We start from the raw sequence: 144,179 nt of genomic DNA on the forward strand, positions 1-144,179 counted from the left end.
AGCACTTTATTCCTCCCTCAAGGTTCACAGCGGAGATGCCCTTGAACAACTAAACCCCAGTGTCTTTCTGGGTGCTATGGTTCGCTGCCCACTGCTCTGGGTGTGTGTGCAGTGTGTGGGTGGGTTTGTTTGTTCACTGCCACAGATGGGTTAAATGTTGAATCTCAATTTCCACAAGGGGGATTAATAAATGATCACTTCTTACTCTACACAGTCAGTGAGATCAGATGATTAGAACAGGAGCAGGTATTTGGATTATTCAGTGTGTGTCAGAACTATGCCTGACATAAAAATGTATAAACGTAGTCATAAAACATGCCCAAAATGTGTTTTTACCTCCCTTGCGCTTGTCTAAAATGACAACAAAGCTCACTTCACCCTTTTATATGCTGCTGCAGTTCCTCTTGAAGTTGCCAATGCAGAGATGATGTAAGAAGTGTGTGTTGTAGTATTGTGGCACTCATTGATGTGGAGTGTTTTAATCCGACACCCTCACTAGCAGCGATGCAGCAAACAATGCCTCCTTGTTCCCCTTCACAGCTACCACAACCACTCTCTGTTACTCTCTTTTATCCATTCAACTTTCATCGTTCCTCACCTCACTCTGTGTTAGAACCTGTCCCAAATAGTGTCATGCACCCTGCAGAGTCCCTCGAATCAGCACTTTGGGGACACATGCATGTCACATTCTATATGAAATGAACTGCTTTTGCTTATTTACAGTGGCTCCGTAGACCTTACAAACATCATCATTTATATAAGTCGTTTATTTTAGCTCACACCTAAGTTTATACGTTTTTTAAAATTATTATTCTGACTGATGTACTAATATATAGACACATGGTCATCACACCTAAACAACATAGGATGGTTAAACATCACATTCCAAATAATAAATGTAAATATGGAATCCCAACATGAGACATGCACAAACACTTGGCCCTTTCATTTCACCCAGGAACTCGTAACATGGAACAAGAAGATTTAAGTGCACCATTTCAGATACAGAAAATTCCCCAGGGTTAAAGCAACACTATTAGTGTTAAATGCACATTGTGTGTTAAAATGTAACACTCTAACACTCTCAGTGTTAATTTAACACTAAAGGTGTTGATTTAAACGGGTGAATTTGTGTATAGGGTCTGTGTAGACTAAGGGTGCCAGTAATGTTCATTAAACCATCATCTGTTCAAAGTATCTGTTGCATTGAACTTTGAAACACATTGGCATCATTTGCACTAGGCCTTATGAAGGATATCAGAAATGTGTTGCCTTCATTCCTGTTGCTGCTAAGGGCATTCATCAACATAATATAGATAATGGGATTTAGTGCATAATAATCTTTATAATAATGTGGGGATTTTGTTGTATATAATACGAGCCTTCTGCTGGGAAATGTCCTTGCTGTAAATGTCTGGTTTGGTGAGATTAAACCTGGCCGGTCTGTGAGAGCACTGCAGGCAAGGTGCATTCAGCTATGACAACGCACCATTTCCCATAAAGGGAGGAGAAAAAAAGAAAAACCAAAAAAACTAACAAACAGAAAGCTTCACCACTGCAATTCAGGACACTTCATTGCTTGAATAAAAGTGAACTGTAATAAATGTCTGAGTTCAGATACTGAAACATGCTTATGTTTAATAAAACCAAAACCAGCAAATGTTTTGTATTAATCTTTATAAAGAAAACAGATTTAGTCACAGAGGGATTTACACATAGTTGCACAAATGTCATGATAAGAGACGCATCAGAACACATCAGAACATACTGCAGGCACATACTGAGTCAGTCATCCTCATCAACTCTCATCATGAGCAAAGACATTTACAGCCACAACTCTTCAACCCCATGCTGATAATTGTATTCTTTCTCTTTTTTTGCTAACACACACACACACACACAATTATCCCACACTGAATAGCATAGTGTATCCAGCTGACTTGATTCACAGATGAAAATGAATAAAGTACATTGCATCAACATTATGATTTCATTCATTCATTCAAATTCTGTAACTACTTGATCCTGATCAGGATTGTGGTGGGTCCAGAACCTACCGGCACTTTTTAGTTGACTCCAACTACAATACGTCTTCTATTATTATTATTATAGTTACAGGGGTTGGACAATGAAACTGAAACACCTGGTTTTAGACCACAATAATTTATTAGTATGGTGTAGGACCTCCTTTTGCGGCCAATACAGCATCAATTCGTCTTGGGAATGACATATACAAGTCCTGCACAGTGGTCAGAGGGATTTTAAGCCATTCTTCTTGCAGGATAGTGACCAGGTCTCTACGTGATGCTGGTGGAGGAAAACGTTTCCTGACTCGCTCCTCCAAAACACCCCAAAGTGGCTCAATAATATTTTGATCTGGTGTCTGTGCAGGCCATGGGAGATGTTCAACTTCACTTTCATGTTCATCAAATCAATGATGAATACACGGCACAGCCTTCAGGATACAATGTTTGAACCATTGGATGCACATGGTCTTACTGGTGAAATGTGCAGTTGATGAAGATTGGCCACTAGGCTGCTCCAAATTAGCCATGAAACCTCCCACACTTAAATGACAGGTGTTTCAGTTTCATTGTCCAAACCCTGTATAATCACTGGCCTAAAGAACAGAGGATGGTTTCTGGTTTAATCCCCAGGACTAGAGTTGGGAACAGTGAAGGGACAGCATTTTCTCCTCCTTTAACACCCACAGCTTTAATGGCATGGAGCAAGGCACCTAACTAACTGCTCCTCGGCGATAAGGAAGGCTGCCACTTTAGATGTGTGTGCATGTGTGTTCACTACAAAGGATGGGTTAAGATGCAGTGACTCTGTTTCCCTAAGGACATAAATAAAGTATCACTTATCATTACTATTTATGTTCATGTGCATCTGCTCCAGTGTTCCATACTTTTGGCAGTTTCAGCGATCTACACACACCTTACAGCAGGTGAACTGATTAAAAAGTGATTTAGATGTACAGTGTAGGTCATTCATGTGTGAATCAAATCAGGAAAATGCATTATGTATTCAGTGTACATAAAAGAGCCCAAGATCATCAACAGAAATAACAATAATTAAAAAAATAATAATAATTACATGCACATTTACAACTGTTAGCTGATTTAAAGAACACTATTGTACATACACTGTGAGTGGGGCCTTTAGTGAAGATCTGGTATTTACATATAATTACAGGCGGAGACAGTTCTCCATATAAGAGATATACACTGCATATTTACATGACCATATAATATTTTTATCTTTTTCTGCTATACAGTGTATGATGATAAAGGCAGTTTGTGTGACACTTTCACAACATATGGCTGAGTGGAAGCAAGCATGTGAGCAAGGCATGCCACAAAACATCTGCAGTAGATTGTCTGAGGTGAAAACCTATTTTTCCATTGTCGTATAGTGTCTAATGGTCATAGCTGAATCTACCGGAGCCAGATGAGCTGTCAAAACTATATTTAATATTGCTATGTTCTCGTGTGTCATTTTGCAGTTGATAGAACTGAGGCTACTTTGAAACAAAGACAGGAGGTGTCACTGATGCAAAGCACTGGATAGCGCCCCCTCCTCCATCTGTGGGACAGTCCCCAAATGGGTGTGTGTATGTGAGAAACAGCGCCCCCTGTGGTGCAATTCCAAACTGTGAGTGTGTGAGCGAGCCATTTCCATGAGGTGCTTTGCTTCTAAAAATTGATCAGTTCAGTTTATCTGATAGATATTTGTACATCATTTCCATACCAATAAAATGTTTTCTCTGTCTTAATAAAACATCTCTAAAATTACAATTTTACAAAAAAGGGAAAAAGCATAAGGTAATATTTAGTGTAATGAGCTGTCAAGGTTAATTTCAACCATAATTTTTTGTCTGTTCCATGTTAATTTCCATGGCCATATATCCACCATCCATTATAAAATATATATAAAACATAAACACATGGTTTGGCACAAGTCCCTAGAAGATGACTGTAGTACATATTGCAGGATATTAAATGTTATTAGGGGGAAAAAACAAAAAATATATATATATAAGTTTTAAACTATAATTGTATTGATGTGATAAGTTTTATTTCATATCATTTCATTAATATTATTCATATGGAAATGATGTACACTTTGTTTCTACAAAATGCTCTCAGTTTTTGTAGCCTTCTTTAGGTAACATAACCCAACAGCATCTATAAATATACTGTATCTACAGTTTGCTGACTCAGAGGTGTTATTCTTTGTGAACAGATCTGAAACAATGGCAAAGAAAGGATGACGCTGTCTCCTTTATGGCTGTTTTGCACTGCGCTTATGTTGACCTCCTCCTGAAATGCTTCCTTTGCGAAGTACTCACACAGCTGCTCTTTTAGATGAAGTGCACTTAGCAAGAACTGCTACGCTACTGGATGGAGTGCACACTTAGCCTGCACTGCTCTAGCACTGGACGAAGTGCATACTTTAGGCTGCAACCTTCAGGTGCTTCAAAGCAGCTACGTCACAGTCTCAGACGATGGATCCTTTGGAAGAGGACAAATGAATGGAGTGAATGCGAGTGGCCAGAGTCTTCTCCAGGTCCTGCAGGAGGTCCCTGCCCTTACTGTCCACTGGGGTGTCATACAGCAGCTGTTTAAATGGCTCCAACTCAATCAGAACCACCATGTTCTTCAGGAAGTAGCCCTCAATGTAGGATGACAGATCAGCTGCCTCTAGAAACTGAAAGGTAGATAATATATTATTGATTGGGCTATGCTCCGGTTTGACAATATTTCTTTTCAGTGTTCTGGTATCAGTTTGCAGCTTTATAGATTTATAGCTTCTGACTGGAGCTATATTATTTTTCAGCTACATTCCACACTGTCCCTCACCTAAAAAAATGATCTGCTGAATCTGATGTACTTATACCAGGTCCTATTACCACACCACAACAATGTCAGTGTCACAGCTGTGTTAATAATGGTGGGCTGTGGTCTTATGATGGTCCCTTTTTTTGCTCAGAAAACTGGGAGGGATAGACTAATAACAGGTGTGTAGCAGTCAAATTCTATATCTAAAAGAAGGACCTGTGAGGTGGGTGTATTTAACAAACATTTTACTCTTTTTTTTCAATCTCATATCAATAACATTTCCCGATCTGCCTACATTCATCTCCATAACATTAACCGTCTCCGCCCCTCATTTACTCCCCATACCACTGCCATCCTTGTCCACAGTATTGTAACCGCCCACCTTGATTACTGCAACTCCCTCCTTTTTGGTATTACCAATAAATCTCTCCATAAGCTTCAACCGGTCCAGAACTCAGCTGCCCGTATCATCACTAGAACCCCCTCCATCATCCACATCACTCATGTTTTGCAACAGCTCCATCTGGCTTCCGGTCAAGTTGCACATTGATTACAAAATCCTTCTGCTAACATTCAAGGCCGTCCACAATCTTTCTCCACCATATCATTCCAATCTCTTCCATTTTGTAACTCCCTCTCGCACCCTCAGATCCTCCTCCTCCATTCACTTGACTGTTCCCCCTGCCGTCTCACTCCCATGAGTAAAGCGGAGGAAAGTAAAGCTTTCAGCCGCTCTGCTCCCCAGCTTTGGAACACTTTCCCCCCCGGCTCACCATAAACTCACTTTCACGATTCAAGTCTTCACTCAAAACCCACCTGTTCAATATGTGCCTTTTCACTTGAATGACCCAGCTGCATTGTTTATTTGTTTTCAATGCTGTATACTTGTTTTTTGGTATTATTTATTTTATTGTTTACTTTGTACTCTTTGTAAGGTGTCCTTGAGTGACAGAAAGGCGCCTATGAAATAAAATGTATTATTATTATTATTATTATAAAAGCAAAGTACTAGAATATCTGAAGTCCAGAAGGATAATATTACTTTAGCATGGTTGTAGATTTCCACACATGTCTCAGTGTTAATGTTCTTGGAGCAGATGATCTCACAGTGCCTCTGTAGTGCCTCCAGCTGGAAGAACTTAGCAGCAGACAACAGCTGAGGGAGAAAAGAGCATATCAGGGCACAAGCTCACAAGTATCATCTTTTACTGAAAATGGTTCCTCATGCTGAGTTATTGATAGTAGAGTGGACTAAAAGGCCTTACATCCATAATCTCTGTATTCCTGATGTGCAGAGAGTCTGTTCCACCAAAATACAGATACTGCATCACCAGCTGTGAAAATATTTGCTATTAAATACTGAACAACATTTTATTACAAATACAAAAGCCATTGCATCCAACAGTTTCTACCTGCAGAGGGGAGGGATTTTTATCTGTGGAGAAATATGCCTACGTACCAGAAAAACATTATATTTCACATTGCTGATTTCAATGCAGGTGTTTTCTGATGGAGGTCTGTTCGCTAGCAGAGATTTAAACCTGTAAAAAAAATGAAAAGTTTGTCAGTGAAAGAGAGAAGCATTTATTACCATTTCAATAACAATAAATCCTGGAATCTGATGTTGCTTTTGAAGTACTTATGCTGTAAATACTATGTACTCATTATGATAAGTGAGCATTGCAGACCTGCCTGCATGTAATTGCAGAATAACTCCAGCTGTGAATGCAGTGCAGTGTCTCACCTGTTGGAGGCGGTGAAGAGCAGAACTTTATGAGCATAGAATGGCTTTCCCTCCACCAGGAACGTTACATCTGACATCTCTTTATTGTTCAGAAAGTGGGGATCTAAAACAAACACAGCACAGGAGAAGATTCAGAAACCGTCAATCCCACAGACTTCAGTTGAGCAGAAAATGCAGCAAGAATCAGTCGTGAAAATGCACTACCAAACACTAGATGGCAGAGTACTGCCATCAAACTTGAGCGATGCGGCAGTGCATCTAGAAAGACATGAGAGAGCAGCATGTGCCTTAGTTTTTACTGCATCAGAGCCTTCTGAAGAGAGGAGCTTTATATCATTAATATTTGTTCTCATTTAAACTAAAGGATATCAAGTGGGAAATGAAATCAGTATACTTACTGACCACTTTATTAGATACGTCAAATGTAAAAATTTTATGGGTTGAATCACAGACTATAGGTCATTGTTTTCATGTAGAATATGGGTAGAATATGGGTTTGCAGGATGACAGACACCTCTGAACCCTGCAGTGACACAGAGGGATTTAAATCCCTCAGCAAAACTACTGCAGTTGATACACTCCCACCAGCGCACACACTGCCTCCCCAGTACTGTGTCAATGTCACTACTGTATTGAGAACAGTCCACCACTTAATCATTTCTATACAACAGTGGTCCTAAGGCAACCTCCTTTCACTGCTGACTGAGCTAGAGATAGATGGGCTACAGACAAGAAGGATGACATTAGGCTGCAGTACAGTAAATAAATTCAATTTCCATTGTATTGGAAACATATGTTTTCTACAAAGTGCACCTATACCAATCTGCTAAAACATTAAAATTACCTTCTTGTTCTTACAATGAATGTCCATATAAGCTCCACTTACCATACAGGAGCACTCTGTAGTTCTACAGTTACAATTGTAGTTGCCCATCTGTTGCTGTACATATTTTGCTAGCCCCTTTTCACCCTGCTCTTCAACAGGACACCATAGGTCCACCACAGAGCAGGTATCATTTGGGGTGTGGATCATTCTCAGTGCTACAGTGACATTGACATTGGGGAGGTGTTATAGTGTGTATACTGTACTGGTATGAGTGTCACTGTTGGACTGAGAGCAGTCCACCCACCAAATACTTCCAGCCTACAGCGTACAGTGTAGTATGATCAATGATGAAGGAGTAGAGGATGACTAACTCAAAACGTGCAGCAACATATTATCTACCGTCTCTGAGAGTTTTAGAGTGGGACAATGAGACATTAAATCTGCTCCTCCTACTGATTATAATGGAAGAGGCCATGGGGACTTTAGGGGTTGTGAATTGGTGCAGTGGGGTCCCGGATGTATATGAAGAGTTTGCCTTCAACTGAAATTGAATGAAAATCATCATTTATATTGTGTATTTGTTCTTAATCATTTAATAGATTGTTTGTAATTGTACATTGTCAGAAAAACTGTCACTGTGGTGATACCCTCAAGGGTATTTTGTACCTTTAGTTAAGGAATATTATTATATTATTAATACCTTAATATATTATAACAGTAGATTTTTAATTTGTGTTTATTTCATATGCCCCATTTCATCTCCAGGACTCCTGGACTTATGTTCTAAAATGAAGGTATCAGCACTGGAGTTGCTCTAGTTCTGGCAGTGTCAGAGCTCAAGTGGAGTTTGGACTCACTTGTACTAACTAGGATACACATTCTATATGAACACTAAGCAGTTCTGTAAGTCGCTCTGCTAAATGATGTAAATGTAAATGCAGAATACAACTGGACTCTCTGTTGTACCTTTAAAGGTACATTTACACTGTTTGTACCTTGTGACTAATAAAGTATCTCTACTTCACCTTTTTTTTTCTGATAGTGTATGTTCTTTTCCCTTTTATCATTTATAGTTATGTAATTAATGACTCTCTGCTTTGATTGAATGGTGAAAAGAATAAATGAAAGCATTTTAGTACTGATGATACTCTCAAATCCATCCTTTAATGTGCCTGCACACTATGACGCTTAAGTGGAACACTCAACAGCGAACTGTATAAAAACATTTTATCATGCACCTAATAAGCTCAGTACAAACACCGGAATGCATAGAAATGTTAGTGTAATAATTTAACACTCTCAGTGTTAAGTTAACACTAATAGTGTTGATTTAACACTGGTGAATTTGCTGTGTATAAGTTGCATGTTACACACCCAGCCTGGAAGTTTGTTTCCTCTTGATCTCCGTCAGTTTAGGAATGGGATAAGGGCCGTAGCACTGAGTGAAGATCACAGCCAACTGCTGGCTGATCACCTCATTCTGGAAAAAAAAAAGTAAAACAAACAAACAAGCATCAAAAACGTGAACATCACAAGTGATTTCCAAATTCTGCAGCAAACACATGAGCTGCAAGGGCAGGAGTGTGTGAACTCAGCTGGGAGTTGCAATGCAGATGAGAGGGGAATTTAATGTTATTTTGATTGATGAAGTGCCTTCTGGAGCAGCTCTCTTTTGTACGGGTGGGTGGAACATGGGTAGACCAAATCCTCCGCTGAATTACGCTCTCTCTCTGTGCTGTGACTCATCAGTGAAGCTGTGAGGAGCTCCTCATCAACATGAGGCTCCTCTCACCCTAAGTGCCTCTCTCATGCACTGCTGCCAAATCACCTGCTGTCACAACACGCCTGCACACACACACACACACACACACACCACTCTTCTTGTATCTAATTTCAATAAGCACAGCAGTACCATTGCTGGACTGAGAATAGTCCACCAACCAAAAACATGCAGCCAGCATTGTCCTATGGGCAGCGTCATGAGTCCACTGATAAAGGACTAGGGGGTAACCAAAACAAACTGTGGCAACTGATGACCTACTGTCTCTGACTTTGCCTCTATAAGGTGGAGCAGCTTTTATAATCTCCATAGAAAAAAGCTCACCCAGGTGACCCAGATTTTTCCAAATACAGACCTCACACAGTTAATTGTAAACAAGCCCTTCTCTTTCTATCACAATCCTGGTCCTGTCCAGCTTCGGAAACATATTCCTATTTCTGTATTTGAATCACACCCTGTCACATGAGTTATCACCTGTCTACTGGTACTAACAAAGACCAAGCACCCCAATCTGCAGAGACCCTCCAAAACTCAGACACTTGAAATGTGGGAAGCTCTGGTGAGGGGAAACTCCAACCTGGAGGAAAAGGTCAGCTGTGACCATAAGCAAAGGAACACCTCATATCCTGCACAGCAAATTCACCAGTGTTAACACTGAGAGTGTGAAATTATTACACCAACAGTGTTAATTTAACACTAATAGTGCTGATTTAACACTGGTGAATTTGTTGTGTGTGGAACCTATATGTGCAACTTGCCAGAGATGGGGTGTAAGGACTTAGTTGCTCCATTAATAATGTTGAGGGTTCAATAATTCTATTTCACTCTTCAAACTAAAGACATCATATGTACTTTTGTGTTTCTCATATAAAGCTCATTCAATTTTAATTGTTCTAACTATATCCCAAAACCTAGACTCAGCTACAAAAAGGGAAGGCCTCTGATCATTCAGTTTTATGAAAAAGGACTATTTTTCTTTTAAATGTAGTATACTTTTATCCTGAAAATGTAAAAGAACTGACAGAGATTCATGTTTCTTATTCATGGATACGGCTTCCTGACACACTTCATCAGTGAAGGTATGACAGAGCAGAGGCCATAAGTCATTGCAGCAGAACTCAGAATAAGGTTCAATGGCTTAGCCATAGATCAATTCTGACACACACACACACACACACTTAGACGCACCAGCACATCTACAAGTTCAGTCAATTTATGCGAGATAGAGGGAAGGGGAAAGGGAGAGAGAAGGGGAGAGAGGACTAAAGGGTGGGGGAAAGAGAAAGACAGAGAAAAAAGAGTGGGGAAGAGAAAGGAGGGGGAGAGAGAGCGCCTGTGTTTCTGACAGCAGGTGATTTGTAGAGGCTTGGGCTGGCGGTCAGGGTGATTGGAACGTCAGCTTGATGAGGAGTTTCTCTGAGTTTCTCCACTGGAGGACAGAGGGAAGTGAATGTGTGTCTGCTGCCTGCCATGCATCTCATCTCCTGTACACACAGTCAGAGCTGGCAGGAGGAATGGGCAGAGAGACAGGTGGAAGAGCATTTGTGTGAGAGAAAAATCCACTCAGTGTCAAAGCAAAGCTCACAATGTTACATAATGCAGCGCTGCATCCAAGCAATCTCCCCATTAAAAAAAGTCCACTGGATCACTGGCTGCTGGAAAAGACTCCAGGCCAGGTCATGAAACAAGAAATTGATATGCAAATCTCCCCCGCAAGTTTAAGAGTAGAAAAATTGGGAGCGAGAGCAATACCTTCAGAAGTTTTTTTGTGACAAGAACTTAGTCATCATGACTTGATATAATAGATTTTCAATGTTATTTATTTACTTTACATTTACACTTATATAGCATCTTTCTAGAAACCCAAGGACACTTTACAATCAACACTCATCATTCAATCTACGCACACACACACTGGACCAGGACCAGGACCAGGAACCATCAGTCCATCTGGAGGACTGCATCGGGCCTTAGGGTAGCTTGTGTCCCCCAGACAGCTGCTTTTATTCTGAACAGTTACAGTTACTTTGACTATGGAATGCTGGAAGTGCATCCAACTGAGAAACAAAACCTTCATTCATTGATTCAGATTCCCAGAAGTTTCCGAAATCCCATCCCTATTTTAAAAATGATAAATATGCCATTCACAGAAACAGATTGAAATTCAAAGGAACAGCAGCAGTGGTCATTTATTCATTCAACCCACACATTTCAGTTTTACTGGCCAATCAGAACTAAGGTAACATTAAGGAAGAGTGAAAACAGCCTCATTCCATGAGCTGAGCTTCTTTCTTCAATCGCTTTTAAACATTTGAATTGTTACAATCAGCTCGCATTTCCTCAACTGTGCAGACAGCAGTCAATGGGATCCAAGCACTAAATACCTTATGGGGTAGTAGAACATAAATATTCTGTTTATTAAATGGCTCTTAATTGTAATATGTGTAAGGTTTCAACAAAGAAGATGTCTGCCAAGGTTCATACACACTGTCCCTTTGACCTCTGTACATTCAAGCCGTTGTACATTTATATTCATAGCGTTCTTCTAATCATTATCGGTATGTATTATGATAATTTTGCTCTGAAATGGTGCATTGAATATGATGCAGGCTTTCTTCTGTGGAGAGGTGATTCAACTCCCTATTTCTGCTGTTTTGCTCTGCTGAAGTTTAACTGAGCTCCAATATATTTAGCTTAAGTGTCATCAGATTACGCCTAAGCAATATATTTACCTTGTACCTCGATAAAGACACCACTATCCAGCACATTCAGCACTTTAAAACCCTGTTGGGACTGAATGAGTTTACCATCAGGGGATGTTTGTACTGAAACATGTTTCATGTCAATGATGAAACCCCTGCATACGAATGTGCTTCCCAAAATGCAAGACAGCCCCCCTCCTACACTTACTGCCAACCCCTTGCTGAGACTATCTCCTAGAAGCAGCAAGAGGGCTCTCTTGCCACCTGCCAATGATAAGATTCTTTCTGCCATTGATGACACTTCTTTCTGCCAGGTGCTCTGTGTACTGGGAACCTGTGTACGCTGAACCTGGGTCCTCAGTACAAATGTGGGTACAGTGTGTGTTTATTACACATCATAAACTAACGTTTTATCCCTGGGCACCTCTGAGCTCTCATATGTTTTTGTTGTTTCCCCAAAGGTATTGCTGATTTCACTCCACTATTCACGTAATTTAAAGTTGTCATGTTGATGCCACTGCCAATAATGATTTTACATACCCTACCAATATTTGTATTTGTGCAGATTTTGAACTGAGGGACTTAAATAATTACAAAATACTTACACCTGTATTTAGTCTCACAGCTCATTAGAAAATCTATAAACCTGAAGGCCCTGGACCCTGCTATCAGGTTCTGATTATTTAACATGTCATAGTTTTCCCTGCTCATGCTTTTATGTCTGTGACACAAATAGCACAGTTTTGGTCCTGCAGTCCACATTTGCATGTGCACATAAGTACCACTAGGACATAGAGAGTCTCATTTCTCATTGTGACAGTCAGAGGGTACTCATGGCTGTTCTCTATGCATGTATTACTGCTGGCTTCACTGAGGGCTGCAACGACGTGGACACTACAGCGTCGTCTTCATTAAAACTTAATGCACCCCTTGGCGAAGCCCATATTGATGCAGACTCCTTGAGCAAGAGGGTAAGCTACCAGACAGAGTGGATGCTGGTGGTGGATTATAAGCAGAAGTAAACAAATCAAAAGCCTGAAAATGCATGTTTTCATCATTAGTGCCTGACTGCCTTACGATCTGGCTCAGAATCTTCTGCATTCGGACTGCCCTACTGTCCCAAGTAATAAGAAATCTGCTGAAGCGTGTTGTGTGTGGGAAGAGTGTGCTGTGTGGGCTAGAAGGGTCTGTGTGTGTTTGTGTGTGTGAGCGAGAGTGTGTGTTTGTGTGGGCAGTGCAGGTTGGGGCGAACCTTGCTGGCTCTGAGGATCTGGAACATGAGGGGCAGGCCATGTGTGATGAGCTCCTCTGTGTACTCCTCCTCATCGATGCAGCTGAACTCCTTCAGCAATCCCTGGATTAGTGGCCGCCGGTGCTGCAGGAAACATGTCCTCAAAGACTCTAGCCAGGTGTGCAGCGTCCATGGCACTCCTGAATCACACGCACACACACACACAATGACATTCTGACCAGAACCACCATACAAAATTACTTATTTGCTATGATGATGACACTCCATTCTCTACAGTCCTTTAGACCACTTGTGTAAATGCATTAAGCAGATTGATAACTAGATTTCATTTCAGATTATAATTTCCTTCAGCTGAAAAAGGACAAAACAGAATGGATTGTTGTTGGCCCCACTGAGGAAAAACACAAGAAAGATCAGTGCTTATCTCAGATCTAAGGCTCTATTAAAAATGTATCATGGGTTTATTCCCAACAGGCTGTACTACAGTAGTGGCCTCCTTACTGGCCTGCAGCATGTTCAGAATTTGAACAGTAGAATTTAAACCAAGAAAAAAGTCTGAAAACTTCGTATGGTCTATACACTGGCCTACACTACAAAATAGAATTCAAAACACTATTTCTAAACTACAAATCACTACATCAATGAGAACCTAATTACATCACGGCTATGCCGCAGAAATAAAGCCCTGTTAGACATCTCAAACAGCTAGAGTCTTGTTAGATGTGTGTAGAAACAGAACTAAACATGGTGAGGCAGCTTTCATCCACTTTGTGGCAGTCAGCTGGAATAAACCCACAGAAGCAGTAGGATTCACACAGATATTATCCATTTTTAAAAGCATACTGATCTTCATACTCCCTGAGCAGCTGCACTGAGTTCTGCAATTTACTATTTATTTTGATACACATGCAATTTGTGGCTTTGCAATTTTAATGATTTTTTTTAAAATCACTCTTCATGGTGTAAATGCATATCACTGTTGTTGTCATCAGTAAACAATGACTAAAATGCGCGTATAGGTTTTCTTTCAGGATAAGAACTAGTTTGCATAGGGGATAGACATGAATCTGCAGTCTGAGGATTGAAGTACAAAAATGTCGCAATAATGATCTCAAATATAAACTGCAGTGAACTATAATGTTGCTAACCTAGGCTGCGTATGTCCAGCGTAATATCCACATAGCCATGCTCTGAACTGTGGTACATGGCCTCTCTCAGAGCTTTGAGTTTGGCTTTCCCTGTGCGGGCAGCTTCCATCTGCAGGGAGCTTCTCTCTCCCACATCTGAGCCCTCAGCCAGGATCTCCTCCAGAGACAGCACATCACCCTTGCCCTTCTCAGACTGTGTTAACAGCTGGTGGAAAACATTCCTGAAATCAACAAAGGAGGAAATTCATCAGCTGGGATGAGAAAAAAAATGTATAATTGAAATGGCAATTTTACAAGGATGGAAAAATATATTCAAAGTGTTATCAATGCTAACACATTAATAAATTATTAAAGCAAATGCATGTTTTTTTTTTTTTGCTGTTCACACATTTTCCTTATTTGACCCTTCTAACCATCTGCAGTTCTATCCTGAGGCTATTTCCAGTTACTGCAGTCCTTTGATTTTGTTTATCAGTGAAGGACTTATATCAGTATCAATTATATCGTATATCTTAAATCAATATCAGTTTCATTAATGCTGGATGACTTTTTTGGAAAAAATAAACTGGACAGTGTGCACAAGAAAGCTATGGATAAACCAACAACCTGCAAACAAACAAAGCCAACGTCACAGAGGAAAGCTACATAGAGCCTTCAAATAAGATGTAAGAGTGGTATGAATTGAGAGACCACAATGTCATGAGTTGGAACATAAGGCTGCTTTACCTCTTATTGCATGCAGTATTCATGTGTTTGGACTCCAAAAATACAAAAGCTGTTCATTAACCATAATGGGCTGCATGCCTCTGGGCCATATAAAGAATTCTGTTTAATGCCTATTACATTCAAACTAAAGTTACACAAAAAATTACTTTAGGGTGTAATTAGAGGAAATAAAACAAGCTACAATTTCTGATATATTTTATACAAATAATGTATGTGTGTGTGTGTGTGTGTATGTGTGTGTGTGTAAGAAAGAGAGTTACCTGTGCCCATGTGCTGCGGCCAAGCTGAAGGAGTTCATCTGTCCATGTGCAGCTGTGGAGATGCCATTACGGTACAAAGTTCCCACCAAAGGGTCGGCTCCTCTCTCCAGCAACAGACTAACCAGCTCAAAGTTCCCTACACACACACACACATGGTTCTGTCAACTCACATTTCTCTACAAACTAAAAAATGTAATGTACCAGATTCCACAGATTCAGATTAAAACAGGACACAAAATATTAAACATCAAAATATTGTGAAAGTACAGAGTTGGCATAATCTGTTTTACTGATGTACAGGTGATATACAGATTTGATTTGGGAAAAGTCAATGCACTCCTTTTTTTTTTCAGTTGAGTCGTCAGCCCTGGGGCCTTGTGTTGCTACTTTCTGCTGCAGTGTGTCTTAGTGTTAGCTTAGCTTACCTGCAGCAGCGGCTAACTGCAGAGGTGTCTCTGTGTAGTTCTCCATACCGTCCTGCAGAGAGCCCTCTACATTCGCACCAGCATCCAACAGCAACTGAGAGAGAGAGAAAGAGAGAGAGAGAGAGAGAGAGAGATGAAATGGGAGGAAAAGAGATCAGAGAAACAGAAAAGATGAGATGAAAGAGAAATGAATGATAATCAGTGAAAGAAGGCAGGGGAACAGATCAAGGGAGATGAAAGAGAATGAGAGTGAGAGATTGCAAGAGAAGGAGAGAGAGAGAGAGAGAGAGAGAGAGAGAGAGAGAGAGAGAGAGAGAGAGGGGCGGAGAATTTAGTTCAAACTTGACCAACGTCAACAGCTTAATGCAACGTGATCTAAGCTGTAAACTAAACTGCTTATCAGACACAATTTGTGCTGAGTGAGAACCACAGCAGCATCAGCAGCTGAATCCACAGCAACTACACAAAACACTCTGGAAATGACTGATAATGAGAAACATGGTAAATGGGGTGTAGCGTGGTCGCTAAGCAAAGACTCTGAGAAGAGCTTTACACACCCACACATGTGGCACAGTGTCAGGAGAGAACACACAAGAAGTTATTATGCAAGAAGCATAATAATCTTATAATGATGCAGATACAATACAGTGTGCTGTAGGGTGTTGAGACAGGTGCGTGTGGTCACTGTGCGTTCAGGGCAGGTGGGAGGGGTCTAACCTGTAGCACAGGGATGTGTTGGTGGAGCACGGCGAAGGTGAGTGCCGTGGCCTGCCGGGTCTCGGGGTACACTGAGGGGTGCTGGTGCACTGTGTTGGGCACCTGGGAGAGGTAGGACACACATACAGATGCACATACGTATGCACACACACACACACATTGATTTTAATGCATTATTTTATGAACTCTTACCCTTAACCTATGTATAATCACTACTACTATAACCCTCACCTTAATCTTAAACTTATCTCCACCCTAATGGGGGTGACATATCTCTCATTTTCAAGTGCTATCTTGTGTCTTGGGATTGAGTTACAGGCTGTAGTGGTTGAACTCTTCCCCTATGAAACAGCCTGATACATCATCAGAACAAAGAAAAGAGCTGCACTTTTGTGGTGCTCTGCTGCAGGTCTGCAGTGTTTCAGAGAAGAGAGTCTGGACTTCAACAGAGTTCAATTTAGGGCATCATCTGCTTTAAAAACGATGTTTGTTCAAAACTTCCAGTTCCACCTTAAATGCTGCACTACCCACAGGTGCTAGAATGTAATTGCTCCACCTTTTAATGTGGAACTGAAAATTGACCTAGGAAAACTATTCATGATGTTTTATGCTTTTCATGGGGTACATGAAAGGTACATTAAACCACATTAATCTAAATACAATGGCAATCATAGATTTTAAAGGTAAAAGAATACTGACATTTGTGGCAGTGATTCACAAGATAGTCATAGCCCTTCATTTGAAATGCTCCTGAAAATCTTCCCTTGGCCTTATCACTCTTTCCCAAAAATAATGAAGACATCCTTACTCCTATGCAAAACAGAGGGGTTGGGCTAAGTCATAAGGGTTATGCGTGAAATAGGACTCACCATAACCCTAACCTTATCCTCGCCTTAATCCCAACACTGACATTGCGTTAACCTTAAACATGCGTTCATATTAAATTGTAATGATTTATTGTGTGGGGAAGATAGAAAGTCTTGCACAGTATGAATGTGTATGAAGGACCCCACAATGTAATATATTTCTGGTACACACACACACACACACACACACACACACAAACGGGAAAAGTGCTGGCCAGGGGCAAAACAAATGACTGCTGTACTCAGCAAAAAAACCTCAGCCCAGCACTCACTGAGGACATCTGTCTCTTTTAGTGCTAGACTTTGATAAGAAGGAAGAATCCATCGAATTATGCATTATAATGTAGCTGTCAAGACTCTAAGATGACTGACTGCACAGGTTTGCGAAGGAGGATTTGTTATTTTGCTGGCATACCTTAAGCATCCTCACATAAAAGTCCATAAATTATATATATACTGTATATATATATATGTTCAGATCAGATTTACACATTTTTTAAAAACCCTGTGACCCTGTGACACTAAGTGGTCATTATGGTTAAAACATTACGTAACAGTTTTGCCCTGATTTTGCACAGAAGCAGCAGTAACTTAGTGGAAGGGTGTATTGACAAACCCTTGTTTCTCAAAGATTATTTCTCATTGATGGCAACCTGCTACACAAAAGCTGACAAAATCCTACCTCCTATTACCAACTTAATGCATCACTTATTCAGGCCACACCAGTCAGTCATGCACATCTAGAAAATGACTAATACATGAGTATGGAAGTGTTAGTGCTTCATCATTCTTCATCACCTGCTGTTTTACAGCATAGAGTTTCTAGGTAAACACTCCAGCCTGAAAGATGTTCCTGTAATTGTCTGTTTCCTAGCAATGACTACACAAATAAGTACAAATTAAAAACTGAAGGGTGTACTCTTTCTGGGTTTTCTTAGTATGGTAAAGGGCAGAGCATTCTGGGTTTTCTCCTGTCACAACATAACACAGCACAGCAAGACAGCAAATGAAACTAAATGGAACACAATCAATGCATGACTTTGATGGAAATGTGTTGCAGTAGGATGTACATTGTCACTGACCTCACTGTTAATGTCAGCTCCAGCGTCCAGCAGCATCTGAACCATGGCCTCATCTCCCCGCACACATGCGTACATGAGTGGAGACATACCCTTTTCATCACACACACACACACACACACACACACACACACACACACACACACACACACACACAGAATATGAATAATTATGCGAAACAGAATTAACATGGATTTGATGCATAAATGCACACATATGTTGTAACTGGGCCTCAGGAGAAACACTAAAACTACAGAAAAATATAGGATATAAGTCACTATATTCTTTGATATCTATTTACTTTCTCACAGCTAACTTTCTAATGTCTATATTATGTGTAATCTTCTGTCCCTGTTTCTTAGTTCTGCGTCCCTGTATTTATTCTCTTCATGTGCTTTGGCTGTGTTTTGATCTTGTTTTTTCATGTTCCTCTTCCAATGCCCAGCACTTGTGAGTTATGGGATGTTATGTGACTTTCTACTCAGAGGTGTGCCCTGTTCTTCTATTGTATAAATGACCTGTGTCTTTGGTGGGTCCCGACTATGTAGTACATACTGCTAACAGGAAGTGATGAAGCATTGCTTTGGTTATTCAAGCTGCAGTCCAACATTTGTTGTATTTAGTGTGGTTTTACCCAAAACTATGTAATATATAATGTTAGAATATTAAATTAATGGTTGCATTTGTGATAAACACATTACACACAAACTGAGTTTTTCCCTCTAACAACTCTTCCAGCCCAGGTCAAGTCTCTCCCTTTCTTTCTCTCACATAGATTCTCTCTCTCTCTCTCTCTCTCTCTCTCTCTCTCTCTCTCTCTCACACACACACACACACACACAATATGTCAGTATTATATATTGTATATAATATTATATGAGGAATAAAGCAACATTCTCATGTTGCTAGCATGTCTGAAAGAACTACTTTGTTTTTTTTACTTGCTTATTGACACAGCGGCTTTCGTAAACGCATGAGACCAGTTTCCAGTAGGCAAACAGATTGGAAAGCTAGCAAATGTTGAGGAAACATCTTCTGAATAGTCTTTTTTTTATTACAACCCTGAATGTTGCCTTTATAAGTAAACCTGCTGAAAAAAATTAAAGTTAGAGATTTCCAAGAGCATGTAACTACAACAGAAAGTTCACTGTTATAAATAAAAGGTCAGATAGTGTCATTTGGGCTGATGTGACTGGAGAATCAATTTTGCCCCCCTTGGGACTTTTTAATTTTATATATAAAGATTTAATTAAATAAATCTTAAAATAAAAAGGTAATTCTAATGTAAAATTTCCACACCAGCTACAGGTTTTCTTCCATATATCCAAGCCAAGACCTTATTACAAGTGTAGTAAGCCTTAAGGTATTTATTTAAAGGGGAGTATGAAAGGCTGTGTATGAAAAGAGATCCCATGAGACCAAGCACAAGAACACAGGCCTGGAAAATCCAACAGTATTCCTGCCTCTGTGAAAAAGGCTAGGAATGGCATACATTTCTGTGCCAGAGTTCAGCAGTGCAGCCAAGCTAACAGAATGATGGAGAGAGTGATGACATGTGGCCTGCAAGCCCCATCTCACTGACACGGTGAGGTACAAAAATGCTGTAAGAATCTGAGAGAGCTTTAGCTGCGATGATGTGTTGAGAGAAACCTTTTTGAGTTGAGGTTGCCATGGGACAAACATGTCCACTTCCTGCTGTGATGTGATTAATGAGCAGTGTATGTGCACAAGCCTCGTGCTGCTGAAAATAAACTGCTGTTTTATCCAGTTTGGATAAAAAAAGCTCTGAGCTTTGAATCTGTATGTGCTTCTCTGTTTATAACATAGTCTATATGTCTCTTGTCTCACCTGTTCACTCCTGCTGTTGATGCCGTCTGGTCCCAGCAGGTTGATGGCCTGTTTGACCAGGTCAGTGCGGCCACAGTTGAGCATGCGAAAACCAAGGTCCTGCAGGAACTTTGCCTCAGTGGAGGCAGCGTCCAGCTTCCGCGACACACAGAAACAATCATCCGTCCTAAGGGAGATGTTCAAGAACAAATTTAACACTTCACCCATGTACATTCATGACCAAAATCTGATTAAATGTTTTGTTGATTTTGTAGAGAAACTAAGTGAACACATCCTATAGAGGGAATATTTTCTGCTCAATTTCTTTCCCCAGGTTTTACTAATTGCCAGTCGCAGAGACTAGCTATGTCACCCCCAACTGGGAAGTACCAAGCTGGGAGGCCACAGGCTGGCACAAGCTTCCATCAGTACATTTAAAGCCAGCCACTGCTTTTTTTTTGTTTGTTTTGTTTGTTTTTTTTAAATGGGGGGCTGAATATGCTTCACGTATTTTTTACGATGTACACTAACATATTGTTGTCAAATAGTTATGTAACGTACAACTGAAACATTATGAACTAAATATAAAAGTGCATGTTTTATTTACTTCAACAAAGTTGAGAGCAAAATGGTAATTACTGAAGCAAACACTGGATTAGTAAATCACAATAATTATTGCTACTCTAATTATCACATTGCTGTGGTATGTTGTTTATATTATTGGAAACCAACAAAATATTTCTGACTTGAATCTAAAATTATCTGAAACTAAATAGATGTGTTTAATTATTAGAAGAAAAAAAACACCAGCTTTTCAAGTAGCAGTTCCAAACTTTTGAACAGTAAAGTACATTGGCTCAGAGAACTGATAATAAACTGAGTACATTTCAGAAGCAATTCAAATTTACTGCTGAGTGCATTTCTGTCTTAATGGCCTATTATCTTAGACAGTCTGCCTGTGGAGATAGCAGCATACATATGCGCAGCAGAAAGTATTCTGGGAAGCTTTGGGCTTCATTAGCTCTAAAATCATTGTTTATTTTCTATTCACTCGTATTATGACGAGCTATGTGGGTTTTAAATTGCTTCATACTTTAGCTGCCGAGGTTCACAGTCCACTCCGGGCAGTAAGAGCCTGGCTGCCTGCCGGACATCATCGCTGTCCACTGAGAAGCTCCGGCGGTGCTCAGCATGGGCCACAGCCACTCTGATCCACTCCATGAGAGGAGGCAGTACCATGAAGGGCCTGCAGGAGGAGGCAGAAAACAGATTCTCACTTTACATCAATTGGTTTATAGCAGCTACACATGTCCAAGCCTTTAAGGCTCTGGAAAGAAAGGTCTCACTGCTGAAACCCAAGAACCTTGACAGATATGCATAAGTATAAAAAGTACAAAAATGATCCTGTTTATTTTTTAAAACTAACTCTGCATTTTAATTAAATGTAGGTAAAAGCTAATAGCTGATTTGAAGACACTTTTCCTTCTGTCAAGTGAAAGTTGTGTGTTTTCCCCTGAGCTTGTGCCACATAAACTCATTGCCAAAAGTATTCACCCATCCAAATCATTGAATTTTAGGTGTTCCAATCACTTCCATGGCCACAAACTAAGAACCTAGGCATGCAGACTGCTTCTACAGACATTTGTGAAAGAATGGGTCGCTCTCAGGAGCTCAGTTAATTCCAGCATGGTACAATGATAAAGTTCCACTTGTGCAACAAGTCCCATCATGGAATTTCTTTGCTACTAAATATTAGACAGTGAACTGTCAGTGATATTATAACAAAGTGGAAGTGATTGGGAACGATAGCAACTCAGCCACAAAGTGGTAGGCCACGTAAAATGACAGAGCTGGGTCAACAACTGCTGAGGTGCATAGTGCACAGAGGTCAGCAAGTTTCTGCAGAGTCAATCACTACAGACCTCCAAACTTTTATGTGGCCTTCAGATTAGCTCAAGAACAGTGTCTAGAAATGTGTTCTTTGGAGTGATGAATTATGCTTCTCCATCTGGCAATCCAATGGACAAGTCTGGCTTTGGTGGTTGCCAGGAGAACGGTACTTGTCTGACTGCATTGTGCCAAGTATAAAGTTTGGTGGAGGGGGGGATTATGTTGTGGGGTTGATTTTTCAGGAGCTGGGCTTGGCCCCTTAGTTAGTGAAAGAGTGAAAATACCTCTTAATGCTTCAGCATACCAAGAGATTTTGGACTATTTCATGCTTGTATAGAATGTTGCAGTTATAGCTGTAAAGGGTGGGCCAACATCATATTAAACTCTATGGATTAAGAATGGGAAGTCATTCAAGTTCATATGCGTGCAAAAGCAGGCAAGCAAATACTTTTGGCAATGTATGTTAATTTGCATCTTACAACAACTCACTTTGTAAAACAACATTAACCTATTAATTTTTCCTTGTTATTTCCCTAAAGTTTAGCAGCGAGTTTAGCAGCATTTTAAATAACAAGAAAGTGATTAAAGACTACCATGAGAAGACTTGATTTTAATGTGTACACCTATTCACATAAATACAAATGATTAAACAGACATGAATATTGTGTCTAGGCTGCACTTCTGTTGCACAAGGGTAATGTTACTATGGTCCTGTATCTTGAAGGTGTTCATCCTATCCTACCTGACATTATATTAGGTATACTAAAAGGTTTTAAAGTCTTTTTGATGTAATGTATAATTGTATTTAAAAATTCAAACATTCTCCCACTGTTTTGTCATTTTTCGTAACAAGTGTTATTTTACCCAATAAAAATGAATAAATAAATGTAAAAATAATTAATTTGTTCTGTTCTTGGGGATAATACTGTATCCAAATATATGTGTGAGTTTTTGTTTAGTTTTGTTTTTGGTTTAGATGATTTAAAGATGATGATTTCAATGTTAGTGATCATGAACATAGCATATTAATATTCCATTTTTAGTTTTTTTTTTAAATAGCCTTTTTAAATATTATGCAAAAATGACCATAAAATGACAAAATAGTGGGAGAATATTTAAATTTTCTGGCCAATATTCTCCATCTTCAGTAAGTTAATTTAATAACATAGTGTTGTATGGCCTCACCGTTCAATGTGAAGTGTTACTTTTGATGGCTCTATATTGGGGTTCTCCCACTCCATCTGAGGGCAGTGCATGAAGTAGCAGAGAGTGTAAATGGCTTCGGGCTCCCAGTGGGTCAGACCGCTCTTGTGGTGCACAGGGGTACTGTTACTGTGTTTTTTTATGATCAGTGGCTGCAGGTGATGCATAGCTCTGGACACCAGGTCACCTGCATACAGAGGACAAAGTCATGCTTAGCTGGTGCTAACACAGGGATAAAGGGGCCATGGCCACATAGCACAGTTTATCAGTGCATTAGCTCCCTGCTGAGTGTCAAACCACAACTGTTGTTTACTCATTTAATCACGGCTGTTCTGTCTTCCAGTGATGCAACTGTTGACTTAAGTCTTCTGTTTTTCCCACCTGTTACTTGTTCTGTGGTCATATTACACATGGGGGCTATACACACACACACACACACACACACACACAGACACAAACACACATTTCTTATTATGAGAATTAGCTAAGAATATCATAGGAAACAGGACAAACAATCATAATGGCAATGCCAAATTCAATATTACTGAAACAAGGTGTCACAATGCCCTCATAATGCACGACAGAGACAACAGGTCAGACAAAGTTCAGAGCCAGACATTTGGTGCCTCTCTCCCTCCCTCCCTCCTTCACTCCAATGACTACTACCCATTATGAGTCTTTAGATCTCTCTGCATGATCTCATGAATCCACTGGCCTTAGCACATTTGAAATCTATTCAGAGGAGCACAACTGCTCTTCCCTCTGAATAAAGCAGCAAACAAACAGTGGCACGCTGTGAGACCTACTGAGAAACAGCCTCTGTCTATTACATTGCAATCAGAGTGCTGCAGCCTCAGCTGTTCTCTGGAGTCCATTTCACATCCCTTTGTCTAAATGAATTAACAGCCCCATAGCATAGCCAATGTGTGATGGGCCCTACAGGGCCTGTCATTCCCAGAATTCAACAGTTTGTTTAACTGCTATCATTGTGGCTTTCGCTCAAGGCTACAGAATTCGATAAACAGCGTAATCAAGGGCGTACTGTAGGAGGCAGATTCATAAGGGATAGTGTGCAGTCTAAATGCATGCAGTGTTAATTGTGTGATTACAGAGTGCAGACAGACCACAAACTGACCGATCCAGGCACCACCCAGAAAAGCTTTTAGCGGACACTCAGTTTGACATGCTTTACGGAATGTTCGCAAAAATTCCATTTAACGTAATGGGAAGTTCACAGCTTGGATTTTTGTCAACAGTGCTCTCTAAATTTACAGAGTGTTTATTTTAAATATTTATATCATATGTACATGAATGATTGTTGTTTGGTTGTTTCCAATCTAGACTGCAATTCCTGAAAGCATTGCTGAGCCCAATGACAGAAAAATTATATTCTCTCTTTTAATTATGCTTGCTGTTCACACATGCTTTTATGATACACACCCATTTAGTTTCTAAATAGCTACAATATTATCCATTGTAGTACCTTTAATACTATAACTCGGTTATGTACACTTTCATATATGGTATATGAAAATATAAGAACACTTCCCAGTAAATGACATGTAGTCTTTTTTCCAAATAAACAATGTTTTTCAGCAAATGAAAAACAAGAACATGTGCAGAAGTGTGATATCTACAGAAGTCACTTATATGCCCACACTGGCCAAACTGTAGCCACATCAGACACAGTGTTGCAGTTTCAAGTTGAATTGGATAACAGTCCCAGGGTCTATAAATGAAAGTATTTATTGCTGAACCATGTACATGAATTCTGACAACATTAACCTGGCAAGTAGAAGTTCAGCACTAGGTTGGACCAAGAAAAAAAACAACAACAACAAATAAACAAAAAAAAACAGGAATGAAGACATGAAACCTGTAGATACTGGGATAGGTCTCAGACACACAACAGACAGACACAGACATAGACACTCATACTAAATGCACACAGCATAAGCAGGTAGTTATGGTGAAAAGTGCCAGAGACAAGAATAAGAAACTGTGGGCTGCTGCTGCTGCAGGGCTTTGCTATGGCCGGCTCGCTCATCTCTTATTCATGATAGCCGGTGACATTTCCCGTGAGTCCAAGGGGCAGCAGGAGCTGACTGAGACCGATATCCACTCCAGATCAACCAGCGGGGAGAAATGCTCCCTGCAGCTAAAGCCACATTTCCTTTCCTTGCACTCTTTCTCCCTCTGTCTTGGGATAACCAAAATACTCTGCACTTAACTGATTGTGAAGGTGACCTTCAACTGGACACACTGAGCAAAGGATGCTCTTTACCCTTGAGTTATTAGAGTGGCTTCGCTCTAATATATAAACAAAAGTACACAACAGCAATTAATTACATAATAGGATTCTGCCTTATGCAAAAGTTTGAGTGCCTCTGGTCAAATTACTCTTTTCTTATTGGTTTTTCTGTGTGAAATTAAGTACACATGCTCTTACAGAGAACACATCCCTGCAGAGTTACATACAAAATTACTGTTTATTTACTGAATTTAACGATTTGGGAAAATAAAATTGTCTGTGCAATAGTCATGGCCCCTTTCATATTTAAGGTTTATTTGTTTTCAAAAAAACTAAATTCAGCAAATAATTGCAAGTTATGCGCGAAAAATGCATGCAGAAAATGTGTTCAATGATTTTAACTTACAACATCAACAAAACATTCAAGCCATGAGTGTAAGCCTTTTCCAATAGATTGTATTTAATTAGTCTCGAGTCTGCCCTTTAGTTCTGTCTAAGGGTTAACAGTGAAAAGTGAGCTGAAGTGCAGCTCATCCGTCCTCCTCTGCAGCATGAATAAGGAATGAGAACTTGGTGACGGGCAGCAGGTGCAAGGCCTGCTTCACTTGATGCTGTCACAGGAGCAGACAACAGTCTTTATCAGACCAAGGTCTGCTCAGCAGCTTGTCAAACATATATTTTCTTCCATCCCACACATTCTAATGAACCTGAAAGTTGAAAAGTGCATGCATCTGCTCTCTTCATCAAAACAGAACAGTAAATTCTGAATTTCTGTTATCAGAATATTTCATATTAATTTGTCTCTCTTTGTAAATAATTTCCACCAAAATAACTTTGTTGCACAAAGAAAAAAAAAACTATTTGAAACGTTTGAACAGTTTGACCTGTATTTGTCTGTATGAAAATGTAATGCAAAATGAACCAATAGACATATATCTCTCTCTCTCACACACACACACACAAAGAAAAATTAAAAAATTTTAAAATAAGAAAACAAAATTGAACTGGTACAGTGAACAGCCTAGGCAGTTTTTATCCCTTTTATGTACTTTAAAATAAGACTAGATGTATAAAGGCTTGTAAATGGTTTGAAATTCTGTTTATTATATGGTTGTTAATTGGGTTGTATACAGCTAAAAGGTCTTTAATAATCATAGTTTAACACTGAAATAGAAAGGGCAACAATAACTTATTTTATATGAAATACTCAAAGTGTAAGATAACTTAAGGGAAATGACAAGGTTAAGAATAATCTAAGACCTGTGAATGTGGATTTAATCATTTCATACGTTCAGAATGTGTTCTTTTGGTGGTTAATTGTTTAAACTTGGAGGTTACATGGTTAAACATTAACAAATATGTGCTGAAGTTGACAGTCTTAATGTCGACTGATGGAGGACATCAGTATCCAGCAGAATTAACAGTGTAGATGTATGTGGGTTCGCTATTTGACAAATAACATGTCACTGTTACTCTTTGAAGTGGTACCATATTTTTAATGCAATTTTTTGGTTGCATTCCATTTAAAAAACCTAAACTATAGCTTAGGAACCTCTTGGAAATGTGTAGATTAAAAGGCAACTGTTAACTTGGCCATTAAGGCCCAGCAGCAGTGCCAGTAACTTCTAAAGTCATGATGTGTAATGAAACTCTCTTAGGACAGAGGGAATAGGGTCATTATATTATAGTTATGAGAGGAAGCGGAGTGTCTTATGGAAACAGAGGAAATAACAGAGTGGAAACATGGAAATGCTTGTTGCTGGCCATTCAGCCATGACGTTTTAATTGGCCCCTTCTGGCCAATCTAAATGACCACTTTTGCTGTGGAACAGGTTTCTATCAGACATGGCAGTTAGTTGCTTATAGTTCCTCTAGGGAAGCTGGTAGAATCAATGAGGATTAATGCTGAAATCACTACCACCAGACATAAAACTAACGGTTAGAACTTAGCAACAGCAGATCTGTCACAGTTCCAGTTTCACTTCTCATACACTTACACCAAACCAACACACACACACACACACACACACAAATCCTGAATATATGAACCTCAGAATAATATGTTAATTGTGATTTTCTGCACCACAATACAATGCATAGGCAATAGTAGTTTTACATATTTTATTTCAATCAAAATCCATTTGCTAAAACATGAATACCCAGCCTTCTGAAAGCATCATTAACACCAACTAGTAGCCCTCTTGAAAGGCATTTACACTGGAATACACAAGTGTAATTGGTTTCAGGTGGAGCTCAGGAGAGTTTGTTCCTACTTTGTGATTTTCAATGGAAATGTGGAGTGGTTTTAACTGAACAGTGGAAACAGGTCATAACTGTGTTCTGCCACACTCTATATAGAACTATTCTGGTCTCACAACCCTTGTATAGGACAGGTAAAACATACATTTATATTGTCATCGAACCACTGAATGATACCTCATACCCCATGGGGCTACTGTCATCACTGAGGACCACCACACCCATTTGGAAAGAATGATTTCATCATAGGATATAGGTGTTCCAAAAGTGGACCCAAATCCTGTCAGCAAAATGCCTCCTCCCATTAGCCACTGGACCCCCTCTCTCAGCACCCAGGCCTGCACAGTTCTCTTATTGTACCCCACACATTCACATACACTTATGAAAAACACGGTGGAGAATGACTCATGTGACTATATCACTTTTTCCACATCTCTGTAGACCACTGGTATACTACACACATCCCCCTCTCTATGTGGTTGTGAATGGACTGGTTTTGCAGTCTGCATCTCACAAGATCTCAACAAGAATTTTCACATTTATGCCACAGAACATGGCAAATTGTTTACTGTAATGTGGTGTTTTACATCTTAGAGGATGTGGAGTACATAGTGCAAATCGTCAAAAAGCAGAGTCACATGTACAAGGACAGCAAATCACCATATAAAGTCTTTTACTGTGCTTACAACAAGACCTGTTCGGCTGGACACTAATCGATTACTGACTGCCGAGCTCCTGCTCCATGCTTCAGACCAGCTGCCCACATTCCAGCCTCCACCACTTGCCTTAGATTTGCCTACCCTACATTAAAGTTTTCACGGACTCCTAACTATTATTACCAGTAGATTGACCAGAGGAGGATAGGTCCCCACTTGTGAGCCTTGGTTCCTCCTCAGGTTTCAAACTAGTTTCTTCCTCAGCTCTGAGGTAGTTTTTCCTTGGCTTGCTCACCTGAGGGATTTGTACATTCTGTACATTCTTACATTTCATGTCAAAACTTTGTCTTTACTGGAATTTTGTGCAGCTACTTTGCGACAACATCAGATGTAAAAAGCGCTATACAAATAAATTTGATTTGACATGCTGGGAGCCATTTTGCATGGCCTCACGCCCTTAACTCCCACCAAAAAATGGGCACAGTGGTGGATGCCACAGTACCATGCAGTAAATCTAGATGGAAGCATCTGTCATTGTTAACTATATATATATATATATATTTGTCTTTAACCTCTAGCAGGCCAACACAAACACAATCAGCTGTACACACACAGAGTAATCTCTGCAATGGAAAGTAGGGAATTGCACTTGTTCAAATCCAATAAGTCATCTAGATGAACAAAATCAGACACAGAGGAGAAAATCCATAAGACGCAACAGAGCAGCCCTCCTTTTGTCAGTGCCTGGATCATCCTCAGCCTGATTAGATAGAATGAGGTTCTGCTCTCAGGTCACAGTACATAAAAACTGCCTCTGAACTCCCAGCACAATATGCCACTTTCCCTCCAGCACACACTGCACTGTGTTTGTGTGTGTAATATACATTTATTTTTTGCATTTATGCCAAAATCAGTACTTGAGTAATAACATGATTACACTTGATGGATTTTGTCTCCAGGACGGACGCAGGGTCCCTCACCTTCACAAGGTTTTTGTTTGTTTGTTTGTTTGTTTACAGTAAATAAACGCAAAGCTGTGGAAATGTCTCATTAAGTAAAATGACCTAACCCTTATGAAGAGATGAAGTCTGAATTGATGTAGGCTTGCCTAATGCTGATAAAAACATGTAGACTCTGAACTGCTATGGGCTCTGCAGAGAGAGAAAAATATCATTTGCTACAGTTGCATGTGGTTCACTGGATCTTGGCTACAGAGGGAAATTCAAATTCAAGGAATGGAAACTCATATATAGTCCAGCTTGCGTGATCAAATTTTGAAGTTTAATGCTTTGGATGTCCGTGACTAATTTGAGACTGAGATGAATTTTGAACTTCCCTTGGGAGAGAAGCTCCAAGAGAACTGACCTTGAAGGAGTCAGTTTGACTGCAATAGCATCAGGGCTTTCATTTTCCTTTGGCTCAAATATCCTATAGAAGTAAAAGGGAGGGCTGGAAAAAAAAAGAGAAATATATGTCTTCTAAAAGACTACTCATGTACTCAGCTGAGGACATGTGATAAGACAACACTAGCAAAGAGAGCACTTTACCCTGAGTGTACAGGGCTGGAGGAGACAGAGCCAGACAAAAGGAGAATGGAGGCCACTCTATTGCTGCAGACTAGCAGACTGGACGGAGTAATGAGACAAAGCAGATCAATGATAGTTTGTATGCTGGTGTGCACATAGACATGTACCAAGAGCATTATCAGGTGGACAGTGCATAAAGGCCTTACTCATGCACTACACATGAAAATTGTACTTCTTCAAGAGGTAATAGACAGGGATGTGTTTATTTAAACAGAACTTATATGTCTGATTTAACATCTTTATTGTGTGAGGTGAGTGAAAGTCAGCCCAACTTCTCTGAGTTTACCAAAGACATACTGTAGCATACAATGCTGAAAACATCAAGGCTCACTCTGAGAAAGAGTTGTTGGAACACAAGGAGCATCACAGCTGGCTGGGCCCTTTGCTCCCTCATGTATACATGAGCCTTGGGCACCCATAACTCTGTCACATCTTCACTGCTTGTCCTTTCTCAGACCACTTTTGGTATGTTCTAACCACTGCATGCTGAGGACACCCCTCAAAACCTGTGGTTTTCAAGATGCTCTGAACACGTTATGACCATCACAATTTGGCTCTAGTCAGTGGCTCAGAAGACAAAGCTGCTTCCATCACGACAACTTCAAGATCAGACACAGTTAAATATATTACACTCCCCAACAGGTGTCGCTGTAATAAGATAATTAATGTTGCTCACTTCACCTGTCAGAGGCTTTAATCTTTATGTGCTGAATTGTACTCTGCTGAGCTGACATGGCTAAACAAAGACCCAATCAATATATTACACAAAAAATGTTTCTCAGTTTCGAAAGCGTGTCCATGTACACCACTGTAACTGTCATGTAATTAAGCACTCTACCCTCAAGTAGAAAGATCTCTTAAAATAAACAGTGCCCTTTCAGTTGAGTGTGTTCTGTGATGACTGTCCAAACACAGAGACACTGTCTCGGTGACAGATCCTGATCCATCTTTCACTGTGGGCAGAACAGGGGGGAGGGGTTACAAACCACCACCGTGCAAAGTGCCCTCAGCTTCTTCCCCAGGGTTACTGAGGACAACCATCAGAGAGGGTGGGAGTGAATGAAATTGAGAGAAGAGAAACCAGATATAAGTGAAGAGACCGAGTTTGTGTTTGTGTGTGTGTGTGTGTGTGTGTGTGTGTGTGTGAGAGAGAGAGAGAGAGAGAGAGAGAGAGAGAGAGAGAGGGAACGATAGAGAGAGATAGAATGACAAAGAGGATTGAATGAAAATTAGAAAATGAGGGAAACAGGAGAGAGAGAGACAGACAGATAAACAGAGAGAGGGAGAGAAAGGAAGAATGACAGATAATATAAAAATGAGAGCAAAAGAGAGAGTGAGAGAAAAAGAAGAGAGGTGAAGTTGAAGGAAATGCTGTACTGAAGTCTCCATGGATACAGTGTATGTAAAAGTGCATTTGCAGTGATGTGATATTTAAGTTTGGAAGTGCAGGAGCATTTTGGAGAAAGTGGGCAGAACAGCATGCTTTTATCTCCTCCGGTTTGCCCACAGCACTAAATTTAAAAACATTAATGCAGACGCTAGATTGAAGCTGATTCTATACATGCAGTGAAAAAATGTGCTAGCCACAGTAGTACCGCAGCTGTCCGCTTGTGATTAAGTACAAGTGAAATAAATGTTTATTATTACATGCGATATTGATGGACCCAAAAGCAGAACAGATTTACTGCTGCAGAACACATTGAATTACACAGAAAGGTCATTGGCTTCTGTAGAAATGGCTTCTTTGACGTTCCAAACCCAATCACAGATGAGTACTTCAAACATTAGCTTTAATCTTTTCCAGCTATTTCCATGGAAGAGCAAAGCAGCACTGTGTGACGTGAATCTTTAATGTTTCTAACTCAAATATCATGTAGCTTTTAGAATGTGTTTTTTTCTTCTTGTGCAAAATTGCATTTGCTCCTTAAAAGCTGCTGCTGCTTCACAAGCAACAACCGGGGCCTTACAGTAACTTGTAAAATGCAGGAAGTGAAGTGGTAGAGGGATGGTGTGGGTTGAAATAAGGTTGTGTCGAAATATGCAGAGGTGATGGGAGGTGTGTGTGTGTGTGTGAGAAAGAAAGACAGAGAGAGAGAGAGCGAGAGAGAGAGAGAGAGAGAGAGAGAGAGAGAGAGAGAGAGAGATAGAGAAAGAGAGAGAGAGAGAGAGAGAGAGATAGAGAAAGAGAGAGAGAGAGAGAGAGAGAGAGAGAAGCAGATTTGCTGTGGCAGAGTAAACACACACTCAGTCCTTACGTGACTCTGGGCTCAAACGGAGGATGTAGCACAGTGAAATGCTGTGAGCACTGCAGTCATATAATCCCTATTTTAAATTCACACAGTCATCTGCACTCATGCTCACACACACGAGTCCAACAGATATATATCGGACAAGCAATAATATTGTCCGACACAAATTTTCTGTGGCTAACAAGATGGAAATCCTCCTGATAAAGTACCAGTATATAATGATTCGGTTTATGCTCTAACAGACAGAAACATCTGACCTGATATGATGGAAAACCTCCTCTGATATAGGAAACCGTTTCTGCTGTTTGCTGAGTTTCATACTGGGGTTCTAACATCTTGCTAACATCTTGCATACCACATCCTGTTTTATAAATCCCATTAGAGAATTAAGGTTAATTCTCATAAATAGATCGCAAATTATGTTTCATTTAAAACGTAATGCAACTAGTAAAAACATGAATTATATTTTGTGGCTGTCCAAAAATGTTACATATTTGCATTAAACTACATTTTGGAGCATTTTTATAGTTTTTCTATTAGATCATTTTCACAAAGAAGACAGCAATCATTGAGTTCAAATGAGGTACAGACTCAAGGTTTTCTTTGGGCAGCACTGATTTTTAACCTTCAGTTATTTGATAAATAAGTCATGTGAACATAATTGAACATAAAGGTATGCCGTTTCCATTTGTCATCACTGTTCAGTCAAAGGAACATTGGCTGCAACCCCTCTGACTCTTATATATAACTGATTATATAAATTAACTACATCCATTGGTGGGGTTTATTTGTGAATTATCCTTTCAAGACCCCCGTGAACTCCTGTGAAAAAATGCACTATAACGGCAGTCATTTTTAGTCTTTAATAGAACCGGAACAGAAGCTTTTAAATGGAGCAAGAGAACCATTCAAATGTTGTATTTGAACAAGAGGGCTAAAGCAACAGCCCGCACTTGCTGCTGCACCAGATAATGTAGAATGGTTAAATGAAACTTGTGTATCAACTAGCGCCAGAGCTACAGATGGGTCAAAGACTGACAATAAGAAAATACATTTACTTTAAATATTCCTGACAGTAATAATTTCTCATTAAAATATTGACAGTGCATTAACTCTGACACTATTGTTTTATATTACTATTACCCTTACTGATATTTTAGTCGCAATATCAGTAGTAGTAGTTCTAGCACTAAAATGGTAAGGCAGAGATACATTATTGTCCAATTAAAAGGTACAAACAGTGGTGTTAAAATGTCCAGTTTTGTTCCCTAAAGGTACATTACATCCTCTTCTCCAGAAGGAGTGGTGAACATTTAAAATCTTTCTTTATAGAAGTGTGTAAAATAAAAGTACGTAATATTAAATCCACAATTATAATAGAACAAGGTACAATAATGTTCTCTAACTAAAGATATGAATATGTATCCTAGAGGGTATCACCACAGTTTTCTAACTGTGTGGGGTTTTAGTTTGTTTAATTTTTGATCATGTAAAAGTATATTGGACATTTTTTTTGATAACAGGATTACAGCTGAAGATGCTGATCCAGGAGTGCAGTGTGAGTTTGTTTACTCACTGAGCTCAGCGATGCTTCCCACACGTGTGGCCAGCAGACACTGCTCTATCGTACGCAGCTCGGACTGACTGTAGGCTTGACCATCACCCGTCTTCACTGACCGCTGCTGCTCTCTGTGCAAGCTCAAACTGTCTGGCAGACTGAGGATCCCTGTGGGGGGAGAGAGAGAGAGAAAGAGAGAGAGAGAGAGAGAAAGAATGTTAGAGATGCAGAGGAAAACTGACTTAACAGGAAAACGTCTGGCATTAGGGTATGCTAATATGTTTCAGCTCCATTATTCCCTGAAGCAAAGCCAAGAGGAACTGCCCACTGCTGAAGCTGAAGGACGTCCAACGCAGCACACTTTACACTTTCCCATGGCCTCCATACCACAACGTTGGCAGCAGACAGTCTGCACTCACTTTACATTAGTCATACTACAGACGCTCAAGCAAGGCGTTATCCACTCAAGGACTAATGCCACTCAAAGCAGCATCTCAAGCTGCAAGCCTCATGAATTTTCAGGAAGCCCTGACAGTCCTGTAGACAATTTGCTAAATGTATTCCACATTTTGTTCAGAGAAAAAACTGCATACCAACACCAGCACATCATCTCATCTGTGAAGGGAGTTTAATGGAAGTTCTATAGCAGAATGTCTAGGTGTGTGTCTGTGATCTAATACTGAAAACCTATCAAGTGACACACAATTTCCAGATTTTTTAAAAAAAATGACAGACCTAGTGTTAGTAGGTGTCTGAAGTCATGTCGTCATGTAGTTGGTTTCATCCCAATATTCAAAAGTAGATCTCTCTACAAAAAAAGTAATGATTAATGGAGTTTTCATATGTTGCTGCCATTGTACACTGCAGTGGCTCAGACAGACAACGTCTAGCACTTAGACCAGCCTAGGACTCCTGACCTCAGTCCTGCTGGAATGCTGTGGTCTGATCTGAAGCAGGTCGTTCAAGCGAGACATCCCAAAATACACACATGGCATTTTGTCCAGTAAGGGATATAAGTGACTTAGAGTAGAATCTCAAGCAAGAAAAGAGTACGAGTCACATGATTTATAGTGGTGTCAGAAGAGGGAGACTAAGGAGATATTTTCAGCAACACAAATGCAGCCCTCTGAATTAGTAAACACACTGGGGACTATTACATATAAGCACATCATTACTGGGGCATTTTTGTTTTATTGATTTTTAACTTGATGTGCTTTTATATTTGTCTTGGACCTGTGAAGAGTACTCACTGTACCACAGCTCTGACCTTTCTGACACTCCAGTAGAAAGAGAGGATTCTGATCCAAGATGGTATAAGGTGGAAGACTTGGCTCACTGCTCTCTATCTGCACTATCTGACAAGGCAAACAGGAGTGCTATTATGTTTCTGAACAGGCAGCAATTACAGTAAAGAACAACATGTTCCTATTACTGACGATAGATAAAGCACTTGCTCTTAACACTATATATAGGTCAATGAGTTCACTTCTGATTCTCCATATTCTGGATATATACTTGTTTCCAATTCCCCCACCATTCAATTGGATAAAACACTTGAGTATAGTATCATACAAATACTACCTCAGTGTAACCTTAGCAATGATGGTGTTAGGCTAAAACGATTCCAATTCCCAGAGTGCCACCAATGAGCTATTTAAGACAGGTAACAGCTGATCAGCAAATGAAGCTAAGCCTCTGAGGGGAGAAGCCCCACTTGCTTTTGAGTTACAGTTATTATGGCTTTTACTTGGATGCTGCTGTATCAAAATCTGATTTGCCCCATCATTGTGTTCCCCTCACTCCTGCTGCCGATGAGAGCTGCTGGAGCCAGTGGTGCGTTAAATTGTGATGTGACAGAAAAAGATGACTTTGTTCCTGCCATTAACAAGAGAGCCTTTTTGTTTGAACTGCTTCATATACAGTACTGAGGTAAACACCATTTGAGGGACGCCAGAGGCTGAGGTCTGCCCACCTCCCCATAAGGAAGCAGTTGTCCTGCACATGAAACACTCCACTGTACATGTACCCTTAAAAAAAAAAAAAAAAAACAAAAAAAAAAAAACATTATGGCTCCTATCAGATGTGGTTATTTAAAATGCAGTATCACTACGTACAGTGTGGGTCTGATATGGATCAGAAAGTCATAAAAGCCTCTTTTAGTGTAAGCGTGTTTTGCTTGGTGAGGGAAAAACACATCCTTGAAAAATTCACCCTGGGTTGCCATGGAGACAGGGCAGGGGTGCAGGGGTGGGTTGCTTGCCTGCGGCAGGGGAGGGATATCAGGTGTTTAGAGATGCAGAACCACACCTCACTGCTCAATAGCCACAGCCCGCTATACTTGTGGACTCCATTGAAAATATTTATCTGGCCCAGCATGTGTGTATAAACAGGGGACATCATGCAGTAAAAGCACAGATCATCTCTTTCAACACACTGCAAGCCATGCTGAACATTCACGTGATTGAACAAGCAAAGATATGTTCCAAATAACAATTAATTCAAAAATGAAAATTGCTTAAACTCCTGAAACAAGAAAGTGCAGTAAACAAGAGAGTGCAGTTCCCACAGAAACTGCAAGTGTGTTGCTGTGGCTGTGAAACTTTAATACCAATTATTACACAGAGACACACTCCAGACAACTAGTTTGAAAGCTACAAGAACACTATTCACAAAGGATCTACTATCCAGCAAAATTTAGTGGTTCTAACCTTAACGCTGCAAAATTTGGGTTTTGTTTGGTCTTGTATTTTCAATGTATTTCTGTGGGTAATACAGTGGTGCAGCAGGTAGTGTCGCTGTCACACAGTTCCAGGAACTTGGAGGTTGTGGGTTCAAGTCCTGCTCCGGGTGGCTGTCTGTGAGTAGTTTGGTGTGTTCTCCCCGTGTCCATGCAGGTTTCCTCCAGATACTCCGGTACCCTCCCTCGGTCAAAAAACACATGTTGGTAGGTGAATTGGTGACCCAGAAGATTGTCCATAGGTGTGAGTGTGTGTACCTAGACAGTGGAATGCACTGCGTTGCAGTGCCGGTCCCAAAGCCCAGATAAATAGGGAGGGTTGCATCAGAAGGGCATCCAGCTTAAAAACTGTATGAGATTGGTGGTGCGGATTCACGGTGTGGATCTCGGTTCATCCACTGTGGCAACCCTGAATGGAGGGAACAGCCGAAAGATGTATGTGGACTTCCTGCTAGTGAAGTCAGAGTCAGAGCATGTGTGAACAGAACAGCTAATGTTTAGGAGTATTTCCTGCATGTGTTACAAAGATACCACCTCATTCCTAAAGCATGTGGCACCTTAGTTGCTGTGAGAACACATCTGACACAGAAAACCTCCCAGTGTGCTCCGGTTGGGTTATGTGTGAAAGGACGAGTACAGGATATATCTGGACCCGATACTTCAGAGTATCTCCAGAGTGCATGTGTGAAAGTGGCTTAAGTGTGAGTCTGTGTGCAGTGTGTGAGTGACTGTGACAGATGTACTTCATTTGCATCAGTTAAATCTATATGTGTTTGAAGGCTCAGCCAGTCATTTCCTATCTGAAATCAATCTGAAATATTACTGTATAAAAAAAGTTTGACTGACTGAGAAAAACACAAGCACGTTATTTTGAATTTGGATCAGCAACCCTGGTTTCATGGTTCTAGTTTTAAAGCCGAACCAGTTCAGCACACAAAAAACTGGAGAGCTAGCAAATGGAAAGGAAACAACATCTGAACTTTATAAAAAGAATTGTTTTATTACAGTTGTGAGCATTGCTTTTAAAGCTAGTTGAAATGTCCACCATGTTCTTTGTAGCTGCTGATTAGCATTGTGGTTTGGTGACATCTTGGTCCACTTCTCTATTTTAGGTTGTTTATATTATGGGATGATTTGCTTGAATGGGCCACTTCAGATCACACCAAAGAATGTTAATGTTATTAAGAGTAGAAAACTTCCAAAAAAAAGCAGGACTCTTTCTATTTGGTCCACTTTATGCTGATTTGTGTTTACATGCACAAAAGTGTTTACTTTAAACATAATGCTGTATCCCGCCTTGCGCCCAATGATTCCAGGTAGGCTCTGGACCCACCGTGACCCTGAATTGGATAAGCGGTTACAGACAATGAATGAATGAATGAATAATGCTGTATACATTTCCTTATTTGTCTGTCTTTAAAACATTGCTATGAAACATCCAGATAAAAAATCCTTTTTGTTCAAAACAAACTATATGTTTGTTTGGTTGGTTGGTAGTTTAGGGGGTGGGGCATCCAGTTCCTCACTCCTATGCAGTTAGTTTTTTCTTAAGTGTGACACATGAACAGAAAGTTATCAGGTATAAGACACCTCCGGGCCCTTTACTGCCACAGTGGGGTTCTTTGACGCTTGTCTGAGGATTACGCTGTGTGCCCTTGCACTGATTATTGTAGGTCACTGACTTGCAGAGGGAGTACCAGTGGTACTGAATTTCCTCCATCTGTCTGAGATTACTTGTTCTTGATCATACTGCAGGGCAGTTACAACTTAGATATAATCTGATAAGAACATCTGACTCCAGTTAAACAGTTTCAGGAGATCCTTATACTAGAGACTCGTGTCTAGTAAGAATCTAAGAATCTAAGAATTATTTTCAACCATTTGACTGGCATGCACTTTAAAATGTTGGTAGCTTTTTGTTATTATTTTTTATCTGATCTAATACAAATGTAGCAGTCATTCATAAAATCCAATTTTAAACACTTTACTCAGTTTTCACATACCACATATATAGATACATACAGTAGAGTATGGTATTGAACTGTTCACAGACGGTAAAAAGCAGATACTGATAAGGAGTTACAGGGCATTTAATACCCCCCCCCCCCCCCTCATGCGGCTGTGGACAATGGACGAAGGGGGCACCTACTCCATGATTCGTCCACTCAATATCCAGAGCCAAGGGAATTGCTCTGTCCGCTTTGAATGATTCTAAATGAGGTAGGAGGGTGCCAGGCTCTAGTTCAGCCAGCCTGAAACACTTAAAGCAGCAGGTGGTAGAGGATGGCATTTTGCACACCCTTTCACCACCCCAATTTCTTTTTCAACTTTTCCTGACGAGTGAAATTACAGCAGGCTGTAAAGACTGCACATGCACGCACACTTTTAATGTACAGAGCGTTTAAAATGCCTGGCATAACTGCCTGCCTCTGATCTCTCCTTTATTGACAGCAACAGTAAGAATAACGAGGCAGAGTCCGCCTGTCCAGTTCTTTTTGAAAGGAGATGAAGATCAACTCTGTATTTCTGTTTTTCTCTCTTTTATTTTGACATTTAACCCACTCCCTGTCAACGTGGAGAAACAAATTTGTTTACCGACAAGAAAGTGCTGAATAACTCAATGGTAACTTGGTTTCGAAGAGGATTTATATATATATTATTTTTTTGACAACTTGCTTTTCTTGCTGATGACTTTCATGTGTCTCGTGTGTTCATTCAGAAATTCTGCCACCAGTAAAGGTTCAGAATCAGGGTCAAGAAAAGCTTTATTGTGTACTGTGGAATGACACACCGTTTTTCCAAGGCTACACAGCCCCTACAACACAGGGCCTGTGACCAATGAATAACAAAATGTAAGTGAAAAACTCAAAATGACTCCAACACAGCAATTAAAAAAGCCAATCCAGTACAACACCAATCACAACACAATGAGAATTCGACAAATGTTTCAGAATTTCTGCATAATTTATGATCTGAACTTAGACATTCAGAGTGGTTAATGCTCACTTTGTGAAATGTTCACCTCCCATGAGCCAGAGCATCTCACCTTTACAGCCACTGACTCAAACACAACTACCTTAATCACTCATAGACTGACACTATGATGTTTTAAACTTATTTTAACTCTTCTAATTCTACATGCATATTGCTCTTTGTTTATACATTGCTCTTTGTTAGTTGTTATGCTCTGGTTGTGAACAGAGGAGGGTGTGACCCCACTTTTGTACTTGGTTCTTCTCAACATTTCATTTTCTATCTACTTTGGCATCACTCCCTTTGGGCTTGGACCCAGAACTGTGTAAAGCTGCTTTCTGACAACACCAGCTGTAGACGTGCTCTATAAATAAAACTGAACTAAAAAAAAGAAAGATTCAGGAGAATTTTACTAAGAAGAAACAAGAACCAGACATCTGACAAGTTTAACTCCTCTAAATGTTCCCACACTAAAGGATGTGCTGATGAGGATATAGAAAACGCCAGAGAGATTTGAGAGGAGGAAGAGAGACTCTGAGGTTCTGTGTATATACTGAGCCAAAAAGCTGTTTAGTTTCATTTTCATGTATGTTTGTGACCGTGAAAAAAAAAAAAAAAAACAGCTGAGAGGCCAAATAGCTCCTGCCTCCAGCGCCCTCATTCCCGGGATGGCATGGTCAATGCCGCAGCATCACTTCACATCAAACAACTTTCATCTTAAACACTGATTTATGCAGATAGTTTGAAAAGTGGGCGGGGTGCCCTTTTAAAGCCCAGCAATAAACATAGCAGATAAGTAGGACAAGCCAGTATAGCACAGACTGTAAAATGTATAGATAGTGCATAAAATGATGTGTTTACTCTAATAGCAACATCACACAGTAACAGATTGACCGCTACAAAATATAGTAGTATAACAACAAATTATACCACTAATGTAATATGTGGTAGATGCTGACAGTCCAGAGAAAAGGCTGTCATCTAATCAAGTGCTTAGTGCGACATGGAGAGTTTGAACTGTTATTGTTAATGGGGTGTTGGTGAGGTTAAATGGGGGTTGTGGGTGGAAGTGGGGACACCTGTTTGAGAGTCCTGACAGCCAGCTGGAAGGAGAAAAGTGACCACATGTTTGCTGGGAGATATGTAGAAACTAACCGGTTGGTGGGTTGATATAATAGACGCTATTTGATTCCAGCAACACTTTGCACGCACATGCCAAGTAAACAAAAGGTGAATTAATATTTACAATAGTCCATTAATAACTGAATGCTGCCGATATGCTCTCTTGTCCCATCAGCAATAAGTTACCTTGCCTGGACATTCAACCCAATGCGAGAATATCAAAAGTCCAAGAAAATTTGCATTGTACATTAATGATCAAATATTACAATGTTGGAGCATGGTTCATCACTGAGGAAGCACCTCCTCCAGCTCTCAAGCTGAGCGTGCGGACTACACCAGCACTGCCACAGTGTATTATGCCTGTTCCATCTCCAACTCCCTCCCAGCCCTCTGTCTCTGGGCAGCTATTCAGAAGAGGTTCAGAGTGCTGCTTCCACTGAGTAAACAGGTCTTTAGAACTGTGCAGTCTCATGGTGTGTATTGTCAGAAACAGAGAGAAAGAAATCTTCCAGCAGAAGCCTTCAGCTGAAGGAGAAAAAAGGTTGGAAAAGTACACTGTAATGCCCCTGTACACATGCGCTGTATTCACTTCTGCAAAGACCTGCAGGTCAGGGAGAGACTCAAACAGAAAGACGGTCTCACACAAAAGGTCTACAAAGCTCTGCTGTGCCAGGGCCTGTGGTCTGAAGCACACATTACAAGCATGTGTGATTTTCTAACAGCGATAAGTGATAATAAATGGGCCGCAGTTTTCTTTTTACATAAACTTTTTTGATCAGCCTCAAATGCACTGTCAAACTGTGGAAGATTTTTGTGTGACAACCATTGACCTTATCAAAACATCAGTTAAAAGCACTGCTCCTGAACTTCAGACAATCCTTATGTATAGGGGACTCAATATTATGGTTGACAAACCCAAATAAATCAAGCGCATATGTTTAGCCGGCCAACCTCAGAATATCATGGTTCATTTGATATAGACTACACAAAGACAGGGGGCAGTGATCTCGTAAAAAACACACGCAAGCCAGCTAGAGTCTGAGCTGAAACGGCTATTTGCACACAGTCCTGTGCCCCACAATATTGTCAAAGCTGAAGTAACCCAGACTGGCAATATACTGAACAGCATTATTGCCAAGGCCTGAGGGGCTGGCTTTGGCAAGAACCCAGCAGGACAGTTATGTCACCAGGGACTTCAGCTTCAAACCACTTGGCTTCCACAAAACCCTCAAGCACATGATTTACACGAATCCTCTGTACCTGGATGTACAGACAAGACATTTAATCAGACCTGAAACTTGGGTCCAAACTTAAATACAGCTCAAGGTTATTTTGATCACATTCAATCCAACTTGTACCACAGCATGTCTATTGTATTCTAAGACTTTACACTTTTATAAATAAAAGCACTTTAAATGTTCTTGGCTTGGAAGTAGCGTCCAAATACATGGATTCAATTGAAAAATACACTCAATTAGAATTTGATTTATAAAAGGTTCTTTCCTCCTTGACATTTCATTTACAATATACTTTAAAGAATCCTCCACTGAAACCTTTTTTAATTCTTTTGCTAGCTCTCCAAAGATCCATTCCTGGCACCTATATTGTTTTTAAAGAATGTGGTTGACAAAACTATTATTAGGGGGAGGAGGTGGTTCAATCTTCCTTTCATTGATTTGTAATGGGGTATTGAGATTTATGTAAATTACATTCCTCTTTCAAAAACAGTTAAATATATCTTTACAAAGGTGTGTCACATTGGTGCAATATAGTGTGGATGCCTGGGGCTCTGTCCAGAGTGTGTCCTTGTGGGTAGGCTCCAGACCCACTGTGACCTTAATCATGTAAAAAAAAGAATGAATGAATAAATACATGAATGAATATCTTTGAAAAATAAAAGTATATTTTAGCTGATTTAACATTTTCTGGTTGGTTGATAGTCGTGTCCAAGTCCATGGCTCTGTTGTGTAGCTGGAGGCTCTCATCAGCATTATTAATCACTGCAGTAGTCTAGCTACAAATTTCAGCCCAAACATCACCAGCACCAGTATTCAGATTCCTACATTCTCCCCATCTCCACATTCCTAAAGCTTGTTGCAAGAATGCTAGTCATTTTCAAATCACAGGTAAAGACAAAAAAATAAATAAATAGGTTTTCTTTTAATATTAACATTCAACCACAATACATTTTAATAAACACATATGAAGACCATGTATGGTCTACTCAGGAGCACAATCCAAAAAAACATTTTTATCTCTAATATTATTGCACTTTTCTTGAAATGCGCATTTGGAAACCATCTACAACATTTAAGTGCAAAGTGTAAACATATCATTAATAATGGCTACAATGTTTTTTTGGGATCTGGAGCAATCCAAATATCAAACAGGAACCGGACCCAGACTTGTGAAATATTTTTAAAAATGGTGTGAATAACAGGGTCTCATTTTAAACTTTTGTTCAAACACTTCCTGCCAGGTTTGCTCTATGTAAGAGTGCAGCATGCAGGAGAGACACTGAGTTTTTCCCAGCATTCCCAGGCCTAGCCACTGAGTGTGGATCAGCCACTGACCTCGCTGCGGTTCACACTCTGTATTTAAATCTATTTTGAAGGGAAGTGAAGCCAAGCCCATTCCAAATGCACTTCCAGACATTTGCTTTCTCTCACTATGTGCATGGAAAAACACCTCTTAGGCGTTCTCATCGAGCATAAAGTCCACCACAGCGGGCAATGTACAACCTCACTTCATTTGTAATATCATCTGCGGAATGTAGAACCTACACCCACAACAGCCTCCTACATTCATAGCATTAGGCTCCTTCAGCTGAATCATTGGCTAAATCCACACATGCAATAAATAAATATAATATAATTTAATATAATATAATATTAATAATTGCTAATATTCCTTGGCAGCAGAAGCTAGAATTTTAGTGGCACTTGTAGGACTTGAGCGATAGCTGCACTATGGTGGTAGTCTTTTTCTACACTACATTCTAAACAACCATGAGAATCAGTCCCTTTGCCAAAATCAGTTCAGTTATGTTGTATGTAAATCTCATATAGTGTAGGGCCTGATGGGTGTGTTTTTCTAATGGGGTAAATCACACATGCTCAGAGCCAAGCATCTCAAGAAACTGCTATCACACACAGTGCCCACAGCAGATGGAGACCATATGTACAGCAACGAGGCTCAGGAAGCCTGTGTTAGAGCGAGAGAGGGAGATGGAGGGGGAAAGTGAGAGGGGTTCAACCATGCCTAGATCCAGTGTATGACTGCACTGAATCCCTGCAATGGCCAACCACAGGCCTATATTAGTTTTAGCCAGAAGGATTTGCTGAGAGTAGCTGGGTGATCTGAAAGCTGGATATGTCTAGAAGCAAGCCTGTATGAGTTAAGACATGAATGATGGTGAGAAACAGACCCTCAAAAGCCTCAACATTCCCACAAAGACTAATAGAAACAAACACACACCCTGACATGCAGCACCCTGAGAGCTTATAAATGTACACACAGCATTGTGGACAAACTCAATGCTAAAGTGGAAAAAGAATAGTGGAAAGCCTAGAAAATAAATACTCCAGAGAGACCAAAATAGACAGAGACAAAAGAGTCATCCATCATGTGTGCCCTTTATCTAGTTCATGAGAACTAAATGACAAACTGACAAATTGTTTTTGTCTTAGCTTTTCTTTCTTTCTTTTTTTTACACCCTTAACAAACAACAGCTGAAAAATCATCACTTGATGAATAGATGTGGTGATATATAATGACTTATTATATCTTGTTACAATAAAAACAAGACTCTTTCATAAAAGCTCCCATTTCATAACCATTTTGTTTTGTTATGACAAGGGCTTGTTATTGAAATTCAGTTCATTGATGGTATTAACATTCATTCATCTTGTTTAACCTGTCACTGAGGCTACCAAAACTCACTGGACACAGGTCCAGCTCATTGAAGGGCACACACATTCACCCAGTTTCACACAGCCAATCACTCTACCATCATGTTTTTTTGGATTATGGGAGAAACCAAAGAACATGGAAGAAAACCCCACAGATATTGGGAGAACACAGCAAACTCCGGACAGACAGTGACCTGAAGCAAGGATCAAAATCAGGACTCTGAGACTCTGAAGCCATGTGGCAGCAAGACAATTATAGCAATACTACGGATTACAAAATATATCCCATATAATTCAAAACAAACTGTCAAGATCCAAGCGTCACCTCTATTCCGTAAGAGCTCAGACTTAGTTCACCATGAAGCCTAAATCATTAATTCATTCATTCATTCATTGTCTGTAACTGCTTGTCCAGTTCAGGGTTGTGGTGGGTCCAGAGCCTATCTGGAAAGACAGGGCGCAAGCAGAAACACACCCTGGAGGGGGCGCATTTCCTTCTCAGGGTGACACTCACACTTTCATTCACACACTCACACTTCATAAAGACACTTTTGAGTCGACATTCCACCTATCAACCTGTGTTTTTCTGAACCATGGGAGTAAACCAGAGCACCCAGAGGAAAACTATGAGGACAAGGGGAGAACACACCAAACTCCTCACAGACAGTCATCCGGAGCAGGACTTGAGCCCACAACCTCCAGGTCCCTGGATCTGTGTGAAAGCGTGAGTATTACAGCAATACTACTGATTACTAAAAATATTCAGATCCAAGTTCAACTTTATCCCATAAGAGTCCAGACATAGTTCACCATGAAGTCCAATTATGAAGAAATATAAAACAGACCAAAGAAACATGAAACATGTTTTTTATTATTATTTTATTTTACATTTCTTGTTGTATTCTGTTTTTGAGTTAAAATCCAACTGTAACATAAGCATCACTACAACCATTCTGCAATTTGTATTTTAACATTTTGTTCTTGGAATGGGATCAGATTGGGTCATTTGTGACATACAACAGCTTACTAAAGCATTTGAATTCTTAAAAAGGTTGGAACACACATTTTAGAAACGAAAATATGCTTTTACAGTAAGCATTTCTCTGATTTCTATGTTCCACCAATCACACCGTCATACTGTAAATGAGGTCACATGTACACACATTCACAAACTGTCATGTGACTGCATCCGGGATGTTCAGTAAATGTCACTTAGGGAAATCATGATTTAAAATGAAGGATAAAGCTGTGTAAGAACTTTCCAGACCTTATAAAATGTTTGAGACAAATACGTCACCACAGGATTGTTCCAAAACAAGACAGCTGACTGCCTAAATTACAATATGTAAGCATTCTGATTATATCAGTGATTCTTAAGTCTGACACACCCACTTATAATACCTCAGATTCAACTAGTTTAGGCCACAGCCAATTTTGGACTGTAGTTTTAAAATTACATTAAAAATATATAATATATATAATATATATTGTCTAAGAATTGGAATCAAGTCATGTTTTAAAGTATCAGTATACTGAACAACGCATGACTCCTAGACAGAGTCTTACAAAATTACATGATCGTATGTATATTGCGTGATCATATCCAAGTGTCCAACAAAATCAATTGTTAGGGTTTTGTACACTGGAATGAATCAAAAACCAATAAAAAAAAGAGAGGTTTTAACAACAATCTACTGCTCCTGCCTCATCAGCATGCCTGACCAAAACACTCCAGATGACCAACTGAGAATGAGACATTCTGAATGATATTCTAATCCTTCTTGTTTCAGGATGGCAATCCATTTTCTATTTTCCTTCAGAATGTCTCCAGAGAAGGCCAGAGAGCAAGCACCATCATTTAAAACCAGAGGATAATCCATGTGTTGTTGTTTTCTGGTCAAAAAGCCCACTGGTTTCTCTACTCAAGTATTCAGCTGGAGAGGTTTTTACCTTATTGACAAAGCATTATGTTCAACCAAGGCTGACTCACTACAGAAAAAACAACTGCAGTAACGAGGGAATATGGCTTGGCAGTGAATGAATGGCCAGATTTTACGAGAAGAATCGATATTTAAATATAAAATAAAAGGAGATGAATTAATTTGACTAGAATTAAATGTGTAAAGTGTGTGTATTTAGACTCTGCAGCCATTGTACTAATGCTCGTTTCCTAGTAAGGCCATGTCCGTAAAGGCTGAAACGTGGAGGTGAACTTCCCATGTTTTTGGGAAGAAGTTCATGCATTGGATATATGAATACAAGAAAAAGGGGTGGAGGTGGGAGAAAGTTTGTCTGACACAGAAATTATGATAGATAAGGTATATATAGGGCTGAGGGGAGTAGTTTGGGTGTGGTTCTACTTATGTTACTACATAATTATTATTACTGGATGGTACATTTTGACTTGGAAATAAAAGGGTTAAACCCTTCCCTATCAGGAAAAAAAAAATCCAATCAATTTCACCTTCTGGAATCCCATACCAGCAAGCTGCTCATGAAGCTGACTGAGAGAATGCTAAGCATATGTAAAACTATCTCTATTGCACAGAGAGAGAGGAAGTGCAGCACACATACACAAACACACACACTCTCAAAGTCATGCAGAAACATGTCCTCTTGGTGGCTGCTGGGTAATGACTGTGCAGTTTGCTCTTGCTGTGTGTGCCAGCACGATATCAAGCTAAATGTTTGTGTCATAGCCAGTCCCAGGAGCCCTGCAGCACCTCTTTCCGGAAGCCTCAGATAGGAGCTTGTAATGGAAATCACTGCAGCGAACCCCCTTCAAGTGCTTCACCTACCCAGCAAAACTCTATATTCTCTCTGGCCTGCTGTGTGTGATGATGGCCCACACCATCATCAGCCATGGCCCTCCACTTATCAACAATCTGGGACACACAGTAGAGCTCTCTTCAAACCCACACACAGACACACACACACACACACACACACAGCATTCACATTTCACACAAAGTGGTCTATTGTAGGATGTAGAGTCAAGGATGGCCATGAGGGATAAACTCTGCCTCCTGTCGCTGGACACTGACGTGAGTCAGAAAGCCCAATAGATTACAGTGCATTCCTGAGAGGCTTCTCCTCTGACTCAATCATATTCAGGGCCTTTATTTTCTTTTTCAGTCCACTCCCATTACTCTTTGCATTCTTCCCGGAGTGCAGATGTAATTTGTAAGCAACTGAACTCTAAATTGCGTTGTAATTGCTTAACTGGCCCTGTGCGATTCATCATCTTGACTTGGTGGAGGGGCGCTCAGTGTTACTGGAGCTTTACCGTGGGCCGCACATGGAGGCAGTGACTGATGAGACTGAGGCCTGCCGGAGACCCTCACAGCAAGTGGGTCTCCACAAAAGAAGAGAAGATGCCGCCATGAATGGCAGCCAGAGCAAGTGGCTCAGAGCATATATAATTTAATCAGTATACTGAATCTATATATAGTCAAATCATTAAAGCTTCATGACTCGACTTTATGCAGAGGGGTGACAAACTGAGTGAAAAACATGAAGGGTTTTAATGAAGTTGGGCCACAGAAAGCTGCCAGAACAGCTTTAATAATCCTTGGCACATACTCCACAAGTCTCTGGAACAGTACTGAAGGGATGGCAATGGCATACTATTATTCCAAATGACATTCCATAAATTTGTTTTTTCACTGATACGGTGGGAGCACTACTGAATATTCAACTAGAAAAAGAGCTGGTGACTGTGGCAGCATACTCATCAGTTCATTAAGAAAAGGGGGCAATGTTATTGAGCACACTCCCATCATTCATTCATTCATTGTCTGTAACCGCTTATCCATTTCAGGGTCACGGTGGGCCCAGAGCCTACCTGGAATCATTGGGCGCAAGGCGGGAATACACCCTGGAGGGGGCGCCAGTCCTTCACAGGGCAACACAGACACACACATTCACACCTATGGACAATTTTGAGTCACCAATCCACCTACCAGCGTGTGTTTTTGGACTGTGGGAGGAAACCGGAGCACCCGGAGGAAACCCACGCGAACACGGGGAGAACACACCAACTCCTCACAGACAGTCACCCGGAGCAGGAATCGAACCCACAAGCTCCAGGCCCCTCGAGCTGTGTGACTGCGACACTACCTGCTGAAAATGACAAGCCATGATCATTCTGTATTGGTCTACAGTGACCATGTCCTTAAGGGGGACAAGTGAACTCAAATTCTGCCATTTAATGTCACCACTGCTTTTTTAAAATCAGATCTAGGAATAAATGTCTGCATAAAACATTTAGGCCTGAAGTGCACTTTTTTGAGAACATCACCCTCACTCACTCAGTTGTGATAAAGATAACCTGTTACATGAAATCCTGCTTTATTATCATTGTACAACTGTACCATGAAATTTGGTTTCTGCGTGTCACCAGTCTGTGGCAGTGAGCAGTCACACTAACACTACAGATTACAGGCTGTGAACATGAACACAAACACACACACAAAGACATACTCACACACATTGGAGCATCCAGAGAAAACTGGAACACTCTCATTCATCACCTGTAGATATACATAAAATTTAAATAATATTTATAGCTGTAGCATTTCCCTTTCTCTCTTATACTCAAAAGAGATGTCTTGTGATATCTTTATATAAACTATTAAAACTTCAGACTCTGCAAAACTTTGCTGACCACGGTAAAATCATGTGGTTTATCTTGCTCTGGAAAGTCCTCGATATGCATCTCAACGTTTGAGTGCATTTCCTTCAACCTAATCATAACGGCAGGTTTTCTGAAGGCTTCAAGCCGATATGGCCTGATGATGATGCTGGTGTCTTGTGAAAATAATGGATAACATATAGTTAAACAGCATTTTCATTGTTGTTCATTATTTGTTCAGTCTATATCCGCTACAGTACATGTTGTTCTCTGTGAACAAGGGCAGCAGGCCTACACTGGATCAACTTTTATTGAAACATACAGCAATAAGGGCATAGCATATGAGGGCAATCCATTATTAGGTCAGCCTGCAGGGGGAAATGGACATACAAACAGATTTGACTCAGCTGTGAGAAGGCTGCTAGATTAAATTAAAATAGTGCCAGAAATTACACACAAAATTAAAAATAGCAAGAGCTGGTAGGATAGTGACACATTTAAAATGATCATGTCATTCTCAGGCGTGTTTAAGTTTCTTCACATGAACCGAACACATTATATTTAGTAGCGTGCCAGAACAGGTGAACACACACATTAGGCTCTTGTTTGTTTTCAGTCTACCCTTCAGGGCTAAAAGCTTTAATGTTACATTACATTACATATTACATTTCTCTCTCTCTCTCTCTCTCTCTCTCTCACACACACACACACACACACACACACACACACACACACACACACACACACACACACACAAGCTGTAGGCCAAATATATATAGGAAAGTCTCTCTTAAAATCCAAGCATGCTGCCTCAGCAAAAAGCCTCCCTCCCATTTCCTGTCACTGCTTCATGTTACACACAAGGAGTAGAAATGTCAAAAAAGCAGTCATTGTTTAATAACCTCTGTCCCCCAGGGAGGGATGTAGCACATGTGCACTGTAACAGTGGATATGGTTGTACAGTCAGGACCTGAGAACAGTGAAATTACTCACAGTCATAACATTACACACTGCAACACTACAGTCACTGTCTTGTGCTTCTGAGGCAGGATTTTTAAGCAATGATACATTAGTCCTATAAAGTACTGGTGGGTTTCAGTAAAAGATCTGTCCACCAGTGCCAATAACTCATGTTATAGATATTGTAATACCTACTATAAAGTAGGTATAGTATACCTCAAGTGTATTATTGAGATCATACCACAGTTTTCTGCCACACATTTCTATTTTGCCCTTTTTCAAAAAACTCTGGATTTTGATATTTTTTCTGGATTTTCCAATTTTTGGACCAGGGGGCTCTGAAGTTTGCACCAGTTTTGAAGGTAACCGAGTCTGCATTATTCAGAGCTGAATCAGGACAGCAACAGAGCCTGAGATAAACAAATAAAGTAAAAAAAATGTCATCGGTTAATATTTGTTTACAGCAGGTTGCACTCATAGTAATATATCATACATTTGTAAAAAAAATTGGAGTGTTTTTGAGCATGGCTTCAGAGCCGTCCTGCTAAACTGATGAACAAGAGCAGTGGAAAAACACAGACATGCCGCCATTCGCACTAAACACAGCCACAGAAACCACACTAACGTAGCATTTTGCTGTTTCTATTTCCTTGATAATGTCTTTGTTTTCAAATCAGTAGGAGGATATCCGGTTCACTACAACATAAAACGAGGTGTGCGAATGGAAACTGAACTGGTTCCCTTTTGGCCACCTGTCTTGTGAGCGTTGACATTATTGCCAGCTTATGTATATTAGGCAGAGTGATACCTGAAGATGTTCGGTCAGTGTACCATTATTGTGCAATCCTTGCAGTCCTCTAGGCCATAACATATCCTCCAGTATATCCATCCATCCATTATCTGTAACCGCTTATCCAGTTCGGGGTTGCAGTGGGTCGGAACCCTACCTAGAGTCACTGGGTGCAAAGTGGGAACACGCCTTGAATGGGGCACCAGTCCTTCATAGTGTGACACACACACACACACACACACATCTATAGACACTTTTGAGTAGCCAATCCACCTGCCATAATGTGTTTTTGGGATTGTGGGAGGAAACCAGAGCACCTAGAGAAAACCCACACAGACAGCCACCCAAAGCAGAGCTCGAACCTACAACCCCAGGAACCTGGAGCTGTGTGTCAGTGACACAACCTGCTGTGCCGCCCATACATCTTTCAAAATATTTCAAATCAGATTTTTAATGTCTTCTCCCCTAACTGTGCTCAGGCAGAGAGTACAGGGCGCATAGGTGCCTGGCCAAGGCATAATCAAGAATATACGGTTAGCCCTGGGGTTCATATGACATCAAAAATGACTGGCTCACCTCTCCTATTACTACCCACTAACAATGCTTCCACATTGTTTGACTACCCCCACCATGGACACCAAAATGCAAGTCCCTTATATAAAATTGGATAGCATTTGGATTTAGCCAACAAATATCCTCCTGTATAGATAAAATCCTCCCTAGAATAATTTACATATACATTAATACTTAATACATTAATACGCTATGTAAACAGTTCATATTCATTCATATTTGACACATTTTGTAAGTAATATTTTAAATGAAGGCCAAAAGGAGATGTTCTAGCTTACATTATGAACATATAGAACCCCAAAGTTTGCTATCAAATAGGGATATGGGCCCTTATAATTTAATTGAGTATTTCTACCCTGCTGCAGAACATCAATCAGTAGCAATGCTCCTTCAGCCTCGGCTGCAGCTCCACATGGCGCAAAGAGCCATGAGGCACTTCATGCTCAACTGATTAGATCCCATTAAGGGTGGCTAAGGCCCAAGAGCAGAGCTGCTCCAAGCCTCATGCTCACAGGCCAACATTGCAGTTTTTTCTGCTCCGCTGGCACACATCTTGGTAGTTTAACGACTTCATGACTAATGACATGAATCAGCCAGCTACAGTGAATTCACAAATACCATGCTTGCTGACCTTTATAAACAAACCATAGCTAAGACAGCTGAGCATGCATGGCAACAGCTGGTGTGCTGCCCCACGACAAGTGGGAGGGTCCAAATTTCAAACAAATTCCAGTTCTGTGTCTTTTAAAACAAAAAAGGTGGTGTTTATGGAACAGAAGTGTAAGTGTTATTCTGTCTGGCAAGAGGGCGTGGAGGCTGGACCTTGCTTACATCATCCTGACTCAGATGCTGGAGCTCAGGTCCAACTCACTGTCAAAACCAAATCAGCTCCAGACCAGAGACTCAGACAGATGAAGTGTTCACTTTAAGCATGGCTTGCTCTGTTCCTTCACCTCCAGCAAGCTGTCCAAGGTCAAATCTGAGGCTTACACAGCAGGACGATGGGGAGTAAGTGATGAGATTAAATGAGATCACAGCTGTATCTTGTTTGACCTTCTATGAAGTACGTGGGTTTCAAAGCAAGGCTTTGCTCTATTAACCATGTTAATGTATTTTTAAGTGATTGATCTTTAATGCTACACATCACAGCCACATCCATTAAAATTGTATTTTAGCATTTTCCACAATAGGCACATTCAAATGCCTTACATAATGCTGAATGAACTGCCAATGAAGTTACAGCCAAGCTCTTGATGAGGACTGTGTTTTGGAAAAAGAGGGTGAACGCCCGTTAAGAAAATCACACTCAGTCTCCAAGAGGCTTTTATTTTCAAAGATGCATCCCAGTCAAACAAGGGGTGGATCAAGGGAATAGTTAGTTTTGGCGTTGGCTTCACAGATTAATTTGATTTAATAATACTACAGGCCTAATGGTGTTCAATAGGGTTCTGTGACTAAATGTCAAATACATTCCATATAAAGTTCATGAAGGTAACTTGTCGTACAATCCCAAAGTAAAAAAAAAAGACAGTGCAAATGTCATAAGACATTAAGTATGAAGGAAAGGCAAAGATTAGGAAAGGAAAGGCAAATACAGTATACTAATGTACATTCTTTGACAGAAAGACATCCTTTCAGGCCTCACAATATTTTCTTCTCTTAGTGGAATAATGAACACATACAGCTAAAACAGATCCAGAAATATATAGACATCTATATCATAGATCTTCATCATAATCATCTTTTCAGCTTAATCCATTTCAGGGTTGCAGTGCAGCTCCCTACTATCTTTAGATTTAAAAGAAAAAAGAAAAAGAAATTATATATATATATATATTTTTTTTTTTCTTCTTTTCTTTTAAATCTAAAGATAGTAGGGAGCTGCACTGCAACCCTGAAATGGATTAAGCTGAAAAGATGATTATGATGAAGAAGGGAGCTTGCATTTCTTCATCAATGTGATATAGGTCGTGTTTATAATTCCCATTTCATTTTCTTTATAAATTTGCTTATTTTTATTCAAGCAAATGATTCCACTTATATGTATTAGATAAAATTAATTTAACATCTAACAAGAAAAAATATTATATATAATGGCTGTTAATGGCTGGAAATAAATTAAATAAGCTGTGATCTCTTATCCTTGAACAGTACTGTCAAGTAAAATATCTAGAAAGTGGTACTTAACCTGTCAGCAAATTCAAACATTCATTAAACAGTTCAATAAATGGCAAAAATAACTGAATAATAAGCATTTGTAATGAGTGAGTAGTAAATCCTACAATGTAATAAACCTGAGATTTTAAAGGCATAGGCAAATCTTACAGAAAGTTTAAGTGTTTCTAGTCATCAGCAACGACATATTACAGCTACATGACACCCAACTCTGTGGGTAGTCACTCAGTTCAGGTTTTCATTTCATGTCATGCTTGTTTCAAATTATGGAGAGCTTCACAAAATTCAACAATCTAACCCTTCTCGCAACTGAGAGGTGGAGGGGGAGTCAGTCCCTGTGGACTCTGAGGCCCATTATAAACTACAGTAAAACTGTAGGAGGGGTATACAAGTTGGGAGAGTAGGCTACTGATCTCTGAATACTGACAGAAATAGCTGTTTCGGACAAGCATTCAGCCATATCTGAAGAACAGTACACAGAAAGAAAGATATTAGGTAACGCAGCTGTATGCATAAACTGACCTTTTTGAGGTCTCTTTCATATTCCCTCACACTGGCAGCTAACAAAATTACAGAGAAGAAGCTGTTTTGTCTTGGTTAAGCATGAAGGACATTTAAGTCTGGTTATTGGGAAGGACATTAAACCTAATCTTCAAATGTCTTACACTAAGTAGACATTATTCATTACACATTAGAAACTCTGCAGTCTCAGACTTCACTCTCAAAATAGAACTGCAAAGAGGGAATGCACCATTGAGTGGGCCATTTGGAGTGGTGCCCTGAAAGAGCCACTATTGTTCCTTAAAGTGCCCCTTTAAAAATAGCATGGCTGAGTATTTGCACATTGAAACTCTAGTTTTCCAAAGACAATCTCAAACGAGTGGATTCAGAGATGCAAGGTTTTCTACGTCATGTGGTGCAGGCCTACAAGCTCCTGGTGAGATGTGCTAGGGTGGATGAAGATAGTTGCATATAGGGACTAGATGCATATTCATAGCTCACCACATACTACTAAACGTTGTTAATATTTTTTTCTTTTTTCTTTGAAATAACATGTAAACATGTAATTCTGTGGTAGGGAAGTAAGTCTTAGGATTTTAAACAATGACCAGGTTTTCTTTAAATGATGAAGTTCAAAGGATCTCTTCATAATGTAAACGTCCAATACCCAGCAGCATCTTTCTGCAGACTATCTAATGGCCATTGTGTCATCACATATTTTTAATAGTCATATATTTCAATAAAACATTTCCCCATAATTCCTTTGTTAGATAAACTAGTACACTTATTTTTGGTGGGGTTTAGTGTTGTGCTTCTGCATTGAGCTGGTAGTGGGCAATGAGGTGTGAAAGTGGAGGGATAAGAACCCCCGGCTGTTAAAGCAATTCACACCTCTCCACAAGATAAAATGGACAACATAACTGCAGCTATCTTGATACTGATAATTTGTGTGTAATTGCCACAATAAAAGTTAATAATTAAATAAAAGTGTAATCAAAAGGGTATAATAATGAGCCCTTTATAAATAAAGACCTGTTTGAAAACTTTTTTTCTATCAAGTTGAATTCACATGATGGACCTCCAAAACAGGCAGAAATTAAATGCAATATTTACTGTGAAAAAAAATCACTAAAAGGGATGCCATTGAAGAACTACTTTTGATGTTGTTTTGCTACTAGGTTACGCTACTTTTTTAGATTCTTTAGGGAATTCATATGGAATTATTCCACAGAATCCATTCTGGCCATTTTATTTATAGAAACATTGAAAAAATCCCTTAATGAAAAAAAAAAATATTTAAACCTGACTGTCTCCTTAATTATCTTTTAACAAATAGTTGTGCAAAAAATAATCTGACAACATACTTTGTCTCCACACAGCATGTTTTGTCATTTTCTGTGTGGGCACCACAGCATTTTGATGTTGCCCACACAACTAGCAGAAACACTCCACATGGCTTAGCGTATGAGAGCGCTGTGTTGTGATGAAAACAGCAGATCTTGCCAGTGTGACAGGCAATGTTCTTCTACCATTCATCATCTTCATCCCTCATGTCTCTTCATGTCTCATCCTGCCCATCATGTCCTCCACCCACCTCCAACAGCACGTCAGTGACAGTGCTGGCCCTACTACTTTTCACGAACAAAAAATGATTATAGCAATTACAAATGATGAAAGCGCTGAATAGAACAGGCTTGGAGAAAAGTTCACACAATTACAATACAGGACACCAAAATGCAAAATGCTTCAGGACAGACTAACATTTATGAAAGGCTAATGCTAGGAGATACGTCTCAAGCCTTCAGTAAAATCTTCTCCTGAGACACAGAAATCAGCCAGAAATAACCACAAGTGAAGAAAGCCTTCGGACCACTGCACAAATCACAACATTTAGATTTTAGCACTCTCTCTTATTGGGTCCTGAATTTAAATAAACCTGGGCCTTTGGCTTGTGTTAAGGTACAGCACATTTCAGATAATCAATAGCTCATCTCCTCTAACTACTGTTCTTGTTTCTTCATATCCCTAGATAATACTAAGAGAGCCTGTCAATACTGGATGGATGCTCTTTGGGACAGGTTACTAATTGTATATTAATCACCATCATGATTTAAGCCAGGGCAATTAGGCCTCTAATTGCAAATCACATTAATTACAGCTGGTGGTGACAGACTGCAATTAAATGCACTTACAGTAAGCTTATGAAATAAGGAGGTGATTTCCTGGAATACGTTAAACTTATTTTTCTATAAAGTTCTTTTAATTTGAAAATACTTCATGCATGTTCTTTAAATACACTGCTAAGTATACAGTGCTGTGCATTTACATCACAGTAAGACTGGGGGCCTTAATTAGGTGCATGTTATGACCACATCTAAAATCCCAAATGAAATTAAAGGTCTGCAGTTTTGCAATCACACTCATGGTTCCCCGTGGAGTTTGAAATTGTGCAGAGAAGTTAGTTGAACAGCTACAATATTTCTTTGCTCGCGGATAATATCTAGACAAGAACATGACAGAACACATGCAGATGACTGGCAGTTTCTAGCTGATAGCCTAGCTAGCAAAACACCTTTCCTCCACCTGCTCAGGAAAGACAGAGGTTTGTTGCACGGTGTTTGAAATATAATCACTCCTTTGTCAGCTCCAGTCATGTCCTCCACAGCAGCTTTTACAGACACAAAAGACAAAAATTTTTGCCACAAAAAATATATGACCTTCATAAGCTCTTTAAAAAGAAAAAGAAAAAGCTAACAAATATAATGATTATTGCCTCATTGTTTTAAACTTACCTAATCACAACCTGGGGACAGATCATCACTCATTCTCTATCTCTAGTTAACTGTAATAAATCACTTTGTAGCAAAAATTTTAAAATAGAACATTGCTAAATACTTATCAAAACATATAAATGCCTTCTACATAAATGTTTAATATAAAGGATCTTATTTTATTACAAAAAAAGATGTTTGTACCCTGTTTGGTATTGGGTACTTGAAGAATTCCAGCAATATTTTTCCATCAAAATTTCTGTTGAACTGAGATGTAAACAAAGTCATGCAGCATGTTCTGATAATGGTTCATTTCTGAGAAATTTACAAACTCTGACTTTTGTACAGTTTTAGTGATAGGAACCAAGGGTCACAATGTCTATAACATGATGGAAGCCATTTTATTTACAACCTAAAAACACCCATGAACCTACTCTTGTTTTCTGACTTTCATATCTATTATTTTGGATGGCACAGTGGTGCAACAGTGTTGATGCCACACAGTTCCAACATCCTGGGGTGCTGGGTTTGATTCTCATCTCAGTGTATAGGTTTCTTCTGTGTGCTCAGGTTTCCTCCCACAAGCCAAAAACAAATGCTGGTAGGTGAACTGACTATTTAGATTTGTCCACAACTGTGAGTATTTGATAGCTATGACTGGCCCCCTGTCCAGATTCTGGGAAGGCTCTGGACATACTCATCCCAGACCAATATGAAGCAGTTACAGAGGATGGATCAATGAATAATGATAATAATCAATCTTATAAAAGAATAGGCCTAGTTTACTTTTGGTAATATTTTGTCTTGCATCTTTTATAACTATAGTATTGTGTTTTAGGTATCAGAACCTGTATTTGTTATCATTATGTGTAACAGAGAAAGTTATCATTTTGAACATTAAACTCCGGTCACAACTACTACACAAATGTCATTCTTTTTTGTATATATTCTACAGATATATTTCACTACATAATGTAGTATATATTAGCATAAATACTAGTACAATTTATGCAACTCAACCCTGGGCAGTGTGCAAACCGCTCTTCCCAAAGTAAACAGTAAGTTTCACTTCCATTCACTTGACAAAATAAATAATGAAATATTTTGCAACTGTTATGGAGAAGCAAAAGTAAAAGTAGTGTCAAGACATGCATTTGCATTTACTCCTAACTAAAAGCTAACTTTCCCAGTGGTATAACTGTCAAAGGTAAATCTGCAGCTGACAGAAGAATGCCTTCAGCAAAATGCAAATTACAAAGCTAGAGTACCTTGCTGAATAACATCTACAGAGCCATGGAAAGTATCTTAAAAAAACAACACTGAAGATAAGTTAACGCAATCTTACATAACTATAAACATTGACTGTCTGCAGTTAACTTGACTGGTCTTTAGCTGAATCAAGTGAAGCTGGCAGGTGTGCCTTCAGATGAAATCAGCCAAGATCAAGAGGCTTTTATTGATTTGTTTGCTTTCCCTGTGCCAGGAGAAGTAAACAGATGTTGGACTAAAAACAAGACTTACGTGGCAAACAAAGTACTCAGGAAGGTAGTGGGTACCACAAAGGTGCTTTTATGTTTGATTAAGGTAGAGATTCAATCTAATTCCAGTGCAAGCCACACTTTAGGTTAGGTTTGTTGAGTGGCAGTAAACCACATTTCTTCTCTTGTTTGAATGTTAACTGGGTCCACATTACGAGTGTTCATGTGTTCGGATTATTTTCCCACCCAGAGACAGAGCTGATCCACGTGATTCAGATGCCATGAGCCCCGCTGTACTATTGCTCTATCCCCATCTGCTCTCACTTTGAATTTTTCTCTCAACTGATCTCTCTTTATGAGAAATTGTGTAGTATGTGCCAGTCAATAACATCCATGTAAATATGCCCAGTTATTTTTGGAATTTAGCAGAAATGCCTAATACCCATCACTAGTCAATAAAACCCTGGGAATGGATGTGAAATTTGTTTACCCCAAATCCATCTCTATCTGCTTCTGAACTTGATAGAGTTTGTGTAACATGCTGTAAAATAACCTGCAGAGGTTGTAGAGGTACTACATTTAGTATTTAGTGGTTAGGGATTGCATCAATAAGGTATCTTGACTACAATAAAACATCAGTCAGCAATCACACTACAGGCAAAAATCCTACACTAACAATAACTTTGGAGCAATGCCATAAAAAATCTGTTTTGTTTGCCAAAGCATCTTTTGATAGATGTTTCTGTAAAGAGGGGAATATAATTATTTTGTGAAGAAAATAAAAAGGTGTGAAGAACCTTCATCCCACTATTTGTTCCAACAAATACATCATTCTTTTACACCAAATACCATTCAGTGGCAAGACTGCAGTGCTGTGTGTTAGTCTATAACTGTTTGAGTCTTAAAAAACCCTAGAGGAGGTCTAAAACACAATTATAATTTTACTAACTATAATTATGGAAAGCAAATATGTCCACTTTGGAATCAACTGCAAACTCCAAACTTTATTGAATATGGTATTATTCAAATTATGCAAAGGAAATTTCCCTCAGGGTGTAGGGATTAACATAAGGTACAGTGGTCTTGATTCAACTCACCAAACATAAGCAGTTCCTGAAAATATTCCATAAATAAGTATGTTAATGTTTCCATATTCAGCATTTTACAAAATGCAAGGTTATAAAACTAAAAGAGGTTCTGATGCTGTAAGTATTAGTTAAGCCCCTAACTTAAGGCAACATTTCTCATGTTTTGAGGATTTGGGGATTTAGAGCCATCTCTGGTGAGATTAGTAATTGCACAGAGCGTGTGGAAAATTACTCTTAAAACAGACATAGGGGTGCCATCTATTTTCAGAGCAGATGAAGCTGATGAGTATTCAATACTGGAGTAATGGAGTAATCAATACTGACACAATGTAGAGAGCCATTACATCTAACAAAAGTAGGAAAATAAAAATCAGGAAAATTGACTGTCAAGGTGTAGGAGAATGGAAATAAATAGCTGCATACATTGAGCAACACTGGCTACAAGAGTAGCTAGATAGTTAGTTGGACTGTATCTCTTTAGATTGCTTACTATCATCAGTTTGCCATTCTACTATTATGTTCACAGTAGCACTTGTATTCAGCAACTTTAGTAATGCTGCTGTTGCTTAGGTATCCAAAAAAAGTCCCAGATCCTCTTACAGACTCAGAATGTGATGTAAGTACGTAATTATTTGTGATGTGGCCAGAAAAACTTACCTGTTAACTCCGTTTTTAGAATAAATATATTAGGCTTTGCAAGGATGGTGGCACCAGCACTCTGATAACATTTAACATAGTAATTTGTCCATTCCCTACTCAGGAACATTGCTGCTTACAGTGAAAAACAGAAAATCTTAAGGACTGACACAAAATATATATAAATAAATTAATAACACAACATGATTCAGTGCGTATCAATGTGATACAGTAAGATCCATAATAAACATCATGTTGAAGCACAAACAACACAGCGTCTAACAACCAGTTGTCTTAAAAAGAAGCCTTTGTTTACTCGAAATATTTCAAGAGTGATGTCAGATTGCTGAGTTTTCGTAAGAGATTCCTGTAATGATTTCCAGTGATGCAGTGTTGGAGACCGCAAAAGTGGAATGTTCCATGCTGCTTTTCAAGCAGAAGGGATAAATAGAGCCACCGCCACATGAAGAGTCTGTTCAAAGTCACAGCAGCATGAACTACTGAATTAAAGCTCGTTCATATCACTGATCATCTATCAAAGCAAATACGCTTAACATTCTTTAAACCTGTCGCCTTCAAAACAAGCTCATGTACTGAGCCAGGTGTTCAGGTCAAGAACCCATGAAATATCTGACAAACAAATAAACCACCTATTTTTCTCTTACAACTGCAAATGAAGTTTGCTTCTTAATAGCTCATGAAATGATGCTTAAAGATGATTCTTTTAAGCTGCTGTTGGCAATGTACAGCTAACATTGGACTAGCAAAAGAGAAATAAATTAACTGGTCAAGCAGGCCATCATTGTCTCCTATCAAATAATGGAGACAAGCCTGTATCTGAGTCATTGTCTTGGCCAATTAGACCAAACAATATTTATGTTAAATAGATTTGTTTTTAATGATTCACATTCTAAAGATGGAGGGTATGATCTAAGCTCAAGCCTCTTTAGACCATAGTTTTAACAGCAGTTCCTTTATTAGATGAGAGGTGTGAAATGTGTCACTTGCAGGCAGCTCCAGGGAGCACCAGGGAGCCTAGTATCATGAGCCTGAGCTGCACAAAGCCAACCCGCTGGGAGGAAGCAGCCTGTCAGAGGTTTATTTTTAGAGCACTGGGCCAAAGCTCCATAGGCAAATAAACAGGGATCAATCTACAGTGCGATGGATGCTGACCCAGGTCAGGAAATGATGTTTATATCGGCCACGGAACTGAGGCACTGTAGCCATGTGGACAAAAGTTGTGGCATGTAAACAACTGGCCAGAATGTGCAGTTGTGCACACACACACACACTAGTACACTAGGGGCTGTGAACACACACCCAGTGCCCGAGGAGTATTTCGGGGTTCAGTGCCTTGCTCAAGGGCACTTCAGCCATGATGTTCCTGCCAGTTTGATCCCCAGGACCAGGTACCAAGCCCAGTCCTCTAACCATTAGACCAAGGCTGCCCCTTTCTTCTTCTTTCTTTTTTTTTTTACCATCTATATCTTGGCCAAAGCAGAGTTAACAAATATAACATGCTGAGCAGTTATATATTCTAATCAGTTTTTTAACCCCAAACCATGTGTAAGGTTTGCAGCTATGTGGGACCTATGCGTTGCTTTCCACATAGATTCAGTGCAGAACCGTAGCTTGGCCTTTACTGTGCAGAAGGCCACATTTCCATTTATTTTTGTTTAATCAAACTGACAAAGAGAAGAAAGACAATCATGTTCTGAGTTTGTGGAGCTGGGTGAAAGTGACATTCTAGCCATTGTTCTAGACAAACTATTTAAACTACCAAAGGTGTATGTAATCACATATGACAGTCATATTGAAATTAATCAGATGTGTTAAAAAGAAAAAGAAGTGAATATTTATTAATGCCCTTGGGAAAACTGGGACGCTGGATTTGAACACCCACACACATATTGGTGAGTTATTTTGGCACACACACACATGTTGAAGGAGGGGAAAGCTCTGTTCCTTCACTACCCCTCTACCCAGCTTTTTCCTGCTGGTCCAAGGGGATCAAACCGGTAAACTTCTGGTCACAGGCCCAATCCGCAAACCTTAGGCCATGCCCCACCCCCCACCCCTTTAATTTATAGCATTAATGTTTGTTTTGTCTGAAAAAAGGTTCAAGTCTCCAGCATGGTCTGTACTGGTGAATCAGCAAGTGTAAGCTGTGGTTGTCCAATATGCATATCATTTGCATAAAGGTATAACAGAGTCATCCAACTGTGTGGTAGCGGTAGAATGAAACCTAAGGGTGCTCGCTGTTCACCATCCCTTTTAGTTATGTTTTTATGCAAATACTGCACTTTTAGTTTCCCTAATTAGCAGAAATATATCTTTTGTCTGCCATCTTTCTTTCATCTGGTGCTCATGTAGTTTTCCCTTATTATTTCTTCTTTTCATGTTCATGGAATTGATTTAAGTTCTGAAATGGGGGTTATACACCACGGCATTGCTTATCTTGGTCCTCCTACTTCAAAATGATAGTCCCGCTGTTGACTGTTACTCAGTATTCCAATCACAGAGCCGAGATGGCTCTCACATATTCTAAGTGGGCAAAAGTATGACAAGAAATGAGATGAGAATGAAACAAAAGTTAAAGTTAATGGTTTTAATGCTGAAAAGAACAAACTGAGAATGAAAGCTGTAAAATTAGATTTATTATTTCTTATTATATAATACACTACCTTATATTTGTGCATATTTTGCTCCTTCTTATCAGCTTTCAAATACCCTTTCAGATTGATTTGCACCATGTATCCTATAGTCAAGGTTTTAAATTCATTGTATGCATTCATTATTCTTTCTTGCATTCATCACTCAATCATATCAAAGGAAAATCATTTGTGATGCATAGATAATTTGCTGGACTGAGCCTTTAAATTCACCCATTCAACACCTTGTCAAAAATGTGTATTTTACAAACCATGTCCCGTAGAGAATCTCTCTGTGAGGAGATCCTCAGCATGTACAAACATTCCTTTCCATTCACCTTAACATTATTTGGTTGTTTTAAAAAGAATAGCAAACACTTCTATATGCTACACCCAGAGCAAACCCACAAAAGAAACTCAGTTGTGCATCTACTGGTGAACCTTCAAGAAAATAGGTTTCAATCAGCCAGCATTGCTGAAAAATAAATGAATGATTTAAACCCTCCCTCTGGAGATGGGGAGGAAATGCAACAGAAGTCTGTGTGCCATCTATCATAATCACAGGCACAACACATTTTTCCCATCTGCAGTACAGCTTGACCATGAGAGAATGTGGTGATGGCAGAGAGATAAATATAAAGGCAGCTAGACAGGAGCTCTTCTGATGGAGCATATCAGGACAGATGGGATGGTTGCATGAGTTCTGAACAAAAAGCCAGAGGGATTGGCAGGGGGCACTGGCTTATTGTTCACTGATGTCTTTTGACATAGGCCCTTTAGCATAACCGGTTATTTTACATGTAAACACTTTTTGCAATAGACAGCATAGGCACAGAACTTCAGAGAAATGCATCTGAGAAGAGAAAGCAGACAGTGTAGTGTAGTGCAGGACAGTGCAGAGGTGACAGCCATATCTCCAAGCTATGACCTTTTATAAGCCTCCCTTCTAAAACCCGACAGCTTTGCTCATGCTGCAACTGGGCTAATAAAGGAGCATTTTGCCACTGGCACAATCTAGATGATTCAAATGACTACAGCAATCATTCAAGCACACTGAACCTAATAGCATTCAGGGCTAATATTCATCAGAATTCAAAGCTTTCACTGTGCATACACTTACAACTTTCACTTACTGGAGTAGGGATTTGTTGTTACACTTGAACCAGATTTTAACTCAGAATTCAACCCATTTAAATCTATACCTACTCAGTTTTAATTTATTTTATTAAGTTTATCTTGTTATTTACTTCCTTTTAAATGTCATTTGTGGAACAGCTGTTAACATTAGCAAGTAGCATACATTTAAATATCTACAAAAATGAGCTGGTATTGGTATTGATTTATGGTATTAAATAACATGTTTTATTTCACCTTTATTGTGTTAAGATTAAAAAGATCCTTGTTTGCCAGACAGATTTATATTTTATTCTTATTCGATGTTAGCACAAAAAGCAAAATGCATTGTGTTGCATTTTAAATTTATTAGCATTATTCTCAGGATTATTGCAGTTGCTTATAATAATTTTGTCACACACGGCCACACTGCTTCCAGAAGTACACTGATGCTTGAAGTGTATGGAAAATAGTGTCTGTCTTTATACCACAACTTTCCATAGATTAGGACAGAAAATTGACAAAGCCCTAACACTGCCAGAGTTCAGCCCGCCATAATCATTTCCAAATGAGCTACATTACTGCTGGTGTTCTGATTTATTCTCTTTTGACAGGATACAAAATGTGGCTTTAAATCTCATCCGCTCAGGTCAAGTCACAAACTCTCAGCACGCACTCCATGCACTTCTGATCTGACTCAGTCATTTCGACAGCCATGGCGTCATTCCCAAAAAAACCCTGTTGCGCCAACTTCATTTCAGCTTCAGACAGGAACCCCTAAACTGTCTTCTCCAGCCCGTAAAAGGAGAGTCATTGCTGCTTCCTTTTTTTACTATAACACTTTTAAAATCATTCCTCCATCATGTAAAATGAGTTCTGCAAGCTAATACTTTCTTAGATGAAAGAGCTGTCCTTATGACAAAGTTTGAATTCTGGTGTTTGATGTGGAGACTGGCTTGTGCTGAAAGATACAGTTTATCAGCACATGCTTATTTCCACATCAAATGGAGTATGTACAACTTCTGTCAAAAGGGCAGTCAGTTCATTCGTGTTCTTTCTGAAAGAGCTCCATGCCATTCACAATCCCCTAGTCATACATGAAACAGCAGCCAATCAAGTCCTGTTTAAAACTAGGCCAAAATAAAAGTGTCATATGCTGATGACAGATCTTATGCAATAATGTTTTACAATAAGGGAGTTACGACGGCAGGGAAGTGGAGGAGAAAAAAGGCAAAACAAGCAGGTTTGTCACTTCCCTGGAGTGACCGATATTCATGCTAACTCTTAGTGTTGTGTAGGAGGACAGTGTATGTCTGAGTCATCGCTGAGATGTCAACTGTACAATCAACTGCAGGTGTTCTGTGGTCTTTTTATGGTTATCTTTTCCATAGAACACAGTTGGAGGACTGCAAATTCATGTGTAGCTATGAAGTACCAGAAAAAACAAACAAAAAAAATCTAAAAAAAAAAAAAAAACAGGGTTGAGGTCCATCTACTTCTGCCTTGAATATAAATACAACTGGAGAGTGGGCTCTTAAACTCTGGTCGAAAAAGGATAGCTTAAACATTTTATGCTGCTTTCTGTAGAGCTCAGGAATTTGCTTTGAATACCCACTTTTGGTTTGACTGTCATTTTAATGCAAAAATGTAGCCTGCCATCTTTTGGGATGGGGTAAATGTGTTTCCAGTGGAACGGTCTGCTCTATTTGCTGTCACTGTGTCCTTGTCTTGCCCAGACTTAAGTGACGTCCAGTCTCAGCTTCATATTTTCGGTCAAACAGAGGGGTTTTGTGAGCATTCTGGAAAGTCTGTGTTTAGACAGAGGCTGTCCTATTTTCAGCTTTGACTATTACAAATGAACTAAATTAAATGGGAACACTGCAAGCTCACTGCAAGTCTGCAAGTCTTTATGATAGGTCAGGCAGGCCAGCATGGAAGCTTTGTCCTCCGATTTGGAGATTCATACTACAGGATCCTCTTGGGAGTGGAGATGGTTCATGAGCAAATTAAACAGAGAGCCATTTCCAAAGTGGCTGGTCATTGCTGATATTTTGACCAGAGAAGGAGAGCCTCTATTTATAGAGCAATGATACAGGCAGTCATTTGAGACACTACTCAATGCCTTACTGACTCAGGCTAAATCAGATTAACCTGAAGATGAGATAAGGGTATAATTCAAGTGTTTGCCTGAGGGCCACTGTGTCAACACCCCTGACATTTTCTACATTCTTGTGCTCCTAACATCACTTGGGAACCAAGATATCTGAAGGTATAATGGAAATGATCATTGTCAGTGTCTACAGCCAGAACAATGAATACAGACCCTTGACATATCTACCCAAGGTGACTTTATTTGTTTGCTCTTTTCTGTTGAAGCTATATGACTACTATACAGAAAGCTCCTCAACAGCAGACATGTACAGACATGCAGCAATTCACTTCTAAGACCACCATGTATCTCTTATCTGTTCATGGTTCAGATACTTGAGCTCCAGCATTTCTCAATTCAATTCAAGTTATGAGTAAATATTAAAATAACCTAAGGATAACTCACAATAACCAGGAATATATTAGGACATGCAAACACATTTTTAAAATGTGAGTAATGAGACATAGATTGCATTTGCTTCCAAGTGGTCAAATGTATGATTAATGGTCCCAATATGATTCCTGGCACTCTGCCCGTAGGTCACTTCCCCTAATTCCACTATTAGTCCAAGGCACCTGAACCACTCAAATTATGTAAGCCATTTAAAACTCAGTCTTTGGGGTTGTCACATTGTGCAAAACCAAGAGCCTGCACTAAACGTTGCACTGGAAATGGAAGAAAAAAATCTCCTAGGCATAGTAAGGAATTTAAAGCATCCTGTCCTTTTGTAATGACTACAAAGAAATTACTGGAACGGTATTAGTCATATTTTATCTCTTCCTGTCATGTTGTCTTTATAATCTCCCCAGAAAATGGCAGGTCACATTCTGGCAGGCTCACAACTGTTTCCCCTGGATGCGTTGAACTCACCTGGCATACCACCTTTCAGGACACAACCCCAGAATCCAGGTGTGTTTTCCTGGGTCAAGTATCAAAAACAGCAGCTCATTAACATCTTCAGCTTTAATGAATTCAGTGCTTGCATATGTCCTATAGTCGGCCATCCACCAATTTAATCACAGACATCCAGCCAGGCGTGCTTCCACCTCTGTCACCATGGGACACAATATGAATATTCTAATTATTCTGTTACAGAACACTCCCTACGGCTAAATCGCACACATACACACAGATACACACACATACACACACAATGTGAAGGGAATATGATGCTGAAGCATTTAAAAAAGTGCATTTCTATTCAGTGCCACTACTGATTTAGAAGCAGCAGTGAACTCATGGGACAATCTTGCCAAATAATGATCTCTGCAGGAGAGAAAAGCAAAGAGTTTACATGGATATGCTGCCAATTTTAAACATGTACTCTTCACTGCAGACAACGAGCCAAGCTATTGAACTGATGAAGGCATAGAAAAGCTGTGATTCTCTGAAACCTCAATATATTGTGTTTTTTGTTTGTTTGTTTGTTTTTTTATATCAAAACATTCATAAGGCATAGTTGGGCTTCTAACTACAGGGGCCATGTTTTACTGGAATTTTCTAGTGTAGCAAGTATGAACAGAACAGAAAAATAAACAAACATTTAAAACCCCCAGAAAATTACAAAAGCAATAATCTCTTGTGCAAAATCAGAATAGAAATTTGTTACTTAGACTGTTTGAAAAATATTGTACATTTTCTTTGGAAACAGCTTTTCTGTATAGGCATACAAATACAAAGGAGTTTATTTTTAAGTCTAGGAAGCAAAGCCTCACTACAAAGATCACCACATTTGCACGTATTCACCCTTAGTCACAACTCTCACATGTGAGCTGGTTCACTGGTGATTCTTATCATGCCTTTTTATTTAATTAAGGTCTGTCCTCTGTATGGTGTAGATTTCTGTTCTTGTCCTGAATCTATGCATTCATCTTCTTTGTCTTTGTGCCTTTACATTCATTGGTTTTGTTAATTAAATATCTACTAACCTTAGCATCTGCTTCTGATTCTCGGTTTGTCCCGCACAATCATGGCAGAAAGAACCACACCTTAAAGGGGATGTCTGTGATTGTAGGAAAACTCTGTTCTCTCTGGTTTGTATACATTCAGAAGCTCAGTGTCTTCGAAGATGCTACGATATTTTTGAGGTAAAAAAAAAATGACTGTGGATTGTACGGGGCTGAAATTTTAACTTGAGGTGTTCCGTTTGTAGCATTTTTAGTAATGAAGTTAGCGTTCTCCTGAATTTGAATCTGACAGCAGGAATATGTTAATAACATCTATGGAGCAGCAATAGAACAATATACTCATATTGGTTTGTGCTTTTCAACGTTTGGAGTTCTCTCCATTGTTTATAAAACTCCAGATGCCATTTTTCTGCCATGATTGAGAGAGAGAATCCCTAGCATAACAGGCTGAGACACTTTTTTTACCCATTTACTGACATTGAGGCTTTGTTAACATTTCACTGGTTTTGAGCAGGCAAATAGCAGAGCTAGCAAATAGTGAGGAAGAAATCGTTTTCTTCAAAAATGAGTGTTGCAAGTGATATTATAAATGCAAATAAATCAATCATATAAGGTAAAGCACATTTTGAAATATATATAGTTCACATTTCCATGCTTTGGGCTTTCAATTTAAGGTCTTTCATTCTGAGTTCAGCCTGAAATATAGTGCAGTTCATTGTTGGCTTTCTTTTTATCTTGCATTTTAAGCCCCTTTCACTAACAGGGCTCCACTTCTCATATATCATTATAAGGAAAGAACTTCTTGCATGAAACAAAATCTGTGCAGGAAAGAGCACATGTTTGCAATAAGAATGTCATGAAAAAGAAAAAAAGACAGACACACACCTTGAAATAATGTATTCCATATGCCAGCTGTATAAGATGAAGTCGTGGCAATCAATCTAAAACATTATTTCTCCATCTTTTTCCTGGTGTACTGCTATGCTGCACATTTTTTCCCTGCACTCAACACATTTGGCTCAATTCTACAGCTAATTATCAAAGCTATACTGTTTCACGTGCACTGGAGAAGGGGCATTGTGCTAATACACAAGTAGAGTCTTCAATTTGAGTTCACATTTACATACATAATGCTACTTTTTGATTAAATGACTTGTAACCGCATGCTCATACAACTACATATGTTTATGCCCAGGCTTGTGGAGTGAAATTAGTACATAAGTTCAAAGAAAAATGGTACGTAGAGGCCAGTATGGCTGAGTTTATAGCGCTACTACAGCTCAGATAGAGAGACCAAAAACAGGGAAGGTAAGACAAATAGCCAAGTGTGACAGACAATCCTAACATACACATACACCATAAATATACGCACATCCTCATGTGTGCTCCTCAACCCTCACAGCTGTGTAACACCGGGGTAAAGGACAGAAGGTCAACAGTTTTTCACCATGCCTTACTAATTCCCCTCAGGGGGATTCCTGATGTAGCCTTAAGTGTCATTCCATTACTTTATCAGCTCAAGTAACGTTTGTTAAAATACTCCTTACATAGTTGAAGGGCAATTAGCAAAATGTCCACAAAAGCCTCTGAGAAAATATTTAAACAGCCTACTTTCCAAACCTGATCAAAAAAGTAAACAACGCTTTGGTGCAATTTTGTGAGTGCTAAAACATTTAAATATGTAATAAACAGAAACTTACACTTGAATTCATATGTTCAAACTTTGTTATTTTAATTTGTTAGTGTTCTGCTTTGCAAGCTAACTCTAACACAGCAAGCAACCACTGCAAAGAAGAGCAATGTTCACGGTTTATATTCTGAAGCTTAAACCTAGAAACAAATGATGCATGAACTTCAAAAAACAGAGTACATTCCAGTTTGTTCACTAAGTAATTAGCTCACTGAGGCTAGCCCAGCCAAAATGCAATTCGTGTTAAAAGAAAGAAATCTGCCCCATGGTTATTCCCTCTTTGCTATTTCCTGTGAGTGGTTACTTTACTATGTTCTGTAGGTGCTGAGCACTTTCGAGTCATGAGGTCAAGTCAGCAAAGGCATGTTAGAACCACTAATGAAATGAAGAGCTTCTTTATTGTTATCCTGCACTCTCTCTTGCTCTGGTTCTCTTACTCTGCTCCCTCCAGGTCACCTCAGTTCCTCACAAAGGGAAGGTGATATCAGCAGCAACTAAACAGTAATTCTATCCTCTGTGTACACAAGGCACAGATATAGGTCCATTATAAAAGTACACTTTTGGGATGGTCTAGTTCGGCTTCTCTGCTAAACAGATTAATGACAGTATATCTGTGTTTAAGGATTGACTGATGTAATCTTTGTCATTTACCAGCACACCATACTGCTGACATTATCACGCTGCCACCCAATCTTTCCAACAGACGGTGTTGCATTGATCTGGGATCACTGGTGACCCATGATAACCTGTGTTGGAGTGTTTGCTGTGAGAAAATATGCTCTTTCCTCCAGCTTAAACTTGCTTGTCAGTGTTGTGAGTTATGTGACATGTCGTGGCCCATGCGGTGGATTTACTGCAGTGAAGATTGCTGGTAATCTCCCTGCAGCCGGTGGCCAAACAAGGGAGGATTTTATGACTGCTGATAGCAAAGCAGCTTGCAATCGTATTCTGTTTGAAGTGAATGAATGCAAACGGGCTTATGGCAAGCATTTATAAAATGCTTACTCACTGTGTAATGTAGAGAAACACAATATATATAATTTATTAATTTTATCAGGACACGGGGCAGAAGGCTTCAATATGCAAATAAGACTGTAAGCATTCTTAGTTTTTTTTTTTTGTACTAGGTAGTACTTCATGTAATACCAATGCCGTACAGCAAGGATTCTGGGGTTCTTGGTTCTATCAATGGCTTGGGACACTCTCCGCGAGTAGTTTGGTGTGTTCTTCCCATGTCTATGTGGGTTTCTGCTGGGTGCTCCAGGTCCCACCCAAAGTTCTAACAAAGACATGTTGATGACTGTGTGAAACTGTCCAGAGGTATGTCTGACTGAGTGAGTATGTAATACCCTGTGATGAACTGCCTTTCCATGAACCCCAGAGATGTATGAACACCATGCTGCCACTCCAGTCAGATTGTATTAAAAAGGTAACTACATCACTAGCCACTGATGCATACTACCCAATTTTCGCAATATGTGTGATTGCACAAGCATACATGAGAACCCCTATATTTCGGTTTACTCTACATATGTGAGGAAGACAGTGTGTAATGCACGGCTCATTGTTTTTCCACAGTATAGTAATAATGCATTCCCTTCTGTCAGGACCTGCCACTTCATGCTGGGAACCTTCTGTTGCTCTGCTCTAGCACATTCACACAAATGCCACCAGTTGTCTGAAGGGGAGAATTTATTGTACAGCTCACATGCTATTGTGCCAAATCTTGTGACCATGCAATAACAAGGCAGCACATGGTCTGCGTGGGGTACGAATTACACATATTTCGTATAATCCCTGTCCAGATCACGCTCAGTTCCTCTGATACTCACAACTGTCTGCCACAGCTAATCCTGGAATGCCCCTTGAGTATGATAACATGTTGACTGAGGAAACTCACATGTTTCCACATGTTGGTCAACCGATACTGACGAGTAAACCAAACAGTCATCACAGCCAGTCAGGTCTGACAAGATTGTCCACAAGAAGTGTGGAGCAGCTAGTTCTGTTTGATATTTTAACTTTCCTTTCTCACCATGATCTTCTTTAAGTTGACTATGAGTCTTATATCTCTTATAGTCATTTTAACAAATGTTGTGGGAAAAAAACAAGGACAAATGCATAATGGAGGTAAATGGAGAAAATTCTGTTTTAAGAAGAACTTAAGAATAGTATGGAAACTGCAATAAAGACAAAGTAGTAGATGAATTAGGTCACTAAGAATTCTGGTAAATGTTCTGTTTAAATATGTTTTATTATTTTATTCTGACACTGAAAAAATAGTCATTTGTACATTGTATTTCTACAAAACACTTTCATTGATGTGTGGAACAATGTCATTATAGGAAAGCTGTTTTTAACTCAGAAAGGTTTTTCACATTCACACATCCCTTTTACAGAAACAGTTTCGTAAAGAACTATCTATTAAAAGATTTGATGGGAAAAAAATAGTGGCTTCTCTCTGGCATCACTCCAGAGAACCTTCTTGTTACAGTTATTGTATTATTATTAAATGCTCCAACATAGAGTCCATTAGGTCTTACTGCCAGTGAGTTGGCTAATGACTTAGTGAAGAGCTTTGCAAAGTCTACAAAGGAGCCCGACTTGTAAAATAGTAATTAAGCACACGACATGACTACAGGTCTGTAGTTGGAAAATTCATGGTTTTGTTTGCACTTTCATTGGCAGAATACAGTAAAAGGAGTAATGAGTTCTCAGCAAATTGTTACTGGTTGTCAGCAGTGCCTACATTCGTACACTGACATCAACAGCACTTACAGATCCCTGGTGTTGGGACAGCCTGGTACAACTACATGCCTGCTCTTACATTGCCTTAACATATAAAACACACACACACACACATACACACACTTCAGTGCCTGGCACAGAGAGGATGCAGCTCCACAACAGACCTGTTCCACCAAGCTGCCCACAACTGCTGCTGCACCTCAGCCCCCACATTTACTGCAGTGAGGTGGAGGAAGCCTACATGTTCCATTACAGGCCACATATTAAATATCAACACATATCCATTTCAGCTCCTATGTAAAACATTCAAATTACAAATACAAACTGTCAACAGCACAGTATCATGCAGTCACACAAAGCTATGAGATTACTGTGCTGTGGGTGAGTATTCACCATAAAACAACAACAACAAAAACAAGAAATCAGCAAAATGATCTGCCTTTAGGAGCAGAAGAAAGTGTGGGCCATAACAACCCCCAACTTCACACGTCCCTCAGGGAAAGGATCTAGACTGCACGGTAGGAGATGCAATCTCTGCATAACTTGTATATTACAGCATGTAAATCTCTGGCAACTCAAAGTATGCAGCAGTGCTACAATCCATCACCAAGTAATGAGTGGCTGAAGCTGTAATCATTTTAACTTCATCTTGGAGCAATGTCAGAGTCAATTTAAATTGCTTGGGTTAATGTCTCCCACTGTACTGAGTCACCCAGTCAGAGGACTCTTTAGCAAGGAAATCACTGTATCTCTGTGCTAAGCCTTCCTAATGCCTTTACTTTACTTTAACTATTTGGAGTATCCACTCTAAATCATTTGCAAATTCTTGTTGTAAACTGACACTCAACTGCATGCCTTTTAATTTCCATTTAAATGCCATTTAATACCATTTAAATGATGTCACCTGACATCATGCTTGACCATACCCTAACCCAAACGCTGCTAGAATAAACTGATTTTACAGCATCTACTGATAATACAGATAATAAATGCCCTTAGTCCTCCTGGTTTCAGACTCTTTGTGTCAACAGTGGAAGGAGGAACACTCCCACTCATCTGCAACATTAACAGTAAAAGACTGATGATGTCTTCTTTCTCACCAGTAAAAATGTTGTACTTTATTATTATTATTATTATTATTGCAGTTTTCTTTTCCACCTTAAATAGGAGACTTTACATTGTTAGTTAGAAGTAGCTTCTTATTTAAAATTTCTGCTCCACTATAAACAGTGATCTATGAGGCAGATTTTTACATTTTTTATTCTCCAGCATCTCATTACAAGATTCATTTCGAGCAAAACTAGTTCAGCATGTATTTTTTTGTATAATTTAAAGTGGAATAAAAACAGAAAATGTCAACTATTATGTATTGCACTGCATTTTAAAGTGGTATGTTTAATCCACATGCATTCGTCTTGCTGTATTTAAAGACAGCGTAAAGAATCTACTATTCTTTTTAAATCTCTTTTTACAATTCTATTGATTCACCTATCCATATTTCTACTGGTTGAGGAACTTCCATGTCAGAGTCCACTGCAGCAAAAATCTAAATGGTTTAAATATTTTTGACGTCCAACACTGCATCCTTCCTCTGAATACAGGCATGTATCTAGCCCAACAGAATTAATGAGGCATCCTTACTGAAATACACTAGGGAGATTTTGATGCTGCATCAGCATTTAGTTTAAGGAAATTCTTAGCATGTTGTAACACTTAAAGTGGAACAAAAATAAAATTAATAAGAAGCACACATCAGCATCTATTAGCTGCACTGTCTTACAATGTAAAATGTTGCCTTATGGCTACAAACTCACACATAATGTCATGTGTAACCCGGTTCTGGCTTCCTCTTTCAACTTCCCATTCTACTTATAAACAATGCAGTAACATTCTGATGCGTGTATAGTTTATGGGAATGTGGAGTATAAATCTGTCACTGTTGTAATTTTAATTTAAACAATGATTAGTTGAAGCTTACCCATGATTTACAAAACCGAGCTAATACGCAATGGCCCAAGAATCGCTTTAGTTGCTATACTAAGGAATGCTCTTTACAATAAAAAAATTAGCCCTTGAATACATTTGAAACAAACATTACTCTGTCTAACCATAATAAAGCATGAAGGGGCCTTTAAAAAAACACATCTACAACAAGCCAGGGAAAGCACAATGTGTCATATTTTAATGTCATATAAAAATATGATAAAATATTGTCATGTTCCAAACTCCTATAGCAAACCATCCAAGCATAGGTATCAAAATACCATCACTGTCAAAAACTAATGTAACTGTATGTCTGTATGTAATATGACTTGATGTAAATTCTATGCAGTTTTGACTAAATTTCTTAGCCCAGTCCTCATGAATTTCTCAAATATTGTAGACAAGATTAAGCATTAAGAGAATAATTGTTATTAGACTCCTATTGACAGCCACTTTATATTTTCTGGCACATACTGGAGTGTGAATACAAATTCAAGCGATACTCCAATAGCTCTGTCAGTAAGGCAAAGATACATGTACATACAAACTCCCATCATCTGTAATGAATCCAGCCTGAGGAGATATATAAAGACTGCTATGGCATCATCTGCCTTCCTATGGTCATGTTATGGTTGTCAAACATAACATTGCACAAGAACTGCAGGAAGGTTAGCCAAGAATGGGCTCAACTGGAGGGAGCATCATTCGATTATGTCATCCTCCACAGAGGGAAAACCACAGGCTTCTTGACACAGAGATGTGAGCCACAAACCTTAAGGACACTGAGTCACTGGTCTTTTCATGCCATGTCGAACCAAGACCCAAATGAAAGATTGAGGTCTACTTGAACTGTGTTCTTAAAAACCCCAAAGGCACATTTGTAAACATTGAGAGTGCTGAGTTACACTTGATGAGAGAAAAGTCTCCACAAACAATGCATGTGGTCACTTAGATACAAACAATGGCCATCAGATAATTTAAGTGCTCTTTCTCATACACAAATGTGCCCCCCAATACAAACTCAAACCCCAGCACTATCTGAAAAAGCAAATCTGTTGTGTTATCCCAGTAAAAAGACTGATGATATGAGATTCTACACCCCTGGACTCAGCCCTAAACATCCTAATGCAGGCTAAAATAATATACACAGATGATGTCAGTGCCTGGGCGACTGGCCCGAGAGACCATTGCAGCGAATAAACATAATAGCAGGGTTACTCAAAAGGTCCATCAACACACAGTGAGGACAACTCCACTTTCATTAAGTTTAAAGACTTGAGAAACAAGGAAATGAAAATTCTCTGCAAGCTACATATAATCTTAATGCGTAAAAAAGTTTGTGTGTATAGCACAGACTGTTTCCTGTGAGGACAGATGAAGCTTAAACAGGAATTATGGTGCATGCACACTGACATTATTTTAGGCCAGTGCACAGATGTGACATATGTGAGAAGCAGACATGTGCCTGTATGACAAAATTTGTTGCATGCATCATTTGTTGTCTAATTTATATATATATATACATATATATGAGAATCTGAGCCACATAAACTTTAATGAGGTCGCGTACTGGTGTTGGGTTATCCTGTGTCAGAAAAATGATTTCCACTGCTCCACACTAGTTTGAATGGAGATTACACCAGCAATGCCTTGTCAGCAGTGGGTGCACCTTAAATAGCAGAAGTCCCTGTGAAGGTGTCTACAAACTTTCCATCTAATGCACTTAAGTTTTGGATCCATGTCTGTGGAAAACACAACACTGACATTCCTACAGTCCAAAGTGACCAGTGTAGGGAATTTGTGTGACACATTCAACAAACATGTGGGAGCACTGGGACTGTTTAACTGAAAAGCAAATCACAGAACACATCAAACAGACAGGCAGACACACACAATCTAGCTGGAATGTGCACCCAGGTCATGGAAGTGTGGGCAAGAATGAACAATGTCTGAGAACAGACAGGTGTAATTCTTACCTGACAGTTGTGAAACATTTATTAAGGTAAGGGAAGGCAAAAGCAGGTAAGAGGAAAGACATGTTTATATATAGAGAGACAGGCTCTGATTGAACTGTCTTAGGACAAACAGTGAATCTCTGTACAGCGCTGTGGATAACTTTTCTCCCCATGCTCAGTAATGAATTTTGGATGCTCATGATCCTGTCACTATTTTACCAGTGCTGTCCTTCTAGAATCACTTTTGATGAGTACAAACCACTGCATTTGGCACACTGCACTTTGAATGTGTTCTGATCAGAACATTCTGGCCATCACAACTTGACCCTTGTCCAAGTGGAATATCTTAAAGCTTGTTCACTAATCCTAACTACACTCAGCAACATCAAGAACCGACAGTTCACCTGCTGAACATAATCTTATTAGATTGTCTCATTCACTTCACGTGTTTTAATCTTGTGGCTTATCAACTGGAACATGTACGTGCTTGTTTACACCTACATGTAGACTACTATAGGTTCTCTACAACACTGTCCAGTATTGTTAAATTGTGCTGTTGTACCTGTTATCTTGCAACCCTAATGTTGTATTAAATCACTTGTAATTTGTAATGTATATTGTCACATTTTTATTACTGATTTTTTTTGGACATGGCCTGTTGTTCATTTTAATTTTATAATTTATTAATAACATAAGCACATATTTATGTGCTTCCAAAATAACATAAGTAGGCTACATAACTATTTCATCAATTTTTGGGTGGTCAGTGTTTTTTGATTATTTTTTTGTAACTGTATCTATTTTACTATGACTTTACTATTTTTTCTCTTTTAAATGTGACTGCTGCCGCACTCAGTGGTTCACTGGGGGCTAAACAAACTTGGTGCGACCTGTTGCTAGAACAGAGCACTCCCAGAGGCTCGCCACTGTAGTGTGAACAAGTTTACAGCTTCATAACAGACCTACAGTATGTTCAGGGTTCCTCTTTAAGCACTTACTGCAAGGTCCGAGAGATGTTTGATGATTGAACTACAGTAATTTTCTATTGGTGATGACGAGAAACTGTTTTTTCGCTGCAGCCTGTTGCTGGAGGTGATGGACTTACCGCTGGCATTTTTCCCGCAGACGAGGTGCTGAAAAGGCTGAAGCAGACCGTAGAGCTCCGGGTCGTTGTTGATGGCCTGCTCGAAGGCCTCAAGCGTGAGGGCGTGCAGTCCGTTGTCGTGGCCAGCCTCTCGCAGGGCACGCGTAAACACTTCGCAGAATAGCGTCTCCATGCATGCAGCCAGGTAGATGGCGGCGTGCTCGTGCACGCGCGCAGCCACACCGCTCTCCACCATCCAGCGGAAGAACCTCCCCACGGGCAGCCCGAGACCACAGCGCTCGGTCTTGCCGCGTCCGCGCGCGTCCTCCTCCGTGCTCATGCTGTAGAGCGAGAGCGCGCCGAGCGCCGCGGACGTGCACTTGGCCCACAGCGTCCACGAGAGCACGATGCGCACCGCGCTCTGCACCTCGTACCGTGTGCACCGTGCGTAGCGCGCGCTCAGGCGGCGCGCCTCCCGCGCTATCCTCGCCAGCGCGCGCCCCACCAGTAATGACAGACGGGCGAGGAGAGTGGGGGGTGCGCTCGTGCTCGGGGGCGCGCTCGCGTGCCCCTGCGCCTCGTCGCCGCGCCGCAGTACGCGCTCCACGTCGCCGAGGCTCCAGGGCACATCCTCGAGCTCGGGAAGCCGCGCGCACTGGCCGCAACACTCCAGGGTCTCGGCGGCGGCGAGCGCGGCGCGTGCCCCGTCCTCCAGGCTGCCGCCGCGCGCGTGCACGTGGGGCGCGTGCACGTGCGCCTCCGAGCAGCACAGGGACAAGTTGGACGACCTGAACGAGTCGGCGGCTCCGCCGTAGCCCGAGTCGAGCGTGAGATCCTCCAGCGTCCTCGCCGCAGATTTACCCCGCCTCGCCATAGCGCGGCTTCATGCCGCCAGCCACGTTTCAAAGTTCAATCCAGAGGCGCAAACAACAACAACAGAGAGTGCAACAGAGTGCAACAGAGCTTTGGAAGATCGCGCCCGTAACTTCGACACAGCAGCGTTGAGTGATTGCGTGTGTCTGTGTTTGTGTCTCACTCGCTGCACCGCAGCAGAAGCGCTGCTGTAGTAAAGGAGGAGAAGTGGGAGGGGCCGCGGGGTTTTTCCCCACCCGTATTCCGACAAGCCCGCCCACAGCGCCAGGAAACTCCGCCCCCTCCCAGTGACTATCGCTGACTCGGTCGTGCTTTCTGAGCTCAGGTAAAGAGGTGCCTGAATGGGTCGAGTTACATTCGTTTACACTTGTGGAAAAAAATAACGTTGTAAATGCTCAGGAAATATGAGGTCCTCGATAAATGTGAAGCCCAACACTGAGAGGGCTCTCAGCAAATGCAGTCCACTGTGGTGAGTGAGAGAATGAGTGAGAGAAAGTGGGAGATTTAGGAGAGAAGGTAGAGCTGGAGGGATTGAGAGAGGAGACAGCGAGAGAAATAATAGAATGAGAGTAGAGAGAGAGAGAGAGTGTGAATAAGAGCAAGTAAAGAAGGGTAAAGAAAATGATAGAGACCGAGAGAGTAACAGAAGGGTGAGAAAGTGTGTGAGAGAAGAGTGAGAAAGTAAGAGAGTTTTTTTTTAATCTTATTCCATGTTCCATATTCCAGCATTTGAATGTCATCACAAAGGGTTCAGTGCCAGTGGAACCTGAATGGGTTTCTGGAAGAGATGTTAGAGAGGTGATGTTCTAATTTGTTAAATATGTGGCCAGTTATGTAGAGAAATTAAAACTGCTACGTGACAATATACCATAAGAAGCTAAACATCATAGGGGTGATACATGAAAGGACAATACAGGAAAGTTAGCTGCTTTTTGTGAATTTAGTGCACTGGGACAACGAGCACTTACCCATCCAGAGTGGCCAGCAGTCATCCCAGCTCCCGAGGAGCAGTGGCCTTAGAATACCTTGGTTTTTTTTTTCTATAAAAATAGAAGTAAATCCTTAGCGTTTGCTAGCTATTAATCAGGGCACTTTTGTTGCTTTTCCACTGCATGGTACCTTCTCGGCTCGCCTTCTTGAGACATTATCTCTGGTAGCTTTTCCATTAGCAAAGCTCCCTCTGAAGTTTAGCTAGTAACATCACAAAACAAGCTACACTTTAGTGCCAAAAGTATTCACTCACTCATCCAAATCATTGAATTCAGGTGTTCCATGGCCAAAAGTGTATAACAAGCACCTAGGCATGCAGACTGCTTCTAAAAACATTTGTGAAAGAGTGAATAGCTCTCATTAGCTCAGTTAATTCCAGCATAGTACAACATAGTCGTGAAAGTTCCTTGCTTCTAAATGTTGTAAGGTGTATAGTGCACAGAGGTTGCCAAATTTCTTCAGAGACAATCACTATAGACCTCAAAACTTAATGTGGCCTTCAGATTAGCTCAAGAAAAGTGCGTAGAGAGCTTCATGGAGTGGGTTTCCATGGCCGAGGAGCTGCGTCCATGTCTTACATCACCAAATTCAATGCAAAGTGTCAGATGCAGTGGTGTAAAGCACACTGCCACTGGACTCTAGTGACAAACCACACTTCTCTGTATGGCAATCTGATGGATACGCCTGGGTTTGGCAGTTGGGCTCTGCCCCTTAGTTTTAGTGAAAGAAATATTTAATGCTTCAGGATACCAAGAGATTTTAGACAATTGCATGGGAGCAGTTTGGGGTTGGCCCCATCCTATTCCAACATGACTGTGCACCAGTGCACAAAGCAAGGTCCAAAAAGACATGGATGAATGAGTTTTGTGTGGAAAAACTTGACTGGCCTGCACAGAGTCCTGACCTTCACCTTTGGAAAATATTACCAAAGGTAATGACCAGGACTTCTCATCCAACAACAGTGTCTGACCCCACAAATGCGCTTCTTTAAGAATGGTCAGAAAATTCCCATAAATACACTCCTAAACCTGGTGGGAAGGTGTTGTAGCTGCAAAGGTTGGGCTGACATCATATTAAACCTTATGGATTAAGAATAGGATGTCACACAAGTTCATATGTATGTAAATACTTTTGGCAATATACTGTATTTTGGCGGCATTCACAGAAGGCCACCCCAGTCCCCTATCAGAAAAGAGACCACCATGAACCCTGGAGGAGCTGAAGAGATTCTGCATTGAGGGGTGGTCTCAGATTGCTCTTTGTTCTTCAGTCTCTTTGAGTCCTATAGAAGTCTAATTTTGGCTGTGTGGGCATAGGGACATTGAACAATGGACAAAAGGCAGGAAGGGTATAATTATAAGGGGTTATGTTAAATATGGCAGTAGGCCTATTACTACTGAACCTCAGCCTAAGATTTTGCTACATGCCTTTCTAAAATCCCAGTACATGCTTCCATTGCAATGGTGTCTTCACAAGTCACTCATGCTGTGGACTCTGAGGTGTTCCCATACAATGTCATTTTAGTCTTTGACACTAAGAACTCAACATCTTTCAATGTTTTTCCTGAAATCAAGCTGAAATATGGACTCATTTGACTACAGCATTTATTTCCACTTTCTTTCATATAATCTGAGATGAGCTTGGGCCCAAAGAACAAAGAAGCAGCATTTCTGCTTAGAGTTGACCTATGACCTCCTTTTGTAAGAGAAATTCAGGTTGTATATTGGACGCAGTAGCACAGTGTGACAATGGTTGTTCAGCTTTCCTGAGCCCATGTCTTTAAGCTGTATGTGAATTATTGATAGTTTTGTCTAAAAAATATATTAAATATTAAATTTTTCTCTGGTATGTAAACTAGTAAGAAAACCAAATTATAGGTGTCATTTAGTGCCACTGCCCTGCTATTATTTGACCTAAAATTTACTGGAGAAATAGGGCATTACACTCACAATTTTCTTGGGGTAATGAAGTATTTAAATATACTATTACTGTTTCTATATGTGTCTTAGCCTACTGTTGCAACTAAAACTCTCCCCTCTAAATTGTTTTTTATATTGTTCAGTAAACTTAGATACTCTTAATTTCAAACTTATCTGGACACTTCAGACTTTACCAACACAACACCAAAACTATTCCACAAGTCAGCAGACAGCTAAAGGTAGGACTGGTAAATGATATTACAAGGGTGTGGCTTGAGAATTGTCAGGTTACTTGTGTGTCACTCTCACACTGCTACTACTTCTAACCAATCCTAGTGCAGAGGGCAGGATTCTGTAAACCAATCACAGCAAAGAAGGCATGGTTTGTCTGAATACAGGTGGAGTTAAAAAAAACGCTGAGAGCCCATCTGACTGCTGTTGTACTCTTCCAGCTCCCTGACAGAGCCAGGAGTACAAAGCTAAAGCTGAAACAAAGCACTGGTCCTTCTTCTTATTGGTCCTGATTTACCAATTTTTAGTTGGAGACAGTTGAAAAATGAACTCTGAATTATCAGAATTGTAAAATGCATGAGACTAAATTTTAACTGAATTTCGAGACTAATTAAAGCCACTCTTTACCAAATAAGAATTTAAATCATAAAATATAAATGGGGTAGAGTGAGCATCATCCTGAACAGTCTTTCATTCCCTTTTAAATTGATCTTACCGCAGGTTTTTGGGAAACTGGGCCCAGATAAATAAGATTTCTCCTGAAATATGTCTCTGTAAATCCACTGGAGAATAAAATGTGTCTAAAGAGAATCAGCAGGGATCACATGGACACACCTGTCTTGTCCAGAGCTGAATGTAACCATACTCTTGCTCATTAATAATAAATGGCATGCATAATGTATCACTTATACTGAATGGGGGTTTCTTTTGGGCTCAAAGGCATTTACACTGACTGTGAAGGTCATTCATGTCTCTCAGAGGGAGATGAAGATCAGAACATAGCATGCAGATGTTTCAATTTTGTAGAATCCCTGAAGCATTCAAACATTTAAAAATGAAGTTAAGCACAGGGTCTATTAATGTTTTTGAGCTGCACCGTAGCATGTAGAAGACTGTGTCTTCTTAACATCTGCAGCTAGAGCATGAGCAATACTAAGCAATACATGGGGTCCCATTTCATCTGTGAAAGAATTTTTTTAATTAAACTTCAACATTGAAACTGATTTCAGTCCAAGTGCCAGTGTGATGAATAAAAACTTGTATAGAGAGACTCATTAACCCATTTATTGCACTTTCGCCTACAAACCATCGTTTCTTTAGGCTTTAATTGTCTTGTTGCACCCTTTATATAATATAGCTTCAGTTTTTTGGCAGTAGTCTGCCATCTAGTGTTCATTATCATTCTCTTCATATTGGACTGCAGCCTCTGTATTTAGGGTTCAAGCACTCTGGTGCGTTCAGATTTGTTCAGATGTTTCTTCCTATTATTAGATTTGGTAGTTTTTTTTTTTTGTAGTTTATGAAAGTTTGAAAATACTCCATTTTAAACTAATATCTGAATTTTAACCAGATTTTCTCAAAACTGTTACTGAATAATGTGTGGAGTCTTGAAATAAAATAATTATTTCATCTTTTTTGGCTGGAGTACCTAAATCAATCAGTGCAGTACTGTTGTAAATAATAATTTCTTCAACTGTATTATGGATTTTCCCATTGTGATCAAATATAAAACATTTTTCCCCAATGTCAACCTAAAACTGAATGTTAAATATATTTTCATTTTGTTTAATTATGAAAATTAAAGGATGTGAAATACTTGCAAGCCTGGAGCTTGATTTCATATAACTTCACCTTTTCAAGAGGCTCAAGATGTGCCAGGGGTTCACAAGTCACTTGTGGCATAACCTTAAAGCTACTGCCCTCTTGTCCTATAGGTTCAGAGTTCAAACCCCATGTTGGGTCACAAAAATAGCATGATCATGAATGCCTTGGCAACCTTGTACATAAAGACTGTTACAAAAGTGTGTAAAGGACAAATAAAAGGAATTCTAACTGGATGCTAGCTAATATTACCAGTAACTAACATACAAAACCTGAACAAATGTACTGTTAAAACATTTAACAGTTCAAATTTCAAGCAGTAGCTCATGGTTATCTTTCATTCATCCACTATCTGTAACCCTTATCCAGTTCAGGGTCGCGGTGGGTCCAGAGCCTACCAGGAATCATTGGGCACAAGGCAGGAATACACCCTGGAGGGCAACACACACACACACTTTTATGTGGTTATTTGAGTTTATATTATCTCCCAGTGATACTGAATTTTCGTCTTAAATGGGGTCTATGGAAGTCTTTTCAGTTGTCCCAGTGTCTCTTGTACAACTTTAATTTTTGGGGACTTCCAGAGGGGAGGCCACCCATACCATCCCCTTAGCCCACAGGGTCACCACTCCTCTGCCTTGACGGATTCGCAGCACCAGGGTCTATGGAAGTATCAGAGACTTCCAGGGAGGTTGGTCAGACCATCCCTTTAAAGTCCAGAAGGGCGTTCATCTTTTGGCTTTATCAGTTTGAAACATCGGGGTTATGGAAGTCTAAGCTCAGTTCTTCCAGTGTCTCTTATAAGACTTTAATTTCTGGGGACTTCCAGAGGGCAGGCCATCCTACCATCCCCTTAAGCCCAGAGGTTCACCATTCCTCTGCCTTATTGGTGCGCAGCACCAGGATCTGTGGAAGTATCTTAGACTTCCAGGGAGGTTGGGCGAACCGTCCCTTTAATAAGTGTCCCCAAACTTTGGGCTTGAAGGTTTCGCAGCACTGGGGTATACCGACTTCCAGGGCTGGAGGGCATTTTTTTTTTAGAAAATGCACTGAATCTGAATTTGAAGACAATGGAGAAGCACAGGTGGATAATGGTTGCCTAGTGAAATCCTGATTTCACTGGGCAACCCCCAGGCTCCCAGAGGAGAGTTTTCCAAGCACACCAGAATCCACAGAAGAAACTTACAACTTAAGTACGGAACCTGTTCCTGCAAAAACTGTACAAAATACATTCTTATTTTTGCATCAGACTACAGAACATCACAGACTTCTGCAGCGATATACTTCTTGATGCAACCTACAAAACAAGCAAAACTGCCTTACCCCTTTTTTTTGGTGGTTGTGAGAACAAATGTATAAACTTGTAGCATAATTTATTTGTGAAAGTGAAACCACTCAAGCCATCTCTGAGGCACTCTGCATTTTGCACCAGCGGAATATAGAATGGAACCCCAAATACTTCATGCTGGATTATTCTGAGCAAGAATACCAGGCACTCCAGTTAGTTTTTCCTCATGAAGCATCGAGAGCAGGCCTGGATTTGGTGAATGAGAGAAAGTAAGATCTTTTTATTTTATCATTTTATCTTTTTCTAGAATAAATATAGCATTCAGGTAGCATAGTAACAGTGTCAGTGATTTGGAATTTTATTACTCCAGGCAAGAACAATATGTCAGCTCATGAAAGAAGTGAACTGCTCAGCCACCTCCGTAGTGTGGCCACTACTTCTAGTGAAGAAGCATGTGCTAGGGAGATTCAGAATTTGAATGACAGTTGTCTGTATAAGACTAATGCTGCAGTTAGACACTATGTAGAGAGAAGTTGGCTTGGCATAAAGGAGATAATGTTTTTTCAAAGAGAATGAGTTCAGTAACTTCCCTTAATGTCATATATTTTATGGAGTGTTGACAAAGCAATGTCAATTGTCGAGGTACTAGACCTAATGTACAGTTTGAATGTTTGTGTGATGTTACTAGTTTATCCTAGACTACAGTGAGACCAGATGAAGAGATAAATGAGATTTTAGCCAATTGTCCTGCTGCTCAGTTATTTCTACTGAGAAAAAGTCACTTCTGGGTATTAGTAGAGGATCTCAGTGAAATGTCTTTTTAATTTTTTGTCCCTTTTGTATCTCATGCCTCATTTTTGGCAATGCTATTGCTCCTAAGGATTTTTAGGATATCTCAATCACGTCTTTTAAACCACCAGAAAGCAACATTTGAGCAACACAGTTTTTTTCTGGTCTATTAAGAGTGTTTTAAATTTTGTCTACAGGACTAATATGTCAATGTTAGCTAGATGATGGCCATTTCTCATTTTTGGTGTTCAACTGAAGTGCTTTTGTTTTTATTATTGTTTAGATAAGTGAGTAATTAAACTCCATATAAATGTAAACGTAATTCCAGAACAAGAAGAATAAGAATTTTAAATTGCAGTTACATGTCTTTGTATGTTTTTGTTATGCATTCTCCAGTACAATAATTGTGAAAAGTGATTTTTTTTTTTAGACTTAGAATTATATAAAATGAAAATAAAAATACACTAAATGGTGACTGAACTCAAAAACAACATAAAGGGGTTACTTTAACTGAGCAGATTAACACTTCTTTATTCCAGTTTGAAAACTTGCATTTGAATTATCTGGGACACACTTTATGTATAACAATCTATTTTGTTATATGTACTAAATATTTTTAGTATGTGTGTGTTTTTATTTTTCCCCCTCTTTTTTTCTTTACACAGAGGTGGTGTAGAGCATTTGCACCTCATGGATTCAACAAATAATGACATTGAGGCAATGAACAACTTGCTGAAGTGTTTTAATCTAAAGCTTTCAGGGTCCAATACAGTTTCTTCATTGGCCCAAACAATTGTATGAGAATTTGTACCCAAACAGCTCCTGTCTTATGCTAAACTAAATTATTGCTATAGCAGTGAGTGCAACTTATACAGCGGATTTATCCCAAAGTTCTTGAGGAACCGCCCCAGAGATTTTGTTAAGCATTTGCTTAAAGCTGTTGAGGCTTCCTCTTGTTATGGAGCAGAAAAAGTGCATGACCTTGGGAAAGGATGCTTTCAGGTTAAGAGTGAACTGTCAGCTCAGTGGTATTCTGTGGATCTGGGTAATGATCATAGATTTTCAGTTTGAGAGTGTGTCCCAAAAGTCTACATTTCTCCCTTGCAAACACATTTTTAGCAATTCTGAAATTTCATGGGAAATGTTGAGCTCCAAGTACACCAACAGTCCATATATGACCTTAGACCAGGATGCTCTGTTGAATGAAACTCAGAAAACCTTAGAAGAAAAGAAACACACAATGGATGATGACACAGACTATGTCTCTCTTTTTTCCAATGTGGCTATCTTCATTTTGTTTTCAGAAGATAGCACAAGAGCCCCCTCCAGGGTGTATTCCCGCCTTGCACCCAATGCTTCCAGGTAGGCTCACCCACTGCGACCCTGAACTGGATAAGCGGTTACAGATAATGAATGAAGATAGCACAAGATGTAAACAAGATAAACAAAGTGTTTTTGGTGTTGACTCTGCTCAGCAAATATTGTGAGAAAAACTGAAAATTCTTCAAGATGCATCATACCTCTGCATGAATAAGGAATTGTTGAAGAATGTAGCTTCTGTTGTACACTTTCTTGCAGAAAACCTCAGAAGGTCTCTGCCAAAAGAAACTGCATGACAGACCTTGCTGGTAATTGGTATTTCCTTCTTCAAAAGAAGCTCTTGCTTACTTTTGCGCTGTTTAAATCTTGGGTTTAATCTCCCACAATATACAGGGGTTGGACAATGAAACTGAAACTAACTGAAGCTGCCACTATCCTGCAAGAAGAATGGATTAAAATCCCTCTGACCACTGTGCAGGACTTGAATATGTCATTCCCAAGACGAATTGACACTGTATTGGCCGCAAAAGGAGGCCCTACACCATACTAATAAATTATTGTGGTTTAAAATGACGTGTTTCAGTTTCATTGTCCAACCCCTGTATCTTTACTCTGTTCTCCCGTTGTCTGGAGAACACAGCGCTGTTGGGATTCTATATCCCCCTGTTCCACCTTTTTTCCTCTTTAAACTATTATTCTCTCTTCTCTCCTTTTCCTTTACATCTGTTATCCTCCTCTTTTGGTTCCCTGGTAGTCACAAGCACTTTCACTTCCTGATAGCTCTTGGTGAAAATATCACCTCTCACCACATCAAACCTGGTTAAGCCCCAATAACTATTTTTTTTGTTAATCTATTTGCTTTTGGGTTTATCACAATCAGTCAACAACTATTTGTATCTGGATAGCTGTCCCATTAGTCTGTTAGTTATGCATAGTTAATTTCATTAATTTGTTGTTCATATGGACATTTATGCTGACATATCCTCTGTGCACACCAGGTTCAGTTCTCCCAGCTGACGTGGATTTATTTCCCCCATTAATACCAACTCAAATCACTGGGTCCTCTGGCAGCAGATGTTACCAGAATGAAAGTATCCATTCTGGACTCTGGAGGCAGTTGTGTGAGAAATGACAAATATCTGACACTGTGGAAGCATGTTTTATTACCTTTGGGAATTAAATGTGATCATTCTGCTAAAATATCAATTGAGATTAATGTTGACCCATTGTTTAAATTGGTAATGATTTTGTTGTTAGATAGAGATATTAACATCTGTATTATTCATTGGATTTTGTGTTCACACAAGTTACATGAATGCAAGGAGCAAAGTCACAAATGAGCTTGCAGGGGAGTGGAGAGTCGGTAACCTCGTGTCGGCAAGACAAGAAGATGGCAGCAGCTGTGGGGCTTTTGTAATTCTGGTAAGCTATGCAGTGATGGGCAACCATTGATATATTTATTTTGATGTGTATCTCAAAGTACCTTCACCAACAGCAAAACTGTCAAATGGACAACACTACAAAAAATGTTAAATCCTAAATCTAGTCAATTATTCAACCTGGTTTCCCAAAAAAATGAAATGCTGTGCAAGTGAGTGACTGATTAAAAACTGCAGGGAGGCCAGGGAGGCTGGACTCTTACTGTTTTTAGTCCATGCAGAAGGTCTAGGCATTATCTTGGTGACATGGGCAAGGAACTTGGCGTTCATGATTTCAAAAAACTTTTCAAAAAACTTTTTTTCAAAAAAAATTTGATTTGTCAAACCACAGGACATCATTACATTGTTTTAATTTACATTTTGCACAGTTTTTTTGCAACCAGTGTTGTATCTAATATTTCTTATTTTATATTCTTGTAAGCTTAAAATAATATAGTTTAACTTCAGGATAGTAGGAATTTCAAGACTAATTATATGGAAAATGCTTGAAATAAGCAAATCTATGTGCTAATATAGTGTGAATTTTATGTAATGTCCTTAGAACACATTTTTATTTTGTTTTATTTTTTTATCTAAAATTAAATATTTTTATAATACTACTACAACAATCTCAAAATGGGAATAGATATATTGATTTGGTTAGGTTTGAAAATTTTGCACACAAGAAATAATAATCCCATTCTTTATTTATGTCTATAGAATGCCCTCACAAGAAACATGAATCCTGCCAGCCTTAGTCAGGCAATGCACTTGCAGTGAGAATATATGTGACTCACAAACTGCTGTGGAATACCAAGGGGCCTCCTTCACAGTCAGTATGTGACCTTCCATGGTGCAACAATCCTACAGGACAGGCTTGGTGGGTGGTCTGTGATGTCTGTTGAAGATGGAGTCACTTCAAATGTGGGTCTCTCTAAAAGACCAAGAGGAGACTATGTGTGTCCACTCTGCAAAGCCCAGTATGTTTAAAGTGAATACCATCATTCTAAATCTATATAAAATTTCCAGTTTATTTTGTACTTATGAACAAAATTAGCCATTTAATTATGCTCATTAACCTTTTTACCAGGTACACCTCCCATAGAGGTGCACTTTGTAGGTACAACTGTAACCCATTTGTTGCTGCAGTTTTATCAGTTCCCATCTTCTCTGCCCATATCTACCTGTGCAATACACACTTCCTACAAACATGTAGCTTAGCTGTTATTGTTGTTCTGAGAATTATTCATGACCCAACTATCTGATCCCTTTTCATCATTGATGGCAGGAAAACAAGCTAAACATTATTATATATATATATATATATATATGTGTGTGTGTGTGTGTGTATGTATATATATATATATATATAGATAGGGGTTGGACAATGAAACACCTGTCATTTTAGACCACAATAATTCATTAGTATGGTGTAGGGCCTCCTTTTGCGACCAATACAGCATCAATTCGTCTTGGGAATGACATATACAAGTCCTGCACAGTGGTCAGAGGGATTTTAAGCCATTCTTCTTGCAGGACAGTGGCCAGATCACTACGTGAAGCTGGTGGAGGAAAACGTTTCCTGACTCGCTCCTCCAAAACACCCCAAAGTGGCTCAATAATATTTAGATCTGGTGACTGTGCAGGCCATGGGAGATGTTCAGCTTCACTTTCATGTTCATCAAACCAATCTTTCACCAGTCTTGCTGTGTGTATTGGTGCATTGTCATCCTGATACACAGCACCGGCTTCAGGATACAATGTTTGAACCATTGGATGCACATGGGCCTCCAGAATGGTTCTGTAGTCCTTGGCAGTGACGCGCCCATCTAGCACAAGTACTGGGCCAAGGGAATGCCATGATATGGCAGCCCAAACCATCACTGATCCACCCCTATGCTTCACTCTGGGCATGCAACAGTCTGGGTGGTACACTTCTTTGGGGCTTCTCCACACCGTAACGCTCCCGGACGTGGGGAAAACAGTAAAGGTGGACTCATCAGAGAACAATAAGACACAAAGACTTGCTGTCTTGGTCACAGATGTGCCACCAAGACGTGCACCAACAATTTGTCCTCTTTTGACCTCTGGTATGTCACCCATAATGTTGTGTGCATTGCAATATTTTGAGCAAAACTGTACTCTTACCCTCTGCTAACTCAACTTTCTCACACTGCTCTTACTGGTGCAATGTGCAATTAATGAATATTGGCCACCAGGCTGGTCCAATTTATTCATGAAACCTCCCACACTAAAATGACAGGTGTTTCAGTTTCATTGTCCAACCCCTGTACATACGCAGTACAATGTCTATACATGAATATGCATGCCAGTGTTTAGTTTTGTGTAAGAATCAATAAGCATAGGTCAGGAGATTTGTTGGGGAGATGAGAGACAACATGTTTGTCAAAAACTGAACACTGCATTCCAAGTGAAAGTGGAAGTGGTTCCAAATGGTGTTGTTTTAATGCAATAGCTTATCATCTTTTGACAGAGCTATGAATTTTTAGCATATTAAAACGTTCCACATGAGAATGGTAAGGCATTCATCTGTGAACTGAAATTCAACAGAATTTATTAATCTCCTAAAAGTGTTTGTTTCTTTGCATTTATCATATGTGGTAGTGAACACACACTAGTGGGCAATTTTTCACACACACTAGGGACAGTGAACACACACAATTGTAGGCTTGGTGGCTGGGGATTTTTTGGGGCCTGGTTAGGGGTTAGGTGTGACGTATATTTAAACATAAGGCCTTAAGTGCAGTATTAAGAAATGTTCACTGTTCTATATGTTTAGATGTATGCTCGGTGTCTGTGTTCCAAAGAGAAAAATGTTTAGGATAAGCTGTCAGTGAGGATAGGACAGTATAAATTTTACCCCTCCCTTAGTCCCTTAAACATGCAAATGTAGACCAACCTTTACGTTCACCGTATTTGGAAAGGAGAAAGAACCATATAGATCGGGGTCCTAGCCAAGAGCAGGGAGAGAGAAAATAGAGAAAGGAGAGAAAGAATGGGACAGAGTCCAGAGAGTGTGCACTGAATACTGGAAAACTCTCTCACAGGATCCTTAAGAACCCGTAAGACATTGTTTCTGTAAATAAAGATGTATTTACACCTTTAACCATGTCTGCGGAGATTCTTTTCCATCACCTGTCTTCACAATACAGCAAATAAACAACAGGTGCCTTGCTCAGTGGCACTTCAGCCATGAATGAATTTTTGTCCTGCCTGTCCTAGGCATTGATCCGGTGACCCTCTAGTCTGAAGCTTGCTGTCCAGACATTAATCCAATAAAAATTTTGGGATCAAATTTTTTTTTAGATCAAATTTATTTATACATTCACATAAAGCTAATGGATTCATAAACTTTCAAACAACAATTTCTTATGTTTACCAGTGCAAGGGTCTATCCATCCAGTTATGATCCTGTGGTTAGAAAATTACTACAGGACTAGTGGACCAGAAGGTGCACAAACAAGATATATAAACAAAATATATTGTATACCTGCAAACAGTTGTGTCTTTGAGGCGTGTGTTTTTGATGGCCATTTTCTCTCCTCTGCCACACCAGTTCAACTGCACAGCTAGATGAGGGGCACAAATTCGCCACACAGTTTTTTTTTAAGTGTTTGCCACACAACAAGTGCCATTTTTGACATCTGAAGTACAATATTCGGTAAGTAATGTACATGCACTACAATGTTCAAGTTCAAGTTCAAGAAGTTTATTGTCATTTCAGCAGTATACAGTATTTACAGTACACAGTGAAACGAAATAGCGTTCCTCCAGGACCAAGGTGCTACATAAGACATTACACAACATTAAAGTGCGACTAGTGTAAAGCTAGTGCAACATGAAACAGTGCACACGCATTAAAGTGCAAAGGACATAGAACACAAAACAATACACAACATTAAAGTGCAACTAGTACAAATCTAGTGCAACATAAAACAGTGCATACACATTAAAGTGCAAAAGATATGGCTAAGAAAAATAAAAAACAATGTCCCTACAGTACAATACAATACAATCTAATACAAGACAAGGCAAAAACCATAAGTACGGAGGGGGTGAGGGAGAGAGACATTGCAATTTAAAGTGTATTTGTGCTGTAAACGGTAACTGGATGTAAACATGATGTAAACCGGATATGTGAAAACAGTACACTCATTTACAGTCCAACAGACCAGTGTTTGTGTGAAGTGTGTGTGTGTGTGTGTGTGTGTGTGTGTGTGTGTGTGTGTGTGTGTGTGTGTGTGTGTGCTTCTTTCAGTCCAGTCTCAGTCTCTAGGTGTTTAGGAGTCTGATAGCATGTGGGAAGAAGCTGTTACAGAGTCTGGATGTGAGGGCTCGAATGCTTCGATACCTTTTTCCAGACGGCAGTAGGTTGAAGGGTGTGTGTGATCTCCCACAATGCTGAGTGCTTTGCGGGTGCAGCGAGTGGTGTAGATGTCTGTGATGGAGGGAAGAGACACACCGATAATCTTCTCAGCTGTCCTCACGATCCGCTGGAGGGACTTGCGATCTGCCCCAGTGCAGTTTCCAAACCAGACAGTGATGCAGCTGGTCATGATGCTCTCGATGACTCCTCTGTAGAAAGTGGTGAGAATTGGAGGGGGGAGATGAGCCTTCTTCAGCTTTCGCAGGAAGTAGAGGCATTGCTGGGCTTTCTTTTTGATGTTACTGGTGTTAGTGGACCAGGTGAGATCATCCGCTAGGTGAACACCAAGGAATTTGGTATTCCTGACAATCTCCACAGCAGAGTTGTCGATGTTCAGCGGCGAGTGCTCACCCCTTGTTTTTCTGAAGTCTACAACCATCTCTTTGGTTTTGTCCACGTTCAGAGACAGGTTGTTGACTTCACACCAGTCAGTTCCTCCTCTCTGTATGCTGACTCGTCGTTCTTACTGATGAGACCCACCACAGTCGTGTCATCAGCGAACTTGATGATATAATTTGAGCTGTGCATCGCTGCACAGTCATGGGTCAGCAATGTGAACAGCAGTGGACTGAGCACGCAGCCCTGTGGGGCTCCAGTGTTCAGTGTGATGGTGCTGGAGGTGTTCCTACCGATCCGGACTGACTGAGGTCTCCCAGTCAGGAAGTTCAGGATCCAGTTGCAGAGAGAAGTGTTGAGGCCCAGTATATTCAGCTTCCCGATCAGATGCTGAGGAATGATGGTGTTGAATGCTGAGCTGAAGTCTATGAACAGCATTCGGGCATATGTGTCTTTCTTGTCCAGGTGGGTGAGTGCCAGGTGCAGCGTGATGTGCCTCATGATGAGCCTCTCGAAGCACTTTGTAATGACCGGTGTGAGTGCAATGGGACGATAGTCATTGAGGCAGGACACAGAAGAATTCTTAGGCACCGGGATGATGGTGGTGTTCTTGAAGCATGTTGGAACAACGGCGCTGCTTAGAGAGATATTGAAGATATCAGTGAAGACATCAGCAAGCTGGTCTGCACATTCTCTGAACACTCTGCCAGGAATGTTGTCTGGTCCAGCAGCTTTCCGGGGGTCAACTCTGCATAGAGTTTTCCTCACGTCGGCTACAGTAAAAGACAGCACCTGGTCGCTGGGAGAAGGGGTGGACTTTCTCGCCGTTACATTGTTCTGTGCCTCAAATCGTGCGTAGAAATGGTCCAGCACGTCTGGTAGGGAAGCATCTCCGTCACAAACAGGTGGTGTAGTCTTGTAGCTGGTGATGCTCTGGATGCCCTGCCACATGCGCCGAGTGTCTCTACTGCTCTGGAAGTGGCTGTGAATGATCTGGCCATGTGCACGTTTTGCCTCTCTGATAGCTCTGGAGAGTTTGGCCCTCGCTGTTCTCAGGGCCGCCTTGTCGCCTGATTTGAAAGCAACGTCTCTAGCCTTCAGCAGCGGACGCACCTCTGCATTCATCCACTGCTTCTGGTTGGAGCGGATGGTGATGGTCTTGGAGATGGTCACATGTCACATGGTCACATGTCTACATCCTATTGACATATATATGTAAGGTACAGTAAATTACCATTTTTTAATTGAAGCTACTGTTTTGAAGATGGACTTAAGTCATTTAAGGCTGTAGTGGTCATTTTTATGTCTCTGTTGAAAGACCCTGTCTGCTTGTTTTGTCTGTATATTCATTTCTAAACGTCAACAGAACTCACAAACTAAGTGTACGTTTGATGTCAGTGCTTTATCAGAACAAAATATTCTTTCCCTCATCTTGTATGTCAAACTGGGATGTCTCTAAGGAAATTAAGCATGCAGAAACTTCGCATGATTATCTTATGATTATGACATATAAACTACCTATATATATATATTATATGTATATATGTATATTTCTTGTACTTATTTTCTTTACCACATAGTCCGTTTGTGGATCTGTATAAGTTTATGCCCTTATGTCTTTTAATTGTCAGGACCCTCACAGGACCTGGGTCACTAACGCAACACTACCACATCAGTGATGCTGCACATGTGAGAATGTTTCAACAAAACAAATGTTTATGAAGCCCCAGTGTCTGTAAAAAAATGTCAATAAAAAAAATAAACCATCTTGTTCTGGCATGCTAGTCTCTCTCTCTCTCTCTCTCTCTCTCTCTCTGCTCATGACAGAGGCATCTCGAATTTATTTTAGATAGGGTGACCAGATGTCCTCTTTTCTGGACCTTTAAAATGCGTCCGGCATCCGACAGTTCCAAAACTGTCCGGGATTTTGCCGTCCACAGTCTTCCCCCGTCCCAATTCTTACAATAAGCCTTATGATATATGATTACGTTGTTGTAGGTGAGCAAAAGGGGCGTGTCGGGATCAAGTGTCAAGGGGTCTGATCTCAGAGTAGAAATGGGACACACTTCACCGCTCGCACCTTCTTGTGCTTACATCACTTTCAGCCAAGCACCGCTTCACATCACAATGTTTTACTCGAACAGAAATGTGTTGACTGGCTTTCGGATGCATGTTCTGTTTAACATTAACCTTAGAAGAAAACAGTAACATCAAATATAACTGTGAGTATTACACAAAAGAGCAATTTAATAGTGTGAAAATGGAAGGTGTGTTATCAATAATACATTTTAATAGTAGAAGCCTCTATAGAAACTTCCCTAAAATCAAGGAGTATTTGCATATATTCAAAAAGTTTAATGTCATTGCTGTGTCTGAGACTTGGTTTGATAATAAGAAAGACCCTGATGTAGAACTGGATGGATATGAGCTATTTAGCATTAATAGGAACAATTAAATAGAAGGAGGAGTTGCTTTGTATGTTGATACACATTTAAGGTGCAGTAATGGTTAAAAGTATGTCAAATGCTATAGGAAACATAATGGAATGTGTAACTATAGAAATGAATTAGTTGTGTATAGAGAACCCCAGGAACTTGTCCTGAAACATTCCATGACAAAATAACTGGGATGACTGACAAACTGAATGACAAAAAGGTACAAATTGTACAAAAAGGTACAAAAAAGGTACAAATGGACATAGAACAACAACAGACTTTATCAATAGAGTGTACACCAACAACCTGTTTCCTGTAATCATAAAACCAACTAGAATAACCACAGACACTGCTACATTGATTGACAACATATTTACAAACAGAACTGGGAGTGCAATAGTAGGTGGACTGCTCCTAAACGACATAAGTGACCATTTTCCTGTTTTTGCAATTTTTCAAAATGTTCTTAATGTAGAACATGAACATAGGACAAACATTTATAAAGTGATAAAACACAGAACACCAGAAGCTATTGCTGCTCTCAAGATGAACTTTATGAAAGTTGGAGGTTTATGAAAACAAGGACCCAAACAAAGCATGTGAGGCTTTTTTGTCCATATTAGCTGAGCTTTATGAACAAAACTGTCCTTTAAAAAATCTTTCAAGAAGGCATAAATTTGAGGGCAAACCATGGATTACCAAGGGAATAGCAAACACATGTAAAAAGTAATATGTTCTATATAAATTGTCCCTAAAACAAAGAACTAAAGAAGCAGAAAATAAATATAAGACATATATAAATAAACAAAATAAATTAATAAGTGTTATGAGATTTAGTAAAAATGAAAATTATCAGACGTTACTGGAGAAGTATAGGAGTAATGTACAAGGAACGTGGAATGCGCTGAATAGCATTATTAAAAAGGGATTTGGAACAGCCGAAATTCCAAATAATTTTGTAAAACAAGATAATAAAGTCATAAATAAAATAACAGAAATTGATAATGACTATTTTATTAATGACTATTTTATAAATGTTGGATTTAATTTAGCAAAGGAGATTGTGGAACCAAGAAATCAACATGGTGTGGATATGAATAGAGTTCTGTAAAATTCTCATTCTATCTTTGTTAGGACTACTGATGAAAAAGAAATATTGGATATTGTAAAAAAAATTAAAATAAATGATCCACTGATTGGAATGAAACTATTATGACATTGGTAAAAAATATTATAGAATGCATTTACCATTAAGGCGCAGCAAGTAGTTTCGCAGTCACACAGCTCCAGGGACCTGGAGGTTGTGGGTTCAATTCCCGCTCCGGGTGACTGTCTGTGAGGAGTTGGTGTGTTCTCCCCGTGTCCGCGTGGGTTTCCTCGGGGTGCTCCGGTTTCCTTCCACAGTCCAAAAACACACGTTGTTAGGTGGATTGGTGACTCTAGAGGCTAGATAAGTTCATAGAAAAACATACATTATTGAGTGGTCAACAGTATGGATTCAGAGAAAATAGGTCCACTTCGATGGCTGTGATGCAACTGGTAGAAGAGATATCTACTGCAATAGACAATAAGGAATATAGTGTGGGGGTGTTTATAGACTTAAAAAAAGATTTTGATACAATTGATCACAACCTATTAATGAAAATACTGGCGAGATATGGTATTAAAGGAGTAGCATATTCATGGCTCAAGAGTTATCTTTGTGACAGATATCAATAAGTAGAAATAAATAACAGAAAATCAAAACTTCTGAAGGTCACTTGTGGGATCCTAAATTATTTCTGTTATATATAAATGATATCTGCAAAGTGTCTAATTTGTTAAAGGTTGTTTTATTTGCTGATGACACAAATTTATATTACCCTAGAAAAAGTTTGGAACAGCTTCTGAATTCAGTGGAAATGGAATTGGGAATATTAAAGAAATGGCTTGATATTAACAAGATATCACTGAATTTAAATAAAACAAAGTTTATTATATTCAGAACTAGACAAATCAAGAATTAAGTCAAACTTATGATCATTCCATTAATGTAGAAATAGAAAGAGTGTATGAAAACAAAATTCTGGGTGTGATCATTGATCATAAATTAGGTTAGAACCCACTTATAATATTTGTAAACACAAATAAACACAAATATCTCTAAAAAATTGCAGTATTATATGAAATTAAAAATATCCTGAATGAGAAATCACTTTATATACTGTACTGTTCTTTCATAGTTCCATTCATGACCTACTGTGTGGAAATATGGGGAAACATATATAAAATCATAATTAAACAAATTATCATGCTACAAAAGAACGCTATAAGAATTGTAAATTGAAAGGATTATTATGAACCAACCAACAAACGATTTATTAATTTACAGGCTTTAAAATTCAGTGACCTAGTTAACCTTAATATTGCACAAATAATATACAGAGCACAATACAATTTATTCCCAACTGTGTTCAAAGGTTGTTTGAAATTAAAGAGAGCAAATATGAACTGAGGGGAACAGGTATGTTTACAAAAACAAGAGCAAGGACAAATATATATAAAAAAATAGATATATATCCATTAAGGGGGTTAATTTGTGGAATAGTTTTGATAAGGAACTAAAAATGTGTAGCTCACTTGGCAAGTTTTAAAAAATGTTAAAACATAAGGTGGTAAGCACTCATAGAACCAAGGAATTATCATTGTAAAAAAATGCGGAATGTTTTCTTTCCATGGTGGTTTTGTATCGTCTAAATACGGAAGTAAAAGGAATGTTAATTAGCTATGTAAAAGGGGTAGGCACAATAAGCTAATGCTTCACCTATACCTTTTTGGTTTGTATTTTGTTTTGACTGTCATGTCTATTAATTTAATATTTGTTACCATTATTGTTGTCGTCTTCTTAGGTAATTATTATTATTATTTTTATACATATACTGTATTCGTTTTGTAAACCGAAATATACACTAAACTAAACTAAACAGGCCAACTCATTAAAGCTGGAACAGGGAACTGAATTATAGCTATCACATACAGCACGTTTTATCAGCCAGACCATATAAAATATGAAATATTAGTAGTTTTACATAAATGTCTGTATATTTTAGACAAAAGAGAGTACTCCAAACTTTGAAAAGCAAGAACTGAAATGAGGATATTGATCTATTACTGCTCCATATGTGGATAATATTGACTTATTTTTGCAGTTTGAGATCACTTAAGGTGGAAATGTCTCCAAACTGGGGAGCATTATGAAAAATAAACATATTGATTTATTATACCTGTTGTGCCACTGTACCACCCAATTAAAAGTAGAACATCAAAAATTCTGGAATTCTCTCAGTCCAGCAGTGACTCTGAGTTGTTTAATAACTCCACCAGCACTGCTGTATTTGATCCACTGCCAGCACAACAAACACAAATATACTAACACCACATTGCTGTCCCTGCTGTGTTGAGGGTGAGCCCTCAAATTATACCTGCACTGTTGTGGTATTGCTGGGGCCCTGACCACTGAAGATTGAAAAACATGCTAAAAGAGTGCTAAGAATCCAACAGATGGATTACTGTTTGTAACTTCATGGTCTGCACTGTCAACAATTTGCACCTGCATGGTCAGTGGAGCTATGTACAATAAATATATATATTTTAAAATAATTAATTAAATGTTAAATATACTACTACTACTACTACTACTACTAATAATAATAATAATAATAATAATAAATGAGGTTATTTTAATGTTTTGGCTGTGCATGCTCTATGTTGTTTTATTTTTTCACACAATGTGTTTTGCTGGAGGCAGCTGATCTTTTATAACAGGTCTTTGGCCCAGTACAGATAAAGACAGCGTGTACTAACACGCCTCAGCCTCAGCTCGGAGCTGTGCGGACATCCAGCCTCTCGGCTTTGTTCATGTGCTCATCCGGGTGCTCGAGCTCTGCCCAATCAGAGCGCAGAACAGACCAACACGCCTAAATAAGCCTGTCTGCACGCATGTATTTATTTGCGGTTGTACGCGCAGAAGAACTTTAAAAAATGACTTAAACTTCTTATACCTCACGTACACTCAATATTGTCGCGCTCTGTCGGTAAACTAACCGTGTCTGAGTCCTGGACGCAGATATGTTTTGATGGCATCTTGGCCACACCAAAAAAACGTGACTTTAAGTTACGTGTGCGAATAATTCTGACCAATCAGCGTCGAACTCTCCGGGGCGTGGGCGGAGCCAGTGACGCACTGAATAAACGCTGACATTCACAAAAGGGCAACGAAACACAAACAGCCCCGAGTACGAGACCAAACACCGCGCAGATCGGTCCTTGGCGAGTTATGGACGGGTTCCGAGTCTAGCTTGACATTTCGGGCGTTTCTAGGACGGTTTGCATTTGCTCGCTGGGCTTAGCTCTGACTGGGATGCTGGGCAGCTGTTCCTATATTTGAACGCAGCTTTCGTTTTTTTTTTGTTCGTTGATTTATATATATAAATATATATTCGAATACATTGCTGTTTCTGGAAAAAACGATCCATATCCAGTCAGAGAGCTCCCGGTCTGTTAAAGCCACAGTCTTATGTGAGCAGGGTCTGGATGATTCGGCACACAGCCGCGTCTAGAGCCACCGCCAGTTTCAACGACATCAACATCAACAACATGGGGAAAGTTTTCCTGGAGCAAGGTTAAACCGATTCCACGTTGAAGAAAGGGTTCGTTTTAAAGGTGGTAGTTCTCCGCTGAGTTGTGCAGCGGTCGGGAGTGTTATTTTTATTAAAGTCAGCGGGTTACTTGTACCTATATCTCCGAGAGAGATGGTGGTGAACACGGTGCACTGGTTCAGGAAGGGCTTGAGGCTGCACGATAGCCCCGCGCTCAGAGACTCTGTGGCGGGGGCGGACACACTGCGCTGCGTCTACATCCTGGACCCTTGGTTCGCAGGATCTTCCAGCGTGGGCATCAACAGATGGAGGCGAGTGAGGGATGGAGTTGGGGAGAGTGAGTGAGTCAGTGACAGGCAGAGTGCCTGAATGTTGTAGTCTGAGTGTGTAAAAGTATGAAAGAGTGAGGAAGAGGTTAGATGAATGAATGAGCTTGTCAGTTCGTAAATGTGTGAGTAAATGAATGACAAAGGCTGACTGAGAGTCTAAGTTTGTGAATGAGGGAGTGGGTGAGTGAGTAATGAACACATGAATGAGTTGGTGGGTGAGTATTTTGGGAATTATTACAGCCACTGTGGTCTGGAGCCTACCCAGAATCACTGGACACAAGGCAGGAACACCCTGGCCAGTCCATCACAGGCATTACATACATACACTGAAAAAATTGAGCTCAAAAGAAATAACGTAGATCAATACAGCAATACTGTAAAACAACACTGTAAATCAAACCTGAGATTTTTACTCCTCGTTTATCATCCTGAACAATTTTTGTCAAGTTACCTGTGTTTTCAATGGAAAAATGTAGTCAGAGACAGATTATTAATAGTAATACGTTATTAAATAGTATCATTAGTTTGTAACTATTTCTAAGCAACTAGTTTATCTGAGATAGCATGGTCTTCTACCAGCATTACTACAAGTAACTTAATGTCATATAATTAAGGGATGGACAAGACTATTAATGAATTAATGTTTTGAAATACAGTGAAAAGCCAGTCCCTAATGGATATTTAATAACTTGAGCTAGGGTTATGTTTAGGGTTGTTGATAATGAATTCGGTGTTAAATCAATACTATTATTGTTAAAATTACACTGTGAGTGTAAACATTTAACTCTCGTCAACACTCTCAGTGTTAATTTAACAATAATAATGTTGGTTGAGCACTGGTGAAATTGCTGTGCAAGATTGCATCAAAATATTGTGATATTCCCAATAAATGTAGCCATCTACACATAAATTCAGTGTAGATCTGTTTGATTTTAAGTTTACAGTTTAACCTGTAACTCCAGTTTTACATTTATTTAAATCTTAACTGACCATGATCTTGACTGACCAGCAGAGTATAACCTGAATGCTCAGTTCTCCAATTCATAGCATGTTTTCATTTCATTCAATATTACCACTGACTGACAACATATTATCTCCAAAAATAATCATTATGCAGAAGGAAAAACATTGTTAACTCTGAATGGAGGTTAGTGATATAAGGTTTATTATAGAGATAGAGATTTTGTATCAACAACTACAACTCAATGTACTGACACCCTGCAGGCCAACTTTGGAACGGTTGCAGAGGTATGTCCTTGTATAAGAATAGCTCCTGGCTGTAGTAATAAGAATGTGGCTGTGTGATGGGGGATCCTCGTGGGAGGCTTGGCCGCTCACTCCCATACATTGGTGATGTAACATCAAGTAGCCCCATGTCTCCCTCCCTGGTGCAGAGCAGACAGAACTAGGTCAGTGTGTCAGCAGAGGCAGTTACCACATTCCCCTCTCAATTCTGACCTACTTTCCCTCCTCCGAACACTGCGCCGCCACTCCTCTTATGGTTTCCACTGTTACGTGGCAACTGTGCTTAAAAACACTGTTAGCTTAGAGGCCCTGTACCGAGCACGCTTACTGTAGACACTATTCCCTGGGTATGTTGTATCTTGGCTCGACTAGCACATTAAAACTACCTTCAAGGTGTCTTACTGTACTATCCAGTTCACTTCACATCATGTGGATACTTTGAACTAATGTGAGAAACAGTGCTGCTGGCTGTCAAGCTTCCTGAATGTGTAGGTGTGTCTGCTTTGTACAGAATAATAATTGGTACAGTCCTTTCGAAAAACCTTTTGTGTAGGCTAATGAGTCATCTTTGACTTATACAAGTTACAAAATCTGCCCTAGATTCTCTTTCTCTCTTCCTTTTCCACGGCCCCTGCTGCTTTTCTTCAAATATGTTTTTGTCATATTAACAGCTGGGCTGTTTTGTTTTTTTTTTAGGCTAAAGACATTAGAATGAATGTGTTCCTGTGCACCTGTGGCTAGATGGAAGGCTATAATGTTTCACCCAGTGTGTCAAAGAATGTGCACCCTATGCCACTATGTCCCTGGCCAGGCCAGGTTGGAGTGGATCAGACGTCTGTGGAAAGGCTGCAGACAGACTGGGCTGGCTTCTGCCCTGCTGACCCAGTCTTGCTGTGTTGCATCTGATAGGTCAAAAGAGTTACAGCTGCAGCTCAGACAGGATTTGGCTCCTATGAGTCTAACTGTGTTTGATATGTGAATAGAGCTAGAATATAATCATTCCAGGACATGGCTAATTATGAAGGTCACAGACTTGAGCATTAAAAAAAGAACAGATATCAGGGAGGTATTATAAATATTTTTGTAGAGGATTGGATGGGGCACATGTCAGACCCATTTATAGGAGTGTTAACTTAATTAAAAAACTCGACCCATGTTTCAGTAAAAGCTAATAACCGTGAGATTAATGATCACTCTTGTTTAAAATGAACTTGGGAGATTTATTGCATTTAATGAAGGAAACCAGTAACCCTTAAGGATTTTGGTCATGTGGAGACACTAGTAAGTGTTTGGTTTTGCAAATGATTTCAATGACCTCGTAAGATCAATAGTGGTATAATAAATATATGGTTAAAACTTCTTTCATTAATGCAGTAAATGATTAACTATTAAATAACTCTCTATAATATTCTCTCATTTATTGGACAAGGCACTATAGTGTAGATCCATAAACATGCCTTTGGTCTGCAAGTGGTTAATAAGGTTTCATCTAGAACAGCTGAGTTACACTTAACAACATTTGATTTTGCACACAGTTTTACAGGGGCATTTTTAAATCTCATTTAAATAATATGCTCATTGCTATGTATTATTAAAATTTGCTGTGTATTTACAAATTAAATTATTTTTGTAATCTTTTTTTTTGCTGTAGTACTGTTGCACTTTACATATTATATCCACACAGGTGTTAATATAAATAGTGCAGATAAAGCATGTCTAAAACTGTAGGTTTTTTTTTCTCTCTCTCCAGTGGTAATAAGCATAGATTTTAAATTTTCTAATTGCAACATTCCCAATACTGTCCTCTACTGGCTTAATTCACTTTCATCACATAAACCTTCCGCAAGCGCTGGTGTTAATGTCCCCTTTTATTGTGTGTTGTAGGTTTTTACTGCAGTGTCTGGAGGATCTGGATGCCAGCCTTCGAAAACTTAATTCTCGCCTGTTTGTTATCAGAGGCCAGCCAACTGATGTCTTTCCCAGGATTTTCAAGGCAAGTAAAACTTGTTTACCTGTTCTCACACATTATTTTTGTTGAAAACACAATACATTCTTTAAGCTTATTAGTTCTGAAACAAACTACCTGTTCACTAAGATTTGAACGAGACTTACATTTTACTCTTATATTTTATCAGAATAGATGTCAGACATTAACACATATGGAATTTTATGCCTGTGCTGTGAGAATTGTTTTTTTGTGTGTGTGTGCTTTGTCAGTCATTTTTGAGAAGGGAGAGAGTAGACAACAATGTCAAACAAACATAAAACTTTACAGCTTCAACATACAAACTGATAGAATTGTCACAAAAATATTGTAAAGAGACAAAGCAGAGTGAATTCACTCTACCCCATAAATATCAACTAGATGGCACTGGTGTCAGTGTTATTTCAGACATTGGTGTTCTGAAAGCTTTGCTTGCTTTGTTACATCTGTGCTCTGTTTACATAGCCTGGAGCTCAGTGTTATTGCATTGCTCAGTTGGTCAGTAAGAGTAAAACTGCAGGTCCTTGGAAAAGAGGCGTGTGTGACAGAGATTCTTCTTCGTGTTTGATTCACTAATTCTCTTCTCTGCCCCAGGAGTGGAAGATCACCCGTCTGTCATATGAGTATGACTCTGAACCATTTGGGAAAGAGCGGGACGCAGCTATTAAAAAGCTGGCCAGTGAAGCAGGGGTAGAGGTCACTGTCCGAATCTCCCACACACTCTATGATCTAGACAAGTAAGTCTCTGTTCTGTGGGTGCTTCCATACACAGCCATATGGCTTGACTCACACACTGATTTCTGCCAGCTATGTAGCTCTAGCTGAGCATAGATTATGCTGAGGCTTTCTAAGGGTAGCACAATAAGAAACAGTCCTTATAAAATGTATATAATTTAATGCAATAACAAAAAGGAATGTTATATTTATTTATTTACTTATTTATTTGCTGGGGGTTGTATTTAAGCAATTAATACCCAATACTGAGTGATTTTTAGCAGGGTCAGTTTCACATATCCAGCAGACTAAATAATAAAACATTGGATGCCAAACATATGTTGGTTTATGGAGTTTCATTTGCCAAACTAATTATTTTAAAACAAAAACGATTTGCATCTAATGTTGTTTACTTATGTACTGTTTAATATAGCATTTAATGTGTCTGTATCTTCATATTGCTCTCTTTGCCTTTCTTTCTCATTAGAATCATTGAGCTGAATGGAGGACAGTCTCCTCTCACCTACAAGCGGTTCCAGGCACTCATCAGCAGAATGGACCCTGTGGAAACACCAGCAGAAACCATTACTGCTGAGATCATGGGCAGGTGTGCCACACCTATCAACGATGACCATGATGAGAAGTTTGGTGTGCCCTCACTGGAGGAGCTTGGTAGGAGAGCCCATAGTCCAGTGCTGTATCTGTGTATAAACATTTGAGGTGAAAGTTTGTAATTCATTTAATAATTTGATCTGTCATTGTTGTAGGCTTTGAGACTGAGGGGTTGTCATCTGCTGTATGGCCAGGAGGAGAGACTGAAGCTTTGACTCGTCTGGAGAGACACTTGGAAAGGAAGGTGGGCAGCAGTTTTCATTTGCACAACATGTTATTTCGGGGGCATTCTGAGGCACTACAATTTAGAGTGAACTGAGATTGTTGACATGACTTACATGCTTAGGTAATGAATTGTTTTTGTGCAGGTGCAGTTTTTTCTTTTAAGGTTGTTGTTCTTCATGGAGTTCTAAATATTACACGATATCCTTTTGGCAGCTGACAAGTTGTTCAATAGGATGTCTTGTATAAATAATACTCTCCTAAAGCAAGGCCTGTATTTTCATGATTTTATGAAATAAATATAGTTCAGATGAATGAAGGTTATTATGCTGGCTAACCTGCAAGATTTTTTTAAGATCCCTAGCAATGGTAAACTAGAATCAAAAGTCTGACAATGACATGAAGTAATTATTTTGAAATTAAGTATTAGAGAATACAAGGAGTAAATATAGTGTAATGGTATGGACCTGTCCCCCCCAAAGCCACTGCACATAAAGAGTGAGGCAAGGCTTCATAGCAAATTGTGTATTTTGTACAGATATAATCACCCTCAGACACTGAACAGCTGAACTGCACTTTAACACCTTACAGATTTATATGCACATTCCGCTCTAAAGAGAAATATAGTAAGAAATATTTCTTCTTGTATATCTTTATGCTTGATTAGACAATCACAAACATTCAATAAATGAAAACTGCAACAGCCTGAACTACATCACACATTTCAGGTTATTTTACAACATATGTGCACACACAACCTTCTATTGTAGTACTTGTTTCTGATCAAATGTAAGTGTTGACAGGAAGTTCTGCAACATTTAGTTAAATTCTTAGGCAAACTGGGAAAACAGAGGGTAACAGAGGGCTGATGCTGAAAATTCAGTTTGCATGTAATCTTTGCTAGCTTTGGTTTTTGTTTTATTTTTTAAACATAATTTTTTTTTTCTTCAGGCATGGGTGGCTAACTTTGAGCGTCCCAGGATGAATGCAAACTCTTTACTGGCCAGTCCAACAGGCCTGAGCCCTTATCTTCGCTTTGGCTGCCTTTCCTGTAGACTCTTCTACTTCAAACTCACAGACCTCTACAGAAAGGTGAGCTGAATCATTTGAAGGGTATTAAACAGATTTAGCAATAATGGTATAGCTTATGAGAAATATAAAGCACCAAAGCACTGTCAGTAAACCTCCAGTGGTTAACTTCACATTTTTGTGCATCTGTTCCTTTTTCTGTCATTTACATTAGGTGAAGAAGAACAGTGTTCCTCCACTGTCTCTGTATGGCCAGCTACTGTGGAGAGAGTTTTTCTACACAGCTGCCACAAACAATCCCCGCTTTGACAAAATGGAGGGTAACCCCATCTGTGTGCAAATCCCATGGGATAGGAACCCTGAGGCACTGGCCAAGTGGGCAGAGGGCAGGACAGGTTTCCCCTGGATCGATGCTATCATGACCCAGCTGAGACAGGAGGGCTGGATCCACCACCTGGCCCGACATGCCATTGCCTGCTTCCTCACCAGAGGAGACTTGTGGATCAGCTGGGAGGAGGGCATGAAGGTACAGTTTCCTATTCATTTACTGATCATTCATTGTCTGTAAATATGAACTGTCAAACTGGTGAATCTGAGCCTACCCAAAATCACTGGGCACAAATCAGGAACACACCATGGACGGGGCATTAGTGCATCACAGGGCACCATGCACCCTCTCATTCACTCACACCTCTGCATGGCAAATCTACCTACCAGTATGTTCTTTTCCGACTGTGGGAAGAAACACACGCTGGCAATGTGGGGGGGCACATTAAACTCCTCAAACACTGTGACCTGAGACAGGGCTTAAAACCCAGGGCCCTGAAGTTGTGTATCGTAGACACTACCTGTTTTGACACTACCGATGCCATCCTAATTTAATAATCATAACATAAATTCCAAGCTCTGTTCATCCCTTTTGTATGCTTTGGTCTGTGATAAAATGCTAACTCCCTTTGTGACCACTTTTAAAAAGTACTACAAGGAAACAAAATGATATTAAACTCAAATAGGGTATGAGAAATTAAATATGATTGGCCAAAATGTAACTGCTTATATACTTAATTGGTTGCTGTTTCTACTGTTTACTTCTGTAGAATTTTATTTGAAAATATTCAGGAAATACAAATCCATCAATATTTCTATATTGATGGATTGTATGTAGCATTAAATCGAACAGAATACGTTTTCTTTGGTGTCTACCCTCTGCATGTACTTCTTTGTTATGAATTTTTAGGACAAAACCTTGTAACAAAAGTATTCTAAAACAATATCAGAGACATCTGTCAGAATATTCATAACCGTCTCCTCCAATAACTTTCTGTGAGGCATGCTTCAGGCATGGTGAATAATTCTGACTTCTTTAGAACAAGCCACAATGAATAATATTATTTTAATCATTTAATTATACAGAAATATAAATCTGCAATGAACTAAACTGAATTCCCCTTAAATGTCCTTCTGACTGTTTTTTGTACCAATTACCCATATGTTCCAGGTGTTTGAGGAGTTGTTACTAGACGCAGACTGGAGTGTGAATGCAGGCAGCTGGATGTGGCTCTCCTGCAGTTCGTTTTTCCAGCAGTTCTTCCATTGCTACTGCCCAGTAGGTTTTGGTCGCCGCACTGACCCAAACGGAGACTACATACGGTAGCACCTCTCCCTTTTATAGCCCTTACCAGTTATATTTGATATTAATTGCTTGCACTGGCTGTGTTACAATATGGGTTTTTCATAAAACTTATTTTTATTTGCAGTCGGTATTTGCCCATACTGAGAGGATTTCCAGCCAAATATATTTATGATCCCTGGAATGCACCAGAGGCTGTACAGAAGCTGGCAAAGTGCATCATAGGGGTGCACTACCCCAAGCCCATGGTCAACCATGCTGAAGCCAGCAGAATAAATATTGAGCGCATGAAACAGATCTACCAGCAGCTTTCCTGCTACAGGGGTCTTGGTAAGCACCAGAGAGATGTCTCGTAGACCTGTTCTTTCATTAAATGGCATTTAATGCTAAGCAGAAAAAAATTACATTAATTACAACATTTTAGCTGAAATATGAAATGTCTGAGTTATATTAGGCCACTTCCTAACCACTGCATACATACATGAGTTTATAAACTTATATATAAAGTTTGATTGCCCATTTGCCCTCAATTACTAAAACACCATAGTAATTGAGTATCTCAAGGAAATCAACTTAATTTTTCACTGTCAAGAAAGAAATGGCAGTATTTTTATCTTGGAAACACTATTTTTGTTTAAAATAATCACATATCTCAAGAAACTGTTCCAAATCCAATGCTTATCTTTTATAATGTCTGACATTCCTGAATCACAGGTCTTCTGGCCAGTGTGCCATACAACTCCAACGTTAATGGTGATGGTGCTGGAGCAGTCTCTGAGGACAGCACACAGGAGAGTAGTGCTGCAGGTACTTTTACTGCTTATACACTGTCTAAAACTGTGGGAAGTGTAAGAGACCAGTCTTGACTGAGCTCCCTTGAGGAAGCAGCTGATGACTCGGGGAGGTGAATGATGTCACACAGAGGTTATGAAATCGGAGACTGCTATAATGTTCCATTCCAGTGTAATTGAATTTGCCTGGGCAATGTTTTTCTTTCCTTATACTTTCCTTATCAAAAAACATCTCATGTAAGAAAGAGCAAAGCTAATATGGTGCTATTTATTAGGAAAATTTCAAATGTTTAAATTTGTTAACCTTTATTTTATTTTATTTTTTGCACCTAACTCCAGCCACTCCTCAAGAAGATCTGTCAGCAAGCTCTTGCTCTCATAGTGACCAACAACCTGGCAATAATTTGCAGCCACAGACACGTGAGTGCTATAGCTATTTCATACAGTTCCAGAGTATGATAATAAATTTGTAGAATTTGTATAAGTAGAATAACTGTTGATCTGCATTCCATGGTGAAAGGAGATTATGAAGTAGTCAAAAGTCAGTGTTTATCAGTTTAAATGTGTGATATGTCTTTCTGTAATGTTTCTTAGGAGCTGGCAGAGTTGGATCTCACAGACAAGACTCTAAGCAGACACAGCGAGGTAAGCCATGCACTGGGTAACAAAGATAAATGCAACATTAAGGACACATAATGTTTACTATATATTGACTACAAAAATTGACAGATTTGTATCGGTTTGTAAGGGTAATGTAAGTGTGATATTTAAGCTACCATAACTAAGATAATTTGTTTATGTAATAACTTGGTTTTAATGTAATATTTAATGTAAAATATTGCATTTTATTTTTATTTATTATCCAGGACGAGGAATGGCGGCTATAAAACGACGTAGTGAAGACTCTGTATCAAACAATGGGTGCAAGATTCAGAAACAAATCAGTAACTAGTCAGAAAGTGTTGTCTCCTTCTCAGCAAACTTACATTTCTCCTTAGGTCATTAGCAAAACATTTCTAAAATTTTGTTTAGATGTTAGTTTACTGCTCATATCTCTCCCACCCTGAGGTCTCTCCTCTATGCTAGATCAGAGTGTTGTACTACATATAGTGCTTATGTAAGTTAGTGCTTTGAGACAGGCAAGTTTAAACTAAACCCAGGTCATAAACTGTGCACAGTGACAAATTGTATGTATTTACTGCACTGTAAGTATGTACAGTGTTTGTTTAAATGTTTTGTGGTTGCAAGGTTTATGTACTGTTTGCCAACTTGTCAGCATTCATACACTCCAGATTTCAGGCATATTTGCCTCCTTTTCTGTATCCAAATCGGCATGTATTGCATAGAGGGTCTACACTCATTTATGATTTACTTTTGGAATGAGGGCAGTAAATAGAGCACAATGAGATATGACTCTAAAAACAAAGTATGATAATGTGCCAAGTCACCTACATAGCAGTCATATCACAATTCCATAAAATGAATTTTAAGCATTGTGTACTGAAATGTAAATTTTTACAAATTAAGAACTGAAAGTTTTGTTCAGTGTTTCATGTACAAATTTACAATTAGACCTGTTCAAGTAACAAATGTTGCCACACTCCTTATTTTTGTATAAAGCCGAGATGAAGTGCATGGCTTGAGGACTGTATTTGTATCTGTATTTGTACATTCACAGGGACAATACACACTTTGTATATATGCATGTACTGTAAGTACTTCAGTCAGCATACCTCTGTATATACATATATATTTTTTTTTTTTCTTGCTTAGTTTCAGACCTACTTTTTATATGAAAAGCGATACCAGTTTGTTTTTGAATTATTGGTATATGCTGTTTATAAATCATCATTAAATCATAAACATTAGACCTGTTGCTTATGGCTGACTGCTATTTATTTATGAATTTGCTCCAAATGGTTTAAGATATGTTGGTTTAAATGGGAATGTTTGTTGACCATAAAGTCATAAATCGCAATCACCTTTGAACAAATCAGAATGGCTTCAGTGATTAGATAATATATTATCTTACTTTTAGTTAAAACTGATACACTACATTACAAAAGCATGGAAGAAAGCCATCTGGGTGTGGTCTTCAACTTACAAGGTCAGTGTGACTAGGGATCAGATGTTCAGGAAAGGTGTCTATGAAACAACATTTATGCACACACACACTCAAAGATAAGGTAATGTCTAGAACCCTCCACACTCCCACTCCCTTTGCTACAGTAACGGCGTCTAATTTTCTGGTAAGGCTTTCTGTTGGATAATAACTATGGGTAGTTTATTGTACCATAGATGAGGTCAGGGCAAGGGTCTTTAGTTGATAGTAAAGATCTTTTTGGTATTTTCAGAGCATCTCTTTCTAATGCCAGTGCTTTTCTATGGAGATTACTGGAAATGCACATCTTAACACGTGTAACAGATTATGGCATGCTTTCTTAAGGTATTATGAGGAGGTTCTCCATCATTTTGGATGTATAGAGTTGTTTTTCAGCTGTGCAGTCCTGGCCTATGCTAAATCCTTTTCCAGGAACCAAATCAATAGTGTTATCATACACTTTCAAACAAATATTATTTTACTTTTGTTGGGTGTATTACATGAAGGAGGGTTTGTCACTTAAATTAAACCCTAGGACATGATCTGGGGGATATGTAGGTGTGTAGGATTGGACTATTGCTGGCATAAAACGTTTCTGAGAAATTCTCATTTTTAAGATATCCTCCTGTTAATGAAATCTAGGGGGTAAATAAAGGCTAGAAATCCAGCTTTGTAGCACATGTGATCGGGAACATCGAGTGAATATTCTGAAGGTGAATGTGGAATTTTAGATTTTTTTTTTTTTTTTTCCATTTTAGAAATGAATTCAAACGCGCGTTATTAACGTTGTAACACGAGGGACAAGTGAAACGTGCAAAATGTATGACATTGCCCTTTGATCAATTTTCAAAGCAGCAGGTCCTTAAGTTGAATGTCCGGGCGGTTACCACACGCCTCCATCATTTATTCAACCCTGAGTTTGCACTCACCCCGCCCCCACACGCAGCAGTCCACAGAGCCAAGGAGGAACACGATGAACCCGGGAGATGGAGCTCAAAAACCTATCCGCCTTATCGCGGCTGCCTGTAATAACCTGGGCATAGGAAAGGACGGAAGACTTCCCTGGAACTTACCGTAAGAAATTAATGACCAATTTGACCAATTCGTGATTTTCTTATTTAAAAAAAGTAATGCTTTGCATCGTGTTTACGAAACCGTCACCGGTGGCCGCGCCGAGCTCAGCAGGCAGTGACTGTCAATAATTCGTCTGTTAAAGTCTGGCGATGGTTGTGTTGATTGTTTGGGCTCTTTATTGACTGTTTTTATGTAGAGAGTTGTGTATCACGTAAGGAAAAACATGAAAACAACAAACATAAAATGGTAAATCAAAGTTGGCTTATGTCTACATTCAACAGGTCCGAGTTTCAGTTCTTTTTGGACACCATCACAGCCGTCAGCGAACCAGGTGAGTTGTCCATCCTCAAACAGGTCTGCGTTCACTTCTCAGATTCTATCCCACTGCTACACAAAACAGTTCGTTGCTCTTTAATCATATTGTCAAAAACTTGATATTGGGGATGATGATCTTAGGTACAAACGTTCCTTTTCATAAAGCCTAATGCTTGTCTATAGAGATTTAACAAGCTGGGGACACTTGAATGTCGGTATTCACAGGTGTGCCCCATAAGTTGGCTGCATTTCCTCATTCTAAACCAATGAAAATATTTCCACTGCCAGCCCTCAGGCACCTTACACCATACAATCGTCTCTGGCTGCACAGTGGCGCAGCAGGTAAAGTTGCAGTCACACAGCTCCAGGGACCTGGAGGTTGTGGGTTCAAGTCCTGCTCCGGGTGACTGTCTGTGAGGAGTTTGGTGTGTTTCCTCCAGGTGCTCTGGTTTCCTCCCGCAGTCCAAAAACACATTGGTAGGTGGATTGGCAATGCAGAAGTGTGTGAGAAGGACTGGCATCCAGATAGGACTGTGCCCCTGAACTGGTTAAGCGGTTATAGACAATGAATGATTGAATAGGCCTGTGGTTTTCCCAGACATTGGTTATAACCCTGAAATGAGAACTTGCACAGACTCTGCTACTAAAAATTGAGAGTGAGAATTTGTACATTCCTCACTATATTTAACAATCTAATAATTACATTTTTACCAAGATTAGTTTAGTTTCAATATCTATAATGAAATTAATGGGGTGGCATGGTGGCACTGCAAGCAATGTTGCTGCTACATACTACAGAGCCCCAGCATCCTGGGTTTAATCCTCACATCTGGTCACTGTCTGTGAGGAGGTCTCTTTTTTTCTATGTAGTCTATGTAGTCCCATCTGGGTGCTCCAGTTTCTTCCCACAATCTATAGGCGCATGTTGGTAAGGTGGACTGGCTGTGTGAGTGACTAGGTGGGTGTGTTCTGTGACTTAATCTGTACACATATTGGACTCTTTAACCTAGAAAACAAAAAAGTTCTAACTCTATACTCAAATTCTAATTTGGTTCTTTCTCAGTATCTCAGACTCAGTCAGTACGCAGGCAGAACATTTTAAATCCAAGGGGGCAATTGATCAATCTAATTTTTAAGAGTGCAACACATAAAGAACAATGGAGCCAAACAAAGTTAAGTTCTGAAAGTAAATTAAAGTTTATATGTATTTATATGCAGAAGTTCCCTTGCACCTCTGTAAATTATTCAGTATTAGGTTTTTGAGCAATCTGTTTGTTTGTTTCTTTTAAAATTCCTATGCAAACTGCTCTTTTTACAATCATACATTTTCATATTTTTACCTGGCTATGAGTGTGTGACCTACTCGTAGTTGCAGTGTCAACTTAAAATCAAACAGATATATCTCCACTTTGTTTTAACGGTTTTGATAGGAGCACTATCTGCAGATCTTTAAATGAGGAAATAAATTACATGTGGTTTCTCTCTCTCTCTCCTCAGGGAAAAAGAATCTGCTGGTCTGGGGAAGACTAAACTGGTTCTCCTGTCCTGAGGGGGTTTTACCCCTGGACAACACCCTCAATGTGATTTTGAGCAAAAAACTGAGGTAAGCAGGTCTAGTAGATCAGGAGGACAAAGGGAGCAGGATGTAGACCAGACAAGTAGTGATGACTTCATATATTTTTGCATTAGTGAGCTTATTCACGTACACTGTAGCCACAAGTTTAAAAGCACTAACAGTTTAGATAAAACTTGAAGCTGATTTTGGAAGATGGGCAAGGATCAAGGAGCCTCTCGTTGCAGCCTGTAGGGAGTTGGGCATCCAACCCGCCCACATCCAACTCCGCCCCTTTCTTAAATCAGATGCCAAGCCCAGGTTCAGTTCTATATCTGTGTACAAAACTGTGCCCTATACATTATATAGTGCACTATTTAGAGATCTGAGTGTCCTTCACCACCTTCGTAAATACGGCTCACATTCACGCCATGAGACAAAATTTCAAGGGGAAGCAGAAGTTAACTGAAGACGTACATCACCTTTATGTCGATAAGTAAAAATTATTAGTTTTTAAGTCAATTAAAAACCTTTTTGTTATATTGTCTGTGTTATTGCTTGATACACAAATGGCATATGATATGTAAATACATGAGTACTATCGTAGATAAATATCATTACAATGTGTAGTGTGGCACACATTGTATGTGATTGCATTTAGTCATATGCTGTTTGTAGACCTGGTTGTACGTCCAGTTATGTTTATCTTTTTATTATCTTCATGAATGGTTTCACGTGAATGTCGGGATTCTCCAGTGTGCAGTGATGACTGTTTTTACAGATAGTTTTGTGTGTTTTTTTGCTTGCTGCAGAGTCAATTATTTTTTCTTCTTCTTGTAACATACTAATTTTTTAATTATACTTTTCCTCTTGTAGGTGGGACCTAAGTATTCTTTAAAAGTAACAACTATTCTGTAAGAAGAAGAGTTAAAGTTTCTGTCAACACTAAATTTAAATCATGCTTTTTTTCTGCTAGTGAAACACTTCTAGGTAAACATTTATTGAAAGAATTGATGGCTTTAATTTGTGAAACAAAAGTAAGTATTGACATGTATTTCCATCACTAATTGTGTACTTCACAGGTCCTGCTGTGTCCAGCTAATAAAAGCCTAGTGATTTTAGAAACAGAAACTGGCCATTTTCAGGTTTAATGTTAGCACTTATAGGAACTGTTCAGTGTTCCTTATGAAATGTTGCTGTGAAAAACATGTTCAGTATTCCTCATAACTTTCAGAGTTCTGCAGATCGTGTTTTTACTATATATGATGTTCTTACTTACTGCATGTTCTGAAAGTCATAGCCAGTTTTGTGCTGTCAGTGCAATTAATGTTGGCAAATTAGGCCATTTTTGTCATATATCTTTGGCTGTTGTCTGTAGCTTCAGAGAATGGTGATGTTTGTGTGCTGTCCTGATGTCCAGTCCGAGTTCTGTGCTGTCTGGAGTGCTTGCCATTATGATACAAAGAGCTGAATATTTTTATCTTTTGCAGCTCAATCGCAACATGGCTGGATCCATCTTTCACATACTTTAATCAAAAACACACAATAGTCTATGCTGATTACATTCAGGTTGTTTAATATTATCAGTTGAATATGGTGTATGTTTCTGTACACACTTTACATGGTACTCAAATCGCCATTTGATTTTAGTTGAGTGCTAACCACAATTTATGACTTTGGTAAGGTTATATCTCTAGTAAGGTTTAAAAATGCATTCTAGTTGTGTCTAGAGAACATCACCTGCAAGATACACACACATATCAGTCAAATTAAATGTCTTCACTTACATGTAGCTTACTCCTCAGACACATTGTACATTGTACTCTGCTGTTTTGTGTTGAATTTGGAGAAATCACTTGTTATACTAGTTGTATTGAGCTATTTAAATTGTTCTTGTTTGATTGGCTTATTGGAAACGGCTAAATGTTTGTACATTTTGGCAATAAACCTAATTTGCAGTGAGGTTGTATAATTTCAGTTTCAAGTGTATTCCTTTTTAGATTGATGAACTGAAATGTGCCAGGAGAGGCCAACGAGCGTAAGCAGGGCATGACTGGTGATCCTGTAAGGCATGTCGATGTAGTTGAATTTATAAGTGCACATGTCATTGCGTAACTGACCAGATTTAAAAATAGTTATTTATAACATCTGATTAGCAGTGTGTTAGTTTGTATTAATTTGTTTCAGAAGAATTCAGCTGAAAGTTAAAGGAGAGTTAATGGATACTATTGACATTCATCAGGTAGTTGTGTGACTGTTCTTACAGCTGAACTGGGCATTTCAATTTTCTGTTGCTTACTGTGCTGTAGCCTTCACAATGAGAAAACTGGGGTTTGTTTTAAAAATGTTGAATTTGGAATGTAGGTTATGTGGTTATAAAATATTTACCTGGCTTGTTTCACAAAAAAAACAAAAACAAAAAAAAAACAACAACATATACATGCTTCTGTGATGTCGTTCAGAGAGGGGCACACTATTAAATGTAGACCTGGATGTGGATGGCCAAGCTATTTTAATGCTGTCACTAGTGTGTCGCGTCTTATAGGACATTATTGGAAAACAGTCATTCCAGGCCTGAGCACAATTTCAGTGGTTTGACAGCATAAGAAGTATTATAATATTTCAGTACACTAAGACACAGAGTTGTACTCTAATGAATTATTCTCAAATTTGAAACATAAAGGTGTAGTGATTGGAAACTCTACAGTGCAGAATACCAAGAGTTTTGTACCATGTATTGACTGGAGTGCTACAGGAACTACTGAGATACATGTAAAACTGCAAAAAAATATATGCATAATGTGTATTGTTTTTAAGGTTTGTTCCTCAGAACAGTGGCTGCAAAAAAAGTCAACACAAAAATGTGTCAAGAACTGAAAACTTTGTTGAAAGTATGCAATTAAAAGCAGTTTTCCTGTCTTTTATAAACAAATATTAAGAGTATGCTTCTGTTTATTATTTGTTGTCTACAGACTATTTTGGTCATGGGAAACAGGAACTTTTAGCATTCTACACTGATGCCCTTGGGTTTTAAAACGTTTTGCTGTTTCAGTACACCACATTACTAACCAACCAATACACCATAGATGACAAAACACTAGTTTAAATCTTTAAATACAGGACTGATGACACCAGCATCAGTTGTGGCTGTGACTAACGCTATATAGCACAATTGATTATTGGGGGGAACAACATACTGAATGGAGAACAACATTTAAATGAAAGGTGAAACCTCCCAGCTGTATGCAGTTAGTCTACCAATCGTTGACTAAATAAAAAAAAAAATTGAGGTCATAAAAATGAAGAAAAAATGCCTACTAATGAAAAAGAGACATGAAAAAATGTTAAGAGATTAAGGTTAAGAGAGGTTTAAATTAAACATTTTAAAGTGCTTTTTTATAACATCAGCGTTAAATGTGCATTTCTATTGCTACACAGTGCCTCTTGAACATGCCAGCGTTATATGCGCATTATAAGTGCCACACTGCTTCTTGAACATGAGGGTGACACTGGATGTTGCGGGGTTGGACATGGCAGGGATCCTACAGGCTGCAGCGAGACATACTTGTAAGGTTCTGGACCAAGCTTGAGTAAGACCATACTGTGATGGCCTTTGTAGATTTATCAATATAAATATAATAAAATCGGAAACCGGAGCACCCGGAGGAAACCCACAATCCAACCCAACCCAAACTGGAGGCACAATCTTTGAGAATTCCTTGTCTATGTATTTATAAACTGCATTGTTTCCAATATTCTGTCTCCTGAGCAGGGCTGTCCCAAAGTTTGCCCACTACCTCTGTGAAGACTTTGATAGTATGGTTCATTTGACTTTGCAGCCCACTCTCAGTGACCTAATAGAGACCATCTGGATCATAGGAGGAACTGAGGTCTACAGGGTGAGATTTTAAATTCACAATTTCACATTTTCTAAGTGTGTTTTAATAAATCAGGTATGAATGCCTCTACATAAAGAGATAATTCCCCAGAGATAACGCACATTAAGCACTCATGTTAACCAGTGTCATTGCTTTTGAAACAAAACCTGTTGTCTGCACAGAAGTGACAAAAAAGTGATGACTTAATGAATATAAACTAATGCAAAAAGATTTTGTCCAGAGTCATTTTAAAACAATGGTTTAAAAACATTGGTTCTGAAACTTTATCACACTCAAAAGAACAGCTGGTAAGTTTTTTGTTCTGAGGGCCACGATTTAAATTTTGTTTTGGACGCTGTGGTGAGCCCTCTCCTGAGGAGACAAATTCAGGTACAGAATGTAAAAATCTGTCCCAAGTGCCATGTCACCTCTGGGGTAAGATGACTAGAGAAGCCAGGATATTGGAATTTAATCCTCAAGAGGATTTTGGGTTTTATCTGTTAAACAGAACATTCTCCAGAAGGGTCCTTCAGGGCCCTGAGTCAGTACATCTGCCTTGGTTTACCTCTATAATATTGAAAAGAGTTACTTCTAAACATCTGCTTGCCATCCACACATTTGTGTATAATGGATTAATGACAGACACAGTGTTTCCAGTTTTGGAAAGTAGCCAAACATATGGATGTTTTTAATGTTGCATTTTTAACAGGAAGCTCTGAAGCATCCATGGTGTGATCTCATCTACCTCACAGACATCATGGCTGACTTTGACTGTGATGTTTTCTTCCCAAGTTTCGACCAGAATATTTACAAGAAACAAAGCAGGTAGGACATTACTGCCTTTCATGACATAAAGGAGAATTTCACCAGTTTATATATATCAAATGTTCAATATTGAAGACACCTGGTGCCACACTCTAATCAGAAAATTAACTCAAAACACATGCAAAGGCCTTTAAATGGTCTCTCAATCTTTTTGTGTAGGCTACACAATCATGGGGAAGACTACTGACTTGACCGTTGTCCAAAATACAACCATTGACACCTTACACAAGCAGGGCAAGACACAAAAGGTCATTGCTATAGAGAGTGGCTGTTCACAGAGCTCTGAGTCCAAGCACATTAATAGAGAGGCGAAGGGAAGGAAAACGTGATAGAAAAAGCAAGTAATAGGTATAACCGCATCCTAAAGAAGAATGTGAAGCAAAACCCATTCAAAAATGTGAGGGAGATTCACAAAGACTGGACTGCAACTGGAGTCAGTGCTTCAAGAACCACCACACACAGACGTATGCAAGACAGCTGTCACATTCCTTGTGTCAAGCCACTTTTGAACAAGAGACAGTGTCAGAAGTGTCTCGCCTGGGCTAAAGACAAGAAGGACTGGACTGCTGCCGATTGGTCCAAAGTTATGTTCTCTGATGAAAGTAAATTTTGCATTTCCTTTGAAAATCATGGTCCCAGAGTCTGGAGGAAGAGAGGAGAGGCACAGAATCCATGTTGCTTGAGGTCTAGTGTAAAGTTTCGACTTTCAGTGATGGTTTGGGGTTTTCTGAGGTCCAAGGTCAACACAGTCATCTACCAGGAAGTTTAGAGCACTTCATGCTTCCTGCTGCTGACCAGTGCCACAGACTGATTAACTCCACGCCATGCCACATTGCAGCAGTAATTCAGGCAAAAGGAGCCACAACTAAGTATTGAGTGCTGTACAAGCTCATACTTTTCAGTTGGCCAGCATTTCTAGAAATGCTTTATTTGTATTGGCCTTAAGTAATATTCTAATTTTCTGAGATACTGAATTTGGTTTTTTTTTTAATTGTCAGATATAATCATCAAATTATTATAAATTAAAAGAAATAAACACTTGAAATATATTAGTCTGTTTGTAATGAATGAGTATAATATACAAGTGAATGGAATTACTGAAATAAATCAACATGATATTCTAATTTTATGACCAGCACCTGTAAGTATGGATCTATATATAAATGGACCAGCACCTGACCTGGATCCACTGTGACCCTGAACAGAACAATTGCATTGTATGACAAAACATTACCAAAATACCATGACATCGTGCAGCTAGCTGTGTTAACCGTGAATAGAAATGAAGGTTTATTGAGCTCTATTACCCAAAGCTTATCATTGTTATGGTGCAAAAATTAATCACTAAACAAATCAATATAATTTTATTGCCCAGCAATAGTCCAGAGCCTACCCAGAATAACTGGGCACATAGCTTGAACACACCCTGGAGTGTACACCAGACTTTTGAAGGGCAACACACACTCACACCTAAGGACAGGACACATTTGAATAGCCAATCCACAGTCACAGTCACCCAGAGTGGGGCTCAAACCCACAACCCCAGGTTCCCCAGGTTGATATGTAGAAATGCTTATTCTTTGAGCTGCCCCATTGTTCCACACCCTTCAGTTGCTGTTATATAATAATGATGTGATTATAAAAGGGATCAAATGCACCTTCAATACAGCTCAGCCACTTCTGACCTGAATCTTTATTTATAATTTAACACAGCTTCCCTGGCATCCCAGATGAGGTTCAAGAGGAAAATGGCATCAAATATCAGTTTCAAGTTTTTAAGAAGGAGTGCTGACCAAGAAACAAGAAGGATATTGAAGAGCTGTTATTGATTATTGTGTATGCTGAGATCACATATATGTAAATTGTTTTTAAAATAATTGTATGTCATTTTTTTGTAATTGTACCTCATTTTATACATTAACAAAATTCTAAGAACTGCCCACGGGCCAGAAATTTGGAAAAGAAAAGGCAGTCTCACAATAGTTATGTTACTATAGAACAGTTATATTACATTCTATAGAATATTTATAAATACAAAGAGTATATTTAATTCATTAAACCATAATTTTCTGGACAGGGATTAAATCTAGTTTTGAACTATACTGCATTCTAAATGGAGATTCTACACCAGTAGGAAAATATGTCCTAGGACTAGACCTAAATCTCTTTCTGGAAACTGAACCCAATGGTTTCCATGTTTCTTACAACGGCAACATTGTTATACTAAGATCTGTATGAACATTTTGACTGTACAATCCTAGATATAGAGATGTTTTATCTCTGTGTAATTCCTTCAGAAGTAGATTTATTGCATAATAAATCCCAGTCCACATGACTGGACGCAGCAGATGGACGAACAAGAGCAAGTGCCAGTGAGGAGCATGTTTTCTCTCACAATGAAATATATAACAATTCGTAACCACTCACCAGACCCACTGTTACTCCTCTCATCATGTCACCATGGTTACACAACAGAGATAAAGGCAGACAAGCAGAGGGACGAGGGACAGTGGGAGTCCTGCCTTTCTGGACCAGAATTCATGAACTGTATTAGTATCCCATCTGTTGTGTGGACGCACTAGGATCTGTGCCATTTCACCAAGACTTTATTGAAATTAAAATAAAAACATATAATCACTATCTAAGAAAATCCCTTTCAGATATTCATTTACCTACATCCTTCAAAACCACATCAGGTTCTGATTAAGGGATGGACCAATAGAAATGCTCTAAAAAGACTCCACAATCATTTTACATTAACTTTCTTTAAAGGTAATAATGTTTTTGACTTCTTTGGGTTGATTGGAAGACATTCATAAATAAATGATAAAAGGTTACTTTACCACAGTAAGAAGAAGCAAACACTGATTACACCCTGAGTGTAATCATCCTTAGCTGGGGACACACACAGTATAAAAGTATAAAATTAACCACTGTCTAATACTGTCTTTTTCTTTTTCGTGACAATATTCTACACTGACTATTACCTAATGTTCCATTGATTAGCTGAGTCTGACCAAGCATAAACATACTCACCTTTTTTGGTGCGAAGCCAAATCACATTCTTAAGTATATGAAAAGAATATCATATCCATGTCTAAAGGCATTTCTCCCTGTTATAACTTATTTAATAATGACTTTGTTGGTTATTATAAGCCATTAACACATTTTCAAAACCAAAACATCGAAAATTTAGTCAAAATATATGTCCCACTTCTTAGGGATTTAGTTGAAGTTAAAAGTAATTTGCATGTATATCCATATGTACGTGTAGGTTAATCACCCCTAGGTGTTTTTTTCTACTCTTTTACTCTTATTTGTTTCATTTTTCTGGTTTTTCTTTGTGTTCCTATGATTTATATCCTGTGTATTGGTTTTATATATGTTGTGTGTCCCAAACGTGTATTGTATATTATTTTATTGTATATAATAATAATAATAATTATAATAAAATTTGACCTAATGAAAAGAAATAAATTCATTCAGTTTCTGAATACTGTCCATTATCTTTACATTGCCGTCCCCAGGCTGAGCCGTCAGTGCCCTGAACAGAGCAGTAGGTAAGTGTTTATCCACTAGATAGAGCCATTAGTCAGATTAACCGGCTGCAGAAACTGCTCTCTTTCAGTGCATTGTGCCGGGACAATAATGGCGCTAGTATTCAGGCCTGTGGGGGGTCTGGAACCTACCTGGAGTCACTGGGCACGGGTGAAGACACAACCTGGAGTGCAGGGCAACAAACACTTACACATTCACTCACACTCACAACTAACACATTTGAGTTGCCAATACACCAACCAATGTGCTATATGTTCATAAATTCCTCTTCTGTCCATTTTTCTTTCTTTTCTTCTTTTGTCCATTTGTTCTACCTGGTGCATTTGGATTGTTGAAATCCCAGGTAGTTTTATCTTTGAGACATCTTCATTTGCCGTTTGGTTTCATTGATGCTGGGAAGAATAGGTGCTGACAGATGAAGAGCAGTGGAGGGCAGGGAGCTGCAGAGGACTCATATCAGAGCCCCTTCACATCAGTCCTTCCTCATCTGCATGACCATGGAATATTTACCGCCTTCAGTATCCCAGCACATTGGGGCCAGGGCAGGAAATGAGAGCTTTTAATTGCACATGTCATCTATTTTCATATTTTTCTTGAGTTATGCCCCATAAAACCAATGTATAACACTCGCTAATAATACCCGGTGTCATGTCTTAAATGAAAAAGAACTATTTATACCCCCTCCTATTAACCTCCTATGCTTTTGGGTATAACTCATTGTGTCATTAGCCGGAAGGAGATGGCAGGCAGAGGCCAGACACTCGGCACTAACCGAGAAAAGAGGACAAAGCTCAAAGAACAATAGGCCAAGACTAGACCAGAGAAACACTGGCCATTTTGTTTATAATTGGTCATTGAAATGTTATTTCATAAAATGTTCCATTAGTTATAGCAATAGAAATACATCAAATTAAAGATTTGTTTGGTATCTTATCATTTATTACCAAGGATTGTTTCAGTGTTTTTATTTCAGTGAACCATACACAATACAGTTTTAAACCTAGACTCAGAGAATTAAAAGAGCACTGCTATATGTATTCTCAGTATTAACTAATTCATGTTCTGTCTAGTCTACTATTCTGATTGGTGATAGACTAACCATGTTATATGCATTTTTTTGTGTAATTTTTATACATTTATTCTGTCAAATCTGGATATTCACTCTGATGTTTTGTTAAAATCATTATTATTATTATTATTATTATTATTATCGTTACACTTATATAGCGCCTTTCTAGACACCCAAGGACGCTTTACAATCTACACTGCTCAGAACGCTCAATTCACACACACACTGGCGAGAAGCGGCAGCCAAACGCGCACAGCGTACTCTCAACCAGAAACGACCGTCCACCTGGAGGACTGCATCGGGCACTAGGGTTTAACCCAGGACAGAGCGCCAATCCATATCTGGGCTCACACATACAGACATTCATTCACACACCAGGACAGTTATTAGAGAAGCCAATTCACCTACCCTCCATGTTTTTGGACTGTGGGAGGAAACCGGAGCCCCCGGAGGAAACCCACGCAGACACGGGGAGAACATGGAAACTCCACCCAGATGGGACTTGAACCCAAGATCCCAGCGCTGGGAGGCGAACGTGCTAACCACCAAGCCACCGTGCCGCCCATCATGTACTGCCATGTCTCCAAAAATGGATTAATATATGACACATGATAATGATTAAATCTGAGGCCTTATCCTCACTTCTTCTAGATCACACAGCAAGGTGAGAATTATAAATCTCTTAACAAAACATTATTACTGGCACTGTGACATAAAATCTATGCAGAAATGTACCTGCTCTGAGCAAAACCAATAAAACCAAAGTACACAATGCACAGATAAAATGAAATTAAAGAGCTGTCATTTTATATTCAGTTCTTCATGAAACCAAAAATATCATCCTGAAATATGATCTTAAAACCTTTCCTCAAACTGTAATTTCAACAAACGTACAAACAAAGTAATTCTGTTTGTGAAATGAACCATTATATTGAGACTTTTTGTTTCCAGTGGAGTTGATGTTTTAATGTCTCTTAAAAGCTACATGTAAAATGAATTTACATGAACATGGATACAAAGGCTTCCTGATGCCTGGGTAGATATTTAAAAATATAATCATTATTTTTAAATTATATTGTTAATGTGTCATGAATAAACTACAGTTTATTTAGTGCAGACCCCTAGCCCTGATCACGTAAAGTGTAGTATTGTAAAACAGTAATAATATTCAGGAGGCAAGTTTCTCTGCAAGATAAATTCACATAAAACCAGACTAAACTGAATTTCAAATATACTACATTTCACCTCCACATGCACATGCATCATTGATTTAAATGAAAAGAGTCTTACAATTTTAACCATGTTACAGTTATTTCAGTGTTATAGTCCTGACCAAGGACTCTTCAAGTTATAGCGTGGTGTTCCTACCTGAGATGGCATTAACGCTGCGTTATTTTACTGTACAGACTTTTTCATAAGGAGTTCTCAGTCTTCAGTCCTGAGAGGAGCTACAGGGTTAAAGAGTGGCCTCTCTCGCCTTAGACGCAATTTCCCACAGCTCATCTCAAAGTCCTTTTTGGTGCCACTGAGGACATGCAGACTGCCTGTCCTAATGTCATAGCCATGAGAGTGCAGTTTCTGAATGCGATATTGAACTATCTGTGTGGTCAGCTCTAGGACAGTGGGCATTTCCATGATCTGCTGCATGCTGACTCCAGCACTGAGGAGGGCTTTAAACCTGTCTGCTAAGACGGGCACAGAGTAATAAAGTAATGCTGGGCATTTAAGCACAATCTGTTGGAGCTCAGTGTCTGTGCAAGCCAGCATTTGCTGGGAGTAGGTCAAAGTGGCTTCCATCAACTCTGGCTGGACCTCTGTGACAAAGCCTTTGAGCTTGGTAAGCAGCTGCAGGAGTTGACTGCTGCTGAAGCCTCTTCCTTGCAGGAACATCAGGTTATTCCGTAAGACTTCTGGAGGCTTCAGGAGCACGTATGGGTTCTGACTGAGCAGTTTCTGTAGCCAGATTTTCATATTAGTCTCATTCCCTCCTAGAGTCATGTAAGTTTTCTGAAGGGTCTGAACCATCTCTTCATTCTGTTCCACAGTTCGGCTGAAGCTCTGTTGGGCGCTGGCCATCAGCTTAGCAACAATGCGCTTGTTAAGGCCCAGACTTCGGAAAAATGTGACATTGGCCCTTTGGTTATCAAGATGGCAAGGTGAGGTAAAAAAAGAGGCAGGGAACTTTTCAATGATCCCAACTAGGTCCTTCTCACTGACACATACTGACATCCACAGTTCCTTCTGTGCCTCCAAATGCTCTGGCCTGCAGAGAATGGCCTCTGGATGTAGCTCCAACACTCGAGCAATGACGGGACCATTGGCCCCCATGTCCTTTAGCATTGCCACTGCTTCCATCACATAAACAGGGCTCTGGTGCAATACCCAGGGCTTCAGCTTCCGGATCTTAGTGATGTCAACTGACAGGTTGTAAAGTGCATCCACAGTGAATCTATTCTCCATCGGGTTGGTGGAGCAGTAAATGCTACTCAGGCAGAAAAGTGGCTGGGTACGATGGAATAGGGATACAGTCGCTGAGCGTAGCATGGCTGGACATGTCACAGGTCAGTGGTATTAACCTGTGGGGAATGTAAACTTCTTTTAGTACTATTGTTGCACCAAAAATATACAAACTGTATGCCAAAATATCCATGTACTTTAATAGTGAACTAAGGTACTATATTCCCTCACCTCCCATAAACATCAAATCACTTCACCTTTAACTGTTAGTATTAAGTGCAGTAGCACCACAGTTCACTGTACTCTGCACAATATCTACTGACCTGAATTCCTAATCCTGTGTTGCACAGTGTTTGGTGTGTTGCCTATGGTTTATTCATTTTACACCGGTCATCTGCTGTGTATTGTACATTCCATATGATGGTTGTGTACAGTATATATGACACATGTATGATTATATTGTATGATGTGAAAATGAAATTGTGTATGGTAATATTCAAAGTTTTTAACAGTATTAGAATGCTGTAAGTATAATCTGACACTGTGTGAATGATAATGTGCAGACCCTGTGGAGTTATTTCTGCACTGATGCCAGTGCTTTTGGCACTCACATGGGTAAGGGTAAAGATGAAAACAAAATGCATTTAATACCAGTTAAATAGCAATATTTCTGTTTATCAACACTCAGAAAGTGAACGAACTGATTTCAAGTCTGTTAGATTACTAAGGTATGGTGAGAATAAACAAACAGCACTACAAATCTCTTAGTAAACACTGTTTTTGATTTACAGGAAATTTAACAACAACTGTTTTATTCCGATGAGTCAGTCGGTCTCAGCGAAACCAATTTCTCACGGAAACACTAGTTTAAACAGGAAATACCACCAACGTTTATATTTCAGACACGCTTTCATACCTCACAACACCAGCTGTGTTCAGGACAGCTTTACCAAAAACAACACTGTGCTTCTAAAGCGTCAGTTTTGTGCTCAACTCCGCCCCCATCTGCACTGGAGCTACAGTTAATAGATTCCAATCTAGTCAAGAATTGAGAGTCGACTCTGACGGAGGAATCATTTACCAGTGTCGGTTCCGCAGATTTCTTCACATTAGAAGTACATAAGATATTTTATGAATACTGGGAATGGTAGCTTATATTTTCAAGGACAGTTATTGACGTGTTTGTCCTAGTCACGTAGATTGGAGAGATAATATACATTATTATTTTCCTCTCAGCTTCAAATGGTAAAATTTACATCATGAACTTTACTCTTAACTGATGAGGGTTACAGTTGTTGTTAATGTGTCAGCATGGTGTTTTTTTGGTCTGTCTTCACATTTCCTTCCTAAAATGGTTCACCATCAACCACATGGTGTGTGAGAATTTTCATTTTCTTTATATTGACAGCATATTAGTGAAGTAGGACCCACTGGAACATATCTATCAATTCCCTAAGGTAAAATGGAGCATGATCATGATGAACATGAAGGTAAAAAAAAATACTCGAATTTTACGTATTATTTTAATATTAATATTCTAACAGGGGCGGCACGGTGGGGCAGCAGGTAGTGTCACACAGCTCCAGGGGCCTGGAGGTTGAGGGTTCGATTCCCGCTCCGGGTGACTGTCTGTGAGGAGTTGGTGTGTTCTCCCCGCGTCCGTGTGGGTTTCCTCTGGGTGCTCCGGTTTCCTCCCACAGTCCAAAAACACACGTTGCAGGTGGATTGGCGACTCGAAAGTGTCCGTAGGTGTGAGTGAATGTGTGTGTGTCTGTGTTGCCCTGTGGAGGACTGGCGCCCCCTCCAGGGTGTATTCCCGCCTTGCGCCCAATGATTCCAGGTAGGCTCTGGACCCCCCGCGACCCTAAATTGGATAAGCGGTTACAGATAATGGATGGATGGATATTCTAACAGGTTACCTGTGCAGTAACATGAGTGCAGGTGTAATATATTTCGCTTGCGAGTCAGAACTATGGCAGCAGTGATCTAGACTAGCTACACCAGTGGCGGATGCTGGTCTTTATAGGAGGGGAAGCTCAATTTCGGCCTACATCATAAAATGTGTCAGTTTATTTATGCATAAATTCCACCCTCCATTCCTTTTCAACAAACTGATCTGTGACCCTGTCGTACCAACAAGGCGTCTTTTCCAGGGACTTGACTAGTGTCCTCTCAATGGCCAGCAGAGCTAGGCTGCTTAAACGGCCTTGGCCCATGTGAAGTGTGTCCGCCTGTGAGTGCTTTGTGACGGTGGAGGGGCTCAGCAGCACCCGCTGGACAGAAACTGCGATAGAAGTCAGAAAGAGTGATAGACGTCAGTCTCCAAACACAAGCAGCTACAAAAAACCCACCAGAAATAGAAGCTCGATTTGTCGCTAGTCATTTTTAACAAAGACAATGCCGCTAAGAGGACTTAGAAAGTCTCCGGTTCAACTCAGAACAGAATGAAAATGTAATGCTCCCACGGATCTTTACACCAAAGGATCGCTGATTCGCTCATTTCGCTGTCAATCAAAAAGGGATTCAGCCTCAGACAGATCATCCAATCATCATGCAGAAGCCGAGCGTCCGGGCCAGCCGAGGCCAGCCCACTGCCCCATAGACCCCCAGAGACCCTGAGCGTCCGATGGGCGAGACAAAGCCCAGCATTTATCCAATCACTCGTCTCGTTTCCCTGCACTTCGCTGCTTCTTCCATTGAACTCCGTGGACGCTCAGCGTCCTCACTGTTTAAATCACTGTGAATCTGCGCGAATGATAGGAAAGCCGCGTCTTTACCAGTGATAAGAAGCTGATTCTAAACAAAAGTTGAGCGCGTTGTAGTGCATATTTATTCAATGACATGTACACACAACAGTATATATTTGATCACTTATTTTTTAACATTTTAGGGGAAGCTGAGCTTCCCTTGCAGTCTTAGAGCAATCGTCACTGAGCTACATGTATGTTAAAGAGACTTAGACACTAAAGCCACAATGGACACTGTGAACTGTTGTGTGAGATCAGGGCATTTTTCATCCAGACTGTATAAATTGGAGCTTTCTGCGGCAGTATCACCTTCACTTCAATGACTCACTGCTTCACCTGCTTCAGACTTTATTAGTATAGCTCTTAGCACACATGGTGTTATAAACCAGTAATCTTATCATATCTTATTCTTTGTTCATACTGGAATCTAATAAACTTCCATCTTTGTTTTGCTCTTGTGTTGACCAGAAGAGGATGGGTTCCTCTTTAAATATTTGTCCCTCTCAGGATTTCTTTCCTATGCTCTGAGGGAGTTTTTAATGGCATCACCTTGCTCATTTGGGACCAGGACATAGAATTATATAAAGCTGCTTTGTGACAATACTTTTGTAGAAAGTGTTCTATAAATAAATAAAACTGAACTGTATATTGAGTGTAGTGAGGTACCTGTAGAAACACAGAAAAATACAGTATTATTTCAGCAAATGCAAGAAAAAATTGTTCAGCCACTTCAATATCACCAATAACCACTTTAATCCTCCTGTATGTTTTCAGTATGAAACTCCTTCTGCTTGCCTTAATTAGTGTAATCAACATATAATATGAAAATGGTTCATCTCACATATTTGTAACCACCCCTGCATGTTTATATTACATAGATACTGTTCGGGTCAATTTGACCCGGCAGTCAAACTGGAGGTAAAAAGGTGTCAGAAATGTCAGAGTATTTCTTTGTTTGCAACTGTGAGACATATTTCAGCCAAATCACACACACACGCACGCAAGCACACACGCACGCACGCACACACGTGACTTTTGACATGAACTATTCATGTTCTCGCGGGAAAACTCCACCCACATTCAGTGGACACTCAACAGGGGAGGGGCAAAACATAAAAGATTCTCTGCATGGGAGTCCTTCCAACAGTACACTGTGTCAGGCAGCCCTTTACAAAATGAGCAGCCGAAGCAAAAGGATGACAGTCCAGGAGGCTCTGGAAGTCATCATTGATCATGACAGTGAAATAGAGGAGGATGTGTCTGAAGACTATCTTGAGCTAATTCTGATTCTAATGATTCTGATATCGGGGCGGCACGGTGGTGCAGCAGGTAGTGTCGCACTCATACAGCTCCAGGGACCTGGAGGTTGTGTGTTTGAGTCCCACTCTGGGTGACTGTCTGTGAGGAGTGTGGTGTGTTCTCCCTGTGTCTATGTGGGTTTCCTCCGGGTGACTGTCTGTGAGGAGTGTGGTGTGTTCTCCCTGTGTCTGCATGGGTTTCCTCCAGGTGACTGTCTGTGAGGAGTGTGGTGTGTTCTCCCTGTGTCTGCGTTGGTTTCCTCCGGGTGCTCCGTTTTCCTCCCACAGTCCAAAAACATATGTTGGTAGGTGGATTGGTGACTCAAGTGTCCGAAGGTGTGAATATGTGAGTGTGTGTGTTGCCCTGTGAAGGACTGGCGCTCCCCCCATGGTGTGTTCCCACCTTGCGCCCAGTGATTCCGAGTAGGCTCTGGACCCACCGCGACCCTGAATTGGATAAGTGTTACAGACAATGAATGAATGACAAATCATCTGGTGTTTCTTTTTTCCTCCCACAGTCCAAAAACATGGAGTTTAGGTGAATAGGCTTCTCTCATAACTGTCCTGGTGTGTAAGTGAATGAGTGTGTATGTGAAAGAATGCTGTTTGTGTGAGTATATTTTTATGTGCCCAGATATGGATCGGCACTCTGTCCTGGGTGAAACCCTAGTGCCCGATGCAGTCCGATTAGAGTACGCTGCGCGTTTGGCTGCTGCTTCTCGCCAGTGTGTGTGTATGTGTGGATTGAATGTTGAGTGTTGATTGTAAAGCGTCCTTGGGGTTCTAGAACAGCACTATATAAGTGTAACGTTAAATAAAACACATTTAGATGCATATTTGGGGCTCCTCATCCTGGCTGGGGTCTATAAGTCAAAGGAAGAATCAACAGCCAGTCTTTCAAAAGTAATAAAATGGTGAAAAATTAAAAAGTTTTTTTTATGTAAAATGAGTGAATTATCCTAATTGAACCATTACATTGAACCATTACCTGTTAGAGGTAAGGAACACCACTGCACTAAATATTGATTGAATAATTAGTAATGGAGTTAGTAATAACATATTCACACTGCTGGTTAGGATTTTTTTGGTTTCAGACATTTTTTGGGATAATTAAACATGCACCGGGTCAAATTGACCCACGAACATCATTGCTGTTCCTGAAAAACGAACATAACAGGAGGGTTAACCTGAACAGTGTCTTGTGTGTTTGGAGCCAGAGACAGTGACCACACTGACTGAACCCAGAAACCCTGATCTCCCGGGTGGCAACAATACTAAGAGTTGTCCCAACATGAACGACTGAATTTCAGTTTGAAGCCTAAAGTTGCTTATATATGTGGAAATTTTACATTTAAACGCAGGAATACATTTCCATTTTATACATTACATTTTCTTTTTCATTCTGAAAAATAGTAACTTTATAAGAGACGAAAAATATCTTAACTTTCAGTGGACATCAATGTAAAAATAATACATTCTAAGTACTTTTGGAGCATTTCTCTGGGTCCATTCATCATGATTTTTTAACAAAATATGAAGGACAGCTGCTGTATTAAAATGATGTAGTAAACTAAAAATTTTACAATGTGGGTCAAACTTGAAATCTCTGTGCAAATTCAACTCTAAGTCTTTAGAATCTTGTAAATGTAAAAAATGGAAAATCAAATTTGTTTAAGGGTTGATGCTCCACTGCATGGAATAAACCTAATTTAGGAGAATCCCCTGCAAAACACATTTTTGAGTTTTCTCTGCTCTCACAACACCACATCCAACGAATCAGCTCAGTAACAAGCCTTTTCAGAGCTAAAGTGGGTATGTTTGAGTAGGGAAAACAAAATATTTTGGCATAGGTGGCACTCCAGGACACATCGGAGTAAAATTCTCCATTAAAAAATTTTAAATTTAAAAACAGTGATTTAATAGACCTACAGATTCTGCATTAAATTGGTTACTGACAATCTGAAATGTGGTTGCCAGACTCTATATGAACATTTCTCAAATCTACTTTTGATTCAACTTTTTTTTTTGGTCTTATATCAGGTGCAGCGACATTGTTTGAGAAAATGTCATTTCAGAACAGCAGCCTTTCCCAAAATGGCACTGGGGACTGTAAGCACCATAATCAACACCAAGCACAATTAGTCTGAATAGTGGAGGAGAGTGAGTCACAGTGGGGGTTTAATCACAATGCTGGATCATGACTGCCTCCTCAAGCTGTTCCAACAGCCCACCCTTGGCAGTCTCTACTTTTAATCTGGCGTCATGAACATTTGCTTTATATTAAGGAAAAGTTTTAAGCCAGGTGCAAGCGCACAATGAAAGTGCACAGTGAGAAGTGTTTGATGCAACTGTAATGTAATGTAAAGCAAAGTAATGTACTCATTTTGGGCTGTTCTGCAAGAAGAAAGGGAACGCAGGCCAACACAACAAGGCCATCTAGCATAGAGACACACCCTGATACAGCCCCCTTGTTGCAGAAAAAAAAGTAAGTTAATGATTTAAAGTTTCAAATCCCATGGCCTTTTAACATTCATCTCTACGTGTTTGAATAGGAAACACAACATTGTCATAGTTGATGGAGGTAGATTAAAATGAGCTTTTAAAACCTAAAGTGCATTGGCCAAAACATTGAGCTATACATAGCAATACAGCCCCACAGGTCCTAGTGAATGTTTTACTAAACCACAAATATGTGTGAGAAATTTCATGTTGTGATACCAGTAACAGTCAGACCTCCACTACCTGTACTGTGTCGAACGGTCATGGGACACAGAACAGTTCGTCTGAAAGGAAGAGCGTGACAGATATATGGACTGTGCTCTGAGCTGGGTGTCTCTTGTTTAGTGAATGAACTTGATACAAACATACAACACTTATCGCCCTTATCTCTTATTTCATTAGTATGCGCTTAAGTACTTTCTCTTGTGCAAACCTACTTTCTGGCATCTGTCCTCTGCACACCCACATGTGCACGCACACAAACACAAGTCGGCCTATGATAAAAAAAAACAAAAAAACAAAAAACAGAAAACCTGTCCAACAACACTGACACACAGACTGTATCTCTTTTTATTTATGAAAAATAGCATTATTAAGTATGAACATCTGCATGCTGAAGGTCATGATCTTAGCATGGATGATAAATGAGTCTCAGATATTTTTTTAGGAATACAAAAGCATGGGAAAAGGGGAGGTTAAAGTGAAAGTGCAGCCACATGAGCAAGATGCACATCATGACATGGGCGGTCCCTAACGTCAAACTTAAGAAACAGGTTACTCATTCTCTGGGTATGTGGAAAGACACTTCTCAGACAGCTCTCAACTCTGGACGATCAGCAGTACTAAGGATGACCAAATTTGGATTATTGCTGGTCTTGCTGCTAGCTAGGACCCTAGCTGAGGAGGACCCAGATCCCATTTTCAGGGCAGTAGGAGCAGAACTGGAGATGGGTTACTGTTTTGGAGTGGACTACATGACACTGTACAAGCTGACTGAAAAGGGGAAACAAATACTGGGCAACACCTCAGACACAGCAATACTACCTCCAGAATCTTACAAGGACCGGGTCAGTCCTACCAGCCAACACAGCGAGCTTCTTGGTATGGTAATTAATCATCTCAAGCCCTCTGATGCAGGTGTCTACTTAAGAGAGTGCTGGCAAGACAGTGGACTTATTAACTACCATAAAAACTACTTGTATGTATGTAATGAGGAGGTAAGGACAAATGAGATTTCCTTGGGATCAGATGGAGGTGTAGATTTGGTGTGTAATATCACATATTCTGGACAAAAGAATATCACATTCAAGTGGTTCAAGGAGGAATACACTGGATACAAAACATATTTGTTTTTGGACACAAAGAGATCCCAGGAACCAATACAAGAGGAGCTGAAAGGTTTCCTTCAGGTCAAAGATAAAGGCTCTTCTCTTCACATTTCGGAGGCTGGCCTAAAAAAGGACAGGTACTTCTTCTGCCTTGTCATGGAGGGAGAGAAATGTAGGAGCTTCCAATATATACATCTACCAGACAACACTGAATCTGAGGTGCAGACTGTTTTTCTTGGTGTGGGGGAGAGGGCAGTCCTACCATGTTCAGCAAAGAGCAAGCTTCAAACAGAGATTTACTGGGAAACACCTTTCAAAAAAGTGAACTCAACAACATCAAGCACAAATAAGGGTGCATCTGGCAATGAGATGTACATAGCAAACAGCAAAATGACCAATGATTATTCACTGGTCATTCCCTCTGTCACAGTTGATCACTCTGGGGAGTATATTTGTTCTGCCAATATGCCAGAATACTTCATTACTGTTTGCTCAGAGCTGAAGACACAGGAGATTCATACATATACAGGAAGCAAAGTTATCTTGGAATGCTCTTTGACCACAGACGAGTCTGCCAACATCCAGTGGTATCAGAAGACAGACCTTGAAGATGAACACCTCATTTATGACTCAGGAGATCTTTCTTTGAACATGTCTGATAACATGCTAATCTCAAAAACTTCTCTTATCATCACTGAACTGACAGAGGAGGATAGTGGAACGTACTTCTGTGTGGTGCTTCTGGATTCAGATTATACTACAGTAGACGATTTAGAGGATGGTGAAGACGACACAGATGATGAAACTGATGATGACTTTGGATGGATAGGAGAGGAAGAAAATTCTGACAGTTGCATCTTGAAGCAAGTGACACAGCTGAAGGTCCAACATTCAACACTAACCACTAAAACTATAAATCCTATGATTCGGAAGAATACAATGTATTCTACACCTGAGCCTGAAACTAGCACACTTCTGTATGTAGGGATTGGATTGGCTGTGCTAATACTGTTGATTGTGGTAGTGGTAGTGGTTGTGGTAAAGTTGAAAAAACGAGCAGATCGGAACAGGGCTGTGGTTTCTGTGGAGGAACCACAGCCCACTACTTCTGAACCACTCATGAATTCACAAACATACAAAAAATAACCTAAAGCACAATTTTTCATCTACTATACCTGCCTCACTTCTCGCGTAAAAGCCTGTTCACACAAGCTGGCAAGGTTTGGATTTATGAATGTATTCCTCTTTTTTTTAATCATTTTTGCACTGAATGGCACTGGGTTTTCCAAATTGTCTTCAATACTATTTTTTTTACCAAATGTGTACCTAAGGATCGCTGTAAAACAAGAAAGGCATGTATATGTAAGAGAAGGTAAAATAGCAAAGTTTCTCTGCCAGACAAGGAAACCTCTAGGAATAGAACTGAATGCTTGTGTGTGTTAATTGGATTTAGAAAATATGATGTTTTTCTGTTAAAATGAACTTCATGAACTGTAGGAGGGAAAAAAACATCACTAAGAGGGACTTTTGGGGCAGTCACGCACATAGGACCTGGCATGAGAGTAATGTGAAACCACTCTTGGCACAATGTGACACTTCCTCATGTAGAAATGACAAGACCAGTCTGTTTGCTCCCATGTCAGACCAACATGCACATGTTCACCCAAATGGAATTAGTTAAACTAACAGCCTGAAGCAGACGTTTATCTGCCAACAAAAGAGTGTTGGTTTTATCTTCACCACCACATAGGGATCACATGTGCATTATGTGATATGCCAAACAACGACTACTGCCAGTACAGTAATCATTCTTCTGTGTTCTAGTAGCCAAATTCCTGGCCATTATGTCACTGTGTCATTTGTTTTGTTTTTATTTGTGTTTTTATATATGTTTAACCTATATTATGCTCTATAGTATTTTATAATAGGTGCTAATAGATAGCTTGATTAGTGGTATATTCATGCTGTTGGAGTACCTCTGCCCTGCATATTTCAGCTTTTTTGTCCTGTTCTTACACACCCAGTTTCAATTCAGCAAAGGCCTGTTTTTGAGCTTATCAGTTGAAAGAGATATGCTGATTGAAGGATAACTACAACTCTACAAAGTGGAGGCACCCGTAATCCAAAACATTTAGCCCTTATCAGTAGATTCTGAAAAAATATACAAAGTTATTATGAGTTATGAATGTGGAGTTATATTCAGTGGATAAAAATAAAGACATATGGAACCTAACACTGTACTGGTTTGTCCCATAGACTTCCTTAGAAGATAAACTACACATTGCAGGAAGAATATTTATTAAAACATCTTTTGTAACAAACGATCACAGCCCTGATAATCTACAGATGACACTCTTTGTTTAGGCCTATACAAGCTTTTTTATCATCTCTTTCCTGGTCCGGGACCTGTATGATTTCCCTGCTTTGATTTCACTTTGGCATTTTTCAGTCTGCCTGTGGCATGTTTCCGTAAATTGCAGACTTGAGCCCTATTACTCCCCTGACTCTAATAGCTTGAGTCTAACAGTCGGCTGGGTGAACAGCAGTCAGAGGGTGAGAAGATGGAGGCTGCTGATGATGTCGAGTGAACAGAGTGCTGTGTTGATGGGCCCAATTATGCAGCATAATGCTTCAGCAGCAAGCTCCTTCAGAAGAAAGAAATACAGGTAAGAGTAGCAGCTCTGATAATGTGGACAGCAGACTGCTATGCGCTCAGCTAAAGCTGGGCATGTTTTTTTCAAGTATTCAGAATATTTTAGATGGTTGTATGTTAGCGTGATGAAAGCTTTAATATATAATTGTCACCCTGCATATATTTGCGCTATAAATAAATCATCAACTGTTATAGCTATGTGTACAAAGACTGATAAACGCTGTAAGGCACCGCATGATTGTACTGTTAGGCCTGAGAAATATTATTTTTTATTATGACAGTACTCGGCCATAGCAGCACCACTAGCTGAGAGACATAAATGTGATTTATGCATTCATCAATGGCCACAACCAGACAATAATATCTAGTGTTTATCTTCCAAACACTATAATCATTTACACCTCAGTTCCCATTGCGTGATTGCATCTATTGTCATGCCACTTAGCAGGAGCTTACCAAACCACCCAATGTTTTCTTTTCTATTTAAAGATGTTCATGATTCATGACTAGCTTCTTAATTAATAGACAGCAATACAGGCCAGATTGACAGGCAAGTTTATGGGATGGTCCATTGTCACTTCACCCATCAAACTCCCTAACTGCCATTTGGAATTGTGCCTATGGGCAGGAGTCATATTTCTTAACTGTCACCTCTAGCACAGCATAAATCTCTGCTGCGAAATTCAGTTCCACCCAGTCACAATCTTGGGTGCAGGAATGACATAATCTTAATATTATTTAAAGGGTTGAGCTAGAAGGAATTTAACTTAATTGAGTCAAACTCATTTTTTTCTAAAGAGGAAATTTTATGTAAGTACAATGTAAACACATATATATAAAAGCATAGTTCTCTTAATGCAAACTCAAAACTAAGCTGTAAAAATGTACAATTTGGAATGCATTCCCTTGTGGAAAAAAAGTGTACCTGAAGTGTATAATTTTTGACAAAAATAACATATGACCGGTACACTCAGTATATATTAAGTGTAGTTTAATAATAATTTAAATTACATATTGCCCTGTGAAGGACTGGATGTGTTCCTGCCTTGCACCTGACTTGATTCCAGGCAGGCTCCGCACCCACCGTGACCCTGAACTGGATAAGACAATGAATGAATGAATGAATGAATTACATATTAGCTCTGATTTACTACAAATGAGTGGTTCCAAAATAACATAACTTAAATGTACTTTCTTTTTTGACAGGGTTTTGTGATTCAATTAAAACCTGTGCATTTCCTTGAGCAAAATCAGCTCACTGTATGCTAGCTTATCTCATGTTTACAGTGAGTGTTTTTGGCCATAATGCTTTGCAAAAATACAGTTCAGCCAATCAGATCTGAGTTCATTCTTAATATTCATTTATTCAGTGTCTGTAACCATTTATCCAGTTCAGGGTCGTTGTGGGTCCGGAGCCTACCCGGAATCACTGGGCACAAGGTAGGGACACACCCTGGAAGGGGTGCCAGTCCTTCACAGAGTGACACACACTCACACATTCATACCTAGCAACGTGTGTTGTTGGACCATGGGAGGGAGGAAAATAGAGCACCCAGAGGAAACCAACACGGACACAGGGAGAACACACCAAGCTCCTCACAGACAGTCATCCGGAGCGGGACTCAAACCCACAACCTCCAGGTCCCTGGAGCTGTGTGACTGCGACAATACCTGCTGTGCCATCGGGCCACCACTCTATGTTATTAAAAATAATATTAATATTTAAAATGAATTAATTTAGAAAGTAGATATTTAATAGATGTTGATCCCTGATGTTTTCAAAGCAGTCTGGAGTAAATACAAAGCCAGATTTGCTAAACTAACTACCTGAGGAGCACACAAAATGACAAAGCTTCAAAAGTCACGTGTCCAAAGAAATGCATGCATTTCAGTTAGAAAAAGTGAAATTACAGTTAGAAAAATAGAACATCAATTTATGCCTTTTACATTCTTTCTAAATCTGGACTCGATAAGAGGAAGAAATCATGTTATCAATGTACAAGCTGCACATTGTTTTTAACAATACTCCAGCATGTCTGGATGACAAAATGTAATTTTCATAAACTACAATGTGTGCCAATTAGGATATTTAATTTAGTAAATGCTCAATTAAGTGGCAGCAGCCAGACAATTAGTGGCATTTATCAATGATCATGAATGACAGCTGCTAGTTAACCAGATGCACCTTCCAGTAAACTCATGACAGTTGCCAATTACCAGTTACTAGAAACTGTCAGTCAGTAAATGGCAGCTGCCATTTTTACATGCTGTGTGTGTACAGCAACATATGAACATATCTGATTTAGCAGTGCTCTGAAAAGAAAGAATGTAAAACATTCCAAAAGAACAGAAAAACATTTAGCTTACTGCCATAATCGCTGGGTGATTGTCTTTTAACCCAAAACACTGAGGTATTTCAATCACTTACTAACTTACATACTGACATTTTTTTAATCAATTCAGATTTAGATTTTCTTGACTGCTTGGAACCAATTTCAGCTCAAAGCATATGGTGCCACCCAATGAACTCTCTGGCTGAAGACTTTGTCCCTACTACAACAGACACCAATGACAGCCAGCAAAGTCTCCTCTGAATTGGACCCAGTCAGGATTTAGTCTACGTCTTCTCACACTGAATAAACTGCGTGTCTGGTACAAAAGGTCTAGTCATAACATTTTTCACCAGAATGATGCCTACAAAATGAGCTCTATGAAGTGTTCTAGGCTTAATCCCAGAAGGGACATCATGTCCTCAGGAATACTCTTAAAATCAACCACATCCAAAAGTACAGTTTATTTGTAGTTATTTATTATAATTGTGCCCTTGCAACAAAGAACCATATTTGTTACATTTACATTCTGTTGCTCTTTGGTAATCTGTGTGTGCACATCCTTTTGTTTACTGTTCCGAGTTAATGATTTCTTCTCTTATAAAGTCTCCATTTTGGAGATGGAAGGTTTTGTTTTGATGGTTACAGTTATTTGTAGTCTAAATAATAATAAAAAACTGATGTGGTTGTTTCATGCTGTAAACTGGGAATGGCCAACATTTCTGTCAGCCAAACATGAGCACTGCTATCTTGTAATGAAATGCATATCCACTAGGAGGCATTCAATGTATGAGGAGATTTCATCAGTGAATGAATCACAATAGCTGTGACAGCAGAAAGTGCTGGAGATCATGGATGACCTGTCCTGTGGAGCATGAGTGATGCATTTGAAATGAAAGTAGCCAGGTCCTCTGGGGATTACCAGTATGAATGTGAGTTTGAGGAATTGAATTAATGTATGCACTATTTTTACATTTGTTTATTATCAAAATGCAACATGGTGTGAACATATGCAACATATTTTTACTTGAGCTTATCTACCACCCAGAGGGATCCATGTTAGGGTTCAAAGTTTGTAAATGGATTGCAAGCAAAATCTATTTAAATAAAAATGGTAACTTTACAGAAAAAGATAAAATCCTTTTTTATTTTAAGCCACACTTAAGCATTTCTGTTGTTTATTAGAATAAGAACACATTTTTATTAATAGTTATTATATTTAATTGATGATATGCTTTCTTAGACATGTTCATCACTGTAAAATTATGTCAGCAAGGTGACCTTGTCTTGCAGCCTAGTAAATCAAAGCAGTACATTAACAAACTTAACCAGAAATAAGCATCAAAGCAGTCGTGAACCCTGAAACAGCTTCACTCTTAAAAATAAAGGTGCTACAAAGTGTTCTTTGAGCAATGCCATAGAAGAACCACTTTTGGTTCCATAAAGAACAGTGTTTGTTAGAGAGGTGTCTGAATATGACAAACCTTTTAAAGATTTAAAAAGATATCACGATTAAAGCTTTTTTTTATCACGATTGAAAAAAAAGATATAAAGATCCCCATACAGATGGCAAATCCTCACATGTGAGGGTGTAAACAGATTTGGGTCCTACAACCTGAAATTTCTGGAACGCACACACAAACTGTGTGAGCAGTGCTGCCACAATCTTTCTGTTTGCCTGAAGAGGAAATCAGAATCAGTATCGTCAACTGTCTGAATTTGTCCGCAAGGAGTTAGTATAAAGAGAATGTGTTGACTGCTGGCAGAGGATCTAATTTAGTCATAGGACACTCTGCACTTCTAAACACACTATTTCAAGATAATTATAGCATTGGCCTCACTCTGAACCCCAATCTAACCCAGCTCAAAAAACTACATTATCAACCCTAAAGGAATCATATTACATGGAATCATTTTTTAATTCACTTTGTTGTATGAAACTAGGTAAACATTTTGCACATTGTTACAAACCCTGATATTCACATCACACTATAGATGAACCATCAGTAATAAGCCATATATAAGACATAACATTTCTTAACTTTGACCCGACTCTCAATAATTTTTAAATAATTTTATTTATTTATTTATTTATTTATTTATTTATTTATTTATTTATTTTTGCCTTCTCCACCAATAATAACCCTCTAATAAACAGTTTGCATTAGTGTTTGTATACAGGTACATTTAATGTGCCTACATGGACACACCTTAAAGTTGCTATAATCAGTAAAGAGGCTGCCTGCATATTTTAGGGTGTATTGATACGTACTCAGTGTGTTGCTGAGATCGTGGCTGTGAGGCTGTGAGGTAGAGGATCGCTGCTGTGTGAGTGGGTAGTCCACAGGTAGAGTCAGAGGCGCTCATCAGCAGCAGAAGGGTCTCTGTCTCCAAGCCCTCTCATCGCTCTAAACACAAACCCTGCTTTACTCTCTGCTTTATGTCAGTCCACACTCACACTCCATAAAGCAGAAATCTGCGAGAAACCACCAAGCGTGCGACTTCAGCAACTTTACTGCCCTGGAAACCCAGTCACAGCGAGGAAACCTGCGTCAAATCTGTTCATGGTGAGTAAGGGTCTCTTCATCTTCCTTTTGCCGAGGTTTTCTCGGTTTATCTTCGACTCGCAGCGGGGCGCTCACCTCCAGCGGAAGGTTTCTGCGTTTCTAGTCACCCGTGTGTGTTCTCGTCTGATGGAACTTCTTCGTATGTTTAGTGTTTTCTAGTGTAAAGAGACGAACTCGCGGTGTTGTGCTGTTAGAAGCGGCGAGGTTGACCGTTAACAGTTCAAAAAGGACAATATCCTCTTCTCTGGAAAGGCTACTTAAAAAAAACGCGCCGTGTCTTTAAAAACGACGAAAAACAGACTAAACAATGAGGGTATAAATATAAATATATCGTTTGTCATATATCCCCATACCTCAGAGTCTTGAGCTTGAAAACCAACGACCTTTAAACAGTGGACAGTGGAAACTTAATTCACAATTTCATTCACAAACCTAAGTTTACGTAGATAATTCTTACTATCCGTTCCTCCTTAAATGGCGCAGCAATTCAGTCTTTTTTATACAAACAATGAGGGACGTCCTTTAATATTTCGAGTTTCCAATGCAAAATTAAGTAAGAAAGAAGAAATGATTAGAAAGCAATGAATAGGCATGTTTTGGTTTTTGTAAACGGCAGTAATCTCGCAGTAATGCTGATATTAATGATGACTTATTGTCTCGAGTTATAAAGTTGATGCATTTTGAGTTATATAGCATATGTGTTGTATATAAACATAATAGAAATGGTAGAAGAGGTATGCCAACACAAAACATCATACTGGCTATAGCACGTCTGTTTTTCAAGGAAATTAGTAAGTATTTGAGAATTTGACAATGGCAAACAATAGGAGTGAAATAAAATCTGTGAATAGTTTGTTCCCTCCCTGTCACTGCTGGCACTTATTTATAACCGATACCTGTTACCATAGGAATGTGTGATGGTGGGCAGTGTATTTGAGAGATATCCTTGTGCATTAGTATACATTTATATATTGTTTGAGAATCTGTGAATGGGAATATGTTTACACTTCCACAAATTAAAGTAGATATCTATAGAAAAACGTTTCCAAGATTCTGTGTAATTATCTTGTTATTCACATTTTTAATGTGAAATACATAATTGCACAGGAACTGATCAAATTAATAATTTTAACATTGTTATGTATGAAATGTTCTAATGCCACTGGAAGCTACATCACAAAAGTCTTTTACATACAGTTACAAATATGTTTCCAGTTGCCTGGAACATTTTTATGGTAGTTTTTAATATCGGTATCTGGGTATAAATGTAGGCTCTATAATTAACAAAATAATGCTTAAAGAAATGTTTACTCTTATCATTTTTAATCATTATTATTATTAATAGTATTATTATTACAACGCACATAATACACATCCTCTTTGTGGATTGCACATAAAATTACTGTATTTGTGTTGCAGTTATCTCAATCCTTCACCACCACTATAAATAACGCCATTTCTCTGAATTACGTCAGACCATTTTGATTGACTGTTGTTTCATATAAATGAATGAAATGTACATAAATATTGAGAAATTGATAGAATTCATGTAGTTATGTTTGTGTGTGTTTGTGTTTATCCACTAATCAACATGAAACAACACTAGATAATAGCAGTAATATGTTTTCAGCAGGCCATATTGTTTTCCATATTGTCATTTAAAAGTTTTAATTATGCTGTTTAATCAAAGATTGATGAGGCACTGATGAAGAAACAAATGAATGCAGATTTCCATCTGCTGGTAAATATTTGAAGCTCTTCTGGTGCAGCTCTCCAGTGATGAAGTCAAATGTAAACTTTTTTTTACAAATGCTGAGAAAATTCTGACAGATCTTGTTAAAAATGGCAGTGTGTCTAATTGATGGTTATTGGGTTTAATTTCCTGTTAGATTTGACACTGGTGTTTTGTTCCTCTTATTCAGGTTTGGGCTTTCTGACAAGGGGCCCTGGTAGTACCAGAAATGTGTCTCATTTAAAATGTGTAATGTAATTTGGAGAAATTCATTGAGCATTCCTCAGGCATTCTGTAAATGAACAAAATGAGCTGAAGTAAGTAAATGGTCACAAGATTTGTTGACTTCACAGCAGGAAATGAATGTGGTTTATAATGGATAATAAGAATGGTAGACTAGTTTTGAGTGTTGCTTACAGAACAGTAAATTAAAAAAAATAAACAAGCAAAATTATTTACAAATGTAACTGTGGTCATTTTCTCTGTGACTGATAGAAGAGGTGTAAATTATAGGGAAAACTCATTGTAGGCCTACACACAGATTGAGACCTGTCACCCAAAAATCATACAGGGACATACAATGTGATAGTAATACAAATACCATATTACTTGGAAGGTATCCATGATTCATGGGACCCCTACTGTATTTGTAACTAGAATTCTATTTTATTTTTCCTTACTGCCAGAGGCAGCAAGGAGATCCCAAGGTATGGTGGAATGGCACTCTCTGACACTGAGGTAGCCCCAGGTTTCACTGCCAAGCTCACTACTGGAAGTATATGCTAACTTTGTAGATCAAGAAGAATGTGCAAGGTGATGACCAAGTAGCTGCTGTACCGACAATTTTCAGCACTTCCCTAATGTAGACAAGGGTAAATATGATGGCATCTGCTAGTTGTCCATTGAAACCAGCTCGTCCACATAATGTGACAGCCTTTGTTTTTGGCAAGGAGGCCTTTGATTTGTAGACAAGTATCTGGTCTGTTTGATGAATGAAAGCAGCCTAGATCACATACAGTACCTCAAAGAACACTGGACATTAGAAAGAAAACCAAGAATCCTGCTCATCTTTGAGAAAAGCCAGTTCAATACACTGTTCTACATTTTGAGGGCAGGAGAAATAGAGGATTGAGCATTAGCTTGCTACTTGAAATCCACTTTCATTTTTGAGACCTGCTTTCATTAGCAGCTCTAAGAGTGGCACACATCCCTAATTCCAAGGGCAAATTTCATGACTTCTACCTCAGGACCTGAACTCAGAAGATGAAGAGGCTGTAATCTTAAGCAAGGGACTTATTAAATCAAGGGCACACAGGAATAGGAAAAAGCAAATATAGAACCCTCAAAAAAATTACTGTCCACAGATAACAACCTTCATCCCATAAGTCCAATAGGAATCATACTACCACTAAGATTTTACATGCTGGATAGCTTCCTGGAGAGCCAGCTCACTGTCCAACAGCTGCTCTTGTCCATTGACCGTTATCATAACTGATGGTGTTTCAGGTGTGAGCACCCTGATCAGTTCCTGAACTGGGACAGAAGGTCCTTAATGAATAGGAGCTCCCTTGGAAAGTACAAGAGCACTAGGTGCCATTGTCTGTGTGGAGACAATGTTTGTAATTTTTATTTGCTATGTAGCATTTCCAGGATAAACAGAAACGGAGGTGAGGTGAAAATCATTATCTGACCATTCATGTATTTGAACACCAGCATGAATTTGACAAGACATGCTGGACTTGATGGGTAGAGAAGCACAGAAAGCTGTGATTTGAATACATCCAATAAAACCATGCTCCATCACAAATCATTAAAATAAATTCTCCACTCCTCCAGAGTCCAGAGTAGTGTGAGACAGGCGAGGAAAATCTCCCTAGTC

At 39.4% G+C, this 144,179-nt stretch overlaps 4 protein-coding genes across 4 annotated transcripts; 2 read left to right on the plus strand and 2 right to left on the minus strand.

The window, feature by feature from the left end:
- Window positions 1–1,694: 1,694 nt before the first annotated feature.
- On the minus strand, window positions 1,695–78,486 carry btbd11b (BTB (POZ) domain containing 11b). The gene is made up of 17 exons (XM_066684713.1): window positions 77,498–78,486; window positions 33,867–34,016; window positions 23,272–23,476; window positions 21,290–21,442; window positions 20,218–20,383; window positions 18,373–18,462; window positions 16,425–16,526; window positions 15,708–15,801; window positions 15,283–15,418; window positions 14,297–14,517; window positions 13,149–13,327; window positions 8,789–8,894; window positions 6,589–6,691; window positions 6,304–6,385; window positions 6,110–6,178; window positions 5,887–6,000; window positions 1,695–4,713 (listed from the first exon to the last, which is right to left on the minus strand). Exons 1-17 carry the CDS (start codon window positions 78,348–78,350, stop codon window positions 4,504–4,506), a joined length of 3,033 nt encoding a protein of 1,010 aa, XP_066540810.1. The 5' UTR covers window positions 78,351–78,486; the 3' UTR covers window positions 1,695–4,503.
- A 20,875-nt stretch (window positions 78,487–99,361) lies between these two features.
- cry1b (cryptochrome circadian regulator 1b) lies at window positions 99,362–110,182 on the plus strand. Its single transcript, XM_066685743.1, has 13 exons — window positions 99,362–100,072; window positions 103,220–103,328; window positions 103,914–104,056; window positions 104,521–104,705; window positions 104,801–104,889; window positions 105,819–105,959; window positions 106,111–106,422; window positions 107,395–107,546; window positions 107,654–107,856; window positions 108,241–108,333; window positions 108,657–108,737; window positions 108,912–108,962; window positions 109,184–110,182. Exons 1-13 carry the CDS (start codon window positions 99,915–99,917, stop codon window positions 109,267–109,269), a joined length of 1,803 nt encoding a protein of 600 aa, XP_066541840.1. The 5' UTR covers window positions 99,362–99,914; the 3' UTR covers window positions 109,270–110,182.
- A 1,183-nt stretch (window positions 110,183–111,365) lies between these two features.
- zgc:153031 lies at window positions 111,366–121,452 on the plus strand. Its single transcript, XM_066685744.1, has 6 exons — window positions 111,366–111,492; window positions 111,774–111,823; window positions 113,305–113,410; window positions 117,132–117,258; window positions 117,947–118,062; window positions 119,776–121,452. The coding sequence occupies exons 1-6, from the start codon at window positions 111,392–111,394 to the stop codon at window positions 119,852–119,854; spliced, it is 579 nt and encodes a 192-aa protein (XP_066541841.1). The 5' UTR covers window positions 111,366–111,391; the 3' UTR covers window positions 119,855–121,452.
- A 2,117-nt stretch (window positions 121,453–123,569) lies between these two features.
- On the minus strand, window positions 123,570–126,147 carry mterf2 (mitochondrial transcription termination factor 2). The gene is made up of 2 exons (XM_066685547.1): window positions 126,063–126,147; window positions 123,570–125,265 (listed from the first exon to the last, which is right to left on the minus strand). The coding sequence occupies exon 2, from the start codon at window positions 125,231–125,233 to the stop codon at window positions 124,115–124,117; it is 1,119 nt and encodes a 372-aa protein (XP_066541644.1). The 5' UTR covers window positions 125,234–125,265; window positions 126,063–126,147; the 3' UTR covers window positions 123,570–124,114.
- Between the last annotated feature and the right edge of the window lie 18,032 nt (window positions 126,148–144,179).

This window comes from Hoplias malabaricus, chromosome 11 (assembly GCF_029633855.1).
Source record: "Hoplias malabaricus isolate fHopMal1 chromosome 11, fHopMal1.hap1, whole genome shotgun sequence".
Taxonomy (NCBI): domain Eukaryota; kingdom Metazoa; phylum Chordata; class Actinopteri; order Characiformes; family Erythrinidae; genus Hoplias; species Hoplias malabaricus.

What these genes read in the sequence shown, in the direction of transcription:
- btbd11b (XM_066684713.1), bottom strand. Translation starts at nt 78,350, where the DNA reads ATGGCGAGGCGGGGTAAATCTGCGGCGAGGACGCTGGAGGATCTCACG. An exon ending in GCAGTTAGCCGCTGCTGCAG is followed by an intron (nt 15,419 to 15,707) that starts GTAAGCTAAGCT and finishes GTGTGTGTGTAG; the next exon opens with GGAACTTTGAGCTGGTTAGT. An exon ending in GCCGCAGCACATGGGCACAG is followed by an intron (nt 14,518 to 15,282) that starts GTAACTCTCTTT and finishes TGTTGATTTCAG; the next exon opens with GAATGTTTTCCACCAGCTGT.
- cry1b (XM_066685743.1), top strand. Translation starts at nt 99,915, where the DNA reads ATGGTGGTGAACACGGTGCACTGGTTCAGGAAGGGCTTGAGGCTGCAC. An exon ending in GCTGGGAGGAGGGCATGAAG is followed by an intron (nt 106,423 to 107,394) that starts GTACAGTTTCCT and finishes CATATGTTCCAG; the next exon opens with GTGTTTGAGGAGTTGTTACT. An exon ending in ACAGGAGAGTAGTGCTGCAG is followed by an intron (nt 108,334 to 108,656) that starts GTACTTTTACTG and finishes ACCTAACTCCAG; the next exon opens with CCACTCCTCAAGAAGATCTG.
- zgc:153031 (XM_066685744.1), top strand. Translation starts at nt 111,392, where the DNA reads ATGAACCCGGGAGATGGAGCTCAAAAACCTATCCGCCTTATCGCGGCT. An exon ending in CACAGCCGTCAGCGAACCAG is followed by an intron (nt 111,824 to 113,304) that starts GTGAGTTGTCCA and finishes CTCTCTCCTCAG; the next exon opens with GGAAAAAGAATCTGCTGGTC. An exon ending in GAGGAACTGAGGTCTACAGG is followed by an intron (nt 117,259 to 117,946) that starts GTGAGATTTTAA and finishes CATTTTTAACAG; the next exon opens with GAAGCTCTGAAGCATCCATG.
- mterf2 (XM_066685547.1), bottom strand. Translation starts at nt 125,233, where the DNA reads ATGCTACGCTCAGCGACTGTATCCCTATTCCATCGTACCCAGCCACTT.